This window comes from Ascaphus truei, chromosome 2, assembly GCF_040206685.1.
Source record: "Ascaphus truei isolate aAscTru1 chromosome 2, aAscTru1.hap1, whole genome shotgun sequence".
NCBI lineage: Eukaryota > Metazoa > Chordata > Amphibia > Anura > Ascaphidae > Ascaphus > Ascaphus truei.
In genome coordinates this window covers 41,494,791-41,629,382 of record NC_134484.1, presented here as the reverse complement: position 1 = coordinate 41,629,382, position 134,592 = coordinate 41,494,791, and the positions used below count along the sequence as shown (strand labels likewise).

At 43.9% G+C, this 134,592-nt stretch overlaps 3 protein-coding genes across 4 annotated transcripts; 1 reads left to right on the top strand and 2 right to left on the bottom strand.

Moving 5' to 3' along the window:
• Nucleotides 1-24,626: 24,626 nt before the first annotated feature.
• Nucleotides 24,627-46,113, bottom strand: DERL1 (derlin 1). Its single transcript, XM_075582261.1, has 8 exons — nucleotides 45,725-46,113; nucleotides 41,218-41,329; nucleotides 39,561-39,625; nucleotides 38,525-38,551; nucleotides 36,632-36,727; nucleotides 32,801-32,853; nucleotides 32,346-32,456; nucleotides 24,627-26,675 (listed from the first exon to the last, which is right to left on the bottom strand). Exons 1-8 carry the CDS (start codon nucleotides 45,875-45,877, stop codon nucleotides 26,534-26,536), a joined length of 759 nt encoding a protein of 252 aa, XP_075438376.1. The 5' UTR covers nucleotides 45,878-46,113; the 3' UTR covers nucleotides 24,627-26,533.
• A 12,706-nt stretch (nucleotides 46,114-58,819) lies between these two features.
• LOC142477404 (general transcription factor II-I repeat domain-containing protein 2-like) lies at nucleotides 58,820-61,613 on the bottom strand. The gene is made up of 2 exons (XM_075582252.1): nucleotides 61,450-61,613; nucleotides 58,820-60,650 (listed from the first exon to the last, which is right to left on the bottom strand). The coding sequence occupies exon 2, from the start codon at nucleotides 60,643-60,645 to the stop codon at nucleotides 58,924-58,926; it is 1,722 nt and encodes a 573-aa protein (XP_075438367.1). The 5' UTR covers nucleotides 60,646-60,650; nucleotides 61,450-61,613; the 3' UTR covers nucleotides 58,820-58,923.
• Nucleotides 61,614-61,637: 24 nt separating this feature from the next.
• On the top strand, nucleotides 61,638-103,594 carry TBC1D31 (TBC1 domain family member 31). Of its 2 annotated transcripts, XM_075582248.1 has the most exons (22): nucleotides 61,641-62,426; nucleotides 64,610-64,756; nucleotides 65,483-65,598; nucleotides 67,144-67,322; nucleotides 69,653-69,804; nucleotides 71,839-71,998; nucleotides 73,306-73,506; nucleotides 81,367-81,546; nucleotides 83,991-84,070; nucleotides 85,522-85,668; nucleotides 86,651-86,784; nucleotides 87,425-87,558; nucleotides 88,241-88,420; nucleotides 91,081-91,313; nucleotides 92,605-92,757; nucleotides 93,930-94,065; nucleotides 97,333-97,425; nucleotides 98,381-98,512; nucleotides 100,198-100,392; nucleotides 101,452-101,599; nucleotides 102,336-102,461; nucleotides 103,273-103,594. In XM_075582248.1, exons 1-22 carry the CDS (start codon nucleotides 62,350-62,352, stop codon nucleotides 103,413-103,415), a joined length of 3,246 nt encoding a protein of 1,081 aa, XP_075438363.1. In that variant the 5' UTR covers nucleotides 61,641-62,349; the 3' UTR covers nucleotides 103,416-103,594. The 2 variants fall into 2 exon arrangements, 1 of the variants encoding a protein (XP_075438363.1); XR_012792356.1 differs by lacking the exons at nucleotides 100,198-100,392; nucleotides 101,452-101,599 and having other exon boundaries at nucleotides 61,638-62,426; nucleotides 103,273-103,411.
• Nucleotides 103,595-134,592: the final 30,998 nt, after the last annotated feature.

Below are 134,592 nucleotides of genomic sequence, written 5' to 3'. Positions count from 1 at the left end.
ATAAAAAAAATACCACAAATAAATCCTATACTTTCCCTCAAACAACTGAGCTGTTGCTAGGATCTGGAACCTTCCCCAAAATTGAATATATAATGCAGCGTAATTATGGAAAGATAAGCAAAAATACAATTGGTTTGCTACATGGGGTGTGTATATCCCACCTACTAGTGTAAATTCAAAAAATTAAATTAAGTTAAGATATTAACAAATGTAATTTAGCTGTATGGTATGTGATACAAAATGTATAAGAAAATATATAGTGACAATATATTATTATATATGATAATAAAAAAAAACTTGGAAAAAATTATTTATTGGGAAAAATGTGTATAATCACATCTAAGGTGCCCAATATTGATGGAAGAGAAAATGCTTAGAAGGAATTTGTATCAGATTCGAGTTCTTGGTTTTCTTGTAGGGATGTAGAAAATTGGATCCAATTTCCACTGCTTCTTCAAATTCATTGACAATAACAGAAAAGGAAAAAAGGAAGGAAAAACACACCAACATTGTAATATGTTTTTACCAAGGATACAAAAACTTGTTCTGGGATTAGAAACACGTACCATAAACATTCTTGAATACACATCTCATTATAGAGAGCGCAGCTTTTTTGACAAACAATTTCTCATGAGTGCCTGATATTGCTCCAGCCGACTGAACACAGCGTCTGACGTCACTTCCGATTCCTCGTGCTGGTGTGTTGGCTGCTCTCCGTATCTCTGCTCCTTCAATCCAACAGGGTGCCTACTGTGACTCCGATCGCTCGCACACACTGTCCAGTGTGTGTATGTATATCTTTTTATTTATATAGCACCATTAATGTACATAGCGCTTCACAATAGTGTGACTTCCGGCTCCTTGTGTTAGCTGTTACCTGTGTCTCCACTCCTTCAATTCAATCCTATGCGTTTCGCAGTTAACACCGCTTTTCCTAAGTGTTACAATATTGATACACATTTGTTTTATACAAATAGTTAAAATGCACCATTTATACAAAATAATACACATTTAATATAACATCTTTTCGTAGATACTCCTATAATAACATATATCCTTAATTCAGGTCAAGTAATATTCTCTATATCAAACTAATGACACTAGATCTATTTGAATTATATACATTATATTATCTGTACGTGGGACATTCTCTAATTTATAACATTACTGAAAAACATGCCATCAGATTAAGGACTCCAGTGGTCCAACTCAAGGACAATACAACCCAGAGACCAGAGTCCAAATCGCCGCCCATCAATTCCCTCCACAACCAATCTTTTTTTATTAATTGTCACAGCCGGCACGGTCCTGGTCAGTCTTATTACACAAATACAAATAGTACATGTGTTTATTTAAAATATTGAAAGAAATTTTATTATAAAACCATTATACCATATAAAAATACCACTTATGTGCGCATTCACATGTCTCACAGGTCCTCAAATCTGCCTTTCGCCGTTATCTCTTGGCATACAATGCTTTCACTGCAGCCAGGGATTCTGGGTAATGACATGCAAATGAGAACGCTCCGTGTCACTTTTTGCTTTGTGTCCATTTTAACACGGATAAGCTTATGCCTGCTGTAATACACAGCTTTTTCAGCACAGCGTGGGCTATAGCAGTGCCTAGCGAATGTTTCTATAGAAACCAAATGCTGTCAAGGGTTTTTACCATCTTTCTCGTAGTGTTTTAAGGCGTGACTAAAAGTGAACTCTTGTCCGTTCATGCAGGCCGATTACACAAAACCCCAAAAAGTGTTCATTGCTAAATGGGTTATGCTGCCAATATTAGGGGAATGACGGGGAGTACAGGCAGTCCTCGGTTATCCGACACAATGTGTTACTCAAAATGGCGTTGGATAGCGGAAACGTTGTAAAGCGAAACACACTTTCTCATAGGAACACTGTTTAAATGAAAGGTTCCGTTCCTGAAGGCATTTTTAATGCTAAAATACACAAAATATTTTACGCAGACAATAAGATATGCAGCACACACATAAATTATATAGTGCATATACTGTATTTTATATATATATATAGTATAACATAATATATATTATATAATATATTATATAGTATAATATATATTATATATACATAAACAACTTTGCACAGCGTTGTAAGAGCATTGGATAAGCCGTTTTGGCGTTGTAAAAATTCAAGCGAAGCGTTGTAAAACGAGGACTGCCTGTATCAGATAAATCGAATTATGCAGAATCCAGTAAAAGTCTGGCTCTGGCTGTGGAAGCATTTGCTGAACACAGACATCAGACAAAAGGGAGCAGCCAGAGGAAATCAAACCCTTCCCAAGTCTGTTTACAACCTACCTTTTAAATATACTTATTTATAGGTGTCAGATTTGGGGGGGAACTGCATCAATTGCCCAGATGGGACCCCCTTTAACAGACTGACTCACACAAGTGGGTTCTTTATCTCCTTCCATCAGCAGCTGATTTGTCCCTCTGTATCCCTGTGTGGTGTATAAACAGACGCCCAGCATCCTCACGATAGACCCAATAAGGATGACAGACAGCCGCAGGAAAGATGTCAAATTTGCAGTTTATTGATTAAAAAAATGAGTATCAAGTTACTCACATGTGGAAAACTCGTCTCCGGTACACACATCCACTCTCGGCACTTCAACACAGTGTGTTCCTGTTCCCGCATCCGGTCGGCAGGACTGTGAGCGAAGCGCTCGTGGAAGCGGTGGGGGAACACCTGTTACATACAACTAAGGACAAACATGCACAAACAGATACAAAGAGGTAATGAGGGCCCTGCAATTGAGACCTCACAGAATACAGCATGGGTGCAGAATCTTCTCTCCCTGCGCCCCCCTGCCTGCTCTCCTTCCCTGCTCGGCTCTGGCGTGAAATGACGCAGCATGGTCATGTGATGGCACGTTGCCATGGCAACGCAACCCCGTGGCATCATTTGACCCCGGGTTACCATGACGACGTGTCGCTGGAAGCCAAGGTAAGTTAGTTACAGAGGCCTTGCGCGATCCCCCGGTATTTCATTTAAATGCCTTGGGGGAGAGCGCGGGATCTCTGTAACCACCACACCCCACCCCCCCCCTAGAACATCTCGTGCCCCCCCAGTTTGGGCACCCCTGGTCTAGAGGGAACATGTTGAAGCAAAAGGTAAATTGCCTGCTCGATGTGGGATACAGTGTGTAACAGGTTAGAGTTGTCATATAAGATCCTTTGGCAATTAAAAGGCATCACTTTTACCTTGCATTTGTTTTAGTCTCCTGGGAGAAAGTCTTTATGCTACAGGCTCATTTGGTATCCTCTTCCACACGCATAGAGTAGCAGGTGCTAATAAGGCCAGTTGGCAGTGGTGGGTTGAATGAAATGAGGTCTGGATCGGAATAGGATGTTTAGGTGTGGCAATCCGCCGATCAGCTCTAGGGGACAGCTAGCTGCCGGCCATTTCACCGCGAAGGTAAGTGGGTAGAGGGATTTGTGTTAGTATTTGGGGTTAACTTTAGGGGTTTTAGGGTATGGGGGCAAAGTTAAGGACTTGCCTTCACAGTGAAATGGCCGGTGGCTAGCTGTGGCTGATTGGCGGCGGCAAGATGGCCACGCCGGAATGTCCTAGACCCGTCTGGACAAGTTGACATCTTTTCAGAGGTAAATGAGAGGCAGTCATAGAAACAATAACTTGGATCTCAAACTATTGATTTTTTACATCCACATCCATAGAGTGGGAACTTTCTAACACACAGGAGCAGCAACCCCCCTAGAAACCAGAGCGGAACTGCGCTATTGTCAGCCCCATGAACCGCTCCTGTTCCTAAGATACTTACCGGTGAAGTTACCGGGTTTGGCTCTCTACAGAGGGAAACAAAATGAATGCCAAATCTCATTCCAATAGGAAGCTGCAACATCATCTGTGGCAGCTTCTTATTGGACAGCCTTTAAAATCCTGTGACTTCCGGTTATGGCACCGGCAGAGAGAGGCATGTAGTGAGGAGCTTAGCTCGCCCTTAGAGGGAAACCCCCCCTCCAAAAAATTAGCTGCAACTAGAATAGAAAAACACCGACAGCCTCCCACGTACACCTCTCTGATCATCCACTAACGCCCACGGCCTTCCACGGACCACAGAGATGTCCCACAGTTCATTGCAGCTCCTGTCGGTCCTCGGTGGCCTCCAGCAGGCCTCCACGATTGCAGACAGCTGACTGGTGAATCAGGAGGCAGGTTGCGGCTCCTGGACGGCCTCAGCTACTGCTCCCCAAACTCTACATTCGGTGCAGGGCGTCGGCTCTTGCAGACATCCGCAGACCCACAGTGGCCGCCCGCGGCCCACCCCTGTGTATTGGGGCCTTCATCTGACCCATGTAAACATCCACAGTCTGTCACAGCATCCTGCAACCATCCGCAGCTGTCCCTGAAAACAAGCAACAAGGACTAAAATTCTGCAACACAGATATACCTACAGCCCTCCACAGATATGGCTCTACCTACAGACCAAAGCAGACAGCCACAAATTTCTCCAACTCCAAATAACCAACTACAGGCCCCCTAGACCAAATAGACAATCGGTCTATGGAAAAAATCTTCCCCAGGCAGCAATCCATGGCGCCAAAACAGCAGAGACAGGAGAAGGTGGACAAACAGAAGGAAAGCTCGAAGATGGCGGATGAAAGCCGTGAGGCAGGTATGTCTGACACATAAGCTGCAAAATCAGACCCCAACATTCAAAACACCACAATAGGCTACAAAACCCTGGCAAAGGCTGTGGCTGAGGAGCGCATGCCAAGGTTTCAACATAAATGAATAAGGATGATGTTTGAATCTAGGTACTAGACGACCAGTTGAGTGTTATATTTGACGGTTAAACAACACAGAAACTTGAAGGAGACACATAGTAATTGGGAAAAGAAAAGAGAGAAGGGGGGCTTTCCGAGGTGAAAGGGGTACGAATGTACCTAATCAGCAGTGGCAAATTTCCAAATAGGGCCGGGCGGCAACATTTTGGGGTGGCATACAGAGGCCCTGCTCTCTTGCCCACTAATTGCCGGGGAGAGCGTGGTGCCTCTGTAAATGTCTCTTACTTTTTCCTTCACGTCGACTGCCTACTGCAGCATCGCAGTGTCAAATGATGCTGTCAAATGATGCTGCGATGTCACTGTGATGGTGAAGAGGTAACCAGTCTCACTAATAAAGGTTTAGCCCGTTTGGTTACCTCTGATCCATGTGTTGGGGTTCAGGAGTGTCTGCTCTTGGGCCCAACTGTTGTGAAAGCATTACCTGTAATTATGTGACAATAAATAATTTTTTTGTGTTTTTACCTTTCCAGGGATGCCAGCAAGCAGGGATTGCTGAGGTATGAGTTTCAGGGGGGGTTAGTGGAGAAAGTGTTGTCAGATTGTGTCTATCTAGTCAGGGCCCAGAGTTGCTGGTTCCCCTAAAAATGTACTCCGGAATCAGGTCGGATTCCTGGATGTATGTAGACATAGTGTCTTGGTCATATCTCCCCTTGAAAATGCTTGCGCGACTCACCACTAGGTTTCCCTGCTTCAGCACAGCCCAGAAAGGTAAATGGTACAAAGAGATGGAAAGTATCCCCAGGTTAGGGGGGATACCCAGTTACTGTACAGGTAACCCAGAACCTGCTTAGAGGTTCTGTGGGTACTCCAACCATCTATAAGGTTGTGAGGGGGCTTGTAAAGTCCAGTCCTAAGTCTATTTTATAGTGTGTGGGGAATATGGCTAGTAAGAAATAAAGTGCTTTTTTTATTCTATTCCTCATACCAGCAACATTTAGGATATTTTTAAAGTGTATTATTTATTAAATTGTGTGTTTTAAAACAAATATGCTTGTGCACAGAAATGAGCTGGGACTTTCAGAACCAATGCTCTGACAGACCACTGGGGCTACCAATTGGTGCCAGTAGGTCTGGCAGGACATCAGGAGATGAAAGCCCCAGACGATGTCTGAGGTGTCAAGAACATTTGGACAGGAGGGAAGGACTCAAGTATCCACGTCCTGGGATCAATGGATGCTCTTTGCATTTCCATTTGCCCCACCAGACTTAGTGGAGCCGACAATGGGTTAGCTGGGTGGTGTGGGGGGATATGCTGCTGGTGGCCACATTTCCCATTGGCTGATTCATACTTCCCGCCCACCCATTTTTTTTCCCGGCTAGCTCAATACGCCCCCTGCCTCTGACATCATCAGCCAGATGAGCCCTGCTCTGAGTGGCTGCGGATAAATTTCTCACGCTTTGGATTGGGCTATAGTATTTTTTGAATGAAACTCAGAAGTATTAAAAACCTTACACCCATCAGATAGTCCTCTAAGATTGTAAGTTTCCAGTCTCCAGCAAGAAAGGGCTACTTCAGTTAAAGCCGCCTGGAATATTTTCTGTCCAGTTTTTGCAACTGTTATCAGGGTTAGGATTCCCTGCGCTTAGGAGAGTCTAGGTTGTTACCCCAATTCCCAAGTATGTGTGTCTTTTTGCTGTAGTTTGTGTATCATTGTGTGTACGCCTTTTCGTGTGAATAAATTTACAATTTATTTCATTAACTTGTTTTGCTCAATGCATGATCCTGGTAACAAAGGTGTAAATTGCCTGGTCTCCGTGACAGTCAAATGGCGACCGTTGCTATGGAAACGGGGCATCATTTGATGCCGCGATGCTGCAGAAGGAAGAGGGCGGCACTGCAGGAGGAGGCAGCCTGGGGTTAGTGCCTAAGGGTGGTCATTTTAAATCCGCCACTGCTAGTCACAAAAAATATTTATACTGATCAAAAAATCAAATCAATAATGACTTTCAATCAGAAAAAAAACTAAGTTAACTAAGAGAAAAGTTATATAAAGTTAAAGGTTTATTTTGTTTAGTTAGTAAAATACAAATGTATCATTTTTAAAGGTTATAGTTATAATTAAATATGCTCAAAGTAGGGAATAAAACTGATCATAGCTATAAAATGCATCACAATTAGTTTAATAAGTGAGAGTAATATCCAGGAATATCAAGGGATTAAATAATCCAATTAAAATAAAAAAGGTCCTAAACTATCTGAAAAGATTGAAACAAATATTGCATATCTACAAGAGACACATGTCGACTCCAGGGAGTGTGTCAAATTGCAGAGCCTGGGTTAGGCATGGTATCTTCTCTCCTGCAAAGGGGGAAAAAAAGCTGGGGTAGCGATACTAATAAACGAAAATGTACCAGTCAAAGTACTTTCATCCACAGGGGATGCAAAGATATGTTCAAAGAGGAATAAGAATTTGGGGAAACTATAACATGTTACATGTGTGGACCCAACGACCATAACGTGACATTTTTTCAGCGGGTAACATCATTAAGGCCGGCAGTAAAAGCGGAAACCTGATTGTGGGAGGAGACATGAACTCCACCCAGGACACGATGCTAGACGGGTCGAGCCATGGTCCTCATACCGGAAGAGTAAATACCCAAACAAAAAAAACATGCCATTTTTGAAGGACACATTGGGATTGATAGATGGTTGGAGAAACATGAACCCTGTTGAGCGAGATGACATGTTCTATTGTAATGTACACAATACTTTCTCTAGGATTTACTGCATTTTGGTGAACTGCCATCTGCTGGAGAAAGTTTCTGACACACATATAGGAGACATTGTTATCTCAGTAGTGGTAAGACTAGATATAATGGTAGGAATTGAAACAAAAAACTGGTGCAAACTCATGGAGATTCCCTAATTACTTAGCAAGTAATAAAAATGTCTGAAGTTATCTTCTAAATAAATGGGAAGATTTTGTAGGGATCAACAAGTAACATAGTATAAATCCTATACTATATTAGGAAACCTCAAAAGCAGTGATGAGGGGCCACAACATTTCATATATAGCCAGGTGCAAAAAAAACTCCCAAAGTATTGTAGAATTCGCATCAGCCAGCAAGGAACTGTAAAGCTTAGAGTGACTTTCAATTGTTTCCCGCACAAGACAACAAGGAAAACTATTTACAAAAAGATGTGAGATATGGCTAGAAAAAAAAGCAAGCAACGTACAATAAAAGAAGCCCAATACTTCAGATTTAGAAACAAAACAAGCATATTATTGAGCAATCTATGAAAAGATTTGAACGGATCAGCCCCAATTACAAAGTTATTGGGTGACAATTTAAACGTAACATTTAACCCCTCAAAAATTAACCAAACATTCAGAATATTTTATTCGTGACTGAATGGGAAAAGCATGATAAAAAAAAAAAAAAAAAAACAAGGGAGGAATTTTTCAAAAACATACTGTTACCCAAAATAACACAAGCAGTAATGAAAAAGAAAGAAACACAGCGCACGACTCATAGGGTTCATAAATAATTATATTGAATTAATAATAAGTGATATTATTGCACATACAAAATAATCAGTTATTCAAGCAGGGCATGTTTAGGGTACATGTTACCACAACTGGACATGGATGACTTGCTTCTTGGGGACTCCTTGAAAGCAGCTGCCGCCAATCCGGACAGAAGTGTTTTTCCTCGGCAGCATCAGCAGTTTATCAGGTAGGTTTTAATCCCCACAGCAGACATCAGCAATCAAAGTCCAAGTGGTAACAAAAAAGGACCAAGCTAACGTCCCACACTGTTACTTCTCTGGATCCTTGCCAGAGAGAAATGTGTTACAAGTCCTCAGCACCACACAACGGGACAGATGACGTCGCTGTGGTTCGCCGCTCCTCTGCGCCGACCGATCAATAAAGCAGTGAACTCCTGTGGCTTGCCGAGTTGCGACTTGAGCAACAGTGTATCACAGGAACAGCGTCCACAAATCACTCCTACGCATTTCGTAAACTTAATTACTTCATCAGGGTTGAACAACAGGCAGAAATGGAACTTATTAACTCTCCAATAACTACAGCGGAAAGTAGAGGTAATACAGAATCTGAAAAACTATAAAGCACCAGGACCTGATGGGTTTACAGGAGGATATTTTAAACTTTTAAAAGAGGAGATAGCCCAACCGTTGAAACAACTATTCAGAAACATAATGGAAAAAGCAGAATTTCCAGTCAAGTAAATTGGCACACATCAGAATTTAACATAAACGAGGGAAAGATCCAGTAAAACCAGAGTCATACCGCCCTATATCTCTTATTAATTAGGATATACAAATTTTCACAAAGATAATGGAGGACAGATTAGCAATCATATTACCAAAGTTGATACACCCTGATCAAGCGGGATTTGTAAAAGGAAGATCAGCGGTAACAAACGTATGAACAGTAATATCAGCAATAAGCTGGGTCAAAAAAACATAATATAAAAGATCAAGCTATTATATCCATACATGCTGAAACGGCGTTTGACAATGTGTGATGGGATCATCTCTTTGACACACTAACGAGATTTGGTTTTGGTGAAAATTTCAAAGAAATGTTGAAGGGGATGTATTCCCAACCAAAAGCCGAAATAATGGCAGCGGTTTATCTGAAGAATTACAACTATTTATAGGCACACGACTTTCACCTCTTTTGTTCAACTGGGCAATCGAACCATTGGCACAATTCCTGAGACAAATTACAGAATATGAGGGGATAAAGATGGGATCAATAGAAATAAAGTTGGCTATTTTTGCCGAATTATATTTTAATATTCATATTACTCCCAGATAAGAGTTTAAGAAAAATATTGGAAATAATCCATCAATTTGGCTCGTTAGCAGGTTTCAAGGTGAATATATCTAAGTCAAAAATGATGTATATCTCAGAACCTAACAAATCCAAAGTCACAGATAAATTACCTCTCCCAATCACGAAAAATTCAATGGAATATATATATAAAATGTTTTAACCAGAACTGCGCCAATTAGACCAAAACAACTTTAAACCCATAATAAACAAGGTTACAGATTAATAAAAAAAATTGATTAGAGCTCCCTTTGTCACTTTTGGGAAGAGCTTGTGTAATAAAAATGATTTATTTTGCTAGACTGCTTTACCCTATGCAGACATTACCAATGCTATTACAAGACAAAGATGTAAAAACTCTAAATATAACAATGTCAACGTTTTTGTGGAAGGGTAGGAAAAACAGAATAGCACGAAGCAAACTACAGTATATGTACCTAAAGACATAGGGGGAGTTAACTTACCAGATATAAGGAACTACAATATAGCATGCAACAAATGAATAAAAACACGATTTAGTAAAACGTGTCCCCGGAATTGAGTGCAAACCCTTTAAATGTAATAAGTACTGTGTTTGAGCGGTAATTGAACCTATTAACTGTTAAATTTAATACAACAAAAGGCATTACAGTGCTTGTACAGAACAAATATTACAAAGTTACATAAAGTAAGAATAAGGTCAGAGGAAAAAGGGAATAAAACAGAAGCCTCTACTTTATAGTTAAATACATTAAGTAGTTGTGAACAAGCGCCTCAAACGATTTGTAATTGGTTCTCCCCGGGAGGTGTTGGGTCAAAATGTACCTGTAGTTGCAACTCAAGTTGCGTCTCAAACACAAATTTTTATACCCCAAAAGCATGTATAGCATGTATGGTGTGTCCCTGACAGTCGTTTGTGTCACTTTTCCCTAACTACAGGGCCGTCTTAACGTATGGGCACGATGGGCAGTTGCCCAGGGGCCCCACAGCATAGGGGGGCCCCACGCGCCCGGCCCATGCGTGCCCACCAATGCTCTCCCCCCGCCCGGCACCCCGGCTCCGCTCGCTCTCCCCCCGCCCGGCACCCCGGCTCCGCTCGCTCTCCCCCCGCGGTCCCAGTAATGTCTGTGACACGCGCGCCCGGCGGGGGGGGCGGCGCGTGCACAGCGCTAACCGCGATCTGCGGTCTGTGAGGGAGAGGGGAGCTTGCGACGGGAGGGGGCGTGGTCGGGGATTTGCGGGGGCGTGGCCATTACGTCACGCGGCTGGTTCGCCCTCATTGGGTGAACCGTCGGTGGGGGCGTGGCCACGCCGCCGTCGCTAGGAGTAAACTCAATTTGATTGAGTTGGGATAAACCCTGCAGCACGGCGCGGCTGCACCTTCTGCGTGACGGTGCGTACTGGGCCCAGCCCCATTGAGGGGCGGTGCGCACAGGCTGTACTGGGACCGCAGCCTCAGGGTTGCCAGGTGTCCGGTATTTGGTTCCCCTGTCCGGTAAAATATGAGAGAAAGAGCAGGGCTGCTGCTGCCAGGGGGCTGGGCAGTTTCTGATTGGTTCCTGCTGTGTAATTCAGCCAATCGGGAGGTGGCAGGAGCCTGGGGGGTGGGGCAAAAGAGCGGAGGAAAAGCATGCAGCAGAGAGGTGAGGCTGTGTGTGTGTGTCTCAGTGTCCTGCCTGTGTGTGTGTCTCAGTGTCCTGCCTGTGTGTGTGTGTGTCTCAGTGTCCTGCCTGTGTCTGTGTGTCTCAGTGTCCTGCCTGTGTGTGTGTGTCTCAGTGTCCTGCCTGTGTGTGTGTGTCTCAGTGTCCTGCCTGTGTGTGTGTGTCTCAGTGTCCTGCCTGTGTGTGTGTGTCTCAGTGTGTCTCAGTGTCCTGCCTGTGTGTGTGTGTGTGTCTCAGTGTCCTGCCTGTGTGTGTGTGTCTCAGTGTCCTGCCTGTGTGTGTGTGTCTCAGTGTCCTGCCTGTGTGTGTGTGTGTCTCAGTGTCCTGCCTGTGTGTGTGTGTCTCAGTGTCCTGCCTGTGTGTGTGTGTCTCAGTGTCCTGCCTGTGTGTGTGTGTCTCAGTGTCCTGCCTGTGTGTGTGTGTCTCAGTGTCCTGCCTGTGTGTGTGTCTCAGTGTGTCTCAGTGTCCTGCCTGTGTGTGTGTGTGTGTGTGTGTGTGTCTAAGTGTCCTGCCTGTGTGTGTGTGTGTGTGTGTGTCTGTCTGTCCTGTCTGTGTGTGTCTGTCTATCTGTGTCCTGCCTGCCTGTGTGTGTGTGTCTGTCTATCTGTGTGTGTGTCTCAGTGTGTGTGTATCTGTGTGAGAGTGTATCTGTGTGTGTGTGTGTGTGTGTGTCTCAGTGTGTCTGTCTTTCTGTCTGTGTTGTATATGTTTGTGCCTCAGAGTGTGTGTGTGTGTGTGTGTGTGTGTGTGTGTGTGTGTGTGTGTGTGTGTGTGTGTGTGTGTGTGTGTGTGTGTGTGTGTGTGTGTGTGTGTGTGTGTGTGTGTGTGTGTGTGTGTGTGTGTGTGTGTGTGGTGACAGACAGTACATACATTACTGGCAACTTTGTTTAATTGCTCACTCACCCTCACTTTTCTTTTACTATACTGTACTAACAGTCTTCCCATTTTCAAGATCTATTAAAAATAACCACCATTGTAAATTCTCAGAAAGGCTCCATAACTCAGCTCTCATCACAGCAGCATTGCAATCTCTGCAGCACTCTTACTTACAGATCATCCCCAAGAAGGCAGAGCAGGTTACTTATTCAATGGCATGATTTAATATGCAATTTAAAGCTGGATTTTGAAGTCTAAATTTGAAAGCTACTGTACTGATAATGACAGGGAGGGGTGAGGGGAGAGGGGTGGTGAGAGGATGAAGGGATGGGGGGTAAGAGGATGAAGGGAGGGGGTGAAAGAGGCTGAAGGGAGGGGGGATAGGGGGATGAAGGGAGGAAGTGAGAGAAGGGGGTTGAGAGGACAAAGGGGGGTGGGAGCAGTGGTGGGATTCAACATTTTTAGCAACAGGTTCTCTCACGGAGAGGGGGGGAAGAAGAGGGGGAAAGAGAGGTGGGGGGAGAGAAAGAGACGGGGGGAGAGAAAGAGACGGGGGGGGGGGAAGAGAAAGTGAGAGACGGGGGGAAGAGAGACACCAGGGGGGCGGGGGGGGGGGGTTAGAGAGACCAGGGGGAACCAGTGCAAATAAGTGCAGCCTGCAACAAGTGCAAATACAAATGGACACATGCAAACTACACAAGGAGGCAAACACAGGACACAGACACATGCAGGTAGGACACATAGAACACAGCCCCCCTCCTCACATCTCTCCCAGCCCCCCTCCTCACGTCTCTCCCAGCCCCCCCTCCTCACATCTCTCCCAGCCCCCCCTCCTCACGTCTCTCCCAGCCCCCCTCCTCACGTCTCTCCCAGCCCCCCCTCCTCACATCTCTCAGCCCCCTCCTCACATCTCTCCCAGCCCCCCCCTCCTCACATCTCTGCCAGCCCCCCCTCCTCACGTCTCTCCCAGCCCCCCCTCCTCACATCTCCCAGCCCCCCCTAACATCTCTCCCAGCCCCCCCTCACATCTCTCCCAGGCACATCTCACATAGCCCCCTCACATCTCCCCCAGCCCCCCTTCACATTTCCCCCAGCCCCCCTCACATCTCTTCCAGCCCCCCCTCACATCTCTCCCAGCCCCCCCTCACATCTCTCTCAGCCCCCCCCCCTCACATCACTCCCTGACCCCCCTCACATCTCTCCCTGACCCCCCTCACATCTCTCCCTGACCCCCCTCACATCTCACAGGGGTGAGAGATAGGGGGTAGGGGAGCAGAGAGACGGGGGGAGGGGGGGGGAGCAGAGAGACCAGGGGAACCACTGCAAATAAGTGCAGTCTGCAACCAGTGCAAACAGGACACAGGCAGGAGACACACAGCATACAGGCAGGAGACACACAGCACACAGGTAGGAGACACACGACACACAGCACACAGGAGACACACGCAGGAGACACAGGCTCACCTCTCTCTGCTGCATGCTTTTTCTCTGCTCTTTGGCCCCACCCCCAGGGTCCTGCCACCTCCTCCTGATTGGCTGCTGCTGTGTAATGCAGCCAATCAGGATGGAGCAAGCTGCCCAGCCCCTTAGCAGAAGCTCTGCTCTCTCCCTTCTTGCACCGGTTCTGCGAACAGAGGAAATTTTAGGTACAGGTTCGCACGAACCGGTACGAACCGGCTGAATCCCACTGCTGGGTGGGAGGGTGAGAGGACAAGGGGGGAGAGAGAGGATGAGGAGGGGTGCAACAATCTTGGAATTTGTGGGAGGAGCAGTAAGATCAGTATTGCTCGCCATGTACAGTATGACTGCAGGTCAGTTATTTATAAATGATCTGACCATTACGTCATTTGTTCTAAATTTCACTCCATGCATGCACCAATTTGCACTATTTCATAATCTATTTCCTAAAACAATCCTCGGAAGGGTGCTCCCTCCCAAGACTCCTCCCCAGATTTTTTACGAAATAGAATATAAATTGGTGCAAATTGGTGAATACTTGGAGTGAAATTTAGAACAAATGACATAACAGTCAGGTCATTTATAAATAACATTCTTCCCCACCAACGATTCTCGAGTGCGTCGCACCTTTCACCATTGTGTCCAGTATTTTTGGACAAGCCACCTGGCAACCCTACTCGCTCTCCCCCCGCCCGGCACCCCGGCTCCGCTCGCTCTCCGCCCGCCCGGCACCCCGGCTCCGTTCGCTCTCCCCCCGCCCAGCACCCCGGCTCCACTCGCTCTCCGCCCGCCCGGCACCGCTCGCTCTCCCCCCGCCCGGCACCCCGGCTCCGCTCGCTCTCCCCCGCCCGGCACCACGGCTCCGCTCGCTCTCCGCCCACCCGGCACCCCGGCTCCGCTCGCTCTCCCCCCGCCCAGCACCCTGGCTCCGCTCGCTCTCCGCCCGCCCGGCACCCCGGCTCCGCTCGCTCTCCCCCCGCCCAGCACCCCGGCTCCGCTCGCTCTCCGCCCGCCCGGCACCCCGGCTCCGCTCGCTCTCCCCCCGCCCGGCACCTCGGCTCCGCTTGCTCTCCCCCCGCCCGGCACCCCGGCTCCGCTCGCTCTCCCCCCGGCTCCGCTCGCTCTCCGCCCGCCCGGCACCCCGGCTCCGCTCGCTCTCCCCCCGCCCAGCACCCCGGCTCCGCTCGCTCTCCGCCCGCCCGGCACCCCGGCTCCGCTCGGCACCCCGGCTCCGCTCACTCTCCCCCCGGCCAGCACCCCGGCTCCGCTCGCTCTCCCCCCGCCCAGCACCCCGGCTCCGCTCGCTCTCCGCCCACCCGGCACCCCGGCTCGCGTCACAACCGCTCGCAGCCTAGCAGTGCAGCACTTCCGGTGCCTGCTGCTGCTAGTGAGCGCGTGGGAGGCTGGGAGCGACAGTGTAGGCAGGGCCCCGTGCACTGCTTTGCCCGGGGGGCCCTAATGTTGTTAAGATGGCCCTGCCTAGCTATGGACTGTTTTTCTGTCTAAGATTTGGGAGATAAGGAATTATTTAATCTCAAATGTAAGCAGTGTGTAAAATAGATAATAATTCTCTCCCAGTAGATCATAGACTAATTGTTCCTGCGTCTCCTTATTCAGAATAACTCCCCAGATGTATACATATGCAATGTAATGAACCCCTTAACCCTGTGAGATTTTCTACTATCTGTTGTAGCCCCCTTTCCCCCGTGTCTAGGGTGACTATGTGCGGTGCTTTACCTGATGGCTCACTGGAGGCCTGATCCTCCGCTGCAGGGAGGCTGGGCTGTACCTGATTCGTCTAGTGACAGCGCCTCCACCTGTGAAGGATAATAGCACTGCTGGATACCCCCCTCACAGGACCCAATGTAATGAACACACACTTGTATATAGTAACCGGTTTACTGAACATGCAACTTATAACACTCTAATGCATATATATATATATATATATATATATATATATATATATATATATATATATATATATATATATATATATATATATATATATATATATATATACACACATGCCTCGCACGGCCTTAACTCTACACGGTGCCCCACTGTCCAACCACCTTGTCCACACCCTGGTGAGGTTTCCCCCAATGTACTGAGGTGCCCTGGGCATCTAACCACCCGGTGACAACAGAAGCCACAACCCACCGCAAGTGTGCGGTAGCGCTACCCACAGGAAGTGTATGTATAGTTGGTGCACTTGTTGAAATATGATACCTGCCGGGTTCCCCCGGCACCCGGGTACCGCCAACTGATGAAAGGGATCAGGCAGGTCCCACATAGTCATCGTCCGCCTCTGCGTGGTGTAGACTCCCGCTGGAGTGTCCCACTGCCACGGGAGACCAGGCAAAATACACCTTTATACCGGGATCATAACATTGAGCAAAGCCAATAAGTAAAATAAATTGTAATTTATACCATAGAAACAGGCAAACACACATTGAATTACAATAGACAGAAAAAGATACACTTACTGGGGATCTGGGGTTGACAAACTGACTTTCCTAGTTGAAATAAAGTCTTTAAAACAGTCCAGTGCTGAAGGGGGGACTTAGAAAACATTCCGGTCTAAAAAGTCCTGCAGTCTTCCTCCTTGCAATCGCAGCAAGGCGTCTCTGGGCCCGGTCCAACCCGTTCTTGCCCTTATGGCAAATTGGACTTCTGGAATCACTTGGGAACACATGGAACACCCAAGAAAGAACAACAGCAGAGTTCTGGGAGGGCGACTAGCTGTCTTATACACTTCGGGACAGGCCGTCCCATCGCTTGCCCTTCAACCAGTGTCGTGGGAATTTCATCCCTAGTCACTCACCCACTTTGACAGGTTTGTGAAAGCTGGCCCATCTGGCTTCAGAACAGTGAGAGAGCATGTGCACAAAACACCAACTTTCCCACTCACTATTCAAAAACCCCCACTGGCTCAATGCCACCAAGTCTGGGCTAGGCCACAGGGCCCCTTTGAACTGAGGATATTGGTGCTCCAGTTAGCCCTCCTTGCTAATAAAGGGTTCACACCTCCTGGCTTCCTCGAAGACGCATAGGCACTGAGCCTGGTAGCCATGACTTCGAAATCCCACAGTTCATTTACAGGTTATCAATATATATACATTAAACTATACCCATTTAATAAAATATATTGTGTCCTGTCTTCTGTGTGCTAAACGTTATGAGTTCCTATTCTGGTGTCAGGAATGGAGTGAGTGTATATATACCCTACAAATCACTAGCCTCATTCCTGGCACACGAGAAAAATACTTTTAAACTTTTAAAACACTGCAACCATGCTCAGCTTTATAACCTTAGCTCGAGCACCTTCCTGAACCCGTAGTCTAGGCTCAGGATACCTGGGCATGTATGTGGGTACCACTGCTATACTGGGGAATCCCTGCTGTACTAAAGAATCTGTGTATACCTATAGTTGTATACCGTGCATACCTATATATTTTAACCCCTTCATACCCGTTTACCTTGTCTGGAAGATACTGCAGCAGGGATCCTGGCAGTGAGTCGTAAGAACGTTTCCAGGGTCCGAAGTTGACAGAATAATGCGCTTAGCTGTATCCGAAGATATCACTCAATTTCTGGATATAACTTTTGGCGTATCCCCTAACTCCGGAACCCCGCTACATAGACATATTCTGCAAAGACTTTCTCCGCCAAACCCACCCTGAAACTTGCAGCCTAGAAATCTCCCAACCCCAGCAAAGGCAAAAATCACATAATTCTTTAATGTCGCAAAATCAGTATACAGTTGCAGTAATACATTTTCGACATCTGGGTCCCAGACCCTAACACACGGGTCAGGGTTTACCAAGTGGGCTTGACCTTTATTATAAGCCTGTTTAACCCCTTCACCATCACACCCACCTTTGATAGTCTCTACTTGCTGTGATGGCCTGGTCCTAGACCCCAGGCCTCAAATACTGCACGGCATCTTGCTGTGCCCCTGACACTATACACCTAATGGGGAAAATGTCCCTGTCTCATGGGGCCTTCCCTAGCGTACATACAAACTATTGGGGGTCAGGGCCTAGCTGGGGCCCGAAGGAGAACTCTAGGCCTAGTCTAAGGGCCACTGGCTCTTGAGACACTACCTTACCACTCTGTCTCCCAGCTTTGACTGGCATGGCTCTCCAAGCACGCCAAATGTATCTTCTGGGCACTCCGTGATCCTCACAGCCCTATTGGCTGACTGCGCCACATGATCCGCAGCCCCTGTGCACTATGGGGTTTGTAGTACCATGCGGAGCCCTGTGTCTAACAAGGCCTCCGCTCGCGCTCTCCAATGCGCATACGCGCCTCTCTAATGGCTGCCGCGACCAAGGCCATCTGCGCATGTACGTCATCATTGCGAATGCACGGCTACTAACAAGATGGCAGCGCCCTGCGAAGGACGCCGACGAGGACCTCCGGCGACCTGCTCGCCCCTACTAATCCCTCCCGCAGCTCCCTGCATACCGGGCGTCTGGACGCCTTGTCTGCGGCACCTGCGCGCCTCCGCAGCGAGGTAAGGAGAAAGCCAGGGGTACCCAGCTATACTGTCATAGTGTAAATACATTGGTGGAAGAGTCCTTATTTACCATCTGAACACTATTACTTTAATTACATGGGCTCACAAATGAAACTTAAGCTTTTATGACAGACCCCCCCTCCCCCCCCCGCAAATAATAACAAAATAAAATGAACAGGAGAATATTTCTGTTCTTCATTTGCAGATAATTCTTTTGGGGAAGCAACATAAAGACCGGATGGCGCGTACGGCAGGCAAGAGCCCAGCAGTATTTTAACCCTTCCACTGAAACACATTAATGAGCAGTATATTGCATGCCCTCTGCAAGAGCAGCAGTTTATTCATTTTGCTGCTCTACAAAGCTCAGTCATAGAGGGTAACTGAAGCAGTGACCCCATCACGTTCCTCTCCGTGCACCTCTTCTGTAGCAGCACATCTTCCCCCTCCCTATTTATATATAGGGGTGAGTTGGTGGGAGCTGTATCCTCTATACATTTGGAGCATTTTCGTTTTTTCTTGTCCAGTCTCAAGTAACTATTAGAACCTCTCCACCCCGATGTTGCCCCTATTGCCACATAGGAAGCCAAGAAAAAGAAAGTTCATGGTTCTCATTTTCTTAGTGAGTGGTTAAAAGAAAAAATGCTACAAGTATTTTCTCATAGTACAGAACTGACTTAGTAAAGAAAACACATGTAGGATATTGCTCGGTCCGCAGTTTAAAAAAATCGGAACAGGATACATTTTTCATTGGCAAGCACTAGTGGTCCACATTTGACCCACTCATTGGGATCTCTCACATTGTTCATCATAAGTAAGGTCATACCATTGAAATTTAACCTTTACAGTGCCGGTAAACAGAAATGGAGAGGCCTCTGTCGGTAATCAGCAGCTTCACCTCCTAGAAAATTAGCCGATACCTGGTCCGTCATGGGCATGCCAACAGCGCTGGAAAGGACGTCGGCCACAAAATCAATCACTTAACAGGCAATGAATGCCTTTTTCCTGTGCATCTCTAGAGAGAGGCCATCCTAAGAGCTCTCCAATGATGCTTTCCAGTATCATTCAACAAGAGCGATCTTTTCAGGGTTACACTACGGCACACACGTGTACAAAACTACGTGTTCCAGAGGAAGGGTCCAATCAAGAACTGCTACTTAACCCCGTTATAGCCAGAGGGGTCCACACAGCACTGATAGTGAAAGGATAAACAAAACTGGTTGTAACCCTTTCAGTGCATTGCAGGCCATCTGGAAATATAGGTTCTAGATGATGCACGTTTCATACAAAGAGTCTGGCAATTTTAATTATATTCTGTTGAACAATTACTAGCACTTGACGCAGCAATTTGACAATAGAACAAGTCAGAAAACATAGTTCATGTCACAACACAAATCATGTCAAGTTGCTCAATTAGGCGCATTGCCAGCTCTTGCTCGTTTGTAGCCAATGAGAATCTTTGATCCTTGATTTACAGCATTTTGTGCTTTTCATTACTTATGTCAAAGGCAGCGTTTGAGACAAATGAAACTCATTAGGCTCTCTTTTATGATACTCTGATGCTTTGTGTAAATACATGTCCTTAAAGCGATCAAATGTCCCGGTTTGCAGAAAATTGCACGTATGGTAGATTAAGAAAATAACAAAACGGCATAAAAGGCTCAGAATTGGATCTTTCGCTGCTGATACTTTGCTGCTGCCGTTCAGTCGCTCAGGACAGTCAGCCACTTGCCGTTTCACCCCAACGGCAACTAATTAGTGTTAGCATTAGGTGTTAACATTACAGGTTTTATGGGAAAGGGGGTTATAGGATACATTACCTTGGGGGAGAAACGGCTGGTGGCTAAACAGCGGAGAAAGGTCGTAGATGCTACAAAGCTTCCTAAAATAACCACAAAAAAAACCTTTCATTTTAAATACATTTGCAGACTGCCTTTTCAGAGCAGCTCCCTATGCGCTTTTCAGAATATTGCTAGCTCACGTAAAACTGTCTTGATTGAGCCTTCCAGAAATGGCTTTATATATCCATAAACACAAAGTACTGGATCTGTCACAGCTATGTTGGTCTACAATGGGCTAAATTCAACCTTTTAGACATTATGCTTACATGAAGATAAATTGTACTTTAATTACACAGCAAAGGGGCAAGTCTTAAATGTGCAGTTCTAGAAGCACACTCGGGGCCCGATCCACAAAGCTTTGTTAATATCAGGGCTCACATCATGTTCACAAAATCAGCAAAAAAAAGTGTTATTGTCATGGGTGACCAGGACTAACACACCAGGGATCAATTCGCCAGACAGAAACACAGAGTTTATAAAATTAATTTATTGGAAAAAGGAGTATCCACAACTATGTACAATAAATAAACACACACAACTGGGAAACTGGGTTACCCTATATATCTAGATGCAGGGATCTCTCAAAAGATTTACCCTGTGCTCCCTTCCCTGCAAAGCCCTCTGCAGCGTCTCCCCCATTGCACAGCTCCTTGCCAAGCTGCTTCTGCTTAAGGCCGTGATTATACCAAAAAACACCGGCAGCGCAAAAACAAACTGCTGAAATCCTATGTAGCTGACCATACCATCAGCGACGTGCATGCTGTCTGGAGCTGCAGGGCGGCAGACTGGAGAGGAGACAGCATTTTGTTTTGGGCAGGTGACGGTTGCGTCACGTGAGTGGTGCAGCCAATGAGAGTGAACCGCTCACTGTCACGCTTCCTCTGCTACTCTTCTCTCCTGTTTCCCCGTTATAATTAAGATGCTGCTCGGCGGCAGCGTAGGGCGACGTCACAGAACAGCGCTGCCGCCCTGCAGCTCTTCGTATAATCGAGGCCTAAGAATCTCTTCCACAACTGGAACACTCACAGCTCACACAGAGATCATATCTCTTCTGGCTAGGAGTTTGCAATATAACCCCAGGCTGATTGGTGGGGGGGAAGGGCAACTGAAACAGTTACATGGAGAGCCTTACTTGGGAAGATCACAAACCACTTTGCAGCAGTACATCTGAAACTAAAATTAACCCCTGGTTCCTGAAGTGCTGGAACAAGACTACAGAACACATAAACAACATAATACAGATGTATTATTGACAGGTAGGTGTAATGAAGGGCGTTGATGAAGGGAACATCTCTATTTTGCACATCATTAGCTGTAACATACCAACGCAAGGACTCAATTATTGCTGTAAACAGCACTTAAACTCAAAAACGCAGAGCTAAGCCTAATACAGGGTGTCAAGTCAAAAACAGAGCTTTGTGGATCTGGCCTCAGTTGCTTCGCAGATCAAGATATGTTTAGTGATGTTTGCTCCAAGTTAGCGAATGTTTTCTGTTTTTTTTAACATAGGTTTAAAGTAGGGTGTCACCGGAGCCAGACCCCATTAATTTCAGCTACAGGGACCCCCTGCTTTCGGCGATACTTACCTCCGTAGGGGGGTACTGGTAGCTGCTCCGCTAGCAGCGTTTACATAATGGAGTTTGAATGCCGCCAAGCCATGCGGGCCAATAGGAAGACGTGACATCAGGTTCAGCTTCCAATTGGCCCGCGTGTTACGGGGGCTTTCAATTTTGCAGCGATACCAGCTCCCCCTTTAGGCCTCAGCCATGTTATCTGCTTGCTTGCTGAAGCGTGCTGTCGCGCGCTCCCGCTCAGCACTGAGCCGCTACAGCCGCAATTAGAGCGGCTTTAGTAGGGGCTCACCTACGCTTCCGCAAGCGCGCCGAAGCGTAGGTTTTAGCAGATTTTAAAATTCCCCCGCTTGCCGGCGCGACAGTCCGGTCACGTGAGTGGTTTGCCCAATGAGGGCGAACCAGCTCCGTGACGCCACTGGCCCGCCCCCTGACGACGCGCAAGGCAAGCAACCGCAAGGCCAGGGAAAGCACCCGCTTTCCCTGCGCCTCAGCACGCCAGCGGTAAGCCTGGCCGAGGCCTTAGAGGTCGGTATCTTGGGAAGCAGGGGGTTACCCAGAGATGCAATTAATAGGGTTTAGCTCCGCATGAATCGCTCCTCTAAGGGGGTAGCCTCACATACCTGACTTTTTCCACCAACTTTAAGCATCAGATCCCCATACTTTTTTTTTTTTAACCTTTCCCTTCACCCCCATTTTCTTTTTATACCACAGGAACAAGGTGGGCTCTGGAGCTAAACCACATTATTTTCAGTTCTGGGGAATCACAAAGTTCCTGAAATATATAAATGGTTAAGTTACCAGTATCTGTGCCGGGTCCTGGGGAAAGAAATTGGCAGTATAAATCTAACGCATCACCTGTTATGGCTTCCAAAATTTAGTTACAAATGTCACAAATTGATGAGAAAAAAAAATTGGAAAGTCACTTTTGTTTGAAACTTTAATTTAAAACATTACAAACAAAAATTGATTACAAAAAAAAAAAAAAAAAGGGAATTCTTTGTACAAAAGAACATTTGGAGGCAAATACATAAGAATATTTTAAATGGTTCATGGCACAGTCGGGGTATTTATGTACTGTTAGGTTAAGTGTAGAGGACCTCACATTTAACCACATATCCAGTTAATTGCAATGGTCTGTTTAAAAAAAAAAAATTGTGATAAACAAAAAACCAAAGGCCCATAACGTTGCAGTGACATCCATGATGCCACAGAAGTGTGTGCCTTCTATCTTTTGCTCCATTTCCAGAACAGCCTGCCATTTTGTAATGGTCAGGCAGCTGACTCCTACAATACACCTCTGAGGCCTGGAGTCAAAGCGCGATCTGTGTCGGACTTTAAAGGCAGGTATCGCCAACTGGGACGCTAGACAGAGGATTGCACTTTGATGACTCCGGGGCAGAGCTATAGCAGTGACATGAAGTACAGAGTCCACCTTTCTGCTTGCTGCAGCAAGTAAAAGGTTAAGGTTCATACCACTGAACTGAGCCTACCACATTTTGGCACTGAAGGATAAAGATTTGAAAAACATTGCATTAATATTTAAACCAATTCATTTATAAAATGCAAGGTTTTGTCCAGTTATTTTTACAGGCACAGTAAGCCAGGCAACGTCAAAATGTTGTAAAAAAAAAACAAAACAAAAAAAAAACACTTCCCATTTCAGCCTTATCTAATATTTCTATACTGTATGTGGAACCAATATATTGAGGGCTCTTAAAAGTGGCTGGCGTGGCTTTATGATAAAAAAAAGTTATAAAGCTGTTTAACAAATTATGTTTTTTTTCCCTTCGATAAAACTGGTGCAATTGTATTTTTCACCAGTTTTGGGTCCGGAAGACTTAAATAACCCACATTCTGCTACTCCATCCTTTCCTCGGTACGGTAAGAGCCCTAATGAAATCAGTATGTAATGTTATTGTTTTGAGATAGATTTTAATGGATCAGGAGCAAGGAGTCCCCAGAGTTAAAACATACTATTTTTCTGCTCTGGGACCCTTACCAATGAAGGTAGGGCTGGTATGTACCTCCCAAAGGAAACAATCGGATTTTAAACATCGTGAGTGACGCATTCCAATTTGGAAGTCATGGATGCTTCCAAATGGCCCCTGTGGTGCAGGAGATTGAAATACAAGGAAGTGCAGACAGCAGCATCTCAGAAACCAGCAGGTCCCTGGAGCTTAAATGAACATGTCCCATTCCAGGCATCCATTTAAAAAAAAAAAAAAAAGTGCCATTGTGGGGAGGGCGGTGTTTGGCGCCTTAGGCTAAGGCCCCGGTGACTCCGCTGCAACGTGCGCCCGCGACATTGGCGGCGCGTGCAGCCGATACCCCGGTCTGCAGCTCACTGCAGGAAGAGACCGGGGGGGGGGTGGGGGGGGGCGTGGGAGTGACGGGGCGCGGCCATGATGTCACCCAGCAGGTTTGCCCTCATTGGCTGAACCGCCGGGGGGCGTGCCTTATCGCTCGTCGCGAGTCCTGCTCTCAATTCTATTGTTAGCAGGAGCAACTCTCGCCCGAGCGCTGCGGCCCCCCCTCGCAGCGGGCCCAGCGCCATTGAGGGGAGGGCTCTCGTCCGTGCAGGTCCGCCACAGCGGGGGCAAGGCCTTAGAAACGACATTGTTGTTTTTTTTATAAGTCACATGACCGAGTGGTTCCACTTAACGGAAACTTCGTCGGGACTAAGCTTACTGCATGTGAATTGTGAATTGCCCCAGATAGGCGTTAAAGCTACAGTTCAAGCTGCAAAAAAGAAATTTCCATTCAATATGCGCATCAATACAATCTGCACACTGACAAGTGATTAGCCAAGTTGCCAATCGATCCGTTCTCCTGTAAATCGATCGCTGAAGATTCAGCTCGGGGGTTCTTTATAAATCACTGTTAGGGCTGCAGAAGACTACCCAAGATGCAAAGTTCTGTTGACGATCATGTGACCAGGCAGGCACTAGATACAATTGGTACACTGCTAGAGAGAGCAAAAGGGGTGTGCCATAGCCCAAGAACAGGAAGGGTATGTGACTTTGTAAATGGTTGCTATAGAAACAAAAATGCTTGGTACATTAGAATACATTAAAAATATCTTACATTTTTTTTTATTTTTAAATGCTACAATTATTTTCTCATAGTACAGAACTGATTTATTAAAAAAGCACACATGTAGGATATTGCTTGAACTGCAGCTTTAAAGATCTACATCTGATTTCTTTGTCTTGCAACAATTGTCTTTTTTGGGGAGGTTCAGTGGCTATGGAATAACACAAGCTTGCATAATGTATGAGAATGTATTAGTTTCCTGGCTTTACATTTAAATGCAGGAGCAAAATATATATACTCTGATAATCTTGTGCTACTTTTGCACCAATGTTGCCATAAATACAGCAACAGTGTTGTCCTTTGCACTGGAGCAAAGCAGAATCAGAATTGCTGAAACAGTTACTATAATGCCAACACTCCAAATAAAAGCTTGGCAGGTATCGTTGGTTCATGTAAAGAGTTATCAAAGATGCTACAGACGGATACTTGTTGTACTCAAGTTCTCAAACACCGTAAATTTCTTTGCACCCTACTGGACAATGTCTTTAAACAGCAATGCAAAACATGCATTTCAAGGCACATTTAAATTAAGATGCCAATGTGTTACATAATTCTTCCCGGGTTTCAAATATTCCTAAAGATGGAAGCAATTTGTGTTTGGTTTTGTGGTTTCTACGATAATCCCTGAAGCTCTTGTGTTATTTCCGGTGCATCTGAAGTCTGTGAACATATAATTTGAAGCTTTTTTAAGCAATCATTGGGACAACGTTTCTCAGTATGAGAAATGGCAAAGTGTCACAAATTTTCCAAAAATATGAAATGATTAGTACCAGCAGTTTTAAAAAGGAATAAGCTAAAGAAAATCTATGACAGTCTTGCAGCTCTGTTGCTTTAATTTACGGATTACAGGCATACCCCGGTTTAAGGACACTCACTTTAAGTACACTCGCGAGTAAGGACATATCGCCCAATAGGCAAACGGCAGCTCACGCATGCGCCTGTCCGCACGTCCTGAACAGCAATACCGACTCCCTACCTGAACCGAAGCTGTGCACAAGTTGTGAGACTATAGAGCTTGTTAAAAATGCGTTATTTACAATAGTTATGCACGTATATAATGATTGCAGTACAGTACATGCATCAAAAGTGGAAAAAAGGTGGTGTTTCACTTTAAGTACATTTTCACTTTACATACTTGCTCCGGTCCCATTGCGTACGTTAATGTGGGGGTATGCCTGTATTTTGCATTTGCAAGTTAACTTTGAGGACTATTAAGTTCTGCTAATTTAGAAGCTGAACAGACTGTCAAGAAACAGCTTTTCTATTATTTAAATATGTTAAAATATACTTGAAATATGCACACTTGCTATTTCTTTGGGAACTGTTGCCTAAAGTAGATAATGTGGTTTATGCATGGACGACAAGATCTTCCAAATTGTCTTCTTGAAGTACGACTTGAGGACTTGTGTAACTAAAAAAAACAAAAAACTTTATTTGACTTATTAGAGCATAATAAAGACGCCCTATAGATCAGACATAATTTAGGTGTTCTCGCGCTTATATTTTCCAATTATACAAATCACTTTCATCAAACAAAACTAAAAGCCAGTGTCCCCGACGCACAATATTTAAAGTGGGAAAGATAAAAAGAGCACCCTTAAATCTAGAGGATTTGCATCTGTCCAAGCAGTGGTTGCAGCAGCATCAGATGTGAAGAGATGCAACCATGATGTAACTTAAGACATACTGAACGTACTCCCTCTCCATCTCAACAGTTGTTGAAAAAACGACTTGCTACTTTAGGTGTAAGATGTATCCATTCCCAAATTGTACTTTCTGCCTCTTGCATAAGAAAATGTTTCTTATGGGTCAAGTCCAAAAGTTCTAAGTTACAAAGAAAATGATAATGTTCTGGCACACGCGCAACAATTGTTTCACAGTGAGTGTGTTTCACTGTTCTCCCAGCCTGAAACCTTGTCCCCAGTTGTGCCTTCGACCGGGTACAACTTGCTCTTCTGCCGCTCGTCTTGCACTTGGTGGCGGAACACCAAATCCTGATACACCTCCTCTTCTGCTAGGGAGCCAGCGATAACTGAAAGAGAGGAACCATTGTAAAGAAGGTGCAAGTAAAACCGGATCTTTGGTGAACAGAGTGAATTACACTTGGAGCCAGATGCTCTAATCTCACTTAAGCCACGTAATGTGACGTTAACCTAAATTAACGTCCCTTTAATAGTAATGCTGTATCCTCAAAGGACATTAACAGAACGTCAAATCAGCTTTTCTGCAGCAAAGGAACATTAACGCTAATGAATGAGGCGTTATCATAGCATCCCCCAGAGTCCATTAAGGTTAACGTAGTGACTTAACATTACGTTATTTAAACGTTGATGCTAATGCAGAAAATTGTATAATCTTTGGGAAACCAGTGGAGTGCCTCTTTTTCTATTTTTGATCTACCTGTGGCTCCGCATCCAGGGGGACCATTGTTGCTGTGCACCCGTGACAATTTGTTACCTGGTATTGGGAGTGCACCTATTTTGGACTATTTATATTCTAGTATATACAGAAAGCTTTGTGCAAGTTAGCAAATTTGGTGAATTGTGAGCATGTCAGGCTGACAAACATGGAACTTCCCCTAAAAGGAGCAATTCATGTTGGAGGATTACTGACACATGACAAATATTCAGATAAACAGGGATTCTGGTTTTAAAGCGGCAATACAAACAGTATTTTTTCATACAGAATTGATGCTAGTGGTCTCAAGAGCTGAACCCCATTAATTTCAGCTCCGGGGACCCCCTGCTTCAGGAGATACTTACCCCTGTTGTGGGTGCCAGTAGCCGCTCCAGAGTTCACAATATGGCTGCTTTTCAAAGTTCTCAGGCCCTGTGGGCCAATAGGTAGCAGTGACATCAAGTTCAGCTTCCTATTGGCACATGTGACAAGGAAGCAGAAAACTGCAGGAGATACCGGCATCCCCTTCGGAGGGAAGTATTTCCCAGAAGCAAGGGGTACGCAGAGTGGAAATGAATGAGGTTCAGTTCCGTAGACCCCCTGCTACAAACTTTTATTAATAAATAAATAGCTTGCTCCTTTAAGTTTTACCCAAAAAACACCACCTACAGATCATCTTGCACTTCCAGTTATAACTGATAAAACCCAGAAATGAAGCACCTTTTCCTATTGAGCATCACCTCTTGTTGCAGCCCAGCTACAGGTAGGAGACAAGGGAAAAAAGGGGTATATGGAAAATAAATAACACAGAGCGCATCGGAGATCAGTAAACGGTATGTATTAACAGTATTTAAAAAAAAAAAAAAAGTATATGCACACTTACAATTAGGATTGCATAAGTAGGTATAAAGACGATCGTCAAGGAGGGGGAGTCCCCGAGAGTCAATTGTTAGAACACCAACTATTGACTCTCAGGGACTCCACACCTCTTGCAATCATCCTTATTGCAAGTGTGTATATACTAATGCATACCGTTTACGGATCTCCGGTGCACTTTTTTTCTTCTGTCTTTGGAGATCTGCGATGTGAGGTGTCTGAAGGAGCTTTGGAGAGCTCCAGCACAGTAGACGCAAGGAGAGCAGGTTGAAATCATAACCCATGGGAGCACTAGTGCGGTTTTCTTCCAGATCCCAATTCAAATATGTCAGATTTTTTTCCCCATTGGCAACACTTAATAATAATAATAATAAAATCAAACACCAGAATAAAAACACTGATTTTGCACAAAATTAAAAACCAGGAAAACTATACATTAATAAACCGAAGATTCCTTATTGTCTATTCTAGTGAATAGACATTTATCCTATACTCGACAATGCCAAATTCATTGTGTTCTTTACATTAATGCTACGTCATAATTAAACAATGAAACTCACCCATCTTAAGAGTTTAGTGTGGCGAGATGCTATGGAGATAAGTCTTGGTAAGATTTGCTGGTTAAACAGTTATTGCCTCTGTGAATTAGGGCAACCACTTTTTTTCAGAATCAATCTCAATAATTTATCTAGTCTCTTATTTTTTCCCAATCCTTTTATTCTTCCTGCTCACATAGTTCATTGTGAAAGCCTGAAGTCGTTTTCTCCTATGTAAATACATTCATGCGAGTGGGTCTTCATGATAACTAGAAAGTACTTCTGCACAACTGCTAGGCTGCCATGAAAGCAAATCTAGGATTCTAAATGGGGAACAGGAGACTGACAGGCAGCAAACAATGGTCATCGTGTAGACGGTGCAACCGTGCTAGCAAAGAAAAAGAATGTGCACCCTCAAAAACAACATGTAGGGTACGATGATACCTTTTAATGGTTAACTGATATTTACAAGAGAATTGCAAGTTCTCAGGGCCACTAAAGTCCCTTCTTCATGCAAGTCTTTATAAGCTCTCATGAGCAGCGCCCTCATTACCTTCTCTATTCGTTTGCTCGTTTGTCTTTACTTGTATGTCATTCTGTTTATGTAATACACGCTGTACCCCGCTGCGCAATATGTTGGTGCTTTATTAATAAACATTTAGAATAATTGAGTTACAATAGAAGTGTCTGGTTTAAGTGCGTATTAAAGAAGAATCCAGCGCAAGGTACTCAGTGGTATATGAAAAAAAAGGAACAAAGCGTACAATAGTGCAGGCGTACAGGAAGCAAAGATATTAAATAAATCCAACTTCCAAATGCCGACTCACATGGGGTAGGTCAAATCAAACGTGTCTCAGATAAATCTGATAAATGGTGGGAGATGGTGTTCGATTTAGGCTGGACTTTCCATGGACATAAAAGAGAGAAGAGAGATGTGCATGGTGCAGATCAATTTATATTAAAAATACATAAGCAGTGAGCTACAAGCAACTCACATGCTCCCAGTAAGGTAAAAGCAATTTGACCACTCTGGGTCCTGTAGTGGCGGCGCTCCATTCATTCCCTCGGGCAGGAAGATGTTAACCGGCTTCTCTCCGTCTCTCTGGCTCCACGGCGTTTCCGGGTTGTACACACAGGCTGCGTCCGACGGCAGGGTCACAGACAGGAGGAAGCTCACAGCCGGATCGAGTGAAACGCGTAGGGTGGTCATTTACCTGCCTGCTGTGGGGAATACTCCGTTCATTGTGAGTCCCCTGCTACTGCCGGGCTCTCTGTGCCCCTGCCGTCGGACGGAGCCGGTGTGTACAACCCAGAAGCATCATGGAGCCAAAGAAACAGAGAAGCCGGATAACATCTTCCTGCCCGAGGCAATGGAGCGCCGCGACTACAGGAGCCAGAGTGGTCAAACTGCTTTTACCTTACTGAGAGCATGTGAGTTGCTTGTAGCTCAATGCTTATGTCTTTTTAATATAAAATTGATCTGCACATCTCTTCATTTTTTATACCCATGGAAAGTAGGTCTGGGATGGGTGTCCTCCCTAAGTTTACACACGCCCTCTAGTACCTAGTTTTCTTGGCGAGTAGCACGTTAGAAAAAAGTAAGAAATAAATAATGCTGTGCCTTGGGCTGCAGAAGTGATTCCCACCAGGTAGGTCTACTTTTTGCTTGTGTATGGTGAGGCGATACATGTTCATTCTATTCTATTTCTAAACGTGCGTCCTGTTTCACCTATATAAAAAGTGCCACTGAACTATTTAGTGCTTTTTATTAAGTAGATACCGTTTGATGAGCCTCAATTACATGAACCCTGAATGTTGTTCTCCATACTGTGGATATGAACATTCTGTCTGCGGGTTGGACAGGTCTGTAGGCTTAAGATCTTTTGTGTAGGCCGGAGAATGTCTCCTGTTTTCTGTCTTGTGGCAGGGTGTTTCTATCAGTCAGTTATTTCAGATTTGGTGGTTCTCTGTAGAAGAGCAGTGGGAAGTCTTGGAACACTTCTTTCAATCTTTCATCGTTATGGAGGATATGTTGTTGATCTTTTGTAAGACAGCAAAGTACTTCCACAATACTCCTAGAGCGATGCGGTTTACATTTTGTTTGAATCACAGCAGTTTTTCTCTCTCTCTCTGGGTATTGTGGAATATTTTATGATCTATAATCCTGGGCTTGTAACATGGGCTATGAAACTCTTGCTAATAATATTTATATGTTGGTCTGTCTCATTTTAGAGCAGAAATTGTACTGTATTTTATGGCCTGGCTATAAAATCATATAATGTTTAGTGTGCCTGGGGTGGAAATTTCCATTCATAAATCTATGACTATGTTTGAAGTATAGGGATATTTGTGTGGAGTAATAACTTGGTTTAAGAATTATGATTGAATGAAATATGTTAGTTTTCATGGAACTGTATAGGATCTTGTTCACTGGCATTCCGCAATGTTTAAGATATATTAATATGTAATGTCATTGTGACCTTTCGTCTTAGTTTTTTAAGAAAACCAGTGGCAGTAAAGCCAATTAATGGCATTTCATCCACATTTGCCCGATATTCCTTTCACAACCCTTTGTCAAATAAATGACAAAAAACAAATCTAAAGCACGATATTTGCCAGTTTGACTTAAATGTACAAAATAGTACTTTTCTGCAAGAGAAGTAACAATGCAAAGGGGGTGGTAGCTTATAATATATTTTAGATCAATATTAGGGTCCTTCATAGTCTGTTACTTGATCAAAAAACCTGTATGCACTGTAATGTGAAGAGGAAACCTTCGAGCTTTTCAAAGCTCTGTACGCGTTAATTTTATATGACACACCCCAATGTTCGTCCCCTAAAAACGTATCACAACAAACCTATAATCCACACGTCAAACGCACAAGAATTTGTATTGTGAATGGTCTTACTTTGTAACGGAATCAACCTAAATTTGATATGTTGACTTTTCCTATTTTTGGTTCATGAAAACCTTGTATTAGGGTTCAATACTAAACAATTATATGGAGAGAAGGACTCCACAAATGTTGGACCTGAACCGGTGCACTCTGCTTCATCTGCTGGTGCGTGACCTGCTGCAATGTCCCAGGGTGAGAAGTACAGTTGGCTGCATCTATAGTTTTAGCCAGAGATGGAGCTCTCAGGATTTACACAGCCACTCGCTGCACTCTGTTCTTAACCCAGCGAGTGACCAATCCATTATTCCTCGTGCTCGATTTCCGAGTCCATGGTGCAGGCGTGGCCGCGATGGAGCGCATGGCCTCACTCGCGTCTGTCAGCCAAGCGATCTGTGGACTACAGATCCTGGCGACAGGGAGGCGTGGCCGATGACGTCACGGAGCTGGTTCGCGCTCATGTGACCTGGCCGTCGCGAGACAAAGACTAAGATTATACTACTTGCACGCGACGGACCGCATAGACTCGCGCACGCCTGCAGCCCCAGCAATTTGTGAATGGAGCTGCAGGCGAATGAGGAGGCGTGGTGGACGCGTCACGAAGCTGGTTCACACATTTGGCAGAACCACTCACATGACGCTGACGTCATGTGGCCACGCTCGAAAAGACAACACTGTCTTTTCAAAACGCGGTCGCGCCATCACGCTCTGTCGTGCACTAGGGGCAGCCTCAAAGGCATTATGCAATTTGTGCTTGTCGCGTGGACAAAATTTCAGCCAAAGTTAAAAAACTGTCTTGCGAAAAAACAGCCGCGCCGACGCTCACTGTGGACGTTCCAATAGACCTCAATGTGTTGGATCGCGCCGCGTGAGCGGTCAGCATGGACGCGGCCTAAGAAGCGCCATTTAGAAGTCAGCTGCTGCTATGAATGGTAAGCAAAGCTGCACTAGATGCCGTTTTTCGCCGTCTACAGTGACAGAATGTAGGCATTTACTTACAGAAACTGCGGCGTGGATAAAAAGCTTCTTCCTCCAAGATCCATTGGGTACTTAAACATCAGAAAGAAGTACAGGTGGCCCACCAGATTGCCAATCAGCTCATTAATAATTCTAAAATAAAAGGAACACGTGTTACAAGTCATAGTAACTGTATTTATCCTGCATACCTGTACAAGAGGTTTTCATTCAACAACTTCCTACTGCATATAATGCCAGCTACAACACTAATACATCCGTCTCATTGCATTATCGCCAATAGATACATGGGAAAATTACAAGTGCCACGTCATTATTACATTTAAAAAAAAGGGTTTTTATTTAACATAACAGAAGATCATGTTACTAAATGAGCGCACTCTGTAAGAGCAATCTGCTTCAGGAGCCTCATTTTAATGTAATTCTACCAATACCATTTTTCTTATGGAAAAGTTACGTAACTGGTCACAAATACTTACGATCCACCGATAATGTAGTTGAACCCAAGAATGACCCAAGGGAGATAACAGGCCTTGAGGGGAGAGAGGAAAGAGCAAAGATGATAAAACCATTTAAAATAAATAACTAGTCTCATTAAAGTACCTAATGTACAAACAAGTTATTTGGACAGGAATCAACAAAAGGACAAACACTCTTTTTTTTGGTTTTACCATCGCTACGGTACAATTAGCTAAGCAGTCACAGAAGACATTTACAGTACAGAATGACTATTGTGGCAGCAAGATGTATTTTGATCAATAATAGATTTAGACTGTACATTCAATTACATGAACACAGGTCGCTAGAAGTTGTCTGCCACTAGAACGTGCGGGACCCCCCTACATGCAGACAAAAATAAAGTACAGAGGGGATGTCAACATGAACCCAGAAACTAAATAGAGAATGGCCAATAGGAAAATGCATACAAATACACTGAAGGATGGAATTTGAATTGAGCCCAGGGACCCCAATGACGTCTAACCAGTGTTGCCAAGTTCATCAAAATGTGGAAGAGGAATTATTTAGGAAGCAGGTAAGTTTTTCCAATTTGACGAACAAACCAGGTTTTAATTAAAAACACAAGCTACTGTTCCAGAGCTGCAATGGAGCATCTCCGTGAAGAGATCAATTTATTTTCAAACTTATTAAGGCCCTGGACCATCTTGGTGAGACTAAACCACAGGTCAAGAGGAAAAAAGTCAGGTTTTACCCCACGACTGGACCACTAGACGGCCTGACCACCACATATGTAAAAGAGAGGTCACACATCCTCTGGGATAAAGAGGGGAAGGTCCAGAACAGGGTTCGGCAATATACCGTTACCATAGTAATGCCGCGGTAATAAAAACTCAATAGTAAATCGATATGCAAAATTAACACCATGGTATTACTTGGGACTCCTAACCCCTTCCTCCCGAGACTCCCCACCCCCCATTCCCCCGTAGGACTCTTTACCCTCTCCCACCCCCTCTCTCAACTCCTCTGCCTCTTACCTCACAAACCCTTTCTCCTCCCATCTTTTAACCCCTTCCCTACCAGAGAGGCAGCCCAGTATTGTAGAGAAATTTAATGTGAATCCCTCCGGTTACAGACGGAATAATCCTTCATCTACAATACATTTTCTTAAGAATTGTCAAAAAAAATTATGTTTGTTTTTTTGGTTCAAACGTTTTTTTTTTTAAAATGTATTTTTCAATTATAATCAGGGCGGGGGGCGGGAGGAGGGGGTGGCTACAGAACAAAAAAGGGGTGGGTTGGAAAAAAAAACCCCCACCAACATAATTAAATTGACAATACATTACAGAACAGTAGAAATAATATATAATAATAAATATATGGGAGAGGAAGGAAAAAAACATTAGTGGTAATATTCCTAATAATTTTTCCGTACTTAAAGCAGCAGTTCAAGCATTATCCTACATGTGTTTTTTTTTTTTTTTTAAATAAATCAGTTCTGTACTATGAGAAAATACTTGTAGCATTAATATATATATATATATATATATATATATATATATATATATATATATATATATATATATATATATATGAGTTATATAATGCAGCAGCTCAGATAACCCTTTATAGACCGTCACTGACGACTATGAGTGCAGAGACGGAGCAGTGCAGGAACCGGCATTGAATTACTGATCGGTGGGTCCTCTCAAATGTCTGATACATTGCTAAAATGGGAGTTGGAATTGTTCAAACGTTTTTTTTTTTAAAATGTATTTTTCAATTATAATCAGGGCGGGGGGCGGGAGGAGGGGGTGGCTACAGAACAAAAAAGGGGTGGGTTGGAAAAAAAAACCCCCACCAACATAATTAAATTGACAATACATTACAGAACAGTAGAAATAATATATAATAATAATAATAAATATATGGGAGAGGAAGGAAAAAAACATTAGTGGTAATATTCCTAATAATTTTTCCGTACTTAAAGCAGCAGTTCAAGCATTATCCTACATGTGTTTTTTTTTTTTTTTTAAATAAATCAGTTCTGTACTATGAGAAAATACTTGTAGCATATATATATATATATATATATATATATATATATATATATATATATATATATATATGAGTTATATAATGCAGCAGCTCAGATAACCCTTTATAGACCGTCACTGACGACTATGAGTGCAGAGACGGAGCAGTGCAGGAACCGGCATTGAATTACTGATCGGTGGGTCCTCTCAAATGTCTGATACATTGCTAAAATGGGAGTTGGAATTGTGACTATTACTATTGTTTGTGCAATATATTTATTTGGACGTACTACCTTATCACTGTATCCTCTCTCTCATCCACTGAATGTCACTGGAGTAACACGATAGACAGAACAGATTCTACAGAGGTGCATTGACCAAAGAGCTCATGTCGGTGAGAGAAGTACCGTATTTTTCGGCGTACAAAGATGACTTTTTAACCCTGGAAAATCTTCTCAAAAGTCGGGGGTCGTCCTATACGCCGGGTATCGTCTTATACGCCGGCAAAGTGCAAAGTGCGGGCAGACGCGGCTTCCTTGTTTATTTATTTCGGCGTGCCGCGCGTCAGCCGGGCGCCGGTCAGTGCGCCAGGCCAGCGGTGCGCAAACTGGGGGGCGCAGCCTGTGCGGCGAAACCTGGGGGCAGAGCAGAGCAGTGCCAGGCAGAAGCTCTGTGCTGCTGCTGTCTCCCTGTGCTTGCAGAGGGGGCGGGGCGTCCCTCTACACACAGACACAAGCCCTCCTCTTCCTGTCTTTACTCCTCCAGTGTTCAGCAGCGTGGGGAGCCGAGCATGCAGTACAGTAGTACTTTCACGTGTGTGTGTGTGTGTGTGTGTGTGTGTGTGTGTGTGTGTGTATATATAGTGATGTGTGTGTATAGTGGTGTGTGTGTGTGTGTGTATAATGATGTGTGTGTGTATAGTGATGTTTGTGTGTGTATATATAGTGATGTGTGTGTGTATATATATATGTATAGTGGTGTGTGTGTGTGTGTGTGTGTGTGTGTGTGTGTGTGTGTGTGTGTGTGTGTGTGTATCCCAAACGCTATATTTTAACTGGAAAAGTTGGGGGTCGTCTTATACGCCGGAAAATACGGTATCTGTGATCTGACTACATTTTCATTACCATCTGTGAGTGGGGTGAACTCTTTCTTTTGCACTTGATATATTTCATATGAATTGGCTACACTATTATTTATTTGTTTATCGTCCACATATACCTGCCACCGAATTTGCGAGCGCTGACCAATTTTTGGATTTTCCTTAAGTCACACAAATGGAGCTCATCGAGGCTGCCTCAAATATCTCTTTCCATTCCTTGGCATCCAAAACAGTTTTGGTCTGTCTCCCATAAAGTTTGCATCTTATTTTTTGCAGAGTTCTATTCTTGCACTTTCCAACGCAGTATTTATAGAATTTTTAAGTCTGATGCTGCGTTAAAGGTAATAAAGAGTAAAATATTTAGTGTCCGGGGAAGTTAAAATGGAGGAATTCTGCCCTGAGCCTATCGCAGTCTAAAAGTTACCATGATATCCTCTGAAGCTAAAATTTAAGAAAATAATTTTTAACACTAAATTTAATGTTTTTTTTTTTTTTTTTTTTTAAAGAGCAGGACTTGCTCACGGTCAAGATACCAACAATATAGGGGTTTTAGTGCTATCGGCTTCCGGGGGAAGAAATAGAGGGGTGGAGAGGGGGAGGAGGGGAAGAGCGGTTGCAGTCTTTTAAAAGAGCAATGCAGCTTTTTAACTGTAAAAAAAAGAAGATTCTATGGAATACAAATTGTACTACAAGACTTTCTACAAGTATCGGTACCATACCTTAAATCTTGTTCCAAACCAGAAGGACACAATCATGTCTCTGTTCAACTGGGACCAGACATACAGGACTGACATGATAAGAGGAATCATCAACAACTGAAATATAAAAACATAGCTCAAGAATAAGAATATATTTTCAAAAATACACACTTTTATGAGCCTGTAATTAAAATGTACTACTAGTTAAAGGGTGTTGTCAGTTTGTATTATGTAAAAAAAATCACATTAGTTGATAAGATTCACTAAAATGTCACATTAATACGACTCTATTGCACATATGATTTGGATTGTTAAAAGACGTCCAAGACAGAAAGTATTGATCTTTAACGTTAAAACACTTTTTGATCATATGAAATGTGCCAAAAGCCCTTTAATGTGGCAGTAATGGCAGCTATATACTGCAAGTGTACAGGTAATATGGAAGAAAACCATGGAAATGTGCATTAACATTTGTTTAATTTTAAACAAAGTTTTGGAATATAAAAGGTAGTCAGACTAACTTTCCCCAGAGCCTTTTCTGCGGCCCCGGGGAATGAGACCAGATGCATGCGTAAGGCTGCGTCCATACAGCCTTCGCCCGTCTGGAGGCGTGCGCGTCCGTGACGTCACCTGCGTGAAGCAGGAACGTTTTCCGGACATCGTAGACGCGCTGCCAGTGGGGCGTGTCTGATGTCACGGAGCTGGTTCGCCCTCATTGGGCAAACTGCTCACGTGACCTGCCCGTTGCGCCAAGAAATACGCTTCAAATGATTCCTTGCGCATCGCTTGCCCCCTCCTGTTGCGCGCGCCCGGTCAATGCCTTAAGGCAATGTGATCGCGCACAGATGCCTCCGCGCGGTCTTCGGCAGCATGGACGAGCCCTAATGATTGCAATAAAATAGCTATATCTGTACGTGGGGCAGCTCTTACTGGTCTAAATGACAGGACTGACAACCCTAAGCTGCTATGGGATGGGAGTGCAAAGAGGCACAGAAAAGCAAGTTAGAGACAGGACCTAGGAATTACTGGTTGTAGGTGTATCTTTATATTTATAGTGCCCACAGTGTACTTGGCACTTTACAAGATAGACAATAAAGTATATGGAATTGTAATACAATAAGTGCAAACACACATTTATAAACCATTTAAAAACGCAATTCCATACACCCGGCCAGAAAACAACCCTTTGTAATGGTTTTTGGGGGGGACATTTATTACAAATGGCTTTTCTTCCAATGGGGAAGTTTGTTAATAAAGGGATTTATTTACCGTTATCCCAGCCTGTTCTCATCAGACAGCCAATAAATATAAAGGCGATGAGGGAGGGGGCACTTGCTGAACACACTATCAGAGAAAACAGAACATCCAAAGGAAATCAAACCCCTCCCAAGTGTTAGCTCACCAACCAGCTTATGTATTCAATTACTGTATTAAAGTACTTAGTTTAGGTTAGGATTGGCAGCTCTTTAGATCTGTACACTTGGCTAAAGTTGCAGAGTAAGATGATCCTAAGAAATAATCATGAGCTTGTTGTACTGTAGATATCTACATTTGATTATTGCTGCAGGTGAATCTTTACCACCATTAAGCGGGGTGAAACCAAAAAGACAACATCATTAATATTATACAGGATCTGATACCGAATTGCATAAAATGTATGTAAAACTGTTAATTTTGATGCAAAATAAAAGACAACGTTTAATAGAGAGAGGAGACAGCGGGAGGAGAGAGAGGAGATAGCGTGAAGCGAGGAGATAGCGAGAGGCGCGAGGAGAGAGGGGAGAGAGAGGAGATAGCGAGAAGCGATTAGAGACGAGAGAAGGAAAAAAAAAAAAATACTGTAATTTCCACAGATCAGAAATAAGCATTTAAGGGGTAAACTAAAATAAAACTGCAAACAATATTATTTCTTACCTGCATGTCCATTATCAATCCAGTTATCTGACATCACACTATTAAAGAAATCTTAACTGTTTAGTGTTAGGACATTTACGAAAATACATGTTAATTATTAGTTAAGTATTGCGCATCAAGATATTAACTTTTTTATATTGAGCAAGTGTGATGGGTTTCATATCTTCATTTGTAATTGTTTACAAGTGTTTTGTATTTTGCTCCCCAATGTAATTAAGTGTTTGCCATTTTTAATCATATTTTAACTGCTCAGACAGCTGCAAACCCCTCTGCTCATGATAGATCTCTCCCTCCCCAACTTACTTTGGTCTTAATGAGCATTTGAATAATGTTTGAGTATTTTTAAAATCAGTCCATATTCCTTAATTAGCAATTGTAGGTTGCTTTAAGAAATTTTAAGCAGCATTAGGTCTGTATCAGTAATGGGTACAGAAAGTCTAAAAAGAAAACATGAATTTTTTGAACATTTGGAAGAATGCTTGGCTAATAGATCAAACAAGTGTCAAAACCAGTGTACAGTATATCCTTCATAAACGTGCACTTGAAGATAATAGGCCTATAAAGAGAAGGTCACAAGTCCAAATTCATTAACTCAGACAACTGCATTAAACACTAAATGTGACACATTAAGAAAAGTAGACTTGGTAAAATGTCGCTGGACTGCCGATGACTTGGCTGTGCAATGTTCACACCAGTGGCATTTCCTGTGTGACCACCTGTACACGCTGAAGAGGACAATGACGCAGTCACAACAAATGCCTCAATTTCTGTTCTACACTGGACTTTTATCTAGACATAACCAAAGTGATGCTGCAACATTTACGCTGTAATACAACTCCATGTTTTACACACGACTGCCTGTTTTATGGTATTGTATTGATTTATCCAGAAAGTAGGTCAGATAGACACCTCTATAAGAAAATGTGTATCATCTAAGTATATCTATCTATAGGCGTTATGCTCTTACATATACAATGATGTATTTTTTTAAAACAGGTCAAATACATTGAAAGACTAAAATATATTAAAAGGATACAACGATGCAAATCCAATTAAATAGCAGCATGAACAAGTAGTCCGCAGGTCTTCCATCAAATGTCCCTAATCACAAACCCAAAACAATCATGTTTATTGTCAGAAAGGCAAATATGTTGAAACATCATTCCACGAACACTAATCTCAACTCCTAAAGTAATGAAATGTAGCACAGTTTAAAAAAGACAATTTCTCCATTATATCTGCAGCTTCTCCCGCTGTGTATAATATACGGCTCGGATGTGTATTCGTTTCACTCTGATTCAGTCTCATTACAGGGATGTAAAAAAGATAAACAATCAAATGTGCATCAAATGTTACAAAAATATTATATAAGTGCATACAGTGATACAACTCAACTGTCCCCGCAGCTGAGGTGCGCTCCCTCACCCCGGGAGAAAAAGCAAAGTCCAGAAAGAAGAAAGACCTATAATGCAAAAGGGAAGAAAAGAGAACAGTTTATGTAATCTGTATTGACTGGTATAGTCCCCACTCCAATAAATAAACTCACAGCAGGGTATTTGATTCAGTGCGTAACTGGAAATCCAACCGGTCACATGGATTAACTGCTAGGCTTCTCTTCTTACTTGGTAGTTAGCACTCGATACGAAAAGGGAAATAGCAAAAGGGCAGACATGGTATAATTCCATTTAAACACTATACGTTAATAATAAGCGATACACAGTGCACTTCCAGATTTGCTTTCACCAGTACTCCGGATCCTGAACACCGTCGTGTCCTCTGATGTAGGATCTCGTCTCGAAAGAGATGTAGGTTGGATCAGCTGGACTGTCTCCGGTCGTGGCTGTCCGCTCTCTCCCATGTTCATGGTTGCTATGAATACCAGACACTTCTGCATCACCTGGTGGGAGATCTCAGCTCACGAGACTTGGGAAATGGTCAGGTGGGCTCTCACTCTACTGCGCATGATCATCCATCATACGGAAGTGTCCGGGATTCATAGCGACAGCAAATGTGGGAAAGAGCAGACCGCCACGACCAGAAAGAGAGTCGGGCTGATCCAACCTACATCTCTTTCGAGACGAGATCCTACATCAGAGGATGTGGAGGTGTTCGGGATCTGGAGTACCGGTGAATGCCAAGGAGAGAAGACCAGGTCGCTGTTGCCTGTCGGGTGTACACTAATCCGCAGTTTTTTTATGTACAAATCTGTAAATGCACTGTGAACATGTAGCTTGTTATTAACATATATTTTTTAATAAACGGAATTATACCATGTCTGCCCTTTGCTATTTCCCTTTCTGTATCGAGTGCTAACAACCAAGTAAGAAGGAGAGAGAAGCCCAGCAGTTAATCCATGTGACCGGCTGGATTTCCAGTTACACGCTTGAACCAATTACCCTCCTGTGGGTTTATTCATTGTAGTTGGGACTATTCCTGTCAATACAGATTCCACTATGTTGTGTATTTTTGTCCCTTTTGTGCTATAGGTCCTCCTTTCTGGTCATTACTGGGATGGGAGAACCAGTTCTACGTACTGTTAGAACCAAATGTGGGAGCACGGTCGCTACTTGAAGAAAATCTGTCTCTACAACCAACCCTCACTTCTCCAGGACCAATACGGCTAATGGAACTTGGGGGCACATGCATCAAAAACAAAGAGCGCCAATGAAAATGACAAGAGCATCGATACCGACCTGTTTCAAGCCGTGTTGAATACTGATACAGGAAATATAAATTCACCATATACAAAAAGCCTGTTCCAGGTCCCACGGGGAAGTAAAAGGTAGAAGTTATTGGCCTCCATATCTGTACAAAAGAAAAAAAATAAAATAAAGAAACAATTGCACACACTATCACACAGAAGGACTCAATATTAAAAATCCGTGTTTAGTTAAATCTGCTAAAGACACTAAACACAAAACAGTTGTAGATCAAGACAATAGTGCAAATTGGCCTCGAATTTACTGATGTGAAGTAGATTTCCGCTGGAGAAAATTGCAGTAAATTATTTGAAGGAAGATTTCCTAGTCATCATTTAAATGTTAAACACCAAAAAGAGACAATATACATAAAACACTTATTTTAAAGCATCAAGAATGGCCGGCAGACTACAGACATGGCTATGGGGTCACCAAAAGAAAGCTGAAGCGTAACACCGCCCTGACCCCGCCACCATTTTCACACAGACCATTTCCTAGCAGTTTGTAAATATGATGTTTCAGTGGGTTTTCCTGGATTGTTTATTATTGAAATTAAACAAGTAGCAACAGTCACCACCTTCCAAATCGTTGTTGTAAATGACAACAGAGGAAACCGGTAACCTTTCAACCACCACGTAAAAGTAATTCTACTTGTCTCATCTTCAAAACGGTACTCGCCCAGCTTCAGCCCATATTGTGGGACTGAACTTTTAAATGAAGCAGCACAAAATGGGTGTGGATTCAGCTGTGCAGGAACTTTTGAGGCAGCACTAGTGGAATCGCATCACGATCCTAGTTTGACTGCCACTGACTTGCATAGCCGTTAACGAGGTTAGTTAATCTCCCCCATGCGTGTCTGCAAGGACCGACCTTAAAACAGAACGCAGGGTCTTCTAAGGTCGCGCTCATGGTGGGGGCGTCACTACATACGTGCACGGTCGGGACTCTTCTATGCTACCTTACTGAATGTAGCATAGTACTGATGGCAACGTAGCGCGTCGTGGCTGCTGCAGTTTGGGAGAGAAGTAAATTTGTCTTTTCAGGCTGCAGTCGCGTGACAGCGTCACGTGAGCTGGTTCAGCCAATGAGGGTGAACTAGCAACTTGACGCTCCCGCCACACCTCCCCAATCTCCTGCAGCCAAGTGCACAGATCGCTGTGGATGTAGGAGTGCGCACCCTCGCCATCCACCATGAGCGCGGTCTTGTGTACAAGAAGATTTACAACATTGCGCCTATTAAAAAAAAGTTACACTTGCAAAAATGTATATAAAGTCCAAAAGGTACTTAAAGGGGGGGGGGGGGAAATAAATAAAATTAAAAAAAAAGGGGAAGATACCCAAAAGGTATATGTAACATTGAGGTGCGAAATATGCTCACATGGAGGTTGCTTGCAAACAGAGGTCTTTTTACCAGCCTCCACGATCCTCTCGAAGGTGTTTTTTTATTCCTGTGCCTTTTGGACCTTATTATTACTTTATGAACACTTCGTCTCGGGGTAGTATTGTAGGTCAGGCAGCATTTAGGGATTTTTTTTTTTTTAAGGACTATACGTTTATCTGTTTGTTTGATTTAGAACTTATCAAGTTGGATGTGAACACCTGATTTTTTTATTTTATTTTATTGTTGGTGAATATATACAGTAGGAATTTATAAATTGTATGACATTATATATTGTATGATACATTGTTTATTATTGGTAAATAGATATTCTATATTGGAGGGTCTTTTCTTGATCAATTTGTCAGTAAATAGATATTCACCAGATATAGGATATAATTTTTGCACACTTTACACTGTTTAAGATACACTATTTTTAGATATTTTTTTTTAACATCTAGATCCTTAAGCGCCACTTTATGTATTTTAAAAAGAACAAAAAAAGTACAAACAAAATAAGCCACCTTCTTGTGTCATGCCCTCAAATAAATGGCTTATTTTATTTCCTGCGCCAATCAATTGAATTTTGGTGTATAGCGGTTCTGATCTACTTTGTAATCTGGTGCGGACATTTGGCAAGCAGACACGGGAGGTCTTCAAAACATAGCAACAAACTAGATATACGGAAAATTCTTGATGTATTAAAAAGTTATTGCCACCAACAACATAATTTAGGCTTTAGGGTGTAATGTCATTTGTGGTAGGATTAGGACAGCATAAATTTAAAAAAAAATTCACATGGCTTGGAGTTAAGTGCAACCTGCCCAAGCTGAAAATACCATTTAAAGATGGAAAGTGTTTTACTCTGTTAAGGAGCATGCAAATAAATATGCAAAGTATATCTGTAAAGTATTGCGTTAGTTTCCAATCTCTTCGCTTGAGTGGTCTTTCAGCATGTAACTGCAATAGAATGGTTTGTACAGCTGAAGAGGAGAGGAAAAGCAGAGCCAAGCAATGATATGACAAAGCAAAGACATTTTTTGGAACGGATAGATATAAAAACACACATGCATATATTTGTTTCTTGCCTTCTGATAGGGTTATCAAGAGTCAAAATGTTTGTGAAGGAGCAGTCACACTTAATACAACAAAATATTGGGATCTTCAAGAAAACGTGCCGAATGGCCACTTTGGACTATATAGCATTAACCAATCGACTTCAATAGAGATTTCGGGTGAAAATAGCCACTTTGCACTGTATAGAATAAGGTCCACAATAATTTGTGACAAATCTGTCAGGCAAAAAACAAATATCATTGCTGGCCCCCTCTAGCAGTCATAGGGTTAAGATCTCACATAATATGGTTTCCGCAGCCACTTATGTATTTTTAATATATAATCGCCAATTCAGTTAAGAATTAGTTTCACTTTACTCATTGGCTCAATGCCACATCCCTTCTAATTATTTCCTTTCTGCTCAATGTGGAGTAAGTGTGATGGCATTATTAGCCGAAAAATGATGGAGAACAGCAAGTGGCTGATAGAATAGACAACAAATTGAAGCCATAGTTCTGTTCAATGGGAACAGCAAGTACAAACCCACAAAGAACAATGTTAAACTAATACTTACTCATTTTTAATACCACAATCTCCTACATATTAAAGATATCATTGTCGTTGCTTCTGTTTGGCCCAAACAGAAGTGGCTCAGTGAGTAAAGCCACTGACTGGCACTGAGATTGAAGCAGGGGAACCTGGTTCAATTCCCGGTGTCTCCTCCTCAGGCACCAAAAAAAGATTGTAAGATCCACGGGGCAGGGACCTGTGTCTGCAAAATATTTCTGTAAAGCGCTGCGTCAAACAAGCAGCGCTATACAAGAACATGCTATTATTACACAGGATTACAGTGACCGTTTAAATTGAGGCGTGACATCTGTGCTGCCAAAAGGACATGCAACAAATGAATTAGTTTGTCACTTTACAGGGCCTGGTGCACGATATACTCCGAAAGCACTATGTGCATTGCAGGGCTATACAATAATGTTACCTTTATTTTACTTGTTTTTACCTTCTACGCAGTGCCTCTTACGTAATCCTTCCTCAATGTGTTGTAAACACACCTGGCAGCAAAGTATTTAAGGTCACAGACAAGATAAAGCACCGAAAGGATATGTGTCAGAGTATGACCAGTTACAGGTGTCCCTACGGTCAGGCTTACCTTTGGCGGGGCCCAAGATGGGATGATGGCAGTGGGCCCCTCCTCCTGTGGCATAGCATTGTCATGGCAAAGCTTCGCCATGACATTGCATCACCACAACAACATGATGCTGCAGAAGGCCGCTCCGCATAAGGCAAGACCCCCCTGCACGCTTACCTCCCACCTATCTCTTAACACACCCACACACCTCCCTCCCCACCTTGGAGTCAGCAGCGGTGCGGGTCTCCACAGCTCTTTTTTTCTCCTGTTGGGCTGAATTTGGATCCCGGCACCAGGCAGACAGGAGAGGAGGGAGTAGGTGGTGCGGGGCCATAGACACGGGGCCCAAGGCAACCGCCTTGCCCTAAGGCCTGCCCTGGTGTGTCCCCCTCGACCACAGACATGGTAGACAACACAGAGTGATCAGATATAACCTGTCAGTGAAGGGACCTCCACTGACAGCAAAACATGTGACATTTAATTCCCTCAGCCATTGAATAGTGTCACAGTATTGCAGTGATAGACAGCCCAGGGTGAAAAGATACAGACCCTCTGACAGTAAAGGAATTACCGGTTACAGACACTTATTCCCTCGGGCAGTGCAGGGGTTAGTGCCCCTCGGGTGGGTAGTGCAGGGGTTAGTGCCCCCCACCCCCTCCGGCAGTGCAGGGGTTAGTGCCCCTCGGGTGGGTAGTGCAGGGGTTAGTGCCCCCCACCCCCTCCGGCAGTGCAGGGGTTAGTGCCCCTCGGGCGGGTAGTGCAGGGGTTAGTGCCCCCCCCCCTCCGGCAGTGCAGGGGTTAGTGCCCCTCGGGCGGGTAGTGCAGGGGTTAGTGCCCCCCCCCCTCCGGCAGTGCAGGGGTTAGTGCCCCTCGGGTGGGTAGTGCAGGGGTTAGTGCCCCCGCTGTGTGGCAGGTGAGTGACGGACCTGGAATCTGTGCAGAAAGGCCTCGGGCCACAGGACCAGGTACGCGTGGTTGATGAGGCCCAGCTTCCCGAACAGCGGCACCGCGATGGAGGCAGCGAACCAGTACCGGGTGATGAACGGGATGCTGCGGAACCAGTCCCCGATGTCAGACATGGCGGGGCCCGCGCTCACCGCGGAGCTGAGAGGTGACCGGCGGGCGGAGGGTTAACTCCGGGGGCCTGACCCAACGCGTGTAACCGGCGGGCGGAGGGTTAACCCCGGGGGCCTCACCCACTCGTGGAACGCGCGAAGGGTGCCTCTTCCTCTCGCGGACTGGGACGTCACGCACCGGTCCTCGCGAGTTCCACTGACGTGTCAGCTTCGCAATTGGTGGCCGCTCGAGCCGCGTGCGCATGCCCACATCGGCGCTTCCGGGCCGCTGTCAACCTGACGTAGAAAAAAGCCCCGCCCATTGGAAGCTGCGCTGCAAGGGGGGGGGGGGGACGGCGCATGTCACGTGTCAATCACAAGGGGTAGAGTGGCAAGGCATGTCATGACCTCCCCCCCTATCTGCGGCAGCAAGGCATTGTGGGGCGTGACTTTGGAAGCTCCCTCAGTAATTGACCAGTATACCACCTGTCTGCACTCACTGACGTGCAGTTTGAGGCCTTATTAAAAGTGTCTTTGCCTCAAGCGCTCAGGATACTATACTGCCTATATCTGTCACACCGTTATGTTATCCATTTACTTTGATAGCCGTCTCACAGGAGGGCACTATTGTTCATTTGGATAGCTGTCTGAAATAAGCACTCTCATTTGGATAGCTGTCTCCCGAAGTGCAGGGCAGTCTCTTTATGTGGAGGTAGTGGTGGACATTTGTTTAAAAAAAAAAAAAAAAAAAAATTGTGATGCAATTTAAAAACACTTGCATTTATTATTTATTTCAGAACATTCGTGCAAAGCACTTTGAGGTGTATTATAGAAAAAGTTGACCAATAATTATGCTGCAAAAATAGGAAGTCCAGCTTAAAAAAAACAACCTCCAAATAAACTTTTTTTTAAAAAGAATAAAGTGGAATTGTAAGTTTGTGAATAACATTTTACTTAAAGCCACTGGGTGGCAAACAAGTTGCTGAGCAACAGTTAAATTAATCAACTGACAAAGATGTACACAGCATTAAGAAAAGCAAAGGATAGGATCTGCCAATTCTCACAGATTTTCTGGGGTCAATCTCACTCATTTCAGCATCTCCTATCTCATATCCAGTGGTGGTCTCACTGACTAAGAAAATTGAAATATTTTTCACATTACAAATGCTAATTTTTTTTCGTCCTCAACTACCAAACCTCACTGATTCCTGTGTATGGATCTAATAACTTGTATTGAGCCGAGTTTTAATATGAGTTTTCATAGGCAGGTGTTGTTCCTGAAAACCTAAGATGTTGCCTATCAAGGCTGGTTGTCCTTATAATGTGTTGTCTGTATCCAGTATTCAGTAGCAAAAAGAAAATATTTCATTGCGATGCAAATCCGGATGTCCTCAGAAACAATGACAAATAAGTGAGCGATGGTAAATCACTGAAAGTTTTCTTTCCTCAAATTAAACCTACACTTCATAATTATTCATTCATTTATTTAAGAGGGCGTTAAAAATAAATGGGGTTACATATACAAATAGGCATGAGTTTAAACACGATAAATGTCCTCTTTTCTGGAAAGATTTTACAATTTAATGCATCATGAAACATATTCAAATGCTTTGTTCTGATTCACTAGAAGTCTCTAAGCCACTCTAGAGAAGGGTGATGAAATTGCTGCTGACCACAGTACAGGTAGTCGTTATCCAACGTTTCCCTTTACAACGAATGGCATATCCAACGCTTTACAATGCAACCCTGAGGGACGTTTTTCGGGACAGAATGCATTATCCAACGCCTGAATGCGTTATCCAATGCTCACCGCCACTGATTAACATGGGACTCACTTTATAACGGTTTCACTATCCAAAGCTACTTCCAGAACAGATTTGGTTGGACAACCGAGGACTGCCTGTACCCTAATCACTCACACATCTCTCCACAATCAGTTGGTTGTGTCAGGTGCAGTGTTCACATACCTATGCCTATACAACATACCTAGTAGATGCAATTAATTCAGCTGTGTTTTTATTATTTATTTTTGGATTTGGGTTAAAAAAAAGAAGTGTTAAATGAGCCTGTAATGTGTTGCTAAGCTCTGAGGCAGAAAAGAGGTTGACAGATTATCTACCTTTCATCATGGTCACATAATTAGCATGTGTAGCGGGGTCCCCCTTCCTTTCCTCCAGTTTGAGGGGTAACTGCTCCACTCCTCCAGCAACCCAAATATAAGTTGCGGCGGCCTTCTTGGGAATTGCAGAACAACAACTCCCAGAAGCCTCGGGGTGGGGATAGGTCACATGGGACGTCCCAGCCAATGAGGAGCGAGTGGCCATTTTGTGGATCCGGATCTCCTTCGCAGAACGAGAAGCCAGCGTGGGTAGGGAGGATGGACGTGTCCAGGGAGCAAGTAAGCCCCTGGACTAGGCCAAAACATTGCACTAAAGGGCCCAAACACTATTGAGCATAGTATTGCAGGGAAGGCCCTAGATAGGGACCCTCCAATATAGAGCTGCACCACTGCGCCGTCGGACGTCCGCGCGGTGATCTGCGCGATTGCGTGTGGCTGCCAGAAGCAGGGCACTCCAGCTGGAGCCATCACCACGTGTGCGGCCTGGAGCATAAGGTGTGAGGGGGTTTATGTTGCAGGCCCGCTGAGTGGAACCTGATCCAATTCTGCTCCACAAGTGTTCCCTGGTCAGGAACGTTGACCAGGAAAGTACCACCGTGCACCTACACTTCACAGGGGGTAGCGCTACCTCACACTTGGGTGGGATTGTTCTGCGGACACTGGGATTCTAGGTGCCCAGGGCACCCTCAGTACTTTTGGGAACCACCATTGATGTTAGTGTATTGCATTGTATTGATGTGATATATTGTTATCTTTGTTATACTGTAATTCAGTAAAGCAGTTATATTACACCGGGTTTGTATAGTAGTTATTGTTTCATATGCGGAGTAATCCTGCTTACACTGGGATAGGAGATACCGGCACCCCATAACGGGCCCTGTATCTTGGATAGCAGAGGGCCCCCGGACATCAAATCAACTCGGTTCTGCTCCGGAGATCACTGGCGAGATATGCTCCGTCCAGATCGCTGTGGGTTGCCGGGTGAGCCTTTTAGAGAGAGGCGATCATCACGTTGCCGGCTATTCGAACGTTTTGGGAATTTTGCTATCACAGGTAACTCGAGTCTTTCTGAATACCGTGATAGCAACGCTCCAAAAATTGGCGGTGGAACTGGCCCAGCGATTTTTTGTATGAAGCCTTATAGAATAGGCCCATATGTGTCTATCTCTGGCTCTAACATTTGATGTGATCTGCGAGTTCCCTCAAGGTTCCGTTTTGGAGCACTTACTCCTTTGTATCTGTGTATTGCATACAACGGGTGTTATAGTGCTAACCTGCAGGCTTACAGAAGGCCTGAGCCTCCGCTCATAGGGAGCTTGGGGGTGCCTGGTTCAGCGCTGGTGATGGCTCCTCATGGGAACGTATGTAGATATACAGCAAATAACCACAGACACAATAGTAATAAACAATAACTCTTTACTGCAGGGTCCCCCACAGATACACATATCATACAATACAAACACAATATTACCCAATCCCTTGCTCCTATCCCAGGGATCAGTTATACCCCTAAAGATCCTAGTTGCACCCTATCCCTTGGACATCTTAGAACCACAGATATCCGCAAGGTATCCTAAAATGTATGTGTGAGGGCAGCGCTACCCTCCCTTGTGTATTGGTGGTGCACGTGGGTACCTTCCTGGTTATTCTCGGTTAACCAGGGAATCCTTCTGCAGAAAGGAGAACCGCACCTGTGATCCCACGACGCAGGGCCTCCCAACTATATCCCTTCTCGCCTTACCTCTGGCAGCCACGCGGCCGTTCCTCCAGGCTTAGGGAATCCTGTTCTGCAGTTCGTCCTGCTCCATTAGCGATCAGGCTAAGGGGAAAGTCCCTGAAGTATGGCCGTCTCTACAATACTCTGCTAGGCTGGCTCAGGGCCTAACTCGGGCCTATGGGGCGTTATCTGGCTTAGTTCCAGGCAGCCTGACTGGCTTCCAGGATATAACCTTCCCATCTGTGGTCCCAGACAGTTCTGACCTTGCGGTCTCAAATAGTTCCCCAGGATATCCTGTTCTCCAGAGGATATCCTGTCTCTCTCTTGCCAGCCTTGCCAAGCCCAACATGGCCACGTGCCTCCACATAGCAGGGAGAATGCCCAGCTTCTCAGCCCTTCCAACCCCAACATGGCCGATGCACCTCCGCAGAATCTGCCTGCAGAGGTAAACCAAATCCCCAATAGGTGAGGATTACCCTGCTACATCTGTATAAATGACCTGCACACAACCTGTAAGTGGAATGGGATATTTTGTTAACGGCCATCTTGCTGCAATCAAGTCTCCGCCGGCGTTTGACCGCAGAGGGACCCTCTGCTGCTGCCGCTCCGCCGCTAGACACTCCGCTGACAGACGCTTTGCCAAGGTTACCTAATTATCTGAGCATCTCACCCCTACTATAGACAGCACTTATCTACTTAGATACACCTCCAGAAACCTACTTATGGTTACAAGGTTCAATATAGAACATGGTCATTCTTCTTTCTTTTACCAACCACCTGTACCAATTTACCCGAGTCTCTCAAAAACGCCAGCTGTTTCAGATCTTTCAAGATTTCTGCTTGTGACAGGGTAAATAAAAGCCACCAGTTATATGCTGTCAGGAATCGGCGTTCTCCTCGCTTCCCACACAAAGCACTCCCTCTCCGCGGGGAGCCCCTGCACACACAAAACAATCCTGCCTTACCGGCCTCCACGGCTCCCCGCCCCTGCCGCCGTCGCGGGATCACTCCCCTCGGCGATACCTCTACTCAGCGCCGGGCGCGTCCACGCCCTCCTACACGCACGCCAGCCTCAGACGTTATGTGCATGCATTCCCAGCTTACAGAGCACACGCCTAACAGAGCACTTTTAACCTCTGCTTCTGCAGTGGGGCGTCGCCCCCAAGCATCACACAGTTCAATGCAAATCAATGATTACACTCAGCTGGGCTGTAACACCTCTCTCCTATCAGGGAGGACTCCGTGCAGTCCTCCAGGCCTGCCCCCTTTTCCCATTGGCCTGCCCAGCTTTATTATGCCTGTGCTTCCCATCACTCGTCGCTCGACATAGTTCTGTATGAAAGCATTTGACTATTCTCTCAGTGACTCCTCAGGTATTGACGCGGATTGGACGACTACCCCCTCTGGCTCTCGACTTTGGCTCTACTTGGACTTCATGACTTCTGGCATCCCTGATCTTGGCAACGGCAATAACCACTCCTTCTCTACTACCGGTACTGTCTTCACTACTATACCTGGCCTGGCAACAATAACACCACACTCCGGACACGCTCCCTTTGCTGTGGGTGCGTGTAACCCTACGTCCCACCCCAGCACAGGGGATGGGTCTGGTCTGCGGGCAGCACCGGCGTAACATATGCCTGGAAAACCTATGTCTAGTCTGCAGTGCAGCACTGACTAGGTTAAACTTCAGCTGGGAACCTCAGGACAATTAGTTGGATCCCAGCTGCCTAATCAAGGTGTGTTAAAACCCAGGTTGTAGACACATGGAGCTTGCTGTTGATGAGAGAGGAGTAAGCTGCTAAAGTGATTCCTGAAAACAAGGTCTGAGTAGCAAAGTAGTGAAACTGTGAACTGTCTGTCCCCTGCATAGAAAAAGGGTAGCTGCATATATATATAAACTGTCTGCTAAAGAGAAACTGTTTTGTTCGGTTTGCTGAAGGAAAAGCCATTTTCGTTTGTTGCTGAAAAAGAGCTATTTTTGTTTTGTGTGTTGAATATTTTTCAAGGCAAAATAAAACAGCCTTGTCAAGAAACCCACGTGTGTAGTTGCATGTACCCTGCAACATATGGTTGTCAAGAAGTGAGATTTAATTTTTTTTCAAAAGGCTCCTGCAGTTAAAGGGCCACACACAAGAATGGAAGAAATGTTGAAAGCGTTTCTGTGCGAGCAGGCCAGGCTGTAAGCGGAGAGAGATGAAAGACTACAGACAGCACAGGATGAGCGGATTGCCAAGCTGCTGACCCAATTTCAACCCGGTGCAGAACTGGCCAGCAGACCCCCGATACTCCGAGGAAAATGGCTCCGAATGAGGATCCAGAGGCTTTTTTACTAACATTTGAAAGAGTCGCCGAAGCTCAGGGCTGGGCTGCAGATCGCTGGGCAACTGCTTTGGCCCCGCTCCTCATAGGTGAAGCCCAGGCCTCATATCAGGGCCTCCCTACAGATCAGGCAATGGACTACCGCCAAGTAAAAGCCGCCATACTGGATCGCTTAGGTCTGACCCCAGAGACCTACCGGCAGCAGTTCCGGAACATGAAGTACACCGCTAAGATGAGACCCCGGGTCCTCGCTCAGCGATTATTGGACTTGTGTACGCGCTGGATACAACCCGAGGAGTGCACTAAGGAGGCAATTCTTGAGCAGGTGGTTTTGGAACAATTCCTACAAGTAATACCCCCTCCCGCACGCTCGTGGGTAAAACGCCACGCTGCTGAAACCCTAGCTTTGGCGGTCCGACTCGTGGAGAACTTCCTTGGGGCTGAGCAGCAGGAGAGTGTCCTGGACCCGACTCCACCGGCACTTGCGGACGCCCAAAGAGGGAGGTCGGATCAATGGGGAACCTATGGCCCGTCATGGAACCGCCAAGTCCAAAGGAAGGAGCAGTCGTTCCAGCAAGGATGGAGTCCAAATGCTGGTCCCCGCAGAGACGCTCATCTCCTTCCGGATGTCGGCTCGTCGCAAAGTGAGAGGAACTTCCAAGGACGTCGCTCACAGGACCCACCAGATTCCTGGTCTCCAGTAACCGGTCCAGCGGAGCGCTATCCACAGCCCCCTCCTGCGAGGGAACCCTCTCCATGTTCTGCCTGCGGAGAACAAGGCCACAGGTATGTGGACTGTCCACTGATGGATTGTTCATTCAGCAGAACCGTCGCCTCGGCTTTTTCTGGGGAAAATTACAAGCCCTGGCTACTTCCAGCCCTGATTGGGGGAAAAACCGTCCAGGCCCTTGTAGATTCTGGCTCTGGGAAAACTCTGGTCCTCCAGGAACTGTTACCATCCAATGTGTGTTCTTTTGACTCCCCATGGAGCATAGAATGTATACACGGCGATGTAAAACCTTATCCGACGGCCAAAATCCGGCTACAGGTGAAAGGTCAGGAGGCTTACCTCAAAGTAGGAGCGCTCCTTGGCTACCTGCCCCCGTCGTGCTCGGTCGGGACTGGCCTTTCTTTGCGGACCTAATGGCCCCAGTCTTTCACGAGGAACCTCCTTCTGGGGCTCAGGAGAACCCTGGCAAACTGTTCCCCTTCTCGGCAGACCTTTTTCCCAGTAGACACCGGGTTCAAAAGACTCGGAAGCAAAGACGCTTGGACAAACAGGACTGGTTGCAGAAATCTGGGTCTCAAGGTGACCATTCTAGTAGTCAGAGGTCACAAGTGATGGCTGGGGATGGCCAAAGAGAGGGGGATATGGACCTGTACCTCCCTGACTTTCGCAGAAGCAAAGGGAAGACCCAGTCCTTGCGAGACAGTATGACAAGGTGGTGAAAATTGATGAACAGATTTTAGATGCACAGGGGGTGATAGTATTCCCCCATTTTGAGCTATCAAAGGATATCCTATATAGGGTGAATAGGCAGACACAAACAGGGGAGGTCACCAGACAGATATTGGTTCCCAAGGCGTTTGTTAAATCTGTGTTCACTCTAGCCCATACTGTCCCTTGGGGTGGTCACCTGGGCAGGGATAAAACATTGGACCGTATTTCATCCCGATTCTATTGGCCAGGGATGCATAGTGATATTGCTAAGCTATGTGCAGCATGTCCGGAGTGCCAGCTAACTAGTCCAAAAGGACAAAAACCAGCCCCTTTGGTTCCTCTACCCTTGGTGTCAGTTCCCTTTGAGAGGATTGGGGTAGACTTGGTAGGACCTCTAGAACCTTCTGCGAAAGGACACAGGTTTATCCTTGTAATAGTGGACTATGCAACAAGGTATCCTGAGGCGTTCCCCCTGAGAACAGCAACGGCGAAGCAAGTAGCCAACAAGTTGTTGGAACTGTTCTCACGGGTTGGACTTCCCCAGGTTATGCTGACAGACCAAGGTACAAATTTCATGGCTAAACTGATGCAGGATGTCTTAAAGTTACTAGAGGTCAAGTCTGTTCGGACATCGGTCTACCATCCACAGACTGACGGATTGGTGGAAAGATTTAACCGAACTCTAAAAGGGATGCTGAGGAAATTTGTAGACTCAGAAAAGAGAGCCTGGGATGAACTTCTCCCTTTTCTGCTGTTTGCAGTACGGGAAGTTCCCCAGGCCTCCATGGGATTCTCTCCATTTGAATTGCTCTATGGCCGCCAACCGTGGGGTATCCTAGACCTCCTAAAGGAGTCCTGGGAGGAACAGCAGTCCCCTTCTAAGAATACCCTGCAATATGTACTAGACCTTAGGAAGCGCCTAGATGTGGTCGGCCATTTTGCCAGGGAGAATCTTAGATTAGCCCAAGACAGTCAGGAGAGACATTACAATCAGAATGCTCGCATGAGAGTGTTTCACCCAGGAGACCAAGTGATGTTATTGTTACCCAGTTGCGAGAGTAAACTCCTGGCCAAATGGCAGGGCCCATTCGAAGTACTCCGCCGTACGGGTGATGTGGATTACGAGATCGCTCAACCAGGGTCCAGGAAGGGTAAACAAATTTACCATGTGAACTTGCTGAAACCCTGGAAGATGCAGCGGTCTCTATTCATCCACCCGGTGGAGGAGGAAACGGACTTGGGTCCTCAGCCTCCATGGGAGAACATCGTGAGTGACGATAAAATCCCAATGGGTAAACAGTTGTCATCTGAACAAAAAGGGGACTTTTTAGCAATAATTACACAATTCCATGATGTTTTTTCTGACTTACCAGGACAAACTAACTTAATTTCCCATGCAATCGAGACAGCACCTGGGGTAAAAGTACGTTCCCGTCCTTATAGGTTGCCTGAAAGTCGTAGGGCTCTGTTAGAGAAGGAGGTACAAGAAATGTTACACTTAGGAGTGGTTGAGGAATCATGCAGTGAGTGGTGTAGTCCACTAGTTATGGTCCCTAAACCCGATGGGAAGGTAAGATTTTGTGTGGACCTCCGAAAGGTCAATGCGGTATCCAAGTTTGACGCATATCCGATGCCAAGGGTGGACGAATTAATTGACACCCTTGGTAACGCGGAATATATATCCATGCTGGACTTGACAAAAGGATACTGGCAAATACCCTTAGAGGAAAAGTCCAAATGCAAAACAGCCTTTGCCACTCCCATGGGTTTATACCAGTTTGTGACAATGCCATTTGGACTGCATGGAGCCCCAGCCACATTTCAGAGACTCATGGATAAGGTACTGAGGCTCCATAGGACTTATGCCGCAGCCTACCTAGATGACACTGTCATTTATAGTAAACACTGGCGGGCCCATCTAAATAGGCTGAAAGCGGACCTCAAATCTCTAAGAGAGGCAGTGCTCACAGCCAACCCTAAGAAATGTGCCTTGGGTAAAGCGGAAACCAAATATTTAGGGTATGCAGTGGGAGGTGGAAAAGTAAGGCCACTAGCCGACAAGGTAGCTGCCCTGAAAGAAGTTCCGACCCCCCAAACAAAAACGCAGGTACGCTCTCTGCTGGGTTTAGCAGGGTACTACCGGCGGTTCATCCCCAACTATTCGGAAGTGGCAGCCCCTTTAACGGACCTCACAAAAAAGTGTGCCCCTACACAAGTGGTGTGGTCAAGGGATTGTCAGAGAGCCTTTGAGGACATAAAAAGGTGTCTATCAGAGGGTCCCATCCTTAGAAGCCCAGACTTCAACAGCCCTTTTATAGAGCAAACAGATGCATCAGAGATAGGGCTAGGGGCAGTGTTGTCACAACAGTTTGAGGGAGTTGAACATCCTATCCTTTTCCTGAGTAGGAAATTGTTCCCAAGGGAAAAAAATTACTCAGTGATTGAGAAAGAGTGCCTCGCAGTAAAGTGGGCAATCGAGGCTTTGAGGCATTACCTGGCAGGAGTCCATTTTACTTTGGTGACGGATCATGCTCCACTGAAATGGTTAAATAGCATGAATGATTCCAATGCTAGATTGACTAGGTGGTATATGGCCCTCCAACCCTTCTCATTTGAGATTCAGCATAGGCCGGGAAAAGAGAACGCCAATGCTGACTTCTTTTCTAGAGAAGGGGTGGATGGTCGGGCTTCAGCCGTGCGTAGCCCCAGCCACACACTAACAGGGGAGGAATGTGACAGGGTAAATAAAAGCCACCAGTTATATGCCTGGAAAACCTATGTCTAGTCTGCAGTGCAGCACTGACTAGGTTAATTTCAGCTGGGATCCTCAGGACAATTAGTTGGATCCCAGCTGCCTAATCAAGGTGTGTTAAAACCCAGGTTGTAGACACATGGAGCTTGCTGTTGATGAGAGAGGAGTAAGCTGCTAAAGTGATTCCTGAAAACAAGGTCTGAGTAGCAAAGTAGTGAAACTGTGAACTGTCTGTCCCCTGCATAGAAAAAGGGTAGCTGCATATATATATAAACTGTCTGCTAAAGAGAAACTGTTTTGTTCGATTTGCTGAAGGAAAAGCCATTTTCGTTTGTTGCTGAAAAAGAGCTATTTTTGTTTTGTGTGCTGTATATTTTTCAAGGCAAAATAAAACAGCCTTGTCAAGAAACCCACGTGTGTAGTTGCATGTACCCTGCAACACTGCTGTTTCTGACTTTATATACGTTTGTAACTGTAATACTAACTGTGGCCATCACAATAGTCTGTACACATGACATACCTGAAAACGAGAGGTAACCCTCACTGTATTTTTTCCTGATAAAATATTTGATAAACAACTATACGTGTATCTGCTGCATTAATGCCACTGATACAACAGATGTTAGATAAAAGGTATACTTTCTTAGTTTAGTACTTAAAAGTAATCAGATGTCTGTCACAAACTGGTAATACAAGGTACAAATGTAACCAACATTATTACTCCCGCTGGCGTGATACAGAGGAACATACGCACCAGTGGGAGAAGTGGCTATTGTTTTGAATCCGCAGCGCGGGCGAAAGGGAGCGGGGCTACCACGCTACTTATGTCCTGTTCTGCTTGTACTAAACCAGGGGTGGCCAACTCCAGTCCTCAAGGCCACCAACAGCTCAGGTTTTCAGGATATCCCTGCTTCAGCACAGGTGGATGTCTTTGACTGCACTACCTATGCTGAAGCAAGGATATCCTGAAAACCTGACCTGCTGGTGGCCCTTGAGGACTGGAGTTGGCCACCCCTGGTCTAAACATATAACTTATGTTTTACATATGCTCTGTCCTGGTTCTGTTCACCTTTTCCCTGTCAGTGTGTCTCTACCTTTTGATCCCTTCCTTGTTACTTGCAGGAGGAAACAGGGGCCCTTTTCTGACAACCCGATTACGTTTTAGAATATAAATACGCATTACGACAAGTTAAAAGAATTGCTCAGGTACATGAATCTCAGCAGGGCCCTGGCAGGGGGGTGCGGGGGAGGGAGGAGAGCCGGGGCAAGTGGCATCAACTTCTGCATCCAGCTGCTGGGCCTCTGGATGATGCCGCTCTGGGCCCCGGCTCTTCCCAGCTGCTGCATCCTCTTCCAATGCCAGGCCTCTCTCTCTCCGCCAGTGCGTGGCCAAAGCTGGGTGCACTCGGAAGTCGACCCAGCTTCCGCCGTGCACCGGTGGAGAGGCGGCAGTAGCTGGGAAGAGCAGGAGCCTAGCAGGGGGCAACTAGAGGTAAGTGGTAGTTGTATTTGATGGGGTGGTAAGTGTATTTGTGTGGAAGTGGTGATGGTAAGTGTATTTGTGGGATGGGGTAAGTGTATGTGTGGGGGGTAGTGGTAAGTGTATGTGTGGGGGTTAGTGGTAAGTGTATTTGTGCGAGGGGGAGGCAAGTGTATTTGTGGGGAGCGGGTGGTTGATATTTGTTTGGGGGAGGTGGTGGTAAGTGTATTTGTGAGGGTGTGGTGGTAACTATATTGGTGGGGGGTGGTAAATGTATTTTGGGGGGTAATTGTATCTGTGGGAGGATGGTGATGGTAAGTGTATTTGTGTGGGGGGTAGTGGTGTCTGTATTTGGGGGCGTAGTTTTGAATTGGGAGAGGGTATTGTGTATGGGCAGTGTGGGAGGGGGTATGGTATGGGTATTGGGGGAAATTGTGTGTGTGACCAGAGGAGAAGGGGGAAATGAGTGTGAGGAGGATTGAATGAGAGGGGGTAATTGAGTGTTGGGGGAGAAAGAGTGGAGAGGGAGGGGGGAGAGTGAGGAAGAACAGGGGAAGAGACAAAGGGGAGAGAGAAATCAGGTGTGAAAGGGGAGGGCTCACAATGCCACTGACATGGGGGGCTGTACCGATACGGGGCGGGGAGGGGGCAGATGAAGCTCTAGCACTGTGCCCCAGGAAGTCTGTTGGCGGCCCGAGTGTATGGGAATGTAATCTTCATAGTTGTAATTGCTTTTATTATACACTTTGTTGTACAAATTTTAAAAGAAGAAAGTTAATAAGAAATAATTACAAGTAGTTAGGGTGGTATGTAGAGGATTGGCACTGTATTAATGAGGGTGTCATTGTAATATGATTGATGATCTTGTCTTACATAACTGCAGTTACAAGTCACTAAAATATGTATTTTTTTGTATCACTTATTAGTCTACAGGAAACATAAATAAATATTTCCAACAATAACACAGTCTCTAATCTGTATAGTTGGCAGACTTCCCAAATCAAAGATGGCGCTGAGCGATTACGTTTTGAAGTTGTGGACACTATTCTTTGTTCCATTTCTATGGCCTAAACAACAACTTGTAAAGTGAGAAGGGTCGGAATGCTCCAAGGAAAACAGATTTGGGCCGCACGGGTAAAAAAAAGCATTTATACATTTATTTACCATGTTTACTTGAAACAAAATTACATTTAAAATACTTTAATTCAAATGAACTAATTTCCTAATCGTCTCACAAACTTAGAGAGAGGTATTACACCTCTTTTCAGCAACAAGCTTGTTGTATTCTGGGGTCATATTTGTAGTAGACGTCTTCAAAAAGTCTTCCAAATTGTCATTAGTCAGACAAGAACGTTGCGTGTTTTTGTTCATATTCCTGATAGAGAACGTTTGTTCACAAATGTAGGTACTGCCAAAAATGCTGAACGTTTTCATTGCAGCTTCAATAAGATTTTGGTAATTTTCACTGTCCATACGCCTGTAGAATTCCTGCAGACTGCTTTCTCGGTGCCTATATCTGTAACCTGTTGCAAACTGAAGATCAATAACGATCATCTGCAATTGGGATGGCAAGTCTGCTGGATCCACTGAAAAGGGATCTTCAATCATCTTCAATTGAATTTCTTCTTCTTTAGACAAAGTGAGTCTTCTGTCAAATTCTTCAATCAGACCATCTATTTTCATAGCGTATTTTTCTCCTAGCTCGGCATGCTTCTGTTGAGGGACATGCTGTGCACAAGTGGGAAAGTGACACATTTCACCTTTCAACAGCTGACTTCTGAAAAGCTCCAATTTCATTTTGAAATCCTTCACTGCTGCATAAAGTTGAAATATAAGCTTATGTTTTCCCTGAAGTTGAATGTTGAGGTTATTTAGATGTGTTGTAATGTCACAAAAGAAGAAAAGATCATGATTCCAGGACTCATCTTCAAGCTCAGGAAATTTTCTTGGTTCTTGTTCTAAGAATTTGGCAGCTTCCTCTTTTAAAGCAACGAAACGCTGGAGCACTCGTCCTTGACTCAACCACCTCACATCCGTATTGTAAAGTAGGTCGCTGCACTCTGCGTCTACCTCTTCAAGAAAAGCTCGGAATGTCCTATGTTTCAGTCCCGTAGAACGGAGGTAGTTAACAACAGAAACTACCACTGACATTACATAATCAAACTTCAAAACTTTGCTACACAGAACCTGGGGGTGTATTATACAGTGATGTTTGGTTATTTGCCTACCGATAAATTGTTCAATAAGAGTAACCACTCCAACATGTTTTGCACACATTGCCGGTGCACCATCAGTACAAATGGCCACCAAGTTTGCAAAACCTATTCCCAACTTATCATTCACGCACTTTATTACTTCAGTGGATATTCCTTCTCCGGTTGTCCGGCCTGTCATGGAGCACATACCAACAAGCTCTTCAGTAATTTCGAAGTTTCTACCAACACCTCGAATAAAAATAAGAAGTTGAGCCGCGTCCTTCAAATCTGTAATTTCGGCCAATGCTAGAGAGTAAAAGCGGAACTCACTGGCTTTCTGCTTCAACTGATCAGTAAGATTGGTGGAAATGTCCGCTATCCTCCTCTGTACAGTCATGCGTGATAGACTGACATTCTCAAATGTTCCCCTCTTTTCTGGACATAACCCAGAAACAGCAATCAGCATGCATTTCTTTATAAAGTCACCCTCAGTATAACTTTTTCCAGCAGCAGCAATTTCCCTTGAAATTACAAAGCTGACCTTGGTGGCTGCATCGCTCTCGGGCACTTTCTGGAAAATCTGTTTTTCTGCACTAAGAGGTTTCACAAAATGCGCTGCTTTCATTTTCTTTTCATGTGCGTCCAATTTGGTGACGTCGAGGTGTTTAGTCTCAAAGTACTGCCGAATATCATATTCCTTGGGAACGGCTACCATTTCGGGAGATCTATTCCCCGATTCCAACTTTCTTTTTTTCTTGTCACTCATTGCAGCTGTAGTGATTGTGTGAAATAGGAAAGAGTCAGTGAAGATGATAATAATTTATATTTTCACATTATATTCTAATTTCAAACAGAATGATATAGAAAATTATACATTTCTTTTTTTTAAAAGCCGGTCACGGAAGACCAACACTTTCAACACCTTTAAACCTTCTGGGATCAATCCACTAGACAGGACAACATTGTTAAATAAAATGGGGTTTATTTGGTGAGACCGCAGACATACAAAAAATGCACAAAACACCACATCTCCCCCAGAACCCTTCAACTCCCCCAGCAGTCCTCATCATCATTTCCCCCAGCTCCCTTCATCATCATTTCCCCCAGCACCCTTCATCATCATATCTCCCTCAATCCCTTTCAGCATCCCCCCTCATCATCAACTACTGCCCCTCATCATATCTCCCTCAATCCCTTTCAGCAGCTCCCCTCATCATCAACCCCCCATCATCATATCTCCCTCAGTCCCCCTCAACACCCCCCTCATCATCATCATATCTCCTTCATCATCAACCCCGCCATCATCATATTTCCACCAGACCCCATCATCAACACCCACCCCCATAATCATATCTCCCTCAGTCCCTTTCAGCAGCCCCCCTCATAATATCTCCCTCAGCCCCTTTCAGCACCCCCTCATCATCAACCACCCCCCATCATCATATCTCCCTCAGACCCCCTCATCAACACCCACCCCCATCATCATATCTCCCTCAGTCCCCCTCATCATCAACCCCACTCATCATCATATCTCCCTCCGTCCCTTTCAGCAATCCCCCCTCATGCCCACCTGATCGTGGCGGACGCGGGCCCCAGGAGGTATTAAAACAGGACCTCACGAGGTAAAAGAAGCACCATCTAAACTAGACACCGGAAGATATACAGTAGACACCGGAAGTTCCGCTGGGGCGCACTCCTGGGGGGGGGAGTATGCTGTGCAGGCACAGAACGTCCCCGAAAAACTACATTACCCAGAGCACACTGCGCGAGTCAGTAGGAACGTCTTATGGCGCTTCCTGGTTACCAACAGTCTCAAACATTACAAAAAGCGCCGCGCGCGGTGGGGGTTACACATCCCCCGTGTTTTCTGCAGTGTGTCCCTTACACCGCCTCTCTCCCGTTAACACCGCCGCTCTCCCGGCCTCTGACCGACCCAGTGTGGCCGTTGGGACAGAACGTTGTGGGCGGGTTTGAATTTCCCGCTGAGCCGCGCGCCTGCTCGCGGGCTCCGGTCACCTGGGGGGGAGGGACATGCACTGCTAGTCTATGTAGCTACAGGCACACCGTATACACGGCAGAGGTGGGTAATATACACACACTGTGCAGAGACATACACGCACCAGGAATACCCTGCTGATGTAACCGTGATATACACTACTTATATATGCACAGTGCAGAGGCACACATAGTCTGCATTAATATACACACTGTACATACACAAAGCAGTATGGACTTGTGCACCTCACTATCACAGATATTTACCCTATACTGATAAACATACATATAGATACAAAACTCAGCCATACATCATTAGTACATACAGCACACCTGGCAGGCATACACACACCCAGGGCTGATGCTGCACTACAGATACATGCGTAACATGCATCCATAGATCATAACACTAACAACATACACTCCGCCTGGGAGCTGTGCTTAGAGGAAAACATTGTGTCCCGGCTGCAGCACCATGCAAACCACAGACTTGGGGAGCAAAGAAACTGGCAAGATCTGGCACAGGAAACCCACCCCAGCCACCAACGATGGGTAACGCAACTACATGCCCATCCTTAACCCTTTCCATTTGCAGTGTGTTGCTGATCCACCTGGCAGCGAAGGAGTTAACCATAGCATGTAACTTCTGTGGCACTGTAATGCAATGTACCATTCCCTCTTTCTTTTCTGGTTTGTTTTGTGTTTTTTTCTTTTCTTTTTAGCACCAACCAAGTATGCATTACAAAACAGAGAATATAATACAGATGGGATACGTGCCTTATGATTTATATGTAACAATGGTCAGAAAGGAATCCCTGCCCCGAAGAGCTTACACTCTAATCTGCGTGTAGGGCGACTAGCATAACATATAGGGCTAAACGTTAGTGCTGTGGTTGGATTGGGTATAAGCGCATATTGTTGAGTAGTGCTCATCCAGAAACATGTAAATGCTTTGTTGCTGAGCTTCCAGGTGGTTTTGAAGTTACAGAAGGTGGACATGGAGTATCTTCACCTGCTAATAAATGCACCTTGCTGTTCTCATTCTCTGTCCATCCAATTACTTTGTCATCTTTCTCCTGACCGGTTCAATCTCTTCTCCACCTTCGCTCGCCTCAGGGTTTCCTCTCCACTGTCATTCCCCCCCCCACACAAAATCACCTAGCGTAGTCTCCGAGAGTAGACATGTTCCTTTATTTAAAGCTACTAGTGCCAGTTGCTGTCATAGCATTGATTTGGTAGTGCGTCCTCCGTGTTGATTGTGCTTTGAGTGAATAAATGTTAACTTTTTTATTTATTTTGTATATGGTAGTTAATTTCACTTTTCATTTGTTGTTGATTGGTTAAAAAGCAACAAAAAAGCTTTACCAAGCAACAAGATATGACATAGTCCAGCAACCATGAAGTTTTTTTTATGCAGCCCAGTCAAGCAACTTAAAAAAAAAAATATATATATATATATTTACATGTTGGCAGATCCCCACCCCTACAAACATGGCTAACAGGGTCACAAACAGAAAGCAGCAATATGACGTGATTTTTCTATTGTCTGCCGCAGCCAGGAGCTGCCTGGCAAATTTTGGCCCGTGGGACAAGCCCAACCTAATGGCCCAAGAATCAGGCGGCCTACACACCGAGCACACAGATGCACGCACACCAGATACATGCACCATACACAGACGCACGCTATACAAGCCCAATTTTGTTGACACACACACACTCCATCCATGCATCATACGTACATACATACACTCCATGCATATAGTGCATGTGTGTGTGTGTGTATACATGATGTATGAGCGCATTTATACATAATGCATGTATGTGTGTATATATACATGGTGTGTGCGCATGTATATGCTCGCGTGCGCTCTCACCATTAACAGCAGCACACTGCAAGCAGCCAAGAGAGGAGCTGCTGGTCTCTGCAGCGCCAAATGTTGGCCGCAATGTACAGAGCGGCACACAGCTCTCCTCTCTGCTGCTGACCTGCCGAATTTGTTCAAATCTGACCACCCGGGTGAAATTTCTCCTCTGCCCAAACTGGCCACAGCCATCGCTGACCTGGTAGCCATATCTTCCTCCTGGGCCGGTATTTTTGCCAGGGAGATTTTAGGGTTAATTTACCAGCAACCGTACGGTTATTGGAAGTTAGAGCAACGCTGTTGAACTCTGCGGGACGCCACTAAAATGAAAGCACAAACGCCACCTCCCTCACCACCCATGGATTGCTGCTTTAAGAAATGAAGCTAATACTGTTAGCTGCTACGTTGTAATTTTCACCCTGGCCCTTACCCTAAAAACCTTAACCCTTTACCCTAAAAACTTTAATAACTCTTAACCCTAACACCTACATCAGGTCCCTAACGTTAACCCCTTACCCTAAAAAACTTGAACCCTTAACTTAACCCCTGACTCTTAAAAGCTTAATCCTAATGCTAAGCACCTACAGTACCTCTTGACCAAAACGGTCCATGGTTGAACGACCACGGCAAACTATCCCTCAGTGGCTGAAGGTCCGCCACTAAAAGTCCCTTTCTGTATATTTTAGGTTTATTGACTATATGGGTAGAATATGCTTTCCTTGAACTGTCTCCCCTTAAGGAATGGATCAAGTGTTGGTGAAATCTGTTGCACAACAAACTCTTAAGTGTAACTTACTATTAAGTAAAGTAATAGAAATCAGCACTAATGTACGGTATGTTGTCGTCTTTTTTATGATTTCTGTCCCTGTGCAGGGTCATAGTGAACATCGTTCATGGAACCACAACCTTCCATTCGAAGACGACACGTTTTTTACACGTGGCTTTTGACAGCTCCGGAGACTGTTTCCTGGCTGGAGACCACCTAGGGAATGTTTATCTCTTCAATTTAAACAGAAACCGGTGAGATGCTAGTTGTCCTTATGTTAAATTCAGACTGCAGGGAAGTATGGTGTGGGCAAATAGTAATGGTGCTGGTAAAGTAAAGCGTTGTGGTGACTGTTAACCATTTCACTACTTTAATTGCAGGGTTGGCAAATTTACAGTATTTTTTGTTTCTCCCATAATGAAGGTCTTATGGTGGGAAAATGTGTTGAATAAAAAAAATAGCATTGTAGATCTATTGGCTGTCTAAACTATCAATACATTCTAAGAATTTTTTTGGGCTTACCCACTCATTCCCAAACAAGATGATGCTTTTCTGAACAGTATCATCTGGCTTCTGGGTTGAAGCTTCCTCTGTCTAAGGCTGGGGTGGGCAACTCCAGTGTTCAAAGGGCCACCAGCAGGTCAGGTTTTAATGATATTCCTGCTTCAGCACAAGTGGGTCAGTCTTTAACTGAGCCATTGATTGAGCCACCTGTGCTGAAGCAGGGATATCCTTAAAGCCTGACCTGGTGGGGGCTTGAGGACTGGAGTGGCCCACCACTGGTCTAAGGTCTACATTGCAGATGTGCACTTATCTGTCATTTTTAATTTATAATACTGGTGGCATTTCAGGCTGGATGGTGGAATGGGACATAGTAGTTGGTGTAAGATCGCCTATCATTTTCTGCCATTCATTTCTAATGGCACACATTACTCCAAGAGTGTCAGAATTCTTTCTTTGTTACCTTTTTTCTCTGATAGGTTTGATCTTGTTCAGCGAACAATGCAGGCATGTACAGCCTTGGCTTTCCATCTTCACAGAAAGTCTGAATTCCTTGTGGCGCTTGCTGATTATTCCGTTAAGTGCTTTGACACAGGTAATGGGATTATAGAAAGGTGTTTTTTTTTAAAGTTGTATTAATATTTCAGTCTCTGTGGATGGGTTATGCAGCATATTCCTTCCAATGTGCCTCTTTTAGCTTTAAAAGGCTTAAGGCAGTGTTTTTTAACCAGGGGTCCTGGGAACGCTTGGGGCCCATGCGCATCCCTAAAGAGTTCCCTGCAATTTTCTGGTCATTTGAAAATTTGTATCAAATACAGAAGAATTTACAATGCATCTTATAGAACCATTAGAGATGGTTGGGGGTTGCTCGGAATTTCATTTAGGGTTCGTTAACCAAAAAAAGATTGGAAACCACTGGTTTACGGTCTTGCATCAGAAAGTTCAGTGTTTTGTTTTCCTCTATATGTATTTAAAGCTGTAAACCAAGCTGAATCTTCGCCGATCGATCGGCAACTTAGCTAATTACTTATCATTTTGTGGATTCTGTTGATGCGCATATTAAAGGGTATCAAAACTAAAAAACAAAAACGGCAGCTTGGACTGCTGCTTTAAATGCAACGAGGATCATATCCCAGGAGAGAGCTATACACGATGACACCTAAAATAAATTCTCTTCTGCTGAGGAGGGGAGGCAGCCATCTTTAATTTGTGGGGTCCTTTATGGCAATAGAGTTGCAGATCGCACAGATCGTAACTATTGTGTTGTAAAAGGAATTGTGTGTAGCTATTAGTGTAAATAGTTTGTAATGTCTTGATAATGTTTGTTTAAAGGTGTAGCCTGCCCTTGAATAAAAATTCTGCTTATCCGATGAACTACTACATAGAATTAACACTATGACATTTGCACACTGTTCCAGTAAAATATAGTCCATGTTTGACTGAATTGAATTAATCTCACAAAGTAATTCCAGGCAAAATGCACAGTCAGAGAGGCTTCTCTGGTGGCCATGAATGGCGACGCACATAAGTTTTTGTTTTTTCCCCCTCATATTACAATCCATGACAGACAGTGGCAACGATTCTCTGCTACTTTTACTAGTGGATAGCACAGAATGTCCAACTGTTGTAATGTAATCCAACCAAAAAGGCTAGGGGGCAGTATCTACTCGGTGACGAGATCTGTTGGAGTGGAGTGACTTTGACTTGTAGTGGATGCATTGAAAATATTCCCATATAAAATACTATAAGTAAAATAAAGAAATTACAAAAATGCTTGGAATAGACGCAGCGTACCCCAACTAGGTAAAAAGTTAGACCAATTGTCGATATCTGCGTCTTTTTATTATATTTGTACACTATATATATGAATTCTAGTACATTCCCCATATAACTTTTAAAGAGCCCCAAACCCATCCTTAAATCTAAATGAATCTGGTAGCAAGATATGTTGGATCCATAACTCTGTGTTTGTTGGAAAAGTTTTAATGTGCCAAAAAAAAACGGTAATTGCACTTAGCGGTCTGTTTTATTATAATGATACAGTTCATAATTAAGATGTTATCACTTTGCAGTAGTTTTCCCATGTGCACCGTGTGCTATGTCTAGCTGAAGGACTCTTTGTGTTTATATTTGCTGTTAGGCACTAAGGAGCTGGTGAGTTGGATGCGAGGTCATGACTCGGCTGTCACTTCCATTTCCATACATGGTTCTGGGAGATACGCGGTCACCACGTCCAGTGATACAGCGCAGCTCTGGGACCTAGACACCTTTCAAAGGAAAAGAAAACTCAATGTTCGCCAGTCTGTGGGAATACAAAAGGTCAGTAAAAAATTGTAATTAAAAATAGCCCTGTGATCACTTATGAAAGATATATATATATATGGAATATAGTTGGTGATAAATTCTCTCTAATGAAAATGTATAACAGACTTGCTGTCTGCATGCGTGCCATGCATACATATAGTATTTCACAGAGTACACGCGTACTATTGCTTTTATGTCCCCTCGGCAGTGCACACCAAGGCTTTTTTCTTCTCTCTGGGCTGGACAGTAAACAACTTTAATTGGCAGATATAAGAGACATCCCATCCTCTCAGACCCAAGTGTGGATTCCTGTTAATTCAGAGGGCTGGATAGTTTGTGGTGCATTTTGTGCATGGACCTTTTTCTTCCAGTGCAAACTGGGCAGCTCAGATTGTACTGTAAAGCATCCCTGCAGGGATAGCTTGGGCCAAAGTGCTGGGACTGGCTCGCACATTGGAAGTCAAAGGGGTATAAAAGAAGAAGTCCAGAGCAACATCCAATGTGACAAAAATACAAAGTGAAATACCTATATATCTCTTGAAAAAGGGTCATTTAGTTAACCATTTGGCCAAAGCTTTATGCCTGCGAGCCACTTTCAAGGCATGACCATAATATCGCAGGTCCTAACACTAACTGATTAAAATACTTATTAAGCTCTATAATTAGAGACAGGATGGTCCTGGCATTGAACCTGTCGCAACCAGCTGCATGAAAAGAAAACCTGCTTAACTGGACAGTGGGGAGGGGCGAGCTTTAAACCCTGGGTGGGAGGAGCCACTAACCTCATCATGCCGGCTGTTTTACCTGACTTGCCTCTATGGAACATTTTCCAAAGTTCTCTGATGCCTGAGCCCAGAATATGAGAGCAAGTCCTTTGGTTAGATTCAGATAGTTACGATCTGCAAGAGACTGAAGAGGCTCTTTGGCTTCAGTGTTGAGAAACCAGGAGTTTCTGTAGCAAATGCATAAGCCAGCCAGTAGGAGGAACACTGTTGGAGTTTGTCTAACATTGTATTTTCCCAACGATTTGTAAACGGGTGCCGCAGGTGGTGAAGTCGGGTTACATTACAGAATTCCGAGTTGCCGCCTTGCAGGTTTTGCATCTCTGAAGCGCCGGGTGATCCTGTAAAAAGAGCTTGATCCTGTTAAAGGGGCATCCGAGCAATGCCGTGATCATAAAGGTGCTAGAAAGCACAAAGGGAGACTTCAGAATATTTTTGTTTTTATAGCACTTTTGAGACCTATTTTGGACCATGTTTGTAAATTGCTTCATAAAGAAATGTTTCAAAATAGAAACGGTGAGATCGGCAATCTGTGTTCTGGAACCGGGGGATTTCATGGCCATGTTAGACAAGATGCTGATCTGAATTTTCCCATTTTTACCAGCCATCAAAGATTTCACAGATTCTGGGTGAAGATAAAAGATCAGATGGAGCAATTATCAAATTGGCGCCCGGCTTTTCGACTGCTGTTCTGCTCCCAGGACTTGCACAAAACTGCTAGTGGTCATAACTTGTTTAAGATAGAAAGGTGTAGCGATTTATTCTGTATTTAGTTGACTGGCTAATAACACTTCTGCAGATGAAGCTTTTATCTGGCCGCCTAAACACAGTTGTTGTTGTTCATGTTCTCCAGAAACATGGGTGGATCCTGAATATACCAAAAAGCTATTTTTGTGCCAAGCCGGCAAATTCAATTCCTGGAGTACGCCTTGGACACAGTGCAAAAAAGCGTGTTTGGGAGAACCAAGAAAAAAGAATCTAGTTTGCTCATTGTTAATAATTAGTAAGGCTGGTACCGTCTCTTTGAGAATGCATAACCGTATGGGCCAAATGTCAGCATACTGTACATCCAAGCGATACCATGGGCAAGACTTCATACGAGGGAATTTACGGAGGGTTTCCTGATATTTTGGAACGGAAGACAGGACTCCTTGAATTCACACACAAGACTTTTAATAGACACCAAGTTTAGTGTTACATTGGTGGGAGAGTCATTAGAATCTGAACAATGGATTCCCGTTTTTTTTCTCCTTCATGGGTAAGAATGTTCAATATGTATTAACCTACTTTTGGTTCAATATTCACATCTTATACATACCTTATCCATATGCCTGTCTCTCAAAAGATACCAAATATGAATAGTTTGTGTCTAAGCAACTGAAAACTTACAAACGGCTTTTCATTTAAATACAAAAACGATGGGATTTCCACAGCTCGGAAGAGGCCAATCATGAGCTAAGTATTTTTTTGGGGGGGAGCGGGTGAATCTAATTACACTGATGAAATGCATTTATACTGATTATAATTGAACAACATTGTTTTCAAATTATCATTATTATACAGGTGTTCTTCCTTCCTTTAAGTAATACCATCCTGAGCTGCTTTAAGGATGACTCCATCTTTGCCTGGGAAAGTGATACTCTAGCTTGTAAATACCAGTTACCAGCCCCAGAGGACGGAACTAAATTGCACTATAAAGCTTTTGCTATTACAAGGTAAAGTGCTATCCCAATACTGTATTCTGTTGAGATAAATATATGAAATCGGATAATAAATGTTAAGATGTCACTTTAATTAAGTAAACAATTTTGAATAAAATGAAACAAATCTGGGAGAGAATCTAAAACAATAACCTATGTGGGCTTCACACATACAGTAAATTTAAGAGCACATATTGTCGTCTTCATGTTACAGATATAAATATTGATTTGTTGCAGGGTGTGGATACCTTTATTCAACTAGCATATGAGTTTTTATTTGCATCACAGTTGTAGGAGGTCTGAGTTGGAAAGGTGAGGAGACAAGTAAAATAAGTGCAGGACAAAGCTGAAGTACAATAATGAAGCAGCAACACCCAAATTAAATGGACTTGGTAGAAAAGTAAGCAGAGAAATCGTTGCACGCAGGTTTGTTGTCAACAGAAAACATACAAGGGAACCAGGCTTATTCAAAGCAACCCAGCGGGTGACAACTCTGCAGCATCTATGTGCTGATAGGGGAAGATATGTATATACCATAAAAAGAACAATGGCTAGTACCCCAAGTTACAATAGATGCCCTTAATAGCACCGCCCGCACAAAATGAAAAATAAATGAAAACCTTTCAGGCAGAAATCGCTTGAGGAGTCTGGAATCGCAGAAATCATACCAAGGTTTCTCAATGTATGTAGGATACCCCTCAGATAAGCTGTCGGGTATTTCATATGGGCAAATAACTTTATTCTGAATAGATAATAGACAGCCTTACATTCTTACTTCTTGACCCAGCTGTTGCACATCTTGTAACCAAGGTTAACTGTGTTTCAGTAAGATCACAGAAGCTATGTAGGAAAACATTAGCGGTGTGCCTGGAAGATCATTGGGGAGGCCTTCATCCAGTAGTGGATTGACCAGGGCTGAAGATGTGTTGGCCTGCTTGTTTCATCTTGATTGCTTGTTTGAGCTCTAATATATGCTGAGGATCTGTAATATTGGTTAATTACGAGATATCACAGTATAACTACAGTACTATGATGTGCATGGCTAAAACATTACTTGGAAGCTTTTGACACATTGTTAAAAGTTTTAAAAATATATTGTTCCCATATCCGTTTATAATGTGGTATACATTTCATTAAGATAAATACCAAAATATGGTAAAAGATTATTACTTCAACACCTGCGCTAAGCCCCTAACATGTTTCATAAATCTTACACACAATAAAAATAAATGTACAATCAGAAATAGTATTTAGGGCTTCCCGCAGAACGCTTTTAAAATGTTGTTGCAACTATTATTGTTTTAATCTGATGTAGGTAGTCACGAGAGGAGCTTCATTTTCATTTGTAGCTTGTATACAAAAGATCATTTTGATTTTGCAGGTATGGTTGTACGTCTTTGAGCTTTCAAGAACATTGCAAACTGCAACACTCTGCTTGTTTTAGGGATGCGTGACAAACAACCATGAATTGTGACCAAATAAGTGAGGAGTATTTCTATTAAACCACATGACTTGCTTCATTTCCACAAGTGGGGGGGAGGGAGGGGAGATTTGTGTAGGGATTTTATGTAATTGTCTCGTGTAGAATCTGTGTGAATTTAGACTGACCATGAGGGTTTTAGATTTAAAAGTTACCCATAAATAGTTTATTATACTTCATCGATACGAGTCCACCTTTTTTAATATTTTTGGATTAAATAGTTTTTTCTTCTTTGGATTCAATGTCCGTTTCTCTTTTTGAAATTTCAAGGAAGTCTTGGAGTGTAACCTTTAAACTTCACATCATACATCAACATTTATAGATGCAGCCAATCACAGCTGTTATAATGGATTTAGATTCTAAGATTTTAAGTTTACTTAAAAAAAAAAAAAAAAAAAAATTTAGACAACCCTTATGCTTCCTAAAGACTGGCTTTGTATATCAAAAAGCACAATTAATTTGTAAAATAAATGGCTGTCTTCTGTTGGCCATTGAAGGACAAAAGCCATGAAATATTTTGCTTTTTGTGGAAACTTCCAGGCGCATTAATGAATCTGTTCATAATGCAGGGATGGACGGGTGCTGGCAGCCGGAGGAAAATCAAACTACCTGCATCTCTGGTGTCTGGACTCCCAGCAGCTGATCAGAATAGTCCAGATGCCCACAAAAGTGCGAAGCGTTCGGCAGCTGGATTTCCTGCCTGATAACTTTGATGGTGGATCCAGTCAGGTCAGTGCTCGACTGCTTGTAACTTTACAAATGCAGCAATGTTATATTACAGAAAATTATGTATATTTTTCATGCGTCTAATATTGAATCGATTCTAACAATTTATTTCTACAAAGGATTGCCAATGTATTCTATTTAGTACTCTGTGAAAGTTTACAGGCATAATCAATCTCTGCCCCGAATTGTTTAAATTCATATGATTATCCAAGGTACAGGGAGCCAGTTACATATAGTTACTTAGTAGATAAAGTTTAAAAAGGCATAATTCCATCAAGTTCAACCTATGCTACATTTAGACGACATATATACTTATTCTATATTTGTAGTTTGAAGGCAAACAGCCACCCCTCCCCCCCCTCCCAGTGACACGTTCTCCAATGATGTCCCATAGGGTGAAAAAATAAATTATTTCCTGACTCCAATGATTAGTTTGAAGATCAGGGGGCATTTCTGGTGCAAACTGGTGCTGCTGTGCCACATGTTGCCACTGGGAAAACACGCCACGCGGAACATTTTAAACATGGCTTGTCGTAACGGGTGGTCTAGGACGTGTATTGGTCCCGCCCGGCACATTTAAACACGGCTGGTTAGAGCGGGCGGCACAGGAGCTTGTCGAACGGAGCTTGTGGCGGCGGGACATTGCCATTTTGAAGATGGCGGTGGAGCGTGGGCAGCAAGGTGCCCTGTGACCAGGTGTCCAGCCGGCGATGTGTGGCGGCGCAGCGCCGGCAGTGGTTTAGTCGCGGCTAAACGTCCCGTTCCGTCCTCTCCCATGTGTGCAGTTTCTGAAATTGTTAAATGAGCTGTCAGTTGGTGGATCTTTCCAAATGGCTTCAGAGTGCACACCAGCAACAGGGAAATGTAGACGGAATAAGCAAAGATGATCTACAGTATATGGAAAACGCCTCCCAAAAAGGTTAAACAAAGCTTTCAATATGCCTTAAAAATAAAAGCAATTGACTTGTAAAATCATCTACTGTAGTGTTTATAAAGCAGAAACTGGTTCTCAAGGGAAATGCCATCTCTTAGCAAGGTGTCAATTGCCAGTTCCCTCAAATGTTCGGGTTCAATACATCACATATTTAATATTTATAATATGTTTTCTGTGTTTTCTTTTTCTCCTTCCAAACATGATATACAAACTCGAATCCTTCGAAAGATATGAATGATATTCTTATTGGTAAAATAGATTTCCTTTATTTGTTTAATAATATTCTTAGTGTGGAATACAATTTTAATATTAACCCATTCCCTTCCTTTTCCATTGATCATACCTCTAAGCCTTTTCACTTCTTTTTTTCCTTCAGGTTTTGGGGGTGCTCAGCCAAGATGGTATAATTCGGTTCATCAACATCCAAACATGCAAACTTTTGTTTGACATCGGTAGCCATGAGGAAGGAATCGTCACATCATCGGTAAGCCCAAATGGGCGTTACATAGCGTGTGTAATGGAGAGCGGCAGCCTGAACTTATATAGTGTCCAAGCATTGACCAAAGAAGTCAACAAAGTAAGTTGTATCTGAATCAGAAGACGGGTCTTGTGCGCCAAGACTGAATACTGTTCCACACTAGTATTTAATCCCCTACACTGTTGCTCCCTTTGTGACTTGTCTGTACACATCTGCTTTGCTCTAGCTGCCCTGCAATTTCCAACAACTATTTTATATACTGTATTTCTATAGAATTTGTTGGCGAGAAGATTTAAAAACAAACAAAAACAAAAAAAAAACCACATTGACACTTGTATATGATGCTTGAGCTAGCTGCAGTAATTGCTAATCCTTTCATTGGTATGTTATGCTTTAATTTTAAATACAATTGAATACGGAGAGGACCTCAATGCTGAAATAAATGTTGGGCAACAAATGAGGACACCAGTTTGAAAACATGCCAAATTGTATCATTTGTTTGTTTCTATTTTTTTTGTAAAAAACAAAAAAAAAATTGAGTCAATATTCAACTTCCATGTGTATAGAAACATGCATAGACTGACACACCCACTCAGAGAGACAGTTATGTCCTTTGTCTGGAGTATAATTCACTATGGTTCTGTGGGTCAGAACCTCAAACATGTATCTTGTCATGACGTATATAGGTTCAGTGATTTCTAAATACATTATTGCAGAAAAAATGTGCTATGTATCAAGTTGATTCCCCTAAATTTAAAAAAAGGCAAAGTGACCAGGGACCACATTCTCTGCTATTGTTCAATTAACTGTTTGTTGCTGGTGCCTGCTGTGTGTATATTTTTCTTTTTCTAGACAGAAGATATTTATGTGAGTGTGACAGGGCTGCTTGCACTTTTGTAGAAGTTAAAATGCATGTTTGCTTTCTGGCATCAAGTGCACCACTTTATCTTTCTTTCTGTTTTTGTCTTTTTTTTGCTGGGCCCAGCGATTTTTTAAAAAAAAATTTTTTTGTTTCCTTTATCTGAAACTTTACTAACCTTTAATGTGGTGTCCTGAGGTCAGTCAGTACAATACAGGTGTGGTTGGTGTTAAACACAGTTTGATGTTACACAGCCATGGGCAGTCCCTGTTAAAAAGGAAAAGGGCGTTGCCTTTCTGCATACCATCCAGGGTGGATTATACCATCGTATGGGGGGGGAATTAAAGTAAGTGATGCTGAATGTCATTTATTTTGAAGAGTAAAGACATGCATGGGATGTTGGTAAAAGCTACTGTTTTGGGGCTTTCTATAGAAAATTGTATGTTGTGTGAAGTGTATTATGTTTGCTAATTGTGTAGATTTTGGGAGACAACTCCCCTGTGTGGTATTCTTAATTTGGTTTGGTCCAAATTAACCAGTAATAAAAGGGAGGGTATTTCTTTCCCTGGGGCTGCTGCACTCCTTGTTGTTGCTGTGTGATAGGAGGTTGTTCTTTGTCTGCACTCCTTGTTGCTGTTATGTGATATGAGGATGTCTGTGGAACGTTAGTGAAAGGATGCAAACTTTCTAATGCAGATATTGCTGGCTACTCTCTGTATGGAGACATCACGCTGGGGGAACTAATTATTGTACACCTGAATGTTGAATAACTAATAAAAGGTTCAGAGAACAGCAAAAGCCTCTTCCATTCTTCCCAGGGTCTGATGCTGCGGCTTCTTTAAACAAAGGCTGGGACACAACCTTTCACAGTGGGGTTTCTACCACGCGAGTCAGGGTGTTGATTTTTTCCTTCAAATTCATTCTTTGTTGTCCGAGGAAAAAAATAAGGGTGCTTGCAAACGGACAGAAATGAAATACATATCAATAAGTGCATATCATTTGTTGGTCGGCAAAATAACTTCAGATGTCTGACCTATAATTTTAGTATTGAAGAGTTCCCTACAGGGAAAACCGTTGAACAGTAAATGATCACATTGATAAACGACAATGAACCATGGTCAAATACCAAACACTTTGATAATAAATTATAAAGAAATCAAATCAAGATAACATAAAATAAAAAAACACCAGGTTGATGGGAAGCCCACGGCAGCCACCACTGTAACCATCATGCTCCTTTTTTGTTGTCATTACATAAATAAAGATGATGATATCGGTTATTTGTAAAGCGCCGACATATTCCGCAGTGTCAGGAGAAAAAATAATTGTGCCAACCGTGTTTAAGTGAATTCAAGACTTCAGTCCCTCACAGAGTGTAATCCTGCTGCCAGAGTTTCTTAGAGGTGAATATTATTTTCCGCAGTGTGGTACAGTTGGGATATAGAGATTTGATAATTACATAAACCGTTCTATTCAAATAAGGACCGACCTGCACAAACGGATACAGAAGATGAGGGCCCTGCTCGTGAGAGCTTACACTCTAAAACATAGACCCCAATCGATCGAAGACAATAGTCCAGCCTCTGGGCTATTAGTGTTAAAGGAATGGGGGTGGGGGTGAAGGGTAGGTCCTCAACTGAACGAACTTTGTAAGTCTAAGCTATTAGATTTTAGGCCTGTGTCAGCCAGGGGGACTATAAGTCAATTTTATTTTTTTATCTTGTAGAATATTTGTAAGTCGCTCCATTGAGTAAGTGTCCCATATCCTAGTGATCAACATCGCAAATGTTGGGGTTGATATTTGCTTCCATAGTGAGGGGATTGTACATGTGGCTGCATTTACGAGGTGTAAGACTAGTGATTCGTTTTTGTGGCCAGGATTGGTATCTCTATTTAGTAGTAGCAGCCAGGGATCTCCAGGACAGGAGATTGTGGTTATTTCAATTCTGCGTATTACCTTAACCCAAAATGGTTTGACCATGGGGCAGTCCCACCATATGTGTAACATAGTCCCCTTACTCTCGCACACCATCCAGCAAGCATCAGATTCTCCAGGGAAGAGATGTCATTTTGATGGAGTTTAATACCATCTGAGCAAGATTTTGTATGAATTTTCTATGTATTTTCCCAGATCTTGTTTCAGTGCTCAATAAATAATTGCTCCCCCAGTTACCCCTCCCACGAATTCACATATATTTGATTTAATGAGTCATTTGCACAAAGTAATATTTGATATAAAGCTGATAAGTCATGTCCAGTGCCACTTAAAGCAGCAGTCCAAGCTGCCGTTTTAAATATATATATATAATTCCCCCCTCCCCTTTTAATATGCGCATCAATACAATCCACACAATGATAAGTAATTAGCTAAGTTGCCGATCGATCACAAAGAATCGGCTTGGGGGTTCACTAAACTTGGGGGCTTGGGGGAGGGGGGGGGGTCAGTGCAGCAAAAGAGGACCAAAAATGCAAAGTTCTGTGGGGAAGATCATGTGACCAGGCAGTCACTAGATACAATTGGTGCACTGCTAGAGAGAGAGCTGGGCTCAAAAAGGGGTGTGCCAGTCTTTCAGAAGATGAAGGGGATGTGACTTTGTAAATGGTTGCTATAGAAACAAAATGCTTGTTACATTATAATACATTAAAAATGTAATTCAGAGCTGTTTGAGAAAACTTGTAGCAATTTTTATTTTACAGAACTGATTTATTTAAAAAATAAAAACACATGTAGGATATTTCTTGGTCTGCAGCTTTGAATTTAGAAATATAGATTAGAGTGTGGTGGTGCGGCATAGGATTCATTTATTTTGTGTGTGGTTATATAATGCTTAACAAGGTGTTGATTTTTATACACCTGGTTTGTTAATCTTTACTCGGCATCACCCTGAAGGGTAGCATTTTAGAATCTATGTTTTAGTTAGCTAGGGTCACTATTTGTAGCAACAGAACTCCATATTCCCCCCCCCCCCCCCCTTGTTAGCCTCTTAATCTCTCTTCCACTATATTTCCTACATGCATTGGGAGGAGACACAAGGTCCCAGAGACACAATTGTGACGTGCATTTCCTCTGCAAATTCTTACTTTTTTTTTTTTTTTTATCTGAGCAGCTGCTAATCCTACGATCCCTGTTTTATACACCAGAGAGTCTAAGAATTTACTGAGCGGGTAGCCAAGTACAGGCAGTCCTCGGTTCTCCGACACAATGCGTTACTCAAAATGGCGTTGGATAGCGAAACGTCATAAAGTGAAATACATTTTCCCATAGGAACACTGTTTAAATTAAAGGTTCCGTTCCTGAAGGCTTTTTTAACACTAAAATACACCAAATATTTTACACAGGCAATAAGATATGCAGCACACACATAAATTATATAGTGTATATACTGTATTATACAGGCATACCCCGGTTTAAGGACACTCACTTTAAGTACACTCGTGAGTAAGTACATATCGCCCAATAGGCAAACGGCAGCTCACGCATGCGCCTGTCAGCACGTCCTTAACAGCAATACCAGCTCCCTACTTGTACCGAAGCTGTGCGCAAGCGGGGAGACTATAGAGCCTGTTACAAATGTGTTATTTACATCAGTTATGCACGTATATGACGATTGCAGTACAGTACATACATCGATAAGTGGGGAAAAGGTAGTGCTTCACTTTAAGTACATTTTCGCTTTACATACATGCTCCGGTCCCATTGCGTACGTTAATGTGGGGTATGCCTGTATATATATATATATATATATATATATATATATATATATATATATATTATATACACATAAACAACTTTGCAAAGCGTCGTAAGAGCGTTGGATAAGCCGTTTTGGCGTTGTAAAAATGAACATAGTTATGCATTGCATAGCGTTGTATAAGCCATTCGTTGTAAAACGAAGCGTTGTAAAACGAGGACTGCCTGTATCAAATTTGTTTCCTATCATGTGTATCCTGGTGATGTCATCACACAGCGTTTAGCCTAGACCTAACTTCCGACTGGTGTTTTCAACACGCTGCTTCCTTTGTATTGAATTTGTCTTTTTTTTTTTTTTAAGCGGAATCAACTGGATGTGTGGATGGATATGTGTTATATTTGTTCTGCAATAATGCATTCAGAATTACTGTACCAATATACTTAAGATACATGTTTGAGATTATGACCTTTTTGTAAATGTTAAGATCACTTTATTTACACACTTGGTAACAGGCACAGCTATATAAATTGTTCCAACAATATATGTAATAAAAGTTTAAATTGGAAGAATCCGGCTTTATTTGTGCTATTGCCCCACTCTACACTGCTCTTATACCAATAACATTTGATATTTTCTGATTATGTACATAATCTTGGGCGGCTAAAAAAACTTATAAGCTAATTTATGTACTTAGTATGGTGGAAATAAAGAAAGGGAATCAAATTAGATTCGCAATAGTTTGATACAGTGTGTGACGCACAAAATACTAAATGTGTTTATTAAATGATGAAAGTACACAGACTGAATACTATTTGGCCCATTGATTACCCCAGTAGGTGTATATAGACGTATCATGTATAGTGTTTTTTTAAGAGTGTTCTGTACATAAGTTTATCTCTCGGATTAAGAAAGGGGACTTGAGAGAATTCTCACATAAGCGTTTTGTATACACATGTTTTTATTTCTGTTCTGGATCCAAAACCGGATTTTTTTTTTTTTTTTTTTAACTGAATTGAAAGGCATGTTCTATTGTGTAGTTATTAAGTGGTGAAATTGAGGGCAAATCTGTTTTGATTATCATATCGTCACAATCAAATCGAATACGTCATGTTGTGAACAAACATTAAAGTACATGCCGAAGTGATAACAGAATTGAGGGCAGTTCAATGTTCTATATAGTCTTATAGGAAAGCAAAGAATATAAAAGACTAGCTGAGAGACCCGGCGTTGCCCGTGATGTGAACCGTGAATAATTATGTGTTAATGTAATGTGTAGTGAAATTGTAAAATGTCATGTAAATGTGATGTAATTGTGTTCAAAAGTGTGTTTGTAAAGCAACAATAGTAGAAAGAACATGTATCTGAGCACAATGGTGGAAAGTGTATGTTGGTTGTTAGTTAGAAAAATGTAGTTGTTGTAAACCGTTGGTGAAAGATGTGTAGTGAAATTGTTGCGCGCTTGTGATGCGGGCCGTGAGGGAGGTGAAGGGAGGTAGTGGGGCCGTGAGGGAGGTGAAGGGAGGCAGTGTTGTCGCTTCGTGAGGGAGGTGAAGGGAGGTAGTGTTGGCGCTCGGTGAGGGAGCTGAAGGGAGGCAGTGTTGGCGCTCGGTGAGGGAGCTGAAGCGAGGTAATGTTGGCGCTCCACGTGCGCGCTTGTGATGCGGGCCGTGAGGGAGGTAGTGGGGCCGTGAGAGAGGTGAAGGGAGGCAGTGTTGTCGCTTCGTGAGGGAGGTGAAGGGAGGTAGTGTTGGCGCTCGGTGAGGGAGCTGAAGGGAGGCAGTGTTGGCGCTCGGTGAGGGAGCTGAAGGGAGGTAATGTTGGCGCTCGGTGAGGGAGCTGAAGGGAGGTAATGTTGGCGCTCCACGTGCGCGCTTGTGATGCGGGCCGTGAGGGAGGTGAAGGGAGGTAGTGGGGCCGTGAGGGAGCTGAAGGGAGGCAGTGTTGGCGCTCCGTGAGGGAGGTGAAGGGAGGCAGTGTTGGCGGTCGGTGAAGGGAGCTGAAGGGAGGCAGTGTTGGCGGTCGGTGAAGGGAGCTGAAGGGAGGCAGTGTTGGCGCTCGGTGAGGGAGGTGAAGGGGTCCGGAGGGGGGACAGTGGTGTCGGTGAAAGTGATGTGCATTGGTGGGGGGGGGGGGGTGGTTGTTAAGAGGAGGTGTGCGTTCCGTGATGGTGCGGTGTGTGGAGGTGAGCGTGCGTTAAACAATATATATATAGGTAAGAGTCTGTACCTGGTTCCGCAGTTGTTTTGGTGGTATCAGGCGGTGAGGGTTTTGTGGGTTGAGAGGTGAGAGCTGTGAAGCGTTTCCAGGGTTAGGTGCTGTAAAGCGTTCCCAAATCTCCCAGAGAACTGAGGTTTAGGTGCTGTGAAGCGGTTCCCAAAGCTCAGTGAGGGCTGGGAGAGTGTGGCAGTGGTGTTGGTGTGTTGGGCGCAGGCCAATGAGAGGTGTGCGGGGGCGGGTGTGGGTCCAAGGGAGCAATGTCATTGGCCTGAGCCAGTGGTGTGAGGTGTGCGGGGGCGGGTGGGCCAAGGGAGCAATGTCATTGGCCTGAGTCATGTCCAATGGGATTGCCGCTAGGGACACAGGGAGGGACACAGGGAGACACATACAGACATAGACACATATGACTGTTTGAGAAATATATAGTAGATATGATTATCAAAACAGACTTGCCCCCCACCAACACAGGATTTGCCTTGGCTACAGAAGCCTAAGTGTATGTTCTCCTGTGGCTGCTGCATACATTGCAACACAGCAATGAAAGGGAAATGCTTTTCACATCCATATAGTGGAAGGAATTATGATATAAATCCATTCCTGAATTGTTAATCGAATAATGTGGGGTATATTTTTAAATGCCCATGTGGGACCCTCTCTGTAGGAGTAATCACGCAGCCATTAACGAGAATTAGTGAACATAAAGTTCAATAAGGAATAGATCACAAATATCTTCAGTGTCCTTTCACTTTCCGGAACACATGGTTCCAGTCGATAGAACAGGTTTTAAATCATACCGACACATTTGAAGAAAATGGAGTTATGGTGGATATATGGATTGGGTGCCATGATAGCAAGGGGCACGAATGAAGATAGATTTTTTACACTTTCTATAAGATGGCATCTGAATATACAATTCATATGTTAAAAACTTGAAGGGTTAACTATACAATATTGGAATTGTTACAAGTATATTATATATAGATATAGAAGTTAGATGTATTTTTTGTAATTTTTATTACAATTTTGCATATTTTCAAACTGGTGTCATTTGTTTTTCTGTCTAACATTTAATTGAGCATTGATGTTTTCCCCATATTTAATTGTATTTGACTGTATGGACAAAGTCGGTGGTGATTCTAAAGGACTGTGGTAATTCTTAATAGTTATTATTATTAATGGTTTTACTTTTAGCCACCACTACCACTGGTCAAAGTGGTTGATTTGTCCAAAGGCTCTACTACCAGCAAATCGGGAGTTAGTAGTCAACAGGTCAAATCTGGAAGGACATGTAGGCCTTGGAAATCAAAAGAAGAAAATGTCCAGACCAGGATTTTAAGACCGGATGGGAATATCATATGTGAAAATAAAGAGGTATACTTTGACTTATGTTAATGCAATTGTCAACTTAAGTTACTATAAATGTTTTCTGAGTTATTTAACTTAGGTCTGTTTTTTTGTGGTTAAGCAGTTAATGTTTCAACCTATTGTGTGACGGAAGGGCCTAATTTATACATAAAGTCATAAACTATTCTAGGGGTGGCCAGCTCCAGTTCTCAAGGGCCAACAACAGGCCATGTATTGGAGATATCCCTGCTTTAGCTGAACCTGCATCACTGATGTGTAATGCATTGCTTTGCTCTTTAGCACTAAGTGGTTTAAAATAACTACAGTGCCTGTAAAGAAAACAATTGCAGGTTTTGATACTACTTAATTGACCGACATTCCTAGAATTGTTATTGTCTAAACATGTAACTAGAAGAAGCAGAGGAACCCAACAAAAAGGGTTTTCATTACAAACTAATGTTAGCACGCCGTAAATGGGGGTCCATGAAACCCCTCAAATATTTTATTAGACAACTTCTACTGCAGCCTGGTGGCTTCTTACTGGTGTAGCATACGTTATAAACGTTATAAACGTGTGAGCGACTGCTTTCTAACTCCAGTTTAAATACATTAATAATCATTGCTAAGTAAGTGTGATGACCCTCCACATGATCAGTAACATTGAAATGGTAAATGGTGAGGAACATTTGAGAATTCCTACAGAAGATAGGTTGTCAGAAAATGTATTTTGGATAATAAAACATTACAGAATCATATTATTTTCCAGTAGATACTGGCTACAGCATGTACAAAATGGCAGTTCTGTTCAGATTATTCCCTGTACCACAAACCTACAGATTACAGCCGTTACTGCACCTGTTTGCCCCTCTCCCTTTTCACACGCGCCTAATTCAAAGACCTTGGTGTCTGTTGGCGCGCTGTGTCTCGCTACAGCATACCAGCGGGAGCAGTAACGTCTGCTACATCTGTACGTTAAAAATTTGTTTTCAACTTGGACACAAAACATCAATTCTTTACAGTCGGGTTATAAGGTACAACCACATTTGCTCAGAAACTGCAGACTGGGATAAACAAACTAGAGGAATTTAATTAACCAAGACAAGAACCCCAGAATTATAGACAAATACAGAGCCATTCGCACGCCCAGAAAAAGCCTCCTGAACTATAAACAAAAAAGAAAACTGTATGCCACAAGTCACCTACAATACCCAACTTGAAGCTAAAAGCAAAATAGTCAAAGATCTCCAACCGTTCCTTCATAATAAAGATGATGGGTTGAGATAAATATTCCCATAATGTTTCCTACAAGCAACCACACAACCAGAAACCACTTTTTGTGAGGATCACTCCGTGCCATCCCACAGACCGTGGCACATTTCCTCGCCAATAGAAAATATGTTTACCTTTTTTGTTCTATTTATAACAAAAGCCTTTTTTCTTTTTACGGGACAATGTGATACCATCTTCCATTTCTTTCTTCTATATCTGTTAACATACATTGTCCACTGTTTCTAGTAACGCTGGTTCCAATTCATAGTGGCATATGCAATTACAAGGTGTTGAATTATTTAGTGGGGTACTTGAATGTATAATCACTTCAATAAGCTTAATCATCTAGTATTACCGTGAAATAATAGACCGTGCAAATCGCACAAATTCAACAATGGGGCAGCAGAAAATATTCTAATGTGTAGGCGTTGTGTGTGTTATTTTATAGTGTTTGATCTATTACTGGTAGATCAATTAAGCTTTTTATTCATCTGCAAACACACACACACAACCCCTGCAAGCTTAGTTTCCAACCCAACCACACATTTGTGTCAAAAGGAGTACTAATGGGATTGTGGCCTAATGTATTCAACAAAAGACAGAAAATACCCAATGCTACATCCAGTATGACCCCTCTTCCCTGGTTTTAAGCTCACTCACACCACTTTTAAATAGCAGGTCTTGTTATGTACCTGTGAATGACCAGTCACATTTTCCCCTCCATGAGAGAGGTTTAGATGGCGTTTTCAGGTAGTTAGGACCTGTAAAAAGGGTATACCATGGCATGGTTACAGACTTAAGAATACTTTAACCAAAGAATTTGACTAAGCGTTGCGTATGAGAAGGGGACAGATGAGTGTTTAACTACAGTATATAATGTCATATTGGATGTAGCATTGGGGATTTTTGTCTTTAAAAAACAATTTTTTTTTCATCTGGAAACAGGAATTCTGTTCTGGCACTAAAATGTGTTTTCTCACTGTTTTTATTTCAAGTCTACATGGCATACAAAATAGATTTTTTTTTTTGTATTGTTTGATTAACTGCAGGCCATGGGTAAAATGCAGCACCCAATTTATAGATCTTCTTTCATCACTATATTTGGACACTTTAAAAAATATATATATCCTTTTCCCATATGTCCATTTTCATGTAATTCTGAACCACGCATAGAAAAGTCTTAATGCTTTTCCTTGTTTCAGAATGAATTTCCAAGTGGACTAAACAAAAAACGCCTCCAAGCTTTACTGAAAGGATTTGGGGAATATCCAACAAAATACAGGTAAAGTAAACAATGTGTGTGTGTGTGTGTGTGTGTGTGTGTGTGTGTGTGTGTGTATACACACACACACACACTCTTTACATTGCAATTGCAAACTACATCTATTATTGTGAAAACTATTTTCTCTATTAATATAAGGGGATATAAGCCCATAACAAAACCAGTATGTATTGTTTTTCTGCTGGAGCCAGATTTCAAAAACTGTTAATTTATAAAACGTACATAAAATTGTATGGAAAGTGTTGGATTACTGCGGGTTTACTTCATTCCAACTGTACACTAAGCTGTAGCGGGGGTAAACCATAAGTGTATACTGTTGATATAGGAGTCTAAGCTGTAGCGGGGGTAAACCATAAGTGTATACTGTTGATATAGGAATCTAAGCTGTAGCGGGGGTAAACCATAAGTGTATACTGTTGATATAGAAATCTAAGCTGTAGCGGGGGTAAACCATAAGTGTATACAACTGTACATGTTAGTAAGAGCTAACCTTTTACCAAGAGTGTATTTAGGACATCTGATCAGGTGCTGTTAGTCCTGTGATATTTCAGTTTCCTCACTTAACTGCTTTAGGACCACACTATTTAGGACCTGCCTGCTATACTCAAGTTATTTGATTCCTATAACCGCATCAGAGACATCTGCAACACCTCTATAGCCTGCTGAAGCCCCACCCATTACCGGAGTTGTTCATTTGTTACATAGTTACATATAGTTACATAGTAGATGAGGTTGAAAAAAGGCGTACGTCCATCAAGTTCAACCTATGCTAAATTTAGACAACAGATACTTTATCCTATATCTATACTTACTTATTGATCCAGAGGAAGGCAAACAAAAAACCCCAGTGACATCATCCAATGATATCTCATGATGGGGACAAATACATTCCTTCCTGACTTCAAGAATTGGCAATCGAATTACTCCCTGGATTAACATCCTTCCCATGTTTACTTATTTGGTATATCCCTGTATACCTTTCCTTTCTAAAAAGATGTCCAAACTTTTTTTTGAACAAATCTATTGTATCTGCCATCACAGTCTCCATGGATAATGAATTCCACATTGTAACTGCCCTTACTGTAATGAACCCTTTCCTTTGTTGCTGGTGAAATCTCCTTTCCTCCAAACTTAAGGAATGCCCCCGAGTCCTTTGTACTGCCCGTGGGATGAATAGTTCTTTTTTTTTTTTTTTTTTTTTAAAGCTCCTTGTATTGTCCCTGACTATATTTGTATATAGTTATCATATCCCCTCTTAGACGCCTCTTTTCTAATGTAAATAAATCTAATTTAGCTAGCCTCTCCTCATAAGTTAGATTGTCCATCCCATTAATTAATTTGGATGCTGTTATGTTTACAATTGTGTTTGTATTCATTAGTATAACATTTTCCCAGGTGTTTTTGACACACAACTTTTCACTTTCTGTGGTTCAACTGTTATTTTTCTACAGAATGTTTGTTTGGCGTTCCTTGCTCCAGCTGCCGGAGAACCATGCAGCATTCAGTAGTTTAACCGACAAGGGCACACATTCCCAATACCTTCTACTTCATCAAGAATACCCCATCAAAAGTAGGAAGCTATTGAGAGTCCTGCAGAGGTATGTGCATTTCCTACATACTTTCTCAGTGGGCAATTCTATGAAGGCCTTGGTGCCCGTTCAGGCCGTATTCGGACTGAAATCCCCATGGACTATAGTGGGGAATTTCAGCAAAATTTCAGCAAAAAAAAAACCATCCCAAACTGCCATTTTAGACCATATAGAACAAGGCTGGCGGCACGTGCAGAGACTACAGCCACGATCGGTGGTCTGAAGGTGGGGGGGGCGGGGCGCGGTCATGACCTGTGCAAATCTGCCCTGCCATTGGCAGCGCGCGGCCCCATGACCGCGGCACGGGAAGACATTCTTGTATTGCCAGCGTACTCGTCACAGCGCTTTGCGCCCACACACAGCCACTGGGGCCTGCCCCATAGAAGCCTGTGCTGTGCTGTGGTGTGTGCCGTGCACGCCGCCGTGACCACCGGGACTCAACCTTAGAACTATGGTTTCACTACAGAAACCTTGGACTATTCTTTCCACTATCAATAACTAGCGTGGAAGGAGAAATGTTTTGTTTGTTACATATTTTGTTTGTTTTGGGATCTTAATTTGCAAAGCTTTTCAACCCTTGAAATTATGATGCTGCAAAATTATCTCTTGGTTTCCCTAGACTCCACAATGCTACATTTATTTGGGGCAGTACATAGCAGAAAAATGTATTGAGCTATATTAGCACTGTACTATCCTCTGCAAATCACACCCTCCCACTACCACTGCAGAGACGAGACGAGTCAATGATAAATTCAGCTAAAATTCCCTACAGACACTACAGATAAGTAAAATAACACCAGGCGAATTACCTGCACTGAAAACGCCTTCTATTTATATAAGCAGCACTGCAGGAACATTGATCTGATTTTCAATAGTGTTTGGGGTTCCATTTTCTGCTACTAACTATAAACCAAATGTGAAAATCTTGAGAGTAACTGGTTCCGTATATTACTTTGTGCTCATCCCTTTATTCATTTTTATTTGAACGCAGGACGCTGTCGGCTCTGACTCACTGGTCTGCTATATTTGGAGAAACACAATACCTTCCTTTGCTAGCATTTCCGTTTGTAAAATTATTTCAGAACAATCAACTTATTTGTTTTGAAGTTGTCGCTACCGTGATAAGTAAGTATGGGGTTTTCCATGTAAAGGAAGTGGCAACATACCTCTGGGGTGGGGACCGGCAGGATATTTTGGGGTGCTGCCCCTTCGTCAGATGCCACCCACATCTGGGGTTATACCGATTCCCACCCCAAGGTTATGTTGCAACTCTGTCTGTATTGAACATTGTTATAGGATATTGTTTTTTGGCTATTCATTTTCTATTTTTGTATTCTCTTTATTAAATATGTATAATTTTTCAATACATAGTTCTTTATATTTATTTGTGTGCAGTATTTGCTATTGATTAAAATTATTTCTAATATGTCAAACTAGATCCCTCTGCTCATTGGCTAAAATAAGTAAGACTGCCGAGGGTGCAGTGCAACTTTTATCTTATTTATTTATCAAATATTTTACCAGGAAGTAATACATTGAGAGTTACCTCTCGTTTTCGAGTATGTCCTGGGCATAGAGTTAAAATGACAAATAATACATGGTTACAAATACAGTTACATAAATGAATAGGGTATACATTATATACAATACATTGCATGCACAGTATCTGGCCACTTTTGACCAAGTGCTACAATTAGATTACTATTGTGGCTAAGTGATGCTGTGTATTTCAAAGTTCCCAGTTGATTGTGTTTATATTCTCTAGCTAATTGGTGTCAGCATTGGTTTGAGTATTTTCCAAACCCTCCAATCAACATTCTTGGTATGGTAGAGAATGTCCTAGCGCATCACGACAAGGAACTACTCCAGCACTTTGTAAATTATGGTGCAACGTCCCAGGTAACCATCACATTTTCTGGAAGGCTTGAAGCTTTCCACTGTGTAATTGTTGTCATCAACATGGTGTCTTTCCTTAAACTCTACATTTTAGGTTTAACCCTTTCATTGTCAGTGGGGGTGACAATACGTTGCATATCCCCCAAAGTGCTGAAGGGCGAGGCTGTATCTCTGTGCCTCCCACTACTGCTAAGTAAATGAGCGATTTATGTTGTGACTGGTAGAATAGATAATACTGGAATTAGAGACAATTAGAATTGCAGGAAGTCTGCATTATCTAATGCTATCAACTATATAAAAATGTAAAATCCTTGTTGGTGGGGGCTATGATTCCTATATGTTACTCAAAAACATGTTGGGAGATATAGCAGCTGAACATATACATGGGTGTTTTTTTTGTTGCTGGCTGATAAAATATTCCTAAATAAAATAAAGCCCGTTGATCTTATTCCTCCCAGTTTTATTAAATAAAAGAGGAGGGGGTGGTCGCCCTATATGACCAGTCGTCAATCACATGCATTTTAAAATGAAGTATTACAATGACTAGATAAATTAAAGCTGTACAGTCTGTGCTCTACAATTTGTACAGGCTGTGCCTTACAATGCAGGCTTTTATAGGTATACAGATCACATGTGACTAGTGTTATATTTCACGCGGATGCATATGATCCTTTTCCCCCTTTAGGTATATGCCTGGCCTCTGCTGGAAACATTGTTCTCTGAGGTTTTAACAAGAGAAGAATGGCTCAAGTTGTTCGATAATGTTTTTTCCAATCAACCATCATTCCTTTTGATGGCGGTTGTATCTTATATAATTTCCTCCCGATCACCTTTGCTGCACTGTAACCAAAAAGATGATTTTGAGGTAAGCATTCGAATAGATCTTGTGTAATTTGTTATGTGGATATGCAGAGAAACCATGGACCCCCTGCCTCATCTTTGGCACAGTTCTGCTTACAGTGCTTCAATATCCTATTAGTGTCTTGCTTTAACTTGTAGTGATTCAGTAATCACTGTTTTTTTAAATCTTTATTGAATTTGATCAATTCTTAATGTGTGTTTCTACATACTGTATGCAACCACACTATCCTGCAAGCTCAACCCAAACATACCACACCATATATATTTGTGTCAAAAGGAGTGCTGCTCAAATCGTGACCCTAATGTATGTATGTATGTATGTATGTCTTTATTTGTATAGCGCCATAAAATGTACATAGCGCTTCACAGTAGTGATACATGTCATATAAATAACAAATATAAATAACACATCATGGGAATAAGTGCTTCAGACATACTGTAAAAGTAACATTAAGGAAGGAGTCCCTGCTCCGAGGAGCTTACAATCTAATTGGTAGGTAGGGAGAACGTACAGAGACAGTAGGAGGGAATACTAGTAAGTGCGTCTGCAGGAGGCCAAGCTTTGTGTCATGTGTCCATGATTATCCAGTGCTACTCATATGCTTCTTTAAGCAGATGTGTCTTAAGGTGGGTCTTAAAGGTGGATAGCGAGGGGGCTAGTCGGGTATTGAGGGGAAGAGCATTCCAGAGGTGTGGGGCAGAAAGTGAGAAAGGTTTAAGGCGGGAGAGAGCTTTAGATACAAAGGGGGTAGAAAGAAGACATCCTTGAGAAGAACGCAAGAGTCGTGATGGTGCATAGCGAGAAATTAGGGCTGAGATGTAATGAGGGGCAGAAGAATGTAAAGCTTTAAAAGTGAGCAGTAGAATTGAGTGTGAGATACGAGATTTAATCGGAAGCCAGGAGAGGGATTTCAGCAGGGGAGACGCTGAGACAGATTTAGGAAAGAGTAGAGTGATTCTGGCAGCAGTGTTTAGGATAGATTGTAGGGGAGACAGGTGAGAGGTAGGAAGGCCGGACAGCAGGAGGTTGCAGTAATCGAGACGGGAGAGAATGAGGGCCTGAGTCAGAGTTTTAGCAGTTGAGTAACAGAGGAAAGGGCGTATCTTTGTGATATTGCGGAGGAAAAAGCGACAAGTTTTAGAAACGTTTTGAATATGAGAGGAGAATGAGAGAGAGGAATCAAGTGTGACCCCTAGGCAGCGTGCTTGGGCTACTGGGTGAATGATCGTATTTCCAATAGCAATGTGGAAGGATGTAGTAGGGCCAGGTTTGGGAGGTAGCATAAGGAGCTCTGTTTTTGCCATGTTAAGTTTCAGTCGGCGGATGGCCATCCAGGATGATATTCCAGAGAGGCATTCAGAAACTTTGGTCTGTATAGCAGGTGTAAGGTCAGGGGTTGAAAGGTAAATTTGTGTGTCGTCAGCATAGAGGTGATATTTAAACCCAAAAGATGTGATTAGGTCACCTAGAGAGAGTGTGTAGAGAGAAAAGAGAAGGGGTCCCAGGACAGAGCCCTGGGGTACCCCCACAGAGAGATCAATAGAGGAGGAGGAGGTGTTAGCAAAAGAGACACTGAAGGTACGATGGGAGAGGTAAGAGGAGATCCAGGATAAAGCTTTGTTCCGAATACCAAGAGTATGGAGAATGTATACACCAAAGCTCACTAATCCTACCTTTTTAAATAGCAGGTCTTTTTATCCACCTGGGGAATGCTCAGTCTATTGAGACATTTCTCCCTCCTATTAGAGAAGGGAAGAGAACGTTACAGGCAGTGTTACGACCTGCAGAAAGGGCCATACTGCGACGTGGTTGCAGGCTTATATTGCTTTCACCAAGTATTTAACTGTATAATTTGTCATGTTGGATGTAACATTGGGGCTTTTTGTCTTTTAGTGTTTTTGCTTTGCTGTATTTATCAATCATGAGGCATCTGGTTTGTTAAGCACCCTCGGTTTTGACCCGGGGGAAACTGTGAGCAGGCCGCACGTGCTTATTCACGTTTGCTCAAAATGCATTAGTGTTTCCCTTATTGACTGTGAAATCTATAGATGGTTGCAACTTGGTACGATATGTAAAAATGACATATTTGATTTAGGTTGACTTTACAGTATCCATCTTGCTGCCAAGCAGGATACACACATGAAATGTATTTAGAGAATCTGATTGGAACAGTTCGACTGCAGCACGGTTTTTATTTTTTTATTTGCTCTAGAGCAGGGGTGGACAACGTCAGTCCTCAAGGGCCACAAACAGGTCAGGTTTTCAGGATATCCCTGCTTTGGCACAGGTAGCTCGGTCAATGACTGACACACGTGCTGAAGCTGGGATATGTTGGAGACCCTTGAGGACTGGCGTTGCCCACCCCTGCTCTGTAGGATGCGTAACATCACAATGCAAAGTCCCCTGTTTATGCATGTCATCATCGGTTTGCAGCCTAAGCGGTAAAATGCCACACGTGATCCTTCCATACATCGGGCAAATGTATTTTATAGCTCTTAAGATGCTAAATAAAACCTGACATTTTCAATACAACAGCTTAAAGTCAGAATGTCATTTCTCACCATGAGAAAGGGGCTGTACAGGATACTTAGGTGGGATACATGGTCCTAGGACCACAGTTTGCTCACCACCGATTTCTCCATATGTGTAATTTATTTTCCCAGTACTTTTTCCATCACCGCAATAATTTGGATATCAATGCAATGATTAAAGAAGCCTACCATCTCATGGACGCTACCCCAGCAGATATCCATCCCCAGCACTTGCTGAATGATTTTGTGGCTCTCACTAAAGGGCAGTATCCTGTGTTTAACAAGTACCCCAAGTTTATTGTGGATTATCAGTGTCAGGAGAGAGAGAGAATCAGACAGGAGGAAATGGAATATTTACGGGAAAGGTACGTGAACAAGGACTATTTTTCTCTTTCCACAGGCTGGTAGTCCATTTTAATGTATATATTTAAACACTAAGACGGCAATATAATGAAATGAAGACTTGCGTTCAATAGCATTTTGCAGTAGCTCATTCCAGAGTTTCCTGTTTGAATGTGCTACATTTTAGTTTTTGTATTTTTGAGCTGTGTGCTCAATTTAGATGTCATTATTCCCTTTTATGCTGCGAGTCTCACAATGTAGCATGCTGGTTTCTGCATCTTTGTGCCATTTGCTTTTTAGGACGTACTCTGCTTGGAAAAACCGGACCCACGGATGGGTAAGAGTTAGGCTGAGTCCATGGTCAGTGCGCGGGCATTCGCGTGGCGTCACGCACGCCTGTAGCAGGAGAGATTTTGAGTCTTGTAGGTAGACGCGACGGGGAGGCGTGTTGGGGGGCGTGGCCATGATGTCACAGAGCTGGTTCGCCCTCATTGGGCGAACCACTCACGTGACCCTGCCGTCGCGCTACAAAGACAAATAATGTCTCCTGTAGCTTTGCTCTTCCCGACGCTCACATGCATGCTGTACATTATCCCATTCACCTAATGTTTCATCGCGCGATCAGCATGGACGCAACCTTACGTCCATTGGTTATTGTAGAGACCCCTTGAGAAATTGGAAGGCGTGCACCACAAATGCAATTCTTTTTGGGTGGGGATTTGTGATATCTATCGCCTACCCTCCTTCCAGTCCTTGCATTTACCCATATTGCGTAGGTAGCACCCAAACACCTCACTCGGTGTTAATTAAGCAATCATATTTATCATCTCTAACTCTGAGCCGTGTTACATTTCTCGTTTGCTACTCTTGAGAAACTAAAAAGGAAAAATAAGTTATAAACTGTTTTAAATGTATTCTTGAGGATGCTGCTACGTTTGGAGACGGTGAGATGTGCAACTGCCAACCTTCAGAATGAGACGGCTAATATTTAGTGTCCATATGCTCAGGATGTAAATGGAGCCTTCATGTTTTGTCACATGAAAAATGTGAAATGCATTTAGTACATACATTACAGAAAGGGCCCAATTAAAATGGTCCATGTAGTGCTTAATAACAAATTCATTTTTTTTATTCCAAAGTATAATATTGCTTGAATAATAGTGTGAGTTGTTTGACTTCGAGCATTGAATGTCATGCCCTTCCAAATATCGGTTGTTTCTTGGCCAATTGCAAGTATAACCTTCTGCTCTTCCTGACAGGTGGATTTTGAATATGTATTTTCTCAAAGCTCATACTATATTCTGTCTCCTACAGGCAGTTAACTCATGAAATAGAAGCTGCAGCTTTAAAGCACAAAGTGGAAGATGAAGCCTGGTACCAACAACAAGAACTTCTCAGAGGGGCAGAGGAACAGAGAAGGAAACTTCTGGGGGAAGAAGAGCAGAAACTCTTGCATCAAAGGCAAAGGTACTAAAGGGGATTCCCCTGCACATGTAAATAACACACTTCTATATAAATCACACCCTTTGCATGTGATTGTGCAGTATATAGAAAGTTTTACAAATCCTCCCACTGTTGATCTCCTTGTTGCTCGTACAGTCACATTGTCAGCAGTGGTCACTGAATAGTGAGGTTTGTAAATAATTCTAAAATCGAAAGAAACGGTAAATTGTACATTTTCTGTTTGCCTTACGTGACCAGTTGACAAGATAGCAGACATTATTATATGCACATAGTCTCCCAGCTACAGCTAATATAATTGTGTTTCGGGGGTGGGGGGCGGTTCTGAGTAGATATATATATATATATATATATATATATATATATTTTTTTTTAAGCATTGAATATTTATTATTAGTTTCTAATATTTGTGTTAACTTGTTTGCGCCTTAAAGTAGTACTTTATTATAGTTTTTTTTCCCTCCATATTCAATATAATCTTATTTTTGATCATAGGCCAATACACTAGTCAAACAATATACCTGTCTCTAAAGGAGGTCACATCAGATTGCTACTCACAAAAGAGTGCCACTATTATTGTGACCTTGTGTATAAAACAAAAGACAAAGGCCTAGTGCTATATCTAAGTTGACATTTTATATAGTTAAATACTGAACTGTATACCTTTTCTTAAGCAAGGGTCATTTAGTTCAATTCTTTGGCCAAAGTATTTTAAGCACTCCCTTCAAGAGAGACGTTATGAGACCCTTATGCAGGTACTGCAGTGGTTAGGCCCCACAGATGTGCCTACCGTTAAGTAGTTGTAGACTCAATACTTTGGCCAGAGAATTGAACTAACTGACCCTCGCTTAAAAAAAAGATATACAGCTCAGTATTTAACTATATAAAATGTCAACTTAGATGTAGCACAAGGCGTATGTATGTAGTGATGCAGCAGATACTAAATAACATCTGGTGCGAAGTGGTATATATTGTGATCAACTTAACTGCAATTTTGACCTTGAAGTTGATGACAGATAGGGGTCTAATGACTGAAGAAGTGGCTCCATGAGTAAAGGCACTGCCTGGTTCTTCATACGCGGTCAGCTCTTGGAATAATGTATATCAATATTAACCTGTGCTGTTCTAAACAGTGGAGTGGCTGTACATAATAATAACCCGTGTTTTCCATTCTGAAGACTGACTGCAGTTAAACGGGAGCTCAGAGTAAAGGAGTTACAGCTTCTGGATGCAGCAAGAAGGCGCTTTCTCAAATATCAACAGGACCAGCGCAAAATGGAACTCAGACGGCTGGATGATGAGATAGAAAGAAAGGTATTTGTAACAGATGCAAAACCTACATTTTAAAAGTAAATCTATCAAAGTGTATTTTGCCAATATTCACCGTGCAGTATGTATCTCATTTAATGATTGCGAATTAGTCACAGAGTGCTCTTTGGTTGCTACTGAAAAAGCTTGGTGTGTAAATCTATACCACACAGGTGATGTCCCGTGTGTTCTGTAGTTTATCTGGCGTCGAGCAAACTGTTTAAATTTCTTTAAGGGTTTTGCTTTAAAGCGTTTCTAGGAATTTCTGGTTTGGATTAGAGAATCTATTGTAACCTATTTTTCAATATGGCCACAGGTGTGGCGAATGAGAAGTGAAAATAGCCACACCATGTAAAAATTGAGGTATTATGATGCACATTTCATATTTTATTTCGTAAAACATTCTGGGAGTGGTTTGGGGATTGAGCGTCCTCCCAGCATTTTTTACAAAATAGAATATGAAATGGTGCAAATTTGTGCATACGTGGAGTGAAATGTGGAAACACATGACATAACGGTCAGATAATTTATAAATAACATACCTGCAGTCATACAGGGCGAGCTATACTTATTTTAATGCTTCTCCCCCACTACTTCCAAGATTGTTACAACCCGCCTCATTCTCTCTCTCACCCCACTCCTCCTCTCACGCCGCTACCCTCCTCCTCCTCATCTCCTCACCCCCCTCACCATCATCTCATTCCCCCATCATCATTATATCATCTCATTTCACCCCCCTCATCATCATCTAATTTCCCCCCTCGTCGTCATCTCCTCACCACCCTCATCATAATCTAATTTCCCCCCCATCATCATCATCATCTAATTTCCCCCCATCATCATCATCATCTAATTTCCCATCATCATCATCTCCCCCTCCCCCCCAATATCATGATCATCTCATGAACCAGCATTGTCTTGCTTCTTACCTTGCTTAGCTCCTGGCAGACAGCACTGGAACAGGAGTCTGTGGCGCAATCGCTGCCGGGTTGTGTGCTCTGCCCCCGCCGTTCTCTCATTGGTTCTCTCTCCTCTACTCACCAATCTCCTCCCGGCCACCGGCCACGGCCCGTCCCCTCAGCACTAGCGCCGTCATCGGGCACCGCCGAGGCACACGCGCTTGCCGACCACGCTTCCCATTACCTCACCCTGCAAACTAAAATTCACTACACTTTGCTTGCCAATTCACCACTTGTGGCGAATGGTGACAGGGTTGCCCACCTCGGATCTATTGTAAATCACATACAGTTAATCAACACTATGTAATACCCTTGCAAGAATGTGTTATTTTTGGTTATTGCATATATACACCCCAGAACACTCTACCACGGCCCAATCAGAAACCTTAATGTCGTCAAAAACATGACATGGACACTTTCTACTGCATAATCCCAGCAGCCATTGTTTAATGTAACTTTTTACAGGTTTGGAACTGGAGTGTCCTCCAGAGCTGAACCACGCTATGCTTTGCTCCAGGGGCCCTCAGTTATTTCGAGATTCTCATCAGTATTGCCTCCTTGTTTTTAAAAGGATTTAAATAGCTGTCCTATAAGAAGCTACACCCGATGGTGCGGCTTGCTAATGGCTTGAGATTTGGCAGGCATTTTGATTCCCATGGAGGGAGACTTTAACCCCGTAACTTAACTGGTAGGTATCTCAGGCGAACTTGGGGGTTCAGCACCTAGGGACTCCATCGATAACAAGCAAAACATAAGATCTGCACTACAACCAACTAGTAAACACACAAACCCCACCACAATCAATTAGTATGGGGTGCACCTCAGAGGTAACTAATCAATCAATAACACCTAACAAGGTAGGTATAGAAGACTCCCATATACAACGAGGCCACTCGGATGTGTAAAAAATAGAAAAACTATTTATTCATACATGGAACGCAGTGAAATCCACAGAATAGTTTAAACAAATGAAAACAAACGTTGAGGTACACCTTGAACTAAATGGATAACCGTATCATACACAGATTACGACCAATAGACCATAGATCGAGGAGTCACATGGACCCTATCAGGAAATATGTGCTATTGCAACCGTGTACACATTATAGTGAACAACTATAACCCATGATAAACAATCACAACAAATGAGGAGGAAAAAACAAACCCATTAGCTACTGTGAATGCGAGAAAAAATGCAATCGTTACGGGTTCATTATTTTTCACAGTTAAATCAAGTAAGAGTTTATTTCAGTACGAGTATACAGGGAGAAAAGCTCAATGCAAGAGCTCTTCTGCCATACAGTGAGAAACACATAATCCTTATACCCTGCTGAGCTATAATACATGCTCCTAAATGGGCTGGCTTACAGACAATTATAATACGCCCCTCCAGGAGGGGTTGACCTTTTTAATGATACAGATACCTAATCAATTCCTAGAAAATACAGGTTTTTAATACATAACTTTTACACTTTGGGGTGATGTTTCCTGTGACCACACAATTATCGCATTCCTAAGTTTAGGGCTGTTATTTAAAAATAAGGAGAAGCAGGAGAAACATGTTTTTATCTTTTCGGTTCCTAACTTCCAATTATTTTGCAAACACATTCACCCACACAAATGGGAATTTTACATAGTAATAGCTATTATCTCAAACTGGTTCTGCATTCCATTCATCCTCCCCCCACCCCCCCCCCCTTGCCTCTGGCATATATACAGATAAGTTTCAGAAGAGAGAAAGACTCTGATGGAATCTGTGACTTATAGAATAGCAAGATCACTGAGGTCAAATCTCATTCATCCTACTTTCAATAACTACATAAAAAACAAGATGGAGGACAAACAGAGAAACAAAATTGTTGCATAGATCCTAGTGCACCCCCCTACATGGGCTTTATATCACTTTCACACTACATAACCCTGAGTATAAAGAAAATAAGTGCCATAGGAGCTGCCTATTAAAATACATGTAGTGGATATCACAAGGTAACATTAAGACTGAATAGATGAAATAGCAGCTAAATATATACATATAACTAGGTCTTGCGTTATAATGTTGCCAAAGCATACGAGACCAGCATGATCTGAATGATATAAAGCTGGCATTGCACAGGCATAAATATGTTACAGCCCCGTAAGAAAATGGAAAGTAAAAATGATCTAGTAAGTGAGATTTCTGCTTTTACATCTAGCCATTTATTTGTTCACAAGGAAAAGTGGTGGGGGGGAGAAACACGAACTTGCAAAAATGAACCAATATATTATACATTTTTCGACCGCGTTTGCCAACTGTCTGTGACTTTTATTCCAACAGATGTGTATGCGAGAACGAGAAACTGCTACAGTGGTTCAAGATGTGGAAGTGCGGCAGATGGAACTTGAAGCACAAAGACGTTTTTTTGAACAGGTACAAGGCATAATACTGCATTTTATTCAATCTGCAGCTACAAACTAACAGGACCGTGTACTTTTCACAGTACAAGGGAATTTCAGCATTGAATACTTTTAGATTATCTGTTATTTTTTCTATCAAATAGATCTCGTTGCTGGATTGATGTCTGCAGATATAAGTTCTCACTGTACTAGTTCCTGATTACACACGTAATTAAACAAGATAACTCGGCTTGCAGTAACATTACATCTATTTCTAGAGTATCTATTAACGCCAGTGTAAAATAGTTTAGCAGTTTATTTTCACCCAGATGTTTGATACTAGGAGTTTTAAAGACTCACGACACATAAACTTATTTTGGAGACCTTTGAAGCTCTAATATTAATATTTCATTATATTACTGGTGTCCTCTTCAAGTTCACAGTTCATATTCGGAGAAGAGTCCTATGAGGTTTCGAAACCTCAGTAATTCTATTTATGAAGTACCTACAACTAGCCTGTGGTTGTCCGGGACAAAATGGCTATCATGACTTTGACCCACTTAACTAAACATTTTGGAATTGAAATACTTCTGTATTATTTTATTTCAGTCAAATAGTTGTAGTTTTTTTCTAAACAATTTTCTTGGAGTCTTAAATATATTATCTGGTCAGACCGTAAACAAAGAAGCGCCGATGCACATCCAATATGACCAATTATTTGATTAATTTCTTTGAAGTATGTGTTATTTATCAAGCCCCCCCTCCCCAAAAGGTCAGCGTTTCATGATATCCCTGCTTCAGCATAGGTGGTTAAATCAGAGGCTCTATTTTTGATTGAGTGCTGTGCTGAAGTGGGGATATCCTAAAAACCTGACCTGTAGGGGGGGGGGGGGCTTGAGGATGGAGTTGAGCACCCCTGATTTAGCCTGTTTTAACAATGTTTTATTCAATATACACCATATACTTAAAGATGCCATTTATTTTAATAGCAACTTGCCAAGGAGCATGAAGCAGTGGCTCAAGAAGTGAAGGGGGAATTAGATGGCAATCGGATGAAGGCTGAACTTGAAGAACAAATGTTTTGGAAACTAATGGAAACAGAGGACCTTAAGGATCAACAGGTATATACTCATTTTTTGGGGTTAGTAGTTGGTATTGTAGATTTTGTAGCAGAATGTGATAATATGGTACCTAACAGAGCTGGAGACACTTCTACTGCATTGCCCTTGCAAGCCTGTCCAACCAGGGGAGGTTTCATTTACATTCGTCTTATTGGCAAAGTTATCCATCCCCCAAGTAATTAGTTTCTTTTTAACATCTTATAGTCCCAAGGTAGATTTCACCTGTACATTCAAAGAATTCAGATTTTTACATCTCCAATGTTTTATTCAAGAGCATGGATAAAACATTTTTTTAAGACAAGCAGAACTTTCCATTGGTGTCAGTCCCATGTGGGGACTACATTTTGGTCAATTCACCATATCAATCAATAAGTAGTCAAAATGTGACTTGGAATTCTGCAGATTAGTATGTTATGTCTACTCAGTAGTCAAGTATTCAAATTGATGTTAAATGTAAGTGATGTCATTTCCTTTTTGCTGTCTTGGCTGGATCATCTTGGATAGCATAAATGTAAATAGACAGGAAGGAAGCCCTCGCAGTATTTAGTGAATCCTGCCATGGGTGCACATCAATCCAAATGTAGAATTGGTGAAGTACAGATATTCAATCATAGAAAAACGACACACTAGCGGTCTTGTGAAAAAATACTACAAAATGTATGAAATATAAAAAATAAAAAAATCAATGTTTTGGTCCATGCATGGACCTTGTCACCTTGTAAAGGTTGATGGTTTTTATAGAATTATTTAATACATTTTGTAGTATTTTTTTTTTTCTTTTCCCCACAGTGGAGTGCCTGTTTTCTTTGATTGTATATCTGTACTTAATCTTGGATAGAGCACATTATTCTGACGGGTGAGAACAGAACATTGTTCTGAAGCACAAATAAATAAATCATTAAGAACCGATATGTTGGAAATGCGTTTTGTTAGAATCTTACAAGCAAATCGGCAAACTCCAATTTTAGAAATTCAAACTCCATGCAAACCTTGATAGGTGCTGTTGATCAAAAATACGGAAGAAAGACAAATACTAAAAACTCAATGCAGTAACATTTTCAATGTTGTTCTGTACATTGTATCTGGCCAGACACTACAAATGTCATCTACATTTACTATATCAACGTATAAGGTATGCATTTCTTTTGTTATTGATTAGTCAAAAAAGCCGTAATGCATATGACAACATTTGGAAGCTTTATCGTGAATATGATATGTTCCACTTTGGGGATAAATGTTGGAAATAAAATTAAAGCTTTTGAAATGATCCTCGATATATTATGATCTGTCTGGAGTTTTAGAGCTTTGGTAACTCGTGAGATGAGGTTCCTGGGCTGGGGTTCCCAATCACCTGAACTAGGATAAAGAATGTCCACTGCGAATAAAAGTTCAAATAGTTAAATAATGGATCGGGGAGTTCTTTCTATACTAGTAAGTATGCAGTGGAACAGTAACTTATCTTAAAGTTGGACGCTCCGATCACACACGGCAATCTGTCTTTTGAGTGTCTGTTGGAGTCTGAAGTTAACGTCAAGAAGACATCCTCAGCAAGAGAACTGCATTCTTTGCAGCTGTGCTAATTATTATTAGCCATTTAATTTATACATTATTTAGATTGGCAAATATAACCGGAAGATTAAAACTGCAAGAAATTAGATTTAAAAAAAATTATTTCCTTATCAAAGCTGCTTGAGGAAAGCTTGGCGAAGGCTGATCGGATGTGTTTAGAGACTGATTGGAAAATCCAAGCTCTCCATAAACAGAAATGTGACGACATGGACCGTGGGAAATGCTATGAAGAACTAGCAAAACTTACAGAGGACACTAAAGAAAAAGAGAGAGAGCTACTTGAAGTAATAAAAGACATGGAAACTAGAAAGGTACGTACTAATAAATTGGGAGCAGGGAGTCAAATGTGCTCCTTTTCTCTTGTCTTCAGCTTAACAAATTACGCTGCTAGAATTAACTGAAAAATTTAACATTCTATATATGTAAACAAAAACCATTGAATAGATAATTTTTTGTATTCTGAAAATATAATTATATTTATAAATATAATTTTCACTTCAATAGGCCTTACAGCTTAGCACCATTTAGTAACTATGGTTCTATATGTTTAGAGCAGGAGCTAGTGTTTTGAGCCTCTTCTGTTAAAATTAAAATGTTAGTTTTTGCCAAACTTTTTATCCCACAAACCCAAAAAGTACCTTCATAGGATAGGCTCCACTTATCAGTGTTAGGAAGCGCGTGCACATCAAATCATCACGATTGCCATCCTGTTACAGTACGCCACTTGTTAACCACAGCTTATCCTTGTGATCCACTTAAATCAGTGTGTATAAATTACTATGAGGTGGTCATAATTGTGTACTTCAGGTGACTCAGAGTTTTGTGCAACAGTGTGCAATTAAATATAATATTCATTGTAATATCATATAACATGCCATTTTCTCTTGGGGATCAGGAGACAACCATGTTATAACACACACAACATTGTAAGGGTTAGAGACACTGCCATATTATGAGTTCCTTGACTAATCACTTCAGCTCTTTTGGCAACGGCAGAAAGGGACTTTTTACTTACTCCATCTGATGGTGTACACTGCAGCATTGAGGATGGTGCAGATCCATTAGAATCAGAACCCAGAGGGATTGTTGATACTTGTGTCACATGATCTATCACTCTAGATAGCTGCCCCCATACATTCTTCATTTTGTATTAGGCGATATACAAAATTAAGCACACGTGTTCCTTGATTTGTAGGAATGTACGGGCTACATTTTCACAATGGTGAAGCCTGCATTTAAGTTCCAGTAACAATGCCAGGATATACATTTATTCTTATTTAACACTTGACATTTCTTTCTTACTGTTCTATGTAAAAAAAATAACACGGCTGTTTAGCTCCATATTTTACTGTTGATGCTCTTTTTATTAGTGGGCAGAAGTTTCAGCGAGAAAAACTCAATTGGAAGCCGAGCAACTGGCAACATCTGCATTATATACTCAGAAGAAGCCGTTATTCCAGGCTGGGATAATTCAGGAAGCAGAACCCGAGAATGCTGTACAAGAGAATGAATATTTTGGTTGGTGGGGTCTTCTGTATATGAAACACGCTCCTATATGTTTTAGCTCGGTGGCCTTTTCAGTATTTCCTTCAAGATCTATTGGTAGCATCTTAGGGGGAAAATACAAATAAAATCTTATAATATACAGTACTATGTTTGAGCAGCAAACAGCTCGGGGATTCGACATATTCGTATATGTGGTTATTCTATAAATCTCATTCTGAAGGAAGGAGCGAAAAGTCAACATTTTGCCAGATTACATTGACTCTTAATGCTTTACAGCTTGGCAAGTGTTTTGGGAAGGTTGCCTTTTTTGCAAACGTTTTCACGAAAAACAAAGACAAATGTCCCAGGTTCATGAACTTGCAGAACAATTTTGCGCATTTCTAGAAATAAAGAATACAGTAGTGTATTGGCACTAAAAAAATAATAGGCTCAATTTGGTGCAGCTGGTCAGAATGATTAGGCTGCAGGTCAACAGAACTTTGTGCTATTGTTTCTATACAATATGTAAAATGACTAAGTAATACAACATGAAAGTAAACTTTTATCTGCAATAGTTATTCAGCCTATTTCTGTTCTGCACACACTTCTATATCCTTATCCCAAATAAGGACTTGCATTGTTGTCACTAAAAAAAAACCCACTACATCAGTAGGGGTTTATGTTGTTCTGTCATGCGTTCATTTTCTATAACACATTTATTTTCAGATCTTCTATGGATTTACCTTGTGATCTTTTTCTTTACGTACAGAGAGACTCCGCGATTTGAAAATTGGTCATTCAGAGAAAAATGATTGGCAGCGTGAGAAAGAGGCTCAGCACAAACCTGCAAATGTTTGTTTAAATGATGTATCTTCCTCAGAGGCCTCCACCCACTGTAAGATATTTTCTCTAGGTTGAATCTTGTGTGTACAATGCGTTTGATTTCCATTTTCGACCAGTAAGCACTGACACACAGACCGTATTTGTCTATAACTGTGTTGTTGTGATGTGCTTCCCCCACCGCTCCCTATATGATCCGATACAATGGGGAACACTGATTGGCAAAAAATAATATCTATCGCTTTCACTCCCAAAATGGGTACAGCCAGGGCCGTGTGATCACGATTACTTCAGCCAGATGGTCCTGATAGTTCCCTGGGCTTTTCTGAGCAGAAGTGGAACATTTAGCGTAAGTGCTTTTTAGCCTTAAAAATGCAGAGGGAGGGAGATCACTCATAGGTACATAAAAAATATTTTCCTTCATAATAATCGTTTTAGACGTAGAAACATAGAACTCATATGTAAAAATTTGAAAGCACAGCGATTCCCTCCCTGTAAGAGCTTACAATCTGGTTGTAATTACCAGACACTGGAAGAGGAAGAGTGGTTGACCCACTTCTAATACTGTGGGTTTTTCAACTGAGCTACTCATCCATCTGCAAAAAAACAGAGGCTACTTGCATCCTCGCTGTTGTGATATTTATTCCCTGAATATTAGAAGGGCACCTAAAAATATATACATCATTGTGGGTATGTACACGGTCAAAGACAAACAATGGGGGTGGAATGTTTAGTGGGGTTATTTATTTTTTACATTTTTTTTTATAAACCTACAGCAAAAAGTATACTCTGCATACATTTTTTTTTTTTTTTTACTGTTTTCTTACTAAACAGATTTACTTCTTAACCTCTCGTTTTGTGCAAAGTCTCTTTAGATAGAGGAAGAGGAGACCTAGAAAGCAGAGAGCGCGTTCTCATATCAGAGGTACGAGATCTGAGACAGAAACTTGCTTCCCAGGCTCGGAGCAGATATCCACCATCACATTTCTCCGATACAAATTGGACCTAAAACTCCATAAAGTTTTAAATCTATAGCGTGTGTAAACGTGAAAAACATTCATGTATGATCACAGAATTGATTTTATTCTATTTATTATGATTACGTTTGATAGTTATTTTTTTTTGTATATAGATTGTCAATTAAGGTCTGGAAATGTATTACAATTCATTAAAATTATTTTACTATAACATTGATTCCCATTGTGCTCTTCTTTGTAAATAAACAATGCTACTTACGCCTGCAAAAATGTTACATGGTTGGAATTTATTGAGAAAATAACTTGTTTTTTTTTAAATCTAAAGCCCATGAACATACATTTTTAGCGAGGTACCTGCATATTTTTCCAGCCTTAAATAAAGAAAATCTGGGGGAAAATATCAATATATATTTCACTTGAGAATTGGTAAATATATTCCTTTATTATAACATTTGTAGACCTATAAACATGCATAGGACATAACGGGCTTATACCCTAGCAGCTTTATTATGATAACCGAAGTAATAATCTAAAAACAATGCAGCAATATATACCAATATTGTAACAAAATGCGCCAATGTTGTGATTTATAAATTGAATATTGGGGTTCAGGATTAGAAATGGGTGACCCTGTCGGAATTCGTTCCCTGTATTTTCACGTTTTTTTTTAGGGATACGACCCGCACTATGACATCCAGAGTCTGATTGCGTCACCTAAAGTCCGAGCGGAACCCTTTGGCCGCGCAGCTTCTGTGGAAACCGCGGGTGTAATCCACCAGAATCGATTTGAAACCAAAATAATTTATTTTGCCACCCTCACTTCCTGACTGTTTGTCACACACTTTCTGGTGAGGGAAGAGAGAAGGTGTGTGGGACAGTGTGGGGTGAGGAAGGCAGAGAGAGAAAACAAGTAAGATTAAAAAAAAAATTTTAGTAAAGAAATTAGAAAGCGAAAAAGATCTCTAATTTTATTTTTATGGGGTGGCAGTCAGGGTAGGATGGTCTCTGCTTTGCCTCTCCTGCGAGACTGAGGAGATTAGCAGAGAGGGTGGAACAGCAAGGACACAGGATTTTTCTGGTGGTACCTGCAGTCGGCGTGGCTATAGTACTGTTGCTGCTGCAATCTTGGATGAGAGTATGCCTCGGTAACCTGCTGCTCTTAGACAGTAGCTCTGTTTTAGAAGAAGCAAGTAGGATGCCTATTTGTTGGAGGGAGTTTCAGCAGCTATTTCCTCTGTCATTGACTGTATACTGACAGACTGATGATGCTTCCTGTGTCCAGACCCAGCTGTTGGAACAGCTATGCGAGCAGGAGATGCAGCACGTGTTGTGTGCGCAAGCAGGTTAGGTTGGGGTTGCCAGAGTAGGGCCCAGTTCTAGTCATGACTGGTTTCGAATCTGTGTCCCTCAATCTGGTTTCAGCTGCCCAAACTGAGTCTGTTAAGCCCAGCACCCTTACTGCTGCTGTTACTGCTCTAGCTTGGGCACAGGAAGTGTCATCAGGTGGGGATATAGGGGTTCAGGAGGTGGAACCACAGGCAGGAGAAGTGGATAGGGTAACAGGGAGCACTTCAAGCAATGTGGTCACGACTGCTGTATGCCCGCCTGGTCCAGGGAGTACGTAATTCAATTCAATTCGTATTCAGTTAATTGTTTGACATTGACATCTATTTTTTATTTTAGGTAATGGCTTAGATTCTCTTACTATGCCCACTCTTAGCTCAAATCTTTGTAGTCTAGTTGCTGCTTTTGCTGCTTAGGTCTAAAGCTGAGAAGTCTTATGCGTTATGAGCTCAGAGGTCAGGAGTGGCCTGTGTATCCTGTGACTGGAGTTGCAGCAATATGAGAGCTTGTTTTGGATCCGTTCCTGTCTGTACCAATTGCTGCCCAGGATAACATTGTTTTTTCACCCAGCATGTATTCCATCTATGCTCTGATAAATGTTTTGGCATTCAGATGAACACTCAGTTTTTATGCACGAAGTTTGGGAGGAGTTTCTGTCTGTAAAGTCTCATGGTTACGTGAGATGAGGATAAAATACAGAAGGTCCCACTTAATCAGTGATGACCTCCTATCCTCCTGAGGTTGATCTGCAGGAAAGTGGCGTCCTGGAGCAGTTACAAAGATAGGGGTGGGCCCCCCGCTCGGCTAATATAATAATGTACTAGAGTGGTGCTGTAGGGAATGTACACATTAGCATGAACAGATAAAGAAAAGAATCCCAATAGGTAGCACTCAACCTCCTACTAAATAAATAATAATATTCTAATGAATTTTAATAGTATTGATGTGAGAGAAACCATGTACATACAGTTGTGAAATAAAAGTACACCCTCTTTGAATTCTATGGTTTTACATATCCGGACATAATAACAATCATCTGTTCCTTAGCAGGTCTAAAAATTAGGTAAATACAACCTCAGATGAACAACACATGACACATTACACTGTCATGATTTATTTAACAAAAATAAAGCCAAAATGGAGAAGCCATGTGTGAAAAACTAAGTACACCTTATGATTCAATAGCTTGTAGAACCACCTTTAGCAGCAATAACTTTAAGAAAATCGTTTTCTGTATGACTTTTTTTGGCCCACTCTTTACAACGTTGCTTCAGTTCATTGAGGTTTGCAGGCATTTGTTTATGCATAGCTCTCTTATGGTCCCGCCACAGCATTTCAATCGGTTTGAGGTCTGGACTTTGACTGGGCCATTGCAACACCTTCTTTTCTTTTTCAGCCATTCTGTTGTAGATTTGCTGGTGTGCTTGGGATCCTTGTCCTGTTGCATGACCCAATTTCGGTCAAGCCTTAGCTGTCGGACAGATGGCCTCACATTTGACTCTAGAATACTTTGGTATACAGAGGAGTTCATGGTCGACTCAATGACTGCAAGGTTCCCAGGTCCTGTGGCTGCAAAAACAAGCCCAAATCATCACCCCTCCACCACAGTGCTTGACAGTTGGTCATATGTTGTTGTTCATCTGAGGTTGTATTTACCTAATTTTTAGACCTGCTAAAGAACAGATGATTGTTATTATGTCCTGATATGTACAACCATAGAATTCAAGGAGGGTGTACTTTCTTTTTCACACAACTGTACATAACACCCCAGAAGAAGTTCCCACGGGATCGAGACACGCATCGGGTAGAGATGACGCAAGCATAGTGACGTCAGTGACGCGACCGAGACTAGGTCTCGTTTCACAATCGGCAGTTATTCTCTGAAGTATTTCATCCACTCAGTTAGCTAAACTATGATGTGTGCCCCAGTAGGCAGCCACTAGCTTTAACCAGCTCCTATAGTGAATATTTTTCAGCTGTACATCGGTATTCCTCAACTCGTGGGACTCCAGTCATTTAACTATATAGGGATCGAGCGTGGAAAGTGTATAAGGCAGAGTTCAGGGTGGTTGCTACGTGACGTGCACGCGCTTGCGTGCGCACGCACGGCTGTCGAAATTTCAGGTTGTTTGGTGGGAGTGAAAACTGAAAACTCCACTGGCAGCAAAGTGCAGCGTTGACACTGGTACAAGCAAAAATTATATTTGGGGCTGCTGTCGCGTCGCGTGACCTGGTTCAGTGAACCAGCTCCGTGACACGTTTGCCCCGCCCCCCCCCCGCCAGGTCCCCAAACGCCGCGACCCAACTCCTGCAGCCAAGTCACAGATCGCTGGGCTGCAGGAACTCGCAGGAAAGGCGCACATGGACGCTCAGGTCCGTAGCAGCCACCCTGAACACGACCTAAAGTAGCTGACTGGGTACACTCGCCACAACCCTGAGATTAACGGGTGATGCATGACACGCGCGCTCTCTCAGGTAATCTTTAACCCAGTCTGCCCTGTATTTTACGGGCATCTAGATTATATTATTTATGGATTACAGGGTGCCTGTGGGGTACTGTGTTTGTACACACTCCTTTAATCCTGGGGTGTACCATGCACAAAAGACAATTGAGACACCTACTTCATTATAGTCTTTTTTATTATATTATATATCACAGTGAGTACTTTTTGTGTTTTCACCATTTAGGCATTCTATTGCCACACTACACAGCAGTGTTATTTTTGTATATTAGGTCACTTTATTTTTAGGCATCATATATATAGTACTGGTGAATATTACATATAGCTATAATATAGCTTTACAGATGTTTTCATGAAAGTCCAGATTTATATACTGGAACTCTCATAAGCTGACACGTTATTACAACCAAGCATTATACTATATACTCTAATAACCAGGACCCACTGAGGTCCACTAAGTCCAATTCCTTCAGCGCAATTTAGGTTTTAATATATGTACATGTTCTTTCTCACGTCAATAACATTAAAATTAATTCGACTATTTAGTAGAGGTTGAGTGCTACCAATAGGGTTTCTTTTTTTTCCCCTGTTCACGTCCTAGAGCAGTTGTGTGCCACTATTCCAAAGCATACCTGCGGCTACTGAACCACGTAGGTGGAGATGTCGTCCTACCTGACATGCCTCTCTCTCCATAATACAGAGGAAAGCCTTGGAAAGATGCTGGGCGCTGCAGTGGACAAACACCTATACTTGTTCAGGGGATTTTTCAGCATCATGTGCCTTTCAAGTTTTATGCTGACTGGCCTGAAAAGTAACCTTTGATCGCTCACGTAGTAAGAATGCTATAACGAACAACTTGAAGGGTCATATTTTAGATGCACTTATGAAAAATACCACTACAGAATTGAAGGACGTCAAAGGCCCCATTAATGGACTATTACAGCATCTAGGGACACTGGCCTGGAGTAATCATTAACTCATTGCTTTAGTATTTCATTCTGTTATTATTCTCAACCTCTTATTAATTGGGGTGTGATACTCTGTTGTGAAGAATTAGAGTAGTTTGGGTGGGCTTCATCAGTTTTTTACGGGGCTACAGTAATAAATATTGTTGGAAACCATTCACAGAACAAGTGCACTTCATTTTGCATATATGCAATACAATCCCTTTCTACAAACCTCATCTGGTCTTTAGTTTCGTGTATTGATAGATTGTATAAGAAGAAGAGGTAGTTACAGTATGAGTTTCTTAAAAAAAAAAAAAACTGGTGCTTTTCTTTTACTGTACTAGACAATGTTCATGACTGTAGCAATAGCCACAGAATACATTACACACTAGCATCACCTAATACCTTTCAGTGGGACCCGCCTCCCCAGTGCTGCCACCACCCCTCCTGAGGGACCTCAGCCCTTCCACCATTGCAGTTCTCCCTGCAACAGTCTTGCCTGCTCCATCCTCCCCACTAGTTCAGGGGTCTGTTGAGGGGACCTCCCAGTGGACTCAGCCACAGTTCTTCTCTTAACCTCAGGCACCAAATGCCCTGGCCTGCCCTCTTCCTCCTCTTGGGTCCACCTCCCGACCCTTGCCGGTGAGGTCCCACCAGGGCTCAGCCGCTCCGGAGCGGGACCTTCATCGGCCCAGGCTGTCAAATGATAGCAGGGTGGCTGCCAGTATGGCTAACGGATGGCTGCCAGTATGCCAGTGGATGATTGTCTAGCCGGTGAGCTTGTGCCCCTCATACTCACAGTTCTGTGCCCAACATTGTGCATCAGGCCTCCAGACTCCGCTATCAATTTCACGCTGCCGCCGGCCTGTTCAGCTCCCTCGAGCACCTAGCCCCAGGTGTTCCTGGACCAAGGCCGACCCATGCTGCCTCACCAGTGCACTGAATCATCATCTTCATTTATTTTTTAAGTAAAGACAGGCCTCCACTTAAGGGGGCATCGCAATACTTTACAGACAGTTTGAGAACTACAATTAAATACAGTTATGTTTGTTTCATAAGAGATAGACAAGAAAAGTCAGAGTTATAAAAAATAATGGTTGCATTAAATGAACAAAGGTTATACACATTCAGTCCACAGACATTTCACAGACAGTCAGAGACATGATTGTGGACATAAGTAACTCTTACAGACAGGCTTAAAAGAAGAGGTACAGTAGGATAGATCTTCAATGTGTTAGAAGAGGCCCTGCCTCAAGAAGCTTACCATTTATAGGCAGGGTAAGTTGACATTGTGCACAGCGGATGAGAGGGTTGGTGCGTTTCAGAGATAATAGAGCAGCTGTAACATTGCCAAACAGCAGCGAATGGCAGCAAACGTCGACACCCTTTGGCTGCCCTTCAGCTGATGCCTTTGGGGTTGCTCAGGTGTTATGTCCAGAGATTCTTTGTGGAAATTTAAAAATCAGCATGTCAACACACAGTACCTCAAACAGACATGCAGGAGGAGAGTGGATTATGGACTCCGGGAGGTCTGCAGTGGCTCTTGTCCTAATGCTGTTATCCCCTTCCACTCTGGCTTGGTGGACAGGGGCAGTGAAGTCACATTGGGGAGCTTCTCTGCGTAGGGAAATGCCTTTGGGAAGACTCAGGGGTTATGTCCCAGAATGTTTTACTCTGCCATTGCAGCAGAGCCTGGACAGGAAGTGCAGCAGCTTTTCTTCCTTCAGAGCATATTTTCTCTCTTTAGAGCAGCGTGTGACTGCTGCTCCCAGTTTCCTTCTTTCCATATAGCTGCTGCAGCCCCACATACCCCTCTTCCAGTGGTCTTCCCGGACCCCTCTGCCATTTTATTAACCTCTACACTCCCAGCTAGCCACCTAAACAATGGAGCCTTCCCCCCCTAACCCAGGAAGCATAGTGCGTGGGCTTGGCACCTAGATCTGGAGTGCACAAACAAGGGGGGACCGTGCAAGGCCTCTGCAACCTCAACTTACCGGGATTCAGCCGGGCTTCTGGACACGTCGCCATGGCAATGCGCATAGAAACGTGCTGCAGGGTCACGTAACATCATATGATCCGCGGCGTAATTTGACGCCGGCTCACAGGAAAGGGGGAGGCGCGAGCACTGGGGCTGGCAGGCAGGGAGGCGCAGCTCAGAAACTTTGCGCACCCCTGACCTAGATCATGCCGCCCATCCCTATCTGTCAGGACTCTATTCCATTTGATAACAGTTTTTACAACTCTGCCTTAGGGCTGTTAGCTGGCTACTGATCAATCTGAAATATTCATTCTGTCTGTGTTTTGAAATGACATTGGGGGATCTAAAATCTTGGACTGGTTGAGGCTTGACTTCTAATATGGGGATAATTAGATGGACACAATAATTGGCACGTTTTTTTTCCATCAACTATCCCATTTCAAAACCTGATCTAGATGAAAATCTAGATGAGGGGGGTCAGCAATTGCACCCGGTGCTATGAACAGAGAATGAACACCCCCTTATTTCAGTTTGAGGGTTAAAACATATTATACAGTAGTAATTATGAATGTGCACCGATTTGTGAAACAGAGCATGGAAGTGGATATGAATGCAAGATAAATCATAAAGTTTTGGTTTTCGCCAAACATAACGTTTCTCATTGACGCCAAAAAGTTCTCCCTTTGACTCGTCTGTCCAGAGCACATTGTTCCATAAGTCTTGTGGATCATCTATGTACTCTTTGGCAAACTTCTGATGGCATGGATGTTCTTTTTAGACAGCGGTGGTTTCCTCCTGGCTATCCTTTCATGAACACCATTCTTGTTCGGTCTTTTTCTGAAAGTTGAGTCATGAACACTCACATTAGTCAAGGCGAGAGTGGCCTGCAAATCCTTGGATGTTACTCTGGGGTTCTTTGTGACTTCCTGGATGATTTGCCGGTTTGTGCTTGGAGAGATTTTGGTAGGACGACCGCTCCTGGGTAGAGTGACAATGATCTTGAACCTTTTCCGTTTGTCTGATGGTGAATTGCCCCAAATGGTGGAGCCCCAAATCCTTAGAAATTGTTTTCTAACCCTTTCTAGACTGATGAGCATCAGTAACTGCTTTTCTGAGGTCCTCAGAGATTTATTTTGACAGTGGCATAACGTGTTTCCACACACCTGTATGGTGAAGACCAAACTCAAAGTTTCTGATCTTTATATAAGGTGGAGCCTCAAAACTCCCACCTGAAGATCTACCTAATTATTTAAACACCTGGTTTTAATTGTCCTCTTTAATTTAGCTGTTAAAACCACGGTTTCACTTCCTTTTTTACATATTGGGTGAATATTAGTGATTAAGCGCTAGTTAAATGAATATGTAGCCTAGTGCCCCTGGCTATATATTCCCTGGCCTTAACACTATAAGTCTTGGTAAAGTGCAGGCAGGGTTCGGGTTAAATTCCTTTCACATGAGCCAGCATGTGAGTCTCCTCACTGGAGTGTTAATTTGTATAGGTTTTCAGGTGCAGTCTAGAAACCGTTGGAGCATGTACCAGGGGGGATGGGCTCACTGGAGGAGTGCTGCCCAGTTAACGGAGCATAGGAGTGGGACCCTACCCTGGTACAAAACATTGCTCCCTTCAAAATTTAGTCTGAGAGAGAAGTGTGTTCCCGTGTAGCGTGCTCCTTAGGGAGTAGGTAGGATTCTACCTCACCCCATCATGGGCTGAGGAGGTGAAGACTAGCCCAGGGGCCTCAAGCTCCTGGGGGCCTAGTCAAGGGAATGCAGCCTCTCCTGCATGGAAGGAATATGGAAATGAATTGTATGAGCTGGTCCAGCAATAAATCAAGTTGTACTGTTCCTGTTATCTGGCTGAATTACTATCAAGGTTCCTGAAGGGATAAACCCTGCTTCTAGCAGAGCCCTGCAGGATGGAGGCACTGCACCATCCAAAGAACCTGTCCTGTTACCCTACTCTCCACACCATTGCGGAGACTCAGTCCTCCAGAGAGCCAACAGGGGAGCCACACAGCACCACAAAAACATCATGTAACTGAAAGTAGTATCAGATCTCCATTAGGGGGGTGGGGGGCAACTTCACGGTAAAGATTTCCTACAGCTCCTGTGCCCGCGGTGTCATCTACTAGAATGAGAGATGGATGTCACATCCCGCTGCGGGCGATGTGATGTGCTCTACCTTCAGCCGATGCGGAAGGCCTGCGACCCGCCTATGTCTACACTACCCCCAGGTGAAGTGCAGAGTTTCTACCAATTCATCCGCCGGCTACAGATGCTGATGGAAAATGCTTCAGCGGACGTGGAACAAGTCTATATGGACAAGTTTTCACCCGAACCGAAAAGCACTGGTGATTGACCTATGCAGGGAATACAGTATAACAACGTGAGCCCCGATTCAGGAGCGGCCTCATCTAGATGGGATGCCCATGTCAGAAGTCCCCTTTACTCGGCAAGCGTGAGTACCGTTCCACCCGGCAAAGTAGAATTTAACCTACTGTGAAAGACGCCCAGTCCTTCTCGTTAACCCTGATGGCGTACGTGCAAAGCCGCTACTTGCAAGATGCCAACTGGGGTGTGGAGACGCCTCTGCGAGACTCATCGGCACCCTCCTCGGTGACCCTGCTCGAGCGGAGAACATCTGCGGCTGCAGAGGATCTTCGCGAGGAGACGGAGAAGCATTCTCCTGGCCGGGAGGTCCACGCGGGTGCATCAGCCCAGCAGCTCAACGAGGGTGCATTGGTCCCAGATGTACCAACCGGTACTTCCACTGTTCCTGCTTCTGATGACCCATCCATCGTTCCTGCTACTGAGACCGACTCATCCTTGGTGGTGATAGGTGCTGAGCCCAACCCGTTCCTGCTGCAGTACCAAGCCCTCAAAAAGGCCAGAGCGCTTCGGAGGCTATTGATCCAGGATGCACACCGCCTAGTAAGGAGGACTTTGCACAGCTGCTTGTGGCAATCGACCTATACCGCAATAAGGTAACTGTAAGACCGGGCCATTCTTTTGCTACAGCCTGAAGGGTTGAGAGCCTGGACACTGATGGCTGTTTCTGCTGATATCAAGGACAATGTTGTGCCGGCCCCATCTGGTAATGATATTAGCACTGTGCCCAGAAATGTGTTCCCGGGGTTAGGAGGGGATTGTAAGCCCTTAACACCCATACCACCCTCCTCTATAGTGCCGGTGAATTGCAAATGTATTAATGCAAATGTGGTTACTGATGTTAAGCATAAAAATGCTGCAGTATGTGATAATGCTACGTGTAAAAGTTTTATGTGGGGTGTGTTGAAATGGTGGGATTCCATGTTCCAAGGTTATGTACCACAGATTGACCGGACCCGCTTTGTACTGGTACAGGGTAACACAGTAGATCACTGGTGGGAGAAGGGAGAGTATACCCCGGAACAAGAAGCAGAGATCATGAGCACCCACAGTAAAGATCTTGAGATGGGGTAAGGGTTTTATACAGGTATGGGGGAAGAAAAGATGCTAATCGGTCACAGTACCGGATAAAAGTGGCAAATTGGTCTGCAAGCCCATCCAGCCACTACTATTGATAAGTATTTAACAGAGCATGAGCGGTGCTGCATTGGTCATTGAGCGCTATTTACAGAGCAGGAGATGTGCTGCAAGGGTTATGGGTTCTCCTGTATATGAGTGCCCTGTTAAAAAATGTAGCTGCGGGTTATGCACTTTACTGTTTTGTTTGTGTAGCCAGGTTCCCCCCTTACCTCAAGGCTGTGTGAGGGGGACGGCTACCGGGACACCTCGGGAGAGAGTGCGGCATGCATGGAGGCTTCGGAGGAGAGCCGTTCACAAACCGAGAACCTTAGAGCCCTCCCCAGCGTGGCCGAGTGTTGGCCGTTCTCACCTGCTTCTTCCCCAGAGAACTCTAGCCGAAGCCAAGCTAGCAGTCAGAGGTCTAAAGCAAGTCATCACAGCACCCGCAGTACAGATGGGCCGCAGCTATTCGTGTACAACAACTAACAGAGAAAATAGGTCAGTTGGCTCCACCACAACCCTACCGCAAGTTGAAAATCTTTTCCGGGATATCCCCCACCCCCGTTGGGGAAGACGGAATCGTAGTATGGAAGGAACATACTCTCAAGGTATTGGAGGAATGGACGTGCACCGAAGCAGTGAAGAGACAGCGGATCATGGAATACCTGAGACCCCAGCCTCTACGATGGTGAGCATGCTTAGGGAGCAGAATGGGGAAGAAACAGCCAGGGAGCTAGTGGAGGTCATAACGGGGACCTACAGTCTGGAGGATGACGAGAGTGAGCTCTGGGCCAGTTACTATGCCCTCCGCCCAAAGAAGGTGAGGAGCTGTTTGCATTTCTCCACTGCCTGCAATTGGTTTTGTGCCCCTACTCACCCGCAAACTTATACCCACCTCCGGTGTGGATGAATTCTGCCATAAGCAGTTTCTGCGGGGGTCCAGCCCAAACCACCCTATAGCCAACATGCTTCGGTGTGGCCTTAGGCAAGGGAGTCCACCTACCTTCATGGGACTCTTGAAACAAGTGAAGGTACACGAGGCGCACGCCAGACAGCACGCTCCTAAGAAGCCCAAAGGCCCCTGCAGGGAAGAGACCAGAGGGGTATCGACATAGAAGGCTTCAGGAGAACAGTTCAGTACCAAGGAGAAGTCTGATGCGGCTACTCGCCAGAAGCCATACCGACAGTCTGCCCCTCCGCCCAAGAGATTAGCTCTCCCCTCCAGTGCTGGGGAAGACCGCACTGATAAATGCTTCAACTGTGGTCAAATTGGGCACTACGCCAAAGAATGTCTGAATCTCAAGGTACCCAACCCTAGGGTCATGACCCTCACCTTGTCACGACTAACGCTCCACCCCTCCCGCCGGTGGAAAGTGACCCTGTGCCGAGCCCTGATGAAACCTCCCAAACGAATGCCTACGGCCGTGTGGGGCCAGCAGTCATCATCCGAATTCTCGTGGAAGGTATCTATTCCTCTGCCTTGCTGGACACTGGGTCCCACGTGACTATTATCTACTGGCGATTCTACGACCAGCGCCTGACCCACCTGCCTATGCAATCAGGCGAGAGGATGAAGCTCTGGGGTCTAAGTAACGAGACTTACCCCATCAAAGGTGTAGTGTCAGTACAGTTGGCCATACCGTAATTGAACACTGGCAAGACCCACACCATGTATATGGAGGCCCTGATATGTCCAGAGCCCCGGGTACTTCCTAGTTATCTGATCATCTTGGAGACCAACACTGATGTGGTGCAGGGTGTAATCCGGAATGATCTGAGTGAGACTGGTGAAACACCCCTATCCTCGCTACGGATCCATCCGATACTCAAGGAAGAGTGCAATAAGATTGCTGCTCAAGAGAAACATGGGGAACTCTTCAAATGTGAGCAAGGATTGACCGAGCTCCCACCAGGGGAACCGAGATACATGGAAGCGGAGTGCTACTATCCGGGCCAATGCAAGGCTGACTGGTGCTTCTCCCATGAAAGCACGGCTGACGACAACATCCGTAGAGGGTATAAGATGGTGCCTGAGTTAAGAGCCTGGACATCTTCAATCCCGGATAGGATTAAAGTGCTTACCCGGAACTTCTCATCACGTATCATGCCGTTCAACCACGGTCAAAGACTGGGTCGGATATATCCCGTTACGCCTGTCGAGATGCTGGCTCGGGTGAATATCACGACAGCGAAAGGGCAGCCGTCCGAGTTACCGTTCGATTTTGAGAACTTGCCCCTCTCAGAAGCGTGGAAGAAATGGCTACGAGCCAAGCTGGAGGAACACTGGGAAGTGTTCTCCATCAGCGAAATGGATGTGGGCTGCAGCCAGAGTGCCCAGCACATGATCCATCTGAAAGATACAAGCCCATTTCGGGACCGTTCCAGTTGCATCGCTCTCCGAGATAGACGTCCTAACAAAGAGATGCAGATAGCAGGCATTGTGACCGAATCCCGTAATGCCTACGCCTCTCTGATCGTAGTGGTGCACAAAAAGAATGGGTCCATTTGCCTGTGCGTGGACTACCGGACCCTGAACAATTGCATCATCCCCGATCAATAAACCCTGCCAAGAATAGAAGAGTTCCTCAATGAGCTGTCGGGAAACCAATGGTTCAGCGTGCTGGATCTCAGGTCTGGGTACTACCAGGTACCCATGGGCTCTGAAGACCAGGAGAAGGCAGTGTTTGTCTGCCCCCTGGGCTTTTAACAGTTCACCTGAATGCCTCAAGGTATTTGCGGTGCTCGGCGACCTTCCAGCGGTTGATGGAGAAGACCATCGGAGACATGAATCTCCGGGAATGCTTAGTCTACCTGGACGATATCATCGTCTTCGGTAAGACTCTGGAGGAACACGAGAGACGTCTAATGAAAGTGCTAGATCGGCTGGGCAAAGAAGGCCTGAAGTTGTCGTTGGACAAATGCCAGTTCTGCCGCACCTCAGTGACCTACGTGTCCACCGATGGAATAGCCACTGACCACGCTAAGGTCGAAGCCGTGGTGAACTAGCCGAGACCAGAGAACGTAATGGAGCTACGCTCCTTCTTTGGATTCTGTGGGTACTATCGCCGCTTCGTGGAGGGCTTCTCCAGTAAAGCCAAGGTCCTCAACAACCTCCTGAGGTTATATCTAGAAGAATCATGCCTGAAGGGTGTCTCCTCCCTGCTACGCCTCAGAGACAAGTGGACGTCCGAATGAGAGAAAGCGTTACCCAAGCACCTGTCTTGTCTTATGCTGACCCTGAACTGCCATATGTACTGCACTTGGATGCAAGTTTCAATGGGCTGGGAGCTGTACTGCACCAGAAGTAACCTGCTGGACTTCATCCGTAGCATATCTGAGCAGCAGCTTGACCCTCAGCGAGCACAACTACCCAGTCCACAAACTGGAGTTTCTCGCCCTCAAGTGGGCAGTGGTCGAAAAGCTCCACGATTATCTATACAGGATCCCCTTTGAGGTTAGGACAGATAACAATCCACTGACCTATATTCTAACTTTGGCCAAGCTGGATGCCACCGGCCACCTATGGCAACCAGTATTGTCCAATTATCAGTTCACATTAAAATATAAACTGGGGCCTCTAAACATCGAAGCCGATTCTCTCTCAAGAAGACTGGGACTGAGCATCTGTCAAGAGACCAATCTGTGGGAGGAAATCCCTGTCCCTGGAATGCAGGCAATGTGCTCCATGGCTGCCGTAGTAGAAGGCAAGATTGCGTTCTCTGAATTGAGTGTGACAGATTTCCTGGGATGCCAGCCCTTGACCGTTCCTGCTGCTTACCATCATCCAGAAGGCATGTCTGTTCCCCCAAATTATATCCTCACTTGGAAAGAACTGGTGATCTTCCAGGAGAGGGATCCGGTGACTAAGGCTATACGCCAGGCCATCCAACAAAACAATACCGCGTCCAATCGGATTGGAGCTGTACCATCTGACCCTAAAATGTTATGTCACAGGCCCTATATAAGGCCTGTACGCCTCATTTCAGCGGAAGAAGTTGACATGGCAACATCCGTTTGGATTTACCATGTGGTTTTGGATTCAGAAGATAGAATAAAAGAAGAAAATAATGACAGATGAAGATATTTTTTTATTTACCTGCGCCTGATCTTCAAGGGGGATGGAGATGGTTTGCCGGTGATGACGTCGCGGGTCGAGAGCTTCCAGATACACCGGGATTCGGAGGGTGAAGACTTCTAGAGGTAAGATAAATATTAAATGTATGTAATTGTCTTTTTTCAGGTTTTTTCATTGTATTTATTTATTTTTATGTTTTTGCTTGCCCATTGACTGATACTGTATTAATCTCTGCCCCTTTAGTGTACAGAGAAATACAGTGACAGCCAATGCATTTATTGGCAAATACTTGTTTTCTATAGATTTGTAATTTTTTCGATTTCTGTTTATTGTTTGGATTAAATTGTTTGGAATTTTAATGGCTTGTTTTTAGTACATTTTAGGATTGGTTAGCATTTTAAATTAATTATTTGTTTTGTTGGCTAGTAGTTTAAATTAATTATTTGTTTTGTTGGCTACTGGTTTTATTTCTTTAATTGATTGGATATTTATTTATTTGTATTCTTATGTTTTGGAATAACATTATTGGAATTATTTTGCTATTTTAGTGATAGATTAATGTAATTGATGTGCAGTTGAGGCTTTTTAGTTCTTTTATTGTTGTAGTGTTTAGGTGCTTGTGTATTTCTTTGTTAATTGTGTATTTTTGGCCTTAATTATTTTTATTAGGTTGACCATTGAGTGATTTAGTGGCTTATCATGCCCATATTATATGGGTATGATACACGATACACTACTGTGCCAATCAATGGGTACAGGGTGGGTATAGTGGGGCCGGGTTGGGTGGTTAGGCCTCCCGAATGGGTAGCGGGGGACGGGGGTTAACCCCTTAATTACTATAGCGGTTATTAACCACTAAAGTGATTAATGGTTAGGAGCCATTAGATTGTATTTTTTCTTGTATTCTTGCTGGCTATGGAGGACATGGACCTGCAGTGTGCTGACGAGGACGCCCTTCATGATGGCAGGGGTAAGTTGAACGTTTTATTTACTTTATTAATGCTGGCTGGCTAATGTTTGATTTTATAATGGGCAAATGCACTATTATCTATTATCTGTATTATAGTAATTTTGCCCATTACTGTACTGTATGTGTTTGGGGGGGAGGGGATTGTTGGGGGTAGAGGATTTTGGCAGTAGGGATGTTGTGTTTTAAAATATTTATTGTGGGTAGCGAAGATGGGTGAAGTTGGCATTTGGCCCTTGGTAAGGTGTTTATACCTATCAGGTGGGTAGCGGGAGGGGTTAACCCCTTCATTACCTTAGCACTATTAACTGCTAAGGTAATGAAGGGGTTAAAGCCACCCACAACCCACCTGCAAGACCCAAACACCCATCAAGGGTCAAATATCACCTTCACTCAAACCTGCTACCCACAATAAACATGGTAGTTAACCCTTTTATTGCCTTAGCGGTTAGCCGCTGAGGTATTGAAGTTGCCTGTAAATGCAATTTTATTGCATGGTATTCATGCTGGGGGGTCGGTGCTGATATTAATGGGTATCAGCTCCGGAGACTCCCGGCATGAATCTGACGCAGGAAAAAAGCATTTTTTTTCTAAGTCCTTTCTCACCGCCTATCAACAGGTTCTCACCAGCCTCACACCAGCTTTTTCTGGCGTGAGGATTTTGGGAGAAACTCTCCTTTCTAGAGCCGCGATTAGCGTCGATAAGCTAATCGAGGCTACAAGAATTGCACGAGTTTCAGAACCTGCTGATAAGTGGCTTGACCAACATCTGACCCCAACCAGTTTACCCTGATATACTGTATTACCAGCCCGATGGGCATGTTCTAACCCAAGATACACTCCTGTCACAGTAATTAATTCTTCATAGGTAATCGAGGAGTCTTGTATCTCATGATTTATGATGTCAAATACCTTAGTTACATCCTAGAACACTGCAACATGTGTAAATCATCTGCCTTTTTAATGGCTGTGTCATCTACTAGTAAGTTGATGTGACGCTATGTAAGCATTGTTCGTGCTGTAATTGTATGTTATACTAGACTAAACAGAAGATTCAGGAGATTTAAGTTAATTAAATCGTTCACTGTAATGTAAAACCTAATTTCTATAGTAATCTGCGGTTTGTTTCGGTGTATTGATTAATTACAGATTGTGATACTAACTTAGATGTAGTTCATGAGTGTACAGGTAGCTGTACTGAAGCAACACATGTGTCTTTTTGAGGTGTCACAAGTTAAGACTTGCATGTTCTATAAAACTCTCCAGTTGTCCATTAAAAGTTATCACACTATGTAACACATGCACAATTGTTCAGGGCACTAAATGGTCCAATATGATTTGGAGTATATTGAATTAGCCCCAGAGTGCGATATTAAACACTTACTTGTGGTTAATAAACACACAAATCCAGCAAGCCCAGAACCCATCACATCATATATATGTTTGTGTCAAAAGGAGTGCTACTGAGCGTGGCCAAATGTATACACCAAAAGACAAATATGCCCAATGCTACATCCGATGTGATAAAATACATCGTTAAATACTTCAATGTTGATATTCTCAAGAGTAAGGGTCATTTAGTTAAACCCTTTGACCAAAGCGTTATAAGCCTGCAACCACTTCATGCCATGACCAGTATGCAGGTCCTAACACTACCTGTGGAAATTGTGTGTTTATTAATTTGACATAAATATATATGATGTGGTGGGTTCTGGGGTTAGAGATTGCTGGGATTGTGTGTTTTTTTCATTTTAATTTTCAACTGGTATCAGTTGTTTGAAGGTTAGTGGCCCTCTTTCCAGGGTTTAAGCTCACCCCAATTTTTAAGTAGCAGGTTTTTTTTCATGTTCCTGTGCAGGACAGGTCCATTGTGGCCATTCTCCCTCCACTGTAGAGGTAAATGAGCATTTTCACAGGTAGTCTTAGGACCTGCATATACTGGTCATGCTGGGAAGTGGCTGCAGGCGTATAACGCTTTGGCCAAAGGGTTTAACTAAATGGCCCTTACTCATGAGAATGCTAACATTGAAGAATGTAACTATGTATGTTGTCACATTGGATGTAGCATTGGGCATTTTTGTCTGTTGTTACTTACTTGCAATACCTATTATATTGCACTGTAGTTCCCGCTATCACTCAGCTGTCATGTCCTATGTAAGGCTACTAGTCATTATGTATTGTATTGTCTGTGACCTATGCTTTGATTCACTGCATTGCTTCAACCAATCACTCGTACAACGCCATGTGCCTGGGGCTTTACAGTTCATCTAGCTTCTCTAGTATACTTGACCAGTGTCTTAACTGTTCACCTTAATAGTTTCTCTGACCTTACTGACCTAGAGGGTATTACTTTCAGTCAACAGCAATATATTCCTGTAGGTAACAATTAATTTCTCCAAGGCCACCTTTCCCTGAATTCCTTTTTCACTCTAACTGTGCAATTGATCCAAACCATGGAATTGATTTACTAACTCTGGAATTGATCCTAACTCTGGAATTGATTTACTAACTCTGGAATTGATCCTAACTCTGGAATTGATTTACTAACTCTTGAACGTATTCATTCTAACCCTAGAATTGATTTGCTCTAACTTTGGAATTGATCCTAAGGGCTGGGACCCACTGCGCCCGGCGGCGCGGGCGGCCGCACGAGCGATCCCCACCAGCAGGGGAATCCTCCCGGGCCGGTCCCAGTCCCCCGTGGCTGCACAGCTCACTACACGCTGTGACGCGTCACAAGAGAATTGTAATCCCAAGCGGCGACGCGTCACGTGGTGTGGCTGTGAGCCAATGAGGAGGGGAGGCTTCGGGGAGCGGGGAGGAGAGGGAAAGCAGCAGCAGCAGCACCAAGGGAGCCCCCCTCCTCCCTCCCATAGACTCTCTCCTCATAGTCTGCAGTGTAAGCAGATGTGGGGGGGGGGGGAACCCCTGGCAATGAGGAGGAGAGGAGGAGGAGGGGAGGCTTCGGGGAGCAGGGAGGCTGCGGGGAGCGGGACACATGTGTAGCCAGGTACCCTCCGGTCCCCCCGTGCTTCAGGTTTCCCCCCCCTCTCCTTACCATCAGAGATGTGCGGCAGGGTGACGGAGTCGCGGGCGGTTCCCTTCGCAGGGCGCCGCCATGTTGGTGTATGCGCGCGCACGCGCAGCGAGGTTGCGCATGAGCAAGGCAACTCCGCAGCGGCCATTTCAGGGGGCGCACGAGTGCAAGCTGCAGAGCAGCAGCCATTAGAGGGAGAGCATGAGGCTCCCTATGTAATGGCTGCAGATAGAACTACAATCCCCATGATGCTAAGGGGCAGTGACACCACCTGACACCAGGGAGCCAGTAGGGCTGCAGGATTCTGCTGTATAGCAGGAAAGACTATTGCATGCTGGAACAGGAAGCAGTCAGTGAAGACCAGGAGCCTGAAGCTGCAGGTTAGATCCAAAGAGCAGTGCTCCAAGGATTAGGCCAGAAGTTAAACCCCAGGGCCCAGTTAATTCCCTGAGTCACTGTAGAGAAGTAACTGTATTGTGTAGGGAACTGCCTTAAGACAGGGACTCCTTCACTGTACTCCTAGTGAGAAAAAGGTTGCAGGACAGAGTCTGACTGTCAGCCCAGTGTGTAGCAGGAAGAGACTCTGATTGCATAACAGAGACTGTTTGCAAAGGGATAATCCGGCTGGGAATCCCTCCCCTATGGAGTCAGCGTGTGCCTTCATTTCTGCAGAGAGCAGTGCAGTGCTACGTGGGATCACGTTGCGGTATTGCAGACTCCTCAAGGATTCTCCTGGTTAGGACAATAACCAGGAAGGTATTATATTAAAGTGCACCAACGGGCCCCAACACAGGGAAGCGTTGTCCCTCACACACACTCCAATCTATAGCTGGTGGACACTAAGAGGTTAAGTGCCCTGGCACATTGGTACACCAAGTACTAGGGTGATATAAAGACTGACACTAAAGTGGTGCAACCATTTATATGTGTGGGGTGATATGATGATATTCATGCAGGGGAATGTCATGCTGTTTATGTATGAAACGTTATGCAAAGATTATTATTATTATGCTAAGTAAATACTGTTTTATCCAACTGCATGTGGTTACTGTATATGTTGGTTCTGATAAGGGAACACTCCCATCAAGTTGGGATCCCTCATCAGTGGAGGCGCTGCACCCAGTGTAAGTATACCCCAGGCTCCCAGTGGCTCAGGCCTCTTGTTAGCCTCACAGGTGACAGCATCAGTAGTTACCGTACCCCAGGGGTACAAGGGCTACATTTGGAGGCGCTGCTGAGATTCAGACCTGGGGTGCCCGAACTCAATAAAAATGTCGTTAGGTTACACTTTAACTTCCCGCCAAGAGGTATACACGTGGGCGGTAAAAAGGCAAGTCCCTCCCTCACAAACCCTTGCTGTAGGCAAGTTCCCGCCAATGCCTCATCCTATGAACTATGTTTAATCCTAATGCAGTATCCAGGCTTTGAAGATGCCAGAATCTTGGGTCGCCGCTCCGACCCAGACGGGTCATGGTGCAGCGTACTAATCACTGGGGGATGTGAATTGGCGCCAGAGCAAGGCCCATCCAACTTGCGGTTCCCCGGGGCCCTCAGCTCAGGGTGTAATGTTATATATCCGGAAATGCCGATAAAACTCGAACCCTGTAGCCCCAGTACAGACTTGCTAGAGACTAGTATGGGCATGTGCCTGTCCCCACCCAAAAGTATATGCGGGGATGAGGCCAGTGCATTATCCTGTGCTAATTGTCGCTCAAGCAGGCGGAGCTCCAGCCCCAACCTCAGCCCCAGTAGAATGGGAGAAATCCAATTACTAGCCCAGGCCATGCAACAACTGGGTGGGCCCAAGCATGAATCCCCTCCCCCGCAGCCATACCGCAAGTTAAAGCTCTTCTCAGGGGTAAAACCTACCCCCACCGGTGAAGAGGCTTTTGATGTTTGGAAGGAATATGCTTCACAGGTACTGGAAGAGTGGACCTGTCCTGATGACGTGAAAAGACAACGAATCATGGAGTGCCTGCGCCCGCCTGCGTCCACTACCATCAAGATGTATAAAGATCAGCATACTGAGGTTACCGCACATCAGATGATGGAGTCTCTTACCCGGGCATACGGTAAGGAAGATGATGTGAGTGAGTTATGGACTAAGTATTACAATCTCCGCCAGAAGGAGGGGGAAGACCTATCAGAGTTCATACAACGGATCCAATTGCTCTTGTGGGATCTACGTTCCCGCCAAGTCATCAAGGCCTCAGAAGTGAATGAGTATAGGCGCACTCAATTCCTGCGGGGAGCCATACCCACTCACCATATCGTAATAATGATCAGATGCGCGCTACGGAAGGGGGACCCCCCTACTCTAGAAGCCCTACTGGACGAGGTGAAGAGTCATGAGGCCTATACTAGGTTGCATATGCCCAAGAAGGCCAAAGACCCTCGCAAGGATGAGACCAAGGAAGCAACAGTGCCCAAAGCAAAGGGAAGCAAGAGCGGTAAGGATACAGCCACCCCGGAGGTGCGGAAGGCAATCTCGTCCTTATCAACCGTACCCGAGGATGTTGCCGAAGAGTCGGGGAGGCCTCCCATAGAGGAGATGCCCCAACCAGATGCCTACTGCCGAGTAGGGCCCACCGCTATAATAAGAGTCGTCGTGGAGGTGATCTACTCTTCAGCACTTCTGGACACTGGGTCACAAGTGACCATCATCTAACGTCCATTCTACGACCAGCATCTCAGCCATCTTCCTTTGCAGTCAGCCAAAAAGATGAAGTTGTGGGGACTGAGTAAAGATGATTACCCCATAGACGGAATAGTGGCGGTCAAGCTGGATATCTTGCAGTTGAACACTAACAAGTCACATCCCATGCTGGTGGAAGCCTTGGTCTGCCCGGAGGCTCGAACATCCCAGTGCCCCCATCAAATTGGGCACGAATGCCGATATAGTAAGGTCGGTGATTCGCTCATTCCTGCAGGAAGCCGGCGAGCTACCATAGTCATCCATGAATATAGCCCCTGGCCTACGGGAAGAATGCTATAGGGTGGCGTATGAAGAAGAGTATGGTGAAATCTTTAATCGAGAGCGAGGGTTATTGGAGATTCCACCAGGGGGAGTGAGGCGTGAGTTATCCAACTGCATGTGGTTACTGTATATGTTGGTTCTGATAAGGGAACACTCCCACCACGTTGGGATCCCTCATCAGTGGAGGCGCTGCACCCAGTGTAAGTATACCCCAGGCTCCCAGTGGCGGAGGCTCATGCCTTTTGTTAGCCTCACAGGTGACAGCAGCAACAGTAGTTACCGTACCCCAGGGGTAAAAGGGCTACACATGTATTTACTACTGCCTGTCCTCACACTCATTTACATGCAGGGCCTGGGGGATGGGACCCGGCTTCAGGGCAAACTAAGGGGGGAGAGGAGGGGCGGTGGACAGGACGGGACTTTACAGCACCCGATTAAACTGGAGATATGTCAATGTTATATTCCACTCCAGCACACGGCCACACGTCATGGCCGAGCCCCCCCTCGTCATGGCCCTGCCCACCCGACCCATTTGGTCACGCCTCCCGCTCCGAAAAAAGTTTCCTGCAGACCGCAGATCGCGGTGCAGTGAGTTGCACGCGCCGCCGGCAAGCAAGACAGCCGTGCGAACGCGTGCAACGGGGCTTTAGCCTAACTCTGCAATTGACCATTCTTTCTATAGCACAGATCCACAATAGGGTGCTAATCTTTAGCACACATTCAAATGAATGACTTGAATTTTCAATGTGATGATTGCCTACCTTCATCAGTAATTCCATCCAAATACAGGCAGTCCTCGGTAATCCGACACAACGTGTTACTCAAAATGGCGTCGGATAGCGAAGCGTTGTAAAGCGAATCACATTTTCCCATAGGAACACTGTTTAAATCAAACGTTCCGTTCCTAAAGGCATTTTTAATGCTAAAAAACACAAAATATTTTACTCAAGCCATAAGATTATGCTGCACACACATACATTATGATGTAAAGATTATATTTATTGAATCCAGAACTGTATAATAAAACTGTTAGACATGTTTAAAGGCATAAATACCCCACTAAACCTTCACACAGACTGATCTGGACGGTTTCCCTGACTGCAGCTTTCTGATTGACATAATGTTGCAACTTTGCAAAGCGTCGTAAGAGCGTCGGATAAGCCATTTTAGCGTCGTAAAACCGGCCATAGAGATACATTGGACAGCGTCGGATAAGCCATTTGTCGTAAAACGAAGCGTCGTAAAACGAGGATTAACTGTATTACTTATTACTAAGAGTGGAGTTGACAAAGATTGTCAGTTTGCATATTGATTTCCTAAATAATTGAAAATGGTGCTCTTCATACATACTCTTTAAAGGAGCTTTACCTCTTAAAAAATAATTATTTCCCCCTCTAGGCAGCGACAAATAAAAATATCACTAGTGAGCACATTCACATGTCTCAGACACATCTGCAACCCAATTTTCACAATTACCTCCCAGCAAACAATGTTCCACTGCAGCTAAGGAGTCTGGGACATTACATACAAATGAGCACCTTTTGCTTCAAATCCATTTTAACATGGACATCTATAAACTTATGCCTGCTGCATTACACAGCTTTTCAGCATAATCAGTACACCTATTCACAGACCTTTTGGGTCTCAGCAGTGTTAGAATGGTTACAGTGGCTTTGCAGTTTGAAGTTGGGATAGGTGTCAACTACACGTTATATAAGTTATGGTGGGTAAAAAATGACAAAACCCCTCCCCCGCTCCCTGAGACCCTCATCCCCTTCCTGATGTCGGCTTGTCACCAAATGAGAGGAACTTCCGAGGACATCGCCCACAGGACCCACCAGATGCCTGGTCTCCATTATCCGGTCCAGCGGAGCGCTATCCATGACCCCCTCCTGCGAGGGAACCCTCTCCATGTTCTGCCTGCAGAGAACAAGGCCACCGGCATGTGGACTGTCCACAGATGGATTGTTCCTTCAGCAGGACCGTCGCCTCGGCCTTCACTGGAGAAAATTACAAGCCCTGCCTACTTGGGGGAAAAAACGTCCAGGCCCTTGTAGATTCGGGCTCTGGGAAAACTCTGGTCTTCCAGGAACTGTTACCACCTAACGTGTGTTCTTTTGACTCTCCATGGAGTATAGAATGTATACACGGCGATGTAAAACGGTATCCGAAGGCCAAAATCCGGCTACAGGTAAAAGGTCAGGAAGGCCTACCTCGAAGTAGGAGTCGCTCTTTGGCTCCCTGCCCCTGTTGTGCTCGGCCGGGACTGGCCTTTCTTTTCGGACCTAATGGCTCCAGTCTCTCACGAGGAGCCTATTCTATGGCTCAGGAGAACCCTGGCAAACTGTTCCCCTTCTCGGCAGACCTTTTTCCCAGTAGACACCGGGTTCCAAAGACTCGGAAGCAAAGACGCTTGGACAAACAGCACTGGTTGCAGAAATCTGGGTCTCAAGGTGACCATTCTAGTAGCCAGAAGTCACAAGTGATGGCTGGGGATGGCCAGAGGGACGGGGATATGGGCCCTGGAGATTTACCAGACCTATACCTCCCTGATTTTCGCCAGAGGTAAAGGGAATACCCAGTCCTTGCTAGACAGTATGATAAGATGGTAAAAATTGATGAGCAGATATTAAATGCACAGGGGGTGATAGTATTCCCCCATTTTGAATTATCAAATGATATCCTGTATAGGGTGAATAGGCAGACACAAACAGCGGAGGTCACCAGACAGATATTGGTTCCCAAGGCGTTTGTTAAAATCTGTGTTAACTCTAGCCCATACTGTCCCTTGGGGTGGCCACCTTGGCAGGGATAAAACATTGGACCGTATTTCGTCCCGATTCTATTGGCAGGGATGCATAGTGATATTGCTAAGTTATGTGCGGCATGTCCGGAGTGCCAGCTAACTAGTCCGAAGGGACAAAAACCAGCCCCTTTGGTTCCTCTACCCTTGGTGTCAGTTCCCTTTGAGAGGATTGGGGTAGACTTGGTAGGACCTCTAGAACCTTCTGCGAAAGGACACAGGTTTATTCTTGTAATAGTTGACTATGCAACAAGATATCCTGAGGCATTCCCCCTGAGAACAGCAACGGCGAAGCAAGTAGCCAACAAGTTGTTGGAGCTGTTCTCACGGGTTGGACTTCCCCAGGTTATGTTGACAGACCAAGGTACAAATTTTATGGCTAAACTGATGCAGGATGTCCTAAAATTACTAGAGGTCAAGTCTGTTCGGACATCGGTCTACCATCCACAGACTGACGAATTGGTGGAAAGATTTAACCGAACTCTAAAAGGGATGCTGAGGAAATATGTAGATTCAGAGAAGAGAGCCTGAGATGAACTTCTCCCTTTTCTGCTGTTTGCAGTGCGGGAAGTTCCCCAGGCCTCCACGGGATTCTCTCCATTTGAACTGCTGTATGGCCGCCAACCCCGGGGTATCCTAGACCTCCTAAAGGAGTCCTGGGAGGAACAGCGGTCCCCTTCTAAGAATACCCTGCAATATGTATTGGACCTTAGGAAGCGCCTAGATGTGGTGGGGCATTTTGCTAGGGAGAATCTTAGATTAGCCCAGGACAGTCAGGAGAGACATTACAATCAAAATGCTCGTATGAGAGTGTTTCACCCAGGAGATCAGGTGATTTTGTTGTTACCCAGTTGTGAGAACAAACTCCTAGCCAAAAGGCAGGGCCCATTCGAAGTACTCCGCCGCACGGGTGATGTGGATTACGAGATCGCTCAACCAGGGTCTAGGAAGGGTAAACAAATTTACCATGTGAACTTGCTGAAACCCTGGAAGATGCAGCGATCTCTATTCATCCACCCGGTGGAGGAGGAAATGGACTTGGGTCCTCAGCCCCCACGGGAGAACATCGTGGGTGATGATAAAATCCCAATGGGTAGACGGTTGTCCTCTGAACAAAAAGGGGACTTGTTAGAAATAATTACACAATTCCATGATGTTTTTTCTGATTTGCCAGGGCAAACTAATTTAATTTCACATGTGATCGAGACAGCACCTGGGGTAAAAGTACGTTCCTGTCCTTATAGGTTGCCTGAAAGTCGTAGGGAAATGTTACACTTAGGAGTGATTGAGGAATCATGCAGTGGGTGGTGTAGTCCACTAGTTATGGTCCCAAAACCCGATGGGAAGGTAAGATTTTGTGTAGACCTCCGAAAGGTCAATGCGGTATCCAAGTTTGACGCATATCCGATGCCAAGGGTGGACGAGTTAATTGACGCTCTTGGTAACGCGGAATATATATTCACGCTGGACTTAACAAAAGGATACTGGCAAATACCTTTAGAGGAAAAGTCCAAGTGCAAAACAGCCTTTGCCACTCCCATGGGTTTATACCAGTTTGTGACAATGCCATTTGGACTGCATGGAGCCCCAGCCACATTTCAGAGACTCATGGATAAGGTGCTGAGACCCCATAATGCTTATGCCGCAGCCTACCTAGATGACATTGTCATTTATAGTAAACACTGGCGGGCCCATCTAAATAGGCTGAAAGTGGTCCTCAAATCTCTAAGAGAGGCAGGGCTCACAGCCAACCCTAAGAAATGTGCCTTAGGTAAGGCAGAAACCAAATAATTAGGGTATGCAGTGGGAGGTGGAAAAGTAAGGACACTAGCCGACAAGGTAGTTGCCCTGAAAGAATTTCCAACCCCCCCCCAAACAAAAACGCAGGTACGCTCTCTGCTGGGTTTAGCAGGGTACTATTGGCGGTTCATCCCCAACTACTTGGAAGTTGCAGCCCCATTAATGGACCTCACAAAAAAGTGTGCCCCTACACAAGTGGTATGGTCAAGGGAGTATCAGAGAGCCTTTGAGGACATAAAAAGGTGTCTATCAGACGGTCCCGTCCTTAGAAGCCCAGACTTCAACAGGCCTTTTGCAGTGCAAACCGATGCATCAGAGATAGGGCTAGGGGCAGTGTTGTCACAACAGTTTGAGGGAGTGGAACATCCTATCCTTTTTCTGAGTAGGAAATTGTTCCCGAGGGAAAAAAACTACTCACGGATTGAGAAGGAGTGCCTCGCAGTAAAGTGGGCAATCGAGGCATTACCTGGCAGGAGTCCATTTTACTCTGGTGACGGACCATGCTCCTTTGAAGTGGTTAAATAGTATGAAGGACTCCAATGCTAGATTGACCAGGTGGTATATGGCCCTCCAACCCTTCTCATTTGAGATTCAGCACAGGCCCGGAAAAGAAAATGCAAATGCTGACTTCTTTTCTAGAGAAGGGGTGGATGGTCGGGCTTCAGCCGTGCGTGGCACCACCCACACAGTAACAGGGGAGGAATGTGACAGGGTGAATGAACGTCACCAGCCATACACCTGGCAAACCTATGTTTAGGCTTGCAGTGCAGCAGTGACGAGGTTAAGTTTCAGTTGAGAATGGCTGCTTAATTAGTCTGACCCCAGCTGCATAATCAAGGTGTTTTAAAACCCCCAGGCTGTACACACATGCAATCTAGCTCGTCAAAAGACAGGACTGAAATACTGAAGAGATTACTGCTATAAGGTCTGTTTTTCAAAGTACATGTATGATGAACTGTCTGTGTCCTGCATGCTGAAGAGAAGTTGCCTTGTTTATATGCTGAAGAGAAGCTATTTTGTTTTGTGTGCTGTATGTTTTTAAGGCTCAATAAAGAAGCCTTATCAAGAGAACCCGTGTGTGTGGTTGCATGTACCCTGCAACAGGCGGACTTTGACATTCATCCCTACCAACTTCCAGGAGGCTTCCTGGTAATGAAGACAGGCAGAAGAGAAGTTCTCCGGTGTCTATGCATGCAGTGTAGACTACCGGGTGGCAAAGCCAGTATGACGGCGAGATGCCCACAGTGCGGGATCCACTACTTGTGGGCCGTGGAGCCATTTGTACCAGAGCACGCGGAGGCGGGAGGAGCTACAGCCATGCTGAACCATCAAAGATTAAAGAGGAGAAGGCTGATCCCGGAGAATGGGGATCGCTATTAATGGTGACACCTGAGAAGGATGGTGTGGAGGCCGGCATCCCCAGCGAGAACCTGGAACCTCGCTGTCGGTCCCCAGTGGAGGTACCCTTACCTTCATCACCATCATCTTCGTCGGACGACGAGAATGGGAGCGGTGCATCCGTGGTGATGCGCCTACCTGCTGGCCACTACAGCGGTGCGGAAGAAGAAGAGCAGCTTACCAGTGACCTGGGCCTGCTGCACATTGACATCCCTCGGCAGCAAGCGCTGGTGCGGCCAGAACCGCGGAAGAGTCTCATGGCTGTGGGGATTCCCAGTGTGTCGGAAGGACATCCGGAGACGGGACCGGAGGAAGAGGAATCCATAGCAAGCCAGCAGAGTGGTGAGGAACCTCCTTACTCCCCACAGGCTCCGATGGAGGCGGCCGTGAAAAAGCCCCCAACTAAGGCCCAAGCCGAGCAGCGGGACGTCGCGGGACATTCGGCACCAGAAGCTGATGAGGAGTTTCCGGTGCAGGACCTAGTCCAAGATGGAGCGACCTCGCGAGAGGATGACGTCAGTTCCGGTCTTCACAGCGGAGCCGACCGGAAGCGTCCAACAGCGGCACCCAACAGCACTAGTCTGTCCAGGGCGCAGATGGACAGATACATGCAGACAGTGCTGGGCCGCAGGAACAAGAGAGCGGGTGAGTCTGCAACACCCAAAGCGACAACCGGTCGTGGCATCGCCAAACTATTAGTTCATTTGCCTAAGTGCAAGGACACTTTCCCATTGGCAGGTGCCAAGGCCAATGCCCCTGTCACGCTCACAATCCAGCAAGGGTGGGTCGGTGGAGTCACGGGATACTTCGGAGGAACGGCCTGTGTCCACTAGAGACTGGGGTGACTGTGTTACCTTGGAGGAGGGACCGGGAAGGGAGTTGGTGCCTTACGTGAAACCCCCAAAAATGAATCCCACAGTATATACCCACATAGTTCGAGGGAGGTCCAAGCATTATGGGGCCTCCACCCATTTTAGCGCTACGTCTGGAGTCTCATCTGGTGGGGATATGGAAGGGTCCGAGACTGCTCTAGTGGTCAGAGAGCAGCTAAAGGAGAATAGTACCAAGTGGTGGGCTCCATTATATGAAGGTTATTTGGGTTTCCTGGACCGCACTCGATTTATTCTCATGCAGGGAGAAGTGGTTGATCATTGGTGGGATGTAGCGGTGTACTCTGCTGAGGAAGCCCAAGAGGAGCTAGTGATAAGGTGGTACGAAATTCAGAAGGGAATAGTTGTGCCCAAAGGGTCTTCTATATTATATGATGTTATAGCACCAGAAGAGCCTCTGTCCTGGGTACTGCCAGGTAAGGCAGGAAACAAGAAACTAGTCGGGGAAAGCCGGGCAGAGAGAGCCATTGTAGCCCGGTATAAGCAATCCCATGGGTTTGAGTATCCCTATGTCCCTGAACCCATTATGCAAGAGATTGAGGATAATAGGGACATCTGGCTAAGGGAAGCCGTAGAGGATTACCTAAAATCAAAAGCTAGTCATTCTGCCTACGGGACAGAAGAGAGGGTGTGCTATTTGATGCGCATTTGGAGTATAGGTTGGAACACCTTTAAGCACAAGCTGGAGTACCGACCGGAGAACCGGCCGCCCAGATCTTATTCAATCAACATCACAGATCACAACGGGCGAGAGGTGAAGAAGCCAGGCCTCATGCACTATTATTAAGTTTGGATTCTCCATCAGGGTGTAATTCTAGTTATTGGGATCTGATAAGAGATGGTTCTGTGTACAGTAATGCACTTATGCTGTTGTGTAATAAAATTGTATTTTTGCAGGTTGTTCATCTGAAGGAAGGCCCAGCAAATTTAGAACCAACTGGGGACCATTGGATCCACCAGAGGGAGAGTGTAGCCCTGTGTAGTTTTGGGTTTATATGTCTTTCTCGTCCTGTGCAATAATACCTGTTAAGGGGAGGTTTGCCAGGAGTAATCATGGGGTTTTTCCCCCATCCCCATGTGCTGTGTAGTATCTGGTGAAGGTAGTGTCATCAGGCTCTGTGTCCAATTACAGTGACACAGGGGTGGTGCCTATTGGAGATATTTAGTGCACAGCATTTCCTGTATTTAGTAGTGTCTCACCCCACCTGAGTGAGACTGATCTGACCCAGCAAACGGTCAAGGCTTTGGCAGCTTTTGTGGCCCTCCCTTAGGGGTGAGGTGTGGGCAGGCTATTCCTCTTACTCCGTCAGGGAGTAAGGGAAGAGCAAGGACAGCTTCTAGGGCCCTGACTAGGAGTGGTGTCCAGGGACTTCCTTTGGGTTGGCAAACTGAGATGAGCGGCTAAAAGACCGGCCGCAATGATGGGCAGTCTGCCAGTGCTGATGTTAATAAAGGATGCCAAAGATGAAGATCGCTTCTGTCCTGATTGTGGAGTCATTCGGGAAGAAGGTACACACAGAGGTTGTCTTTCAGAGACTCCTCCCTACTACGCTTGGGGTCTGGAAGAGATGGAGGCGCTGTACCATGAGTGAGTATAACTCAGCACTACCTCATAAGCCAGTCCTGATGCCATTCCCCATACCGTCGCGGGATACTCAGGGATTCTGTAAGCCAGCAGGTGCACCACACTGCACCTCATGTAACATGGTCAGTTTCCACAAAAGGGAGTTAACATGAGATTGGGCCAGGGAAACTCCGTTACATTTATGATGGAAGAAGGAGAGAGTAAAAAAGAGGAAGGAGAAAGGAAGAAAGATGGGGAAAAAACAAACAACTACTTTTAGAGAGCCAGATATATCGGGAGTCAATCACAGAAAAAAATAGATTATTCTCCTCAACCAATTCCAATGTGACAGAAATCAGAAGTAAGACATCAATGTATTTTTCTGTTATCAGAAAAGCTGAGATTCTTAAAAAATAAATATTTGATAAAGGAATACTTGAATTGTATAAACCAGGAAGAATTATTCTACTAAAATATGTTAATGGGAAAACTTCAAAGTTGAAACATGTTATCTACTGGCATCTTACTTGCACTTTCATTTACTAATGCTGTTTTTATGTCTATACATTGCAGGCTAATAGGGACACCAGTCACCCCCAACTTTGTTTACATTATTGTCCCGAAATGTTTCATTCATTGGCTACATCGATAGTGCAGGAGACGACGCGAGCTACGTAGCTCACGCCGAAACAAATACTAGGACGACAATGTATTTGTGCATAGTGCGCGTGCACATGCGCTACGGGCAAACCGGCGCTTCACGCTACAAACATGTTTGTATTTTCCGCGCGACGGCCGGGTCACGAGAATTTGCCCAATGATGGTGAACCAGCTTCGTGACGTCTGACATGCCTCCCTGATGCCTCTGCCTGCAGGACAGGAAATATCTCCTGCTGCAGGCGACCGTGCACTGCACCGAGGAAGCTTTTGTGAAGCACCGCATACATTAACACTACATAGGAATATAATATTAGCAATTGTATTTCGCCACGAGTCTACAGCTCTTGTGAATCACCAGTGCCTGTTGGTGAAGATAGATGAAGTAGACCTATAGTTAAGGATAACATTACAAATGACTGTAAATCATGACTTTTTATATGCCAATTATCAGTCTTTGCAATTTTCTTTACGAATCCCCAATCATAATCTTTTTTTTTTTTAGTACTTGAGCAGCTGCGGATTTGAAGATCCGCCGCCCCATGGCACTTAGCGGGGGCAGCCGCATCCTTGCTGCCGCCCTCCTTCTCCTTCTGAATCGCAGTGTCAAATGACGCCGCCGACGTCACCAACGTGACGTCACATAACGTCTCGTTGCCAAGGCAACGCAATGTCACGACGTCACGTTGACGACGTCATTCGATGCTGATATTCGGAAGGAGAAGGAGGGCGGCAGCAAGGAGGCGACCGCCACAGCTAAGTGCATTTCAATCAAGTCTGGTAGACCCGAGAGCGTGGCATCT

Excerpts from the sequence above, each read along its gene's own strand:
- DERL1 (XM_075582261.1), bottom strand. The coding sequence starts at position 45,877 with ATGTCTGACATCGGGGACTGGTTCCGCAGCATCCCGTTCATCACCCGG. Across the intron at positions 36,728-38,524 it reads GATTGATAATGGACATGCAG|TTGTTGATGATTCCTCTTAT; the intron begins GTAAGAAATAAT and ends TTTATATTTCAG. Across the intron at positions 32,854-36,631 it reads GGTTTGGAACAAGATTTAAG|GCCTGTTATCTCCCTTGGGT; the intron begins GTATGGTACCGA and ends TCTCCCCTCAAG.
- LOC142477404 (XM_075582252.1), bottom strand. The coding sequence starts at position 60,645 with ATGAGTGACAAGAAAAAAAGAAAGTTGGAATCGGGGAATAGATCTCCC.
- TBC1D31 (XM_075582248.1), top strand. The coding sequence starts at position 62,350 with ATGCAAACCACAGACTTGGGGAGCAAAGAAACTGGCAAGATCTGGCAC. Across the intron at positions 62,427-64,609 it reads ACCCCAGCCACCAACGATGG|GGTCATAGTGAACATCGTTC; the intron begins GTAACGCAACTA and ends GTCCCTGTGCAG. Across the intron at positions 64,757-65,482 it reads TTCAATTTAAACAGAAACCG|GTTTGATCTTGTTCAGCGAA; the intron begins GTGAGATGCTAG and ends TTTCTCTGATAG.